The sequence below is a fragment of the Aptenodytes patagonicus genome, chromosome 12 (assembly GCF_965638725.1).
Source record: "Aptenodytes patagonicus chromosome 12, bAptPat1.pri.cur, whole genome shotgun sequence".
NCBI lineage: Eukaryota > Metazoa > Chordata > Aves > Sphenisciformes > Spheniscidae > Aptenodytes > Aptenodytes patagonicus.
Window position 1 is genome coordinate 12,829,172 of NC_134960.1, and position 137,948 is coordinate 12,967,119.

The 137,948-nt window shown below is 53.8% G+C and overlaps 5 protein-coding genes and 1 pseudogene across 9 annotated transcripts in view; all 6 read left to right on the forward strand.

Annotated features, from left to right (window-relative positions):
* The window catches only part of ARHGEF37 (Rho guanine nucleotide exchange factor 37), a 13,843-nt gene extending 3,513 nt beyond the window's left edge, over positions 1 to 10,330 (forward strand). Inside the window, exons 5-14 of the mRNA XM_076350218.1 lie at positions 1 to 71; positions 959 to 1,158; positions 1,700 to 1,830; positions 2,415 to 2,519; positions 4,162 to 4,272; positions 5,485 to 5,814; positions 6,769 to 6,897; positions 8,051 to 8,246; positions 8,686 to 8,858; positions 9,258 to 10,330. The exon at positions 1 to 71 is cut by the window's left edge and continues 77 nt beyond it. Of these exons, the coding sequence (XP_076206333.1) occupies positions 1 to 71; positions 959 to 1,158; positions 1,700 to 1,830; positions 2,415 to 2,519; positions 4,162 to 4,272; positions 5,485 to 5,814; positions 6,769 to 6,897; positions 8,051 to 8,246; positions 8,686 to 8,858; positions 9,258 to 9,467 (1,656 nt within the window). The 3' untranslated portion in view covers positions 9,468 to 10,330. The remainder of the gene's footprint in view (positions 72 to 958; positions 1,159 to 1,699; positions 1,831 to 2,414; positions 2,520 to 4,161; positions 4,273 to 5,484; positions 5,815 to 6,768; positions 6,898 to 8,050; positions 8,247 to 8,685; positions 8,859 to 9,257) is intronic.
* Positions 10,331 to 31,123: 20,793 nt separating this feature from the next.
* Positions 31,124 to 80,084, forward strand: PPARGC1B (PPARG coactivator 1 beta). The gene is made up of 12 exons (XM_076350279.1): positions 31,124 to 31,248; positions 67,348 to 67,521; positions 69,328 to 69,540; positions 71,438 to 71,554; positions 72,353 to 73,529; positions 74,143 to 74,179; positions 74,605 to 74,669; positions 75,145 to 75,907; positions 76,391 to 76,466; positions 77,338 to 77,459; positions 77,857 to 78,011; positions 79,716 to 80,084. The coding sequence occupies exons 1-12, from the start codon at positions 31,165 to 31,167 to the stop codon at positions 79,817 to 79,819; spliced, it is 3,087 nt and encodes a 1,028-aa protein (XP_076206394.1). The 5' UTR covers positions 31,124 to 31,164; the 3' UTR covers positions 79,820 to 80,084.
* An 11,067-nt stretch (positions 80,085 to 91,151) lies between these two features.
* On the forward strand, positions 91,152 to 97,369 carry LOC143166126 (E3 ubiquitin/ISG15 ligase TRIM25-like). 3 transcript variants are annotated; one of them, XM_076350225.1, is made up of 6 exons: positions 91,152 to 91,894; positions 92,533 to 92,628; positions 93,640 to 93,873; positions 93,969 to 93,991; positions 94,969 to 95,111; positions 96,579 to 97,369. In XM_076350225.1, exons 1-6 carry the CDS (start codon positions 91,259 to 91,261, stop codon positions 97,067 to 97,069), a joined length of 1,623 nt encoding a protein of 540 aa, XP_076206340.1. In that variant the 5' UTR covers positions 91,152 to 91,258; the 3' UTR covers positions 97,070 to 97,369. The 3 variants fall into 3 exon arrangements, with proteins under 3 accessions (XP_076206340.1, XP_076206342.1, XP_076206341.1); XM_076350227.1 differs by having other exon boundaries at positions 96,852 to 97,369; XM_076350226.1 differs by lacking the exon at positions 93,640 to 93,873.
* Positions 97,370 to 98,689: 1,320 nt separating this feature from the next.
* On the forward strand, positions 98,690 to 105,778 carry LOC143166129 (E3 ubiquitin/ISG15 ligase TRIM25-like). 2 transcript variants are annotated; one of them, XM_076350230.1, is made up of 9 exons: positions 98,690 to 99,353; positions 101,050 to 101,145; positions 101,722 to 101,955; positions 102,073 to 102,095; positions 103,284 to 103,420; positions 103,884 to 103,914; positions 104,142 to 104,173; positions 104,991 to 105,029; positions 105,335 to 105,778. In XM_076350230.1, the coding sequence occupies exons 1-9, from the start codon at positions 98,733 to 98,735 to the stop codon at positions 105,415 to 105,417; spliced, it is 1,296 nt and encodes a 431-aa protein (XP_076206345.1). In that variant the 5' UTR covers positions 98,690 to 98,732; the 3' UTR covers positions 105,418 to 105,778. The 2 variants fall into 2 exon arrangements, with proteins under 2 accessions (XP_076206345.1, XP_076206346.1); XM_076350231.1 differs by having other exon boundaries at positions 104,939 to 105,029; positions 105,335 to 105,384.
* Positions 105,779 to 111,435: 5,657 nt separating this feature from the next.
* On the forward strand, positions 111,436 to 124,078 carry LOC143165963 (sulfate transporter-like). Of its 2 annotated transcripts, none has more exons than XM_076349872.1 (3): positions 111,436 to 111,512; positions 117,894 to 118,547; positions 120,872 to 124,078. In XM_076349872.1, exons 2-3 carry the CDS (start codon positions 117,906 to 117,908, stop codon positions 122,375 to 122,377), a joined length of 2,148 nt encoding a protein of 715 aa, XP_076205987.1. In that variant the 5' UTR covers positions 111,436 to 111,512; positions 117,894 to 117,905; the 3' UTR covers positions 122,378 to 124,078. The 2 variants fall into 2 exon arrangements, with proteins under 2 accessions (XP_076205987.1, XP_076205986.1); XM_076349871.1 differs by lacking the exon at positions 111,436 to 111,512 and adding an exon at positions 112,687 to 112,790.
* Positions 124,079 to 132,759: 8,681 nt separating this feature from the next.
* Positions 132,760 to 137,948, forward strand: part of LOC143166221 (sulfate transporter-like) — a 5,314-nt pseudogene continuing 125 nt past the window's right edge.

The following is a 137,948-nucleotide window of genomic DNA, read 5'->3' on the forward strand; positions in this document are numbered from 1 at the left end:
CTGCTGGTGGAGAGCTACCGCAAGGACCCCAGGCTGCAGGAGGAGATCTTAGAGACCCTGAATGCAACAGTGTAGGTACCTGCTGCTGAGGCCACCACCTCCCTCTCCCTGTTTTACCTACTAGCCTTGCCCTTCTCCTCTCTGGACAAGCTGCCTGCATGGGTACCTTTGTGGCATTGCCTGGTGTAGTCCCTGGCAGGCAGCCTGTCCTGCATCCTTGGGGCCACTTGCCAGAGGGACATTACAGGTTGGTGGTCTTTTATGGTGGACCCCAAAACAAGCAGCAGGATGGGGTAGCACCCATAGGTCCTGCCTGCTCCACAGCCCCAGAGGCTGTGCTCACGGAGGGCACATGTTCCCCAGCTTGAACAGAGAGACAGGCTGGCCCCGGGGGACCTGCCGAACCCCTCCTGAACTATCAGAGGGGTCACAAACACTGTCAGAGCCAGGAGAAGCAGGAGTGGCAGCAGAGGAGCTGCTGGGATTTGCTGCTCTCTCTTTCAGGGCACAGGCGATGTGACTCCCAAATGAGCGATGCCTTGCATGCGGGTAGAAGGGGCATCCTGCCTGCAGCCTGCCTGCACTTTGTCCACACCCTCCCCCCCCCCATTGCCCCCAGAGCAAGCGCCGATCCCGTGCCTCCTAGCTAGACAAGCACAGCACTGTTCAGGGAGGCAGGGCACCCGCCCGGGGCTGGCACTGCCTTCGGGGCTGATGGAGACGGCGTCCCCCTGCCAGCGCTCCCGGGGGGTGGCCCTGCAGCTGGTGGGGAGGAGGGATTCACAGCCAGAAACCCCCCACGGCTGCTGGGCACAGCTTGCCTGCAGGTCCAAAGCAGCAAAGCTCCCCTGCAGCTGGAGAGGCACTGCTTTCTCCCCAAAATGCTCGCAGAGAAGCTGGGGGGACCGGCAGGGCAGGAGGGCAGCCTGCAACCTTGAGTGATTCCCCTCTCCATCAGGCCTCACACAGGTGCATCGGACCTCAGCTTCTTCCTGGTGATGCCAGTGCAGAGGGTCACCAAATACCCACTGCTGCTGGGAAAGATCCTGGAGAACACTCCCACCAGCGCCAGCGCCTACCCGGCCCTGCAGGCAGCCGTCCGCGCCATGGCCCAGGTCAACGCCAACATCAACGAGTACAAACGGCGCAGAGAAGTAGGTGAGCGGGCAGGGGGCACGGCACAGGCAGGGGGCATGGTGTCTGGGAAGTCCCATCCTAACCCCAGCATCTCCCCTTGGTGTTGCACTAATTCCCACTTAAATCAGTTCAAAGCTCTCCTGCCCTCCACCCATCCTGACTTGTGCAGGCAGCTCCCAGCACTGCTCTGGTCCTTCAAATGCCACTCTGGGCAAGACCTGAAGGCTGCAGGAGCAGGGTGGCATGGCGCGGCTGAGCACAAAACTAGCCTGTCTGCATTCCTGGAGCTGGGAAATGGGGAGGAACAGGCCTGCCCTTGGGATAGGAGAAATCAGGCTCTCCACAAACGGGAGCTTGCTCTTCTTTTTGGTTTTCATGGTACTTTCCCCCGGGCTGCCTTTCTTTGATGTGGGTTGTGCTTACCCTGTTGATCGTGACTTGTCAGCTCCAGGCCTTGGTGCTGCTCACCTGCATTGCGCACTCAGGCTGCTGAGGATGCTGCCCTGAAGTTTCCTCTTCTGATCTTTTTTCCTCCCACCTTGTGTGCCCCTACCTGAGGCAGCAACCAAATACAACAAGGCCGAGCACCTGACACTGCGGGACCGCTTTGCGCGCCTCAACACGCACTCCATTGCCAAGAAGACCACGCGGCTAAGCCGGCTCTTCATGCACGAGGCCGGCATCGTGGCCAAGGTGGGCAGCCCGCACCCCACCGCCTGTGGATGCACTGCCTCTCCTTGGGTCGTTTCTGGGGCTTTCCACTGCCTCCCGCAACACGTTACCAGCCAGACGGGGAGAGCGGAGCCAAGGTGGCGTGGCCAATGCTGACACCCAGTGGCCTGTGCTGTCACATGAGCTACAGTCCCATTTTCGAGCAGCCTAAGGGTGGCTCCTGGTCCCCAATCCCAAGAACCATGGGGTAGGAGGGATGCAGGTACACACCTCGCTCCCAGCCTCAGAGCACTGCAGGGGAGTGCTTTGGCCCCCATAGGATCCTCAGGCACCCTAGCGAAAGGAAAGACACGATGGTGTTTCGCAGCACCACAACCACGCCAAAAGCCCTGTTTCTGCATGCATCCGAAGCACCCTAGATATCTTGGCCCTTTTCAGGTTCCTGGAGCCTCTCAGGGTCTCCCCTGCCTGCCCCCAGCACTGTAAGCTAATTCAGGCAGGTGCCTGGCTGCTTTTTACATTAGCACCCAGTGAGGGGCATCAGCCCTGCCTGAGGCATTGCCTGGCCTGCCTGTGCTGGGGATAAGCTGCCCCTTGCCTTGCAGACGGAGGACAGGGAGTATGACGACCTGGAAGAGAAGTTCCAGTGCGTGGTGTCCAGCGTGGCTCTGCTGAAGGAGAACGTGGCATCCTACCTGGGTCATTTAGAGGTAAAACTCTGATAAATTGCAAGGGGTTGGCCCCATCTAGGCCTCAGGACCTGTTTCTTGGGGTTACAGAATACTTTCAAATCCCTATGGAAACCAGCATCAGTTGGGGATGCTCAGTGACTTGCATCTCTCAGCTAAAGATGTTGTGCCGGGGGCTTGCACAACATCCAAGGATCGCTCAGGTCCAGCAGAGCTTAAAACAAAGTCAAGGCTTCGTTGACACAGTCTGATAACTGATCATTATCTCAAGGCATTAAATAGCTGAGAAGGCTAAGTGTTGTTCAGCCTGGGAATTCTTGCATAACAGGTATAAGGCAGATGTGTTCCCAAATCAGAGAAACAACAAACTTCCCTTCTGAGATGACCTGTCTGAGTAGCTGCTGTGATTTTCTCATGGAAATCCCTTGGGGCATCTGAGGGAAATGAAAGTATGAGCAATGGCAAAACTTGAAATCCCCAGACACTGTATTATCAGGAAAGTCTCAGGAAATGGCAGAGGGTTCAGAAAGCAGCAATTCAAGGGCTGGAAAGACCTTGTCATGAAGATATTGACAAGGGCTCCCCATATAGGGTTGGGAAGGAGGAAAAGGGGACAGAAAGACTCTCTGTAGCCCAAAGAGTAGATAAAATAGGATTAGAACAGAAAACATGAGGATGGCAATCTATATGACAGTGAGATATGGCATCAGCTAGAGGGACAGGGTATGACCATTCCTTGGGACATTGAGTGCTCCTGGGGACCTGCCTGGCACTGCCCCTCAGTGAGCTGCATCTCTGTAAGCCAGCTTCTTGGCTTCAGCCAGGACATCAAGTGTCTGCAAATAGGCTGGGCTGCCTAGATAATAAGCTGTGGTTAGGAGTCATGCGGCATCTTGGATGCAGCTTCAGAGGAGCTGCTGGTGGGGGAAGGTGGGGCTGCATACATGCCCCATGTCTCTCCCTTTGAAAGCTTCTCAAAGACATCCTGAGAAGCCAAGGAAGACATGTTCTCATAGAGCAGAGACAGCCTGGCCTCTCTTTGTGCTGGCTGAAAATTCCCTTTTGTGCATCTGTCTGTACCAGTGCCCCCACCACAAGGAGAGGCAAATCTTGGTGCATACAAGATCGTCACAGCCATGTCTGCTTGTGTAAGAGCTCCTGTAGGGTTGAGGAAAAGCACACAGGTCTCAGAACTGCCACCTTCCCTTTCCCCTTTTATATTCCCATCTCCAGTCCCTCCTCTGGCAAGGAGGGCTACAAAGGAAGGGTCTCCTAAACATGACCACAGGCAAAAAGAGAGGATTTAGAATAGAGTTGGGCCTCTCAGAGTGTCCTGATGGCAGCCATGGTTGATGAGCACCAAAGAAACTGCTCCTGCTGCTCCAGGACTGACTGCAGGAGCAGTGCTCCAAGGGGCAGCAAAGCCAAGCCCAGGAGGAGCAGGAGGCCAGGCTTCCCTTGGCACCAGCAGCAGGCTGGGACTCAGGCTTGCAGACAAGAGTAGCCCAGAGCTAGTCCCACTGGGCTGCTAGCACAGAGCACGCAGGCTGGGTGCTCCATGCACTGTTGGCATGTCTTTGGGAACACAGGGATAGGTTACAGATGGGTTAGCTAGTGTTGGGCAGCTTCTGCAGGTCAGGTCTGATGGCTTTCTCCCTTTCAGGCGTTCCTGGTGCCCACCCCACACAAGCATGAGCTGCAGATTGACGAGGGACCTGCCCAGCAGTACCGCCACTTTGCAGAATACTTCCATCGCACTGTTTTCCCAGAGTTTGTGAGTGCTCCTTCCATGTAGATCTCCTTCAGGGTCACAGCCAAGCATTGCGCTCTCACCTTCTGCCAGGGTACAGCAGGGGCTGGCTCTAGGGCAGGGCAGCCAAGAGCTGAGAGGAACCCCAGAGCAGGCAGCGTCCTCACCAACAGGCAGAGTCCCCTTGGGCCTGAACATGAAGGGGCAGGTAACAGGGTCCATCAGCAGTCCCAGACACATTAAGTTAAAAACCCACTCCAAGGTCCATCCAGGAAACAAAAGGAGACAGAGACACAACTAAGTCCATGCAGAGCTGGGGGCAAGAAGCAATGTCCATCTGAGGGGTCCATCTAGGAGCTGAGCTACCTACAGCAGAGGTCCAAGGTCCACCCAGGAGACAGAGGCAGAAACCAGCTCACCCACAGCAATGCTCAAGTAGTAGCTGAAGGCCCTTAAATGGGCTGTGGGCAGGGGTGTGGGTGGAGGCTCCAGGTGAGGGTGGTCTGGGCCATTAGAGACTATTTATGCCTTCAGGGCCCTCACATGTTCACGGCCAGCCATGCAGGCAGGGCTGCAGCAGAGCACAGGATGGTGGGAAACCAGGCATACTGTTTATTTGGCTCACACAAGGTGTTTGCCACCAAACCTCTGTCCAACCTACCTACACCTTCTGGGCATCTGTACTCGCCTTTGGGAGCCCAAGACCGCCCCATCTGTCTCCTTCCACCACCCCTGCTTGGTTCTCCAGAACTCCCTCTTGGGTGGTGGCTGCCACCGTGAATGCAGTCAGGGAGGTTTTCCAAGCAGTGAAGAGTGTGGCAGGGCAGTCTGAACCCCACACCTGGATGCCAGCATCCCCAAGGAGTGCCAGCATGGGGAGGGAGGGTAGCTACATGGGATAACCACATAGACCCTGGGCTAAGGGCCTCCGTCAAACCAGGACACTATGACGTGCATGGGACAGTCACTGCAGCACCCCCCTTGGCCCATGGGACCTTGCATGTGAGGGTCCTACACGATCATTTGCATGGAGCACAAGTTTTGAATTGTGGCATGCATGACTGCTTTGGTTGGCATCCTATGTGCCTTCAGGGAAGGATGCCTCAGATGCTCCCCACTCCACACAAGCCCTCCCCCTCCCCCTCGCCTTTTTGCCTGTGTAAGACAGTGCCCCATGCAGGCAGCTAGGCCTGTCTGGGGGGCTTACGTGGAGATTTGGGTTCTCTCGCCCCACAGAAGCAACGGCTGGACAGGCTGGTCTGCCAGCCCCTCTGCAGCCTCTCAGACATGCTGGTGGGGCCACAACAGCTGGTCAAGAAGCGCGTGGACAAGCTGCTGGACTATGAGGAGATCCAGGAGCGGAAGAGCGAGATGGGCAGTGTGACATACGATGAGGAGGCAGCCATGAACACCTACCTTGCCATCAATGCCCTGCTGGTGGCCGAGCTCCCACGGTTCAACCAGGTGGCTGTGCAGCTCCTAGGGCAGATACTGTGCTCCCTCAGTGCCCTGCAACGGGACTTGGCTGCCCAGGTCCTGCACCAGGCAGAAAAGGAGCTAGAGCAGGTGAGAGTGACCTCTTGGCGTGTGTGCCCAAACTGGTGCACATGCTGAGCCAGACCTGCCTTCTTCAGGCTTGGGACATCACTTGGATGTCAGGGCACTGAAGGTTTGCTGTAGCCCAAGCCTGCCCTTGCAGACACACAGCTCCCTGTCTAGCATTTGTAAGTGATCTCTCCTCCCCTTCAGCTGGGGAAAGCCAAATTGTCTCTTCTTCACTGCCAGGAACTGTCCTGCTCTCTCTTTGAGGACACCACTGGTAATTTATTGATGTGCTGCCTGAGAGATCTGTGTTAACTCTGAGCTCCCAAGAGCTCTGTGCTGGGAAGGCAAGGAGGAGAAGGACAGCTCCTGGCTTGAGGAATGAGCATCCCTTGAACCTCCGTCCTCTGGGAGATTATCTCCCAGGACTCCTCACTGCACTCTCTGAGCCTGACGTTTGCAAACGTGGTGGGTCAGGCCAGTCCAGAGCCCTGGGGTATAGCATGGCCCTGGCCTGACCCATGACCAAGATGAGAACAAGATGCAGCCACGTGGAGGTATTCTCTCAGGCACTGCTTGTACGTTCCTAGTCATGAGGGTGGATTCCCCTTGCTCAGTCTGGGATGCTTACGCTGCAGACATCTACCTCGGAGCTACATCCACTTGTCTCCCTTTTTAGTCAGGTGGGACCGTGGGCTTGGGGCAGGACAGCAGGACCCAGGGACTGTTGTGATGGGCTGGGTACAGCCCAAGAGCCCTGCGTGTGACTGCCCTGCCCAGGGCAGGTGGCTCAAAGCCAGAGAGCAGCAGCTCTCCTTGCCAATGGGAAACAAATCCTAGATGCAAGGTGCATCTTTAGTGACAAGGTCTCTTCTCTTGCTTTCTCACCTCTTTTCCTCCTGCTCCTTTTCTTTTGACCCTACCCACAGCTCTTCCCCTCCCCAGGGCCCTCTCTGATCTCAGGGTCTGTCTTCACAGATGCCTCATGGCCGCATGCCTCTGCCCAGTTTCTGGAAGATGGTGGAAGACACCTTGCAGCAGTCTGGCGCTCAGCTCCGTACCTTCTGCCAGACGTTTGAGACGGTCACGCCGAGCCCTGTGTCACAGGTGGGAGCTGGGAAGGGGGTGTCTCAGGCCAGCTAGGTGAAGAGGTAGGACTGTGGCTTCCCAGTGCCTAACATCAGCCAACTGTATGAGATTCAACAAGGCCAAGTGCCAGGTCCTGCACTTGGGCCACAACAACCCCATGCAGCGCTACAGGCTTGGGGAAGAGTGGCTGGAAAGCTGCCTGTCGGAAAAGGACCTGGGGGTGCTGGTCGACAGCCGGCTGAACATGAGCCGGCAGTGTGCCCAGGTGGCCAAGAAGGCCAATGGCATCCTGGCCTGGATCAGAAAGAGTGTGGCCAGCAGGAGTAGGGAAGTGATTGTGCCCCTGTACTCGGCACTGGTGAGGCCGCACCTCGAATACTGTGTTCAGTTTTGGGCCCCTCACTACAAGAAGGACGTCAAGGTGCTGGAGCGTGTCCAGAGAAGGGCAACGAGGCTGGTGAGGGGTCTGGAGAACAAGTCTTATGAGGAGCGGCTGAGGGAACTGGGGTTGTTTAGCCTGGAGAAAAGGAGGCTGAGGGGAGACCTCATCGCTCTCTACAACTCCCTGAAAGGAGGTTGTAGCGAGGTGGGTGTTGGTCTCTTCTCCCAAGTAAGAAGCGATAGGACGAGAGGAAATGGCCTCAAGTTGTGCCAGGGGAGGTTTAGATTGGACGTGAGGAAAAATGTCTTTACTGAAAGAGTGGTTAAACATTGGAACAGGCTGCCCAGGGAAGTGGTTGAGTCCCCATCCCTGGAGGTATTTAAAAGACATGTAGATGAGGCACTTAGGGACATGGCTTAGTGGGCATGGTGGTGTTGGGTTGACGGTTGGACTCGATGATCTTAGAGGTCTTTTCCAACCTTAATGATTCTATGATCTTGGGGGGGAGGTTGGCTCAGAAAGTGGCACAGAGGGTTGCCACAGCCACAGTATTTCTCCCAAGACCCCGACAGCAGCTGGCTGGGAATAACCAGGGATGAAACAGTCTCAGCTCTTCTGGTTCTGGACACTCGTCTCCAAACCATAAGGTAGAGCAGATAGTGTGAAGGAGTTTCTCCTCTAACCTCTCACTGGGATGTGATCCTGCAGAAAGGAGAGCACATGTACATGGAGGGCCTCAGTCTCCTGCCTGTCTCATCAAGTGCTCCTGTGTCTCTTGCTCCCCACCAGACTCTGAACCCTGCTGAGGAGCAGAAAGTCCTTTCCCTTGTGAGCAAGCACGGAACAGACAAACTTTACCAAGTGACAAGCAACATCAGTGGCAGCAAAGACTTGGACCTGACCTTGCAAAGGGGACAGATTGTAGCTCTGCTGCAAAGTGTGGACACTAAGGGGAACACAAGCAGATGGCTGGTGGATGCTGGAGGTACTGTGAGTGCTATGGGGAGCCTCTCCCCACCTCGGCACCAAGGTCAGAAACCAAACCCGAACCACTTCCTCATCTTGGATGAAACAGCAGGCCATTGCCTCCTGGGTCCTCCCTTCCAGGGTTTGCTCAGCCCAAACCCACCTCTGCTTTGCCAGCTGCACCCGTAGCCATTAGCTGTTAAGTTCAGGTTTCCCCATGAGGGAGCACTCATGGCTCATTGTGGCTGGGAAAAGAGAATCCCATGCACACAGAAACGTCTTGAAACCCCTTTTGTGGGGGTTTTGCTACTGGATATCCCCTAGTGATGGACCAGTTTGAACAGGGCTGCTGTGCCATGCCAGGCAACAGCCAAGTTCTTAATCCTCTCTCCTCCGACCTGTGCCTACATGTGCCAGGCAGCGGAGCTCCATGACCTGTGTGTGTGCATGTCCTCCAGGTCCCCGAGGGTTTGTGCCTGCTGGAAAACTCCAGCCCTATTGCCCAGTACAAAGCCAGCAGCCTGGGATGCAGATGCCAGCCCTGGAGAGCAGCACAGAGAGAAGGCGACATTCATATGCATCACCTGAAGCTCCCAGGCCCCAGGTGGCCACCTTCACCCCAGCTTTCCAGGTGAGAGTGGGGGACACCCCCCAGGACCATTCCTAGCAACCCCACCAGCTCCACGCTAGTCCCTGTGTGTGCAGCATGTGGGTGGGAAGGTGGACCTGCTTTTCCAGCACACACATGGTCATGCATGTGCAGCCATGTGCCTAGCAGGGAAGTGTCACAGCCCCTGGCCGAGTGCCCCGTGAGGCTAGTGTTTGCCTTGCTGGGACCTGGGGTGGACAGAGCAAAAGAACTGTGCTTGGTGGGGTCCACAGTGTCCCTCCATCGGTGGCAGTACTGCACTGCCCTCTTGGAAACAACCTCCATGTCCCCTCTAGGTCCTGCCCTGCCATGTATGTCCTTTTCCCCTTTGACTCTCGCGTCCAGCAAAGGCTTCCTCCCTCCTTCCCCTGCCTTTTGCAGGTAGTTGCCGGCTTCTCCTTCGCAGCCAGGAGTCCGCAGGAGGTGAGCCTCCAGGCAGGGCAGCCTGTGGTGGTGCTGGAGCCACACGACAAGAAGGGGAGCAAGGAGTGGAGCCTGGTGGATGTGAATGGTCAGAGGGGCTATGTGCCCTCCAGCTACCTGGTGACCGTCCCTGTGCAGGAGTCCATGGGCTGGAGCTTGCCTGTGTGAGCACAGCCAGCCCAGCACCCAAGGGCACAGGCTTCATCGGATGAGAGCCGTCTGCTTGGCACCCGAGGACTTGTCACGGGAGATGGTGGAGGCGGGTGGCCATAGTGGTCCCGGGCTGGGAAGGAGGTGGGAAGCAGCTGGCAGAATACGTCCCGGGGGATGTGGGTGTGAGGGACGGCAGTTGGGAGGCACATTTTGATGAGTAGGCGTGAGGGTGCCATGTCCCATACATGTTTGCACAAAGGAAAGGAGCATGAGAGAGTGAGGGCAGGTGGCTGCAGTTTTCCAGGGATTTGCTGAAATCCACGTCAGTTACAAAAGTGTCCCTAGGGGTGACGAGACAGCATTGTCCCCAATTAGATCAGGACTAAGCTGCAAAGGGTGCAGTGCTGCAGAGGGGCTCTTCAGCCTGGCACGGAGCATCTGGGGCTCTTGGGAAGAGGCTCTCCGGGAAATTGCTGGTTTGAGTGCAGAGACCGAGGTGGAGCAGCCCTGGAGACATGGCTCCCTGCTCCTCACCGCGGTGTCACGCCTGCCTGGCTGCCCACCCTGATATGCCATTGTGGTCCCTTTGGTAGCACAGCCTTCATGTCCTGCTAAAGGGCACGGCAACGCCAGCCTCTGCCCGGCCACGCTGCCAGCGATGGGAGGGTGCCGGGCTGAGTGCCGTGACCGGGGTCCTCCCCAGCCCTCCTGGCCACCAAGCACCACTCCTGGCCTCAGTTTCCCCCCACAGCACAGCAGGGCTGATGCTAGTGACCCCTTTGAGGGCACTTTGAGCTCTGGCGATGAGAAGCGCTCTGTACACCGCTGATGCTAGCTCGTGTGACTGATACGCTGACATTATAATATGTTATACTGTCTCTCTGCCCCACCCGTGCTGATGGGCTCGCCCCCCCACGCGCGGGGCCGTGCCGTGGGGCTGCGCAGCGCCCGTGGCAGCCCGGCGCGGCGGCAGCGCGGCCACGAGATGGCGGAGCAGCCCCGCACGGCGCGTCCGCCGCCCGCCTCCTAGCGCGCCTCGGCGGGGGCACTGGGAAGCACTGGTTTTGGGGCGCTGGCAGGCCGTGGAGGGGTTTCGCTCCTGCGGTGGAGTGCCCGTGTCCTTGGCCGGCGTGGGGACAGCCCGAGGCGGCAGGGCTGGCGGCGCCGGCGGGAGCACGGCTGTGCCGGGGCAGCGGCTGAAGGCGGACTGCGCGCCGCTTCCCTCCCAGCCGGTGCTGCTCAGGGCTGGGGACGGAGGGCATAGCTCCTGGGGCTGTCCCCCTTGCCGACCCACACAAATCTCCAGCGGTTTGACACGTGCATGCTCTCTAGAAGCACAGGCCCCTTGGAAGAGGTTTTTGGGAGAACCAACCTATGTGTTGGTCGGTCCCTGACCTAAGGCTCGGTCTGGGGACAGAGACAGCACTCCCTCCTGCCTCGGCCTGAGGCATCACAGCTCCATGCCTCAGTTTACCCATGGCTTGCTCTGATGCTGTGCTGTTAGATGATGCTGATGGGGCTCAGGGCAGGGAGCCGTGCCCATGGCAGTGCTGACATGGTGTCAGAGGGGAATTTGGGAGCTGCCGGCTGCAATCCTTGGGGACTGGCACCATGCTCCCTCCACAGAAGAGCTCAGCCTGTGGTGCCATGCTGCGTACCCCTTGCCCACCACAGGCAGCGGAGCACGGAGGCACCCACCGGTGCAGCAGCCTGGCATCGTCCCAGCTGCCCTGGGCACGTGTCGCTTCCCGCATCAAAGGTGTGATGGCCCAGCTGGCGAGCACTGTCATGCTGGCTCCCACTCCCTGCCCAGCAGCGAGGCAGCACGCTTGGCCTTCCACAGGCTTCCCGCGGGACACGCTTTGGCAGCACGGCAGCTGGGTGTGGGTTCCTGCCATGGCTGCGGGCTGGGCAGGGGGGCAGAGGTGGCAGGTCCTCACCCAAGCTTGCATGGCACCAGGCACGTGGTGGGGAGGGATGGGGTGGGTGCCAGGCAGGTGGGGATGGGCCCCAGACACTGCTCTGCTTTCTCTGTCCACCCCACACATGGGTCCAGGTGCTGGGTTCAGGGCAGAGCTGCCTGTGGGGCTCACCCTCTTTTGTACCTGCAGCGTCCTGGGGCTTTATCTGTGGGGAGGCTGGGGGCTTGCTACCTCTGCCCAGGTGCCATTGAAAGCCCCGAGCAAATGCTCACCCACACGAAGCCTAGGAAGGGACGGCAGTGCTGGAGCTGGGGACATTGCCTGGGAATGCTCCCAGCCTGGGGAAAGGCTGATGGGCTCCGCGGGACGCGGACAGTGGGCAGGCTGGGAGGACAAGGGATGCTGGGCAGAGGCTGTGTTTCTGAGGCTCACCCACCCAGCCCCAGCCCTGCACAGCAGTAGGGCCCACACCTCCAGCTTGCTGCTGATGGCCCCTCTGGATTTTTCCGTTCCTAATCAAATCACATCAGGTCGGATTTCCCTCCCAAGCCGCCTTCCTGCCAGCTCAGCGGGGCACAGATGCAATCAGCCCTGCGCCAGCGCAGGCAACAGCAGGAGTCAGCGGCTCGGGCAGGTCCTGCTCTGCAGCCCATGGGTGCCCAGGACCCTTCAGAGGGTGAAAGGTGACAGTGGGACAAGGAGCACCAAGAACACAGCTGCTGCCTGTGCCCTGATCTGCCCACTGGAAGGAGACCTGAGGCAGGCAGGACTTGATAGGCAGCTTATAAAACCGGTTGGGCTTTCTTTGTCCTGCTCATCAAGACTCTGGATTTCATGTGCTCTGAAACAACAGCTCCACTTTCCCTCCCTCCTGCCACCGCTGGTGCTGCCTGTGTCTTGGTGCTGGCCAGAAGGAGCTCTGTGCCCTGTCTGCAGCTGGCACGGGGGGCGCAGGTGGTTGTGAGGTGTCCTAGACCCTTGCTGCCTCTCCTGGATCACTGTTGTACACATCAAATGTCAATCTACCAGTGCTTGCTAGGGCTGACAGGGCCATGAAAGGCAAAGTGGCAACAGCCCATTGCCCATCCCACTGGAAAACAAACAGCAGCCACACACCGGCTGCCTGTCCCCTGCCAGATAATGCAGTTGTGCTTCAAGCCGGGTGCAGCTGAGGCACCAAGAGCCTCCTTCATATGGTGCTGAGCCAGCCAGCACCAGCACTCTGCCCAGCAGCAGTGGCACCGGTGCCCTGCCTACCCTGAGGTCCCGGCCATGGCTGGAGCGCACTGTGGACATCCCCGCTAGGAAGAGGGGAATTAGCTTGTGCTGCTCCTTCAGTCTCTGGACCTGAAGGGGAGAGCTGGGCCCTGCAGTGCCCACCAGTCCTGCTCCCAACCTCGATGGTGCGACCTTCCCTGCAGGGTCTGTCCCAGGACATGCCCTAGTACTTGGCTGCAGGACACGGGGTGCCGACACCCCTCACTTCTCCCATTTTACCCAAACTTGTTGCACCCACTGCTGCCCCGAGCCTGGATGTGCTCCCTTGAAGTCACTGGAGGCTAGAGGGCTCTTCCAGCCTAAACACAAGGGGGAATAAAGGGCACCAGTGTGCCTTTAAATAGCCCGGCAAGGACAGGCTCTCCTGGGAGGAATGCTCTGGCTGGCCCGGTGGAACACGCTCGTGGCCGGGGGCTTGGGGGGACAGCCAGGCAGGGACGGCTCCTTGCCAGGAGGTCAGGTCAAGGTTAGGCATTGCCCTGGCTGGGCACTGCTGTGTTGTAGCTCAGCACCACGGGAGCAGGGCTGTGCAAGGGGGAAGGAAACACATGCCAGGCTGGGGTCTTGCCATGCCCGGGGCTGATCTGCAGGGTGGCAGCGGAGCCAGGCAAGCATTGCTGCCTGCAAACTGCCTGCTGACCTGCAAGGGTTTGGCACCAGTATAGCCTGGCTGCTGGAGCAGCCTGCCAGGCAGCTCGGGTTGTCCAGGAGTGGCTGCTGTGCTCCTGTCCGGGCTGATTCATATCCTGGACGTGCAGGCATTTGGATAGCGTCCACCCACAGGGTGTGACAGCACATGGCTGTGTCCCTGGCATGCAGGGCACCAGCCCGGCCACGTGCCGGAGAGCAGGATGGTGGCAGCTCAGTCTCCGCTCTCCCCTGCCTTGCCTGTCCCCAGGGACATGGCAGTGGCCCCAGGCAGGGTGGGGAGCTGCAAAGTGCATCTCCGGATGGAGATACCTGAAGCGCAGGGAGGATGGCCACATGCCCAGGTGTTGATGTGCCCACTGGCTTTGCCGGGATACCCGCAGCCACCAGGGAAGCCCCAAGCCCGGGCTCCCAAACCTGGACCCATCCCCTCACCGTGGGGTGCCAGGAGGGGAACAGAGGTGCAGCAGGGCTGCAGTGGGCAGGGAAGGAGGGCAGCGGGGGGGACCCAGCAGGAGCAGGGTGGCTGCCCCAAGCTGAAGGGCACAGCCAGCCCAAGTGGAGCTGCGTTTGCAGGCATGGTGCTCGAGTTCACCACCACTGCCAGGCTGAGCTGGCTCCGAGCAGAGCCAGCCTGTGGTTGCGCTGTCCCCAGGCACTCGCCTGTGTGTGGGAGCAGGGTGGCCCACGTGAAGCAGTCCGCAGGCGTGGCACCCTAGCCCCCAGCAGTCTGTGCTGGCCCTGCTCGCTTTGCCACCAGCCCAGGTCAGCAGGATGCTGTGTGGCCAGAGGGAGGGATGAGTCCCATGGAGAGCGGGCGCAGGGCTGCGAGATGGGAGCAGAGGCGCGAGCAGCAGTGCTCGCTCCAGGCTTGTGCAGCCGGCACCTGAATTGTCTAATAAAGTGTGAAATTGCTTTCATGCTCTGCTACCTTTGCTGAGATGGACCGTCATTACGGCTCCCCCTCCCCAGCCGGCAGCCGGCTGCTGCCGATGTCCCTGCTGTCACGGTGCTGCCAGATGAGCCCCTGGCTGGAGCTGTGCCTGGCACGGCCCCACAGGACCATTGTGCCAGGGGCTGCTGGGTGGTACCCGCTGTCCCGGGGATGAGCACCCCTCCTCCTCAGGCCCTCCATTGCACCCACCCCACATAAAAGCACAAGCTGCTGTGGGTGTATCACCCTGGCGGGGGGTGAATCCCTGCCATGGGGCTGGGCCAGGCTGGGGGCTGTAGACCCTGTTTCTTCCCCCCCATCATACGCCCTGGGGGTGCAGGGGTCAGCTCAGGACTGAGCCCTGCACTGGGGCTGTGCCGCTGCCAAAGCCCTGCCCCTTTCCCAGGAAGGGCTGGCGGGGAGCGAGCCCATCAGATACAGCCCGCAAGGAGATAGGGCTCCCTCCAGCTGCGCCAGGAGTGCCAGGAGCCGCCTCGGACCCTTGCTCGGGTGGCAGAGGGCTACCACCTTGGCAGGGACAGAGAGGCAGCCTGGACCCCCACGCCAGAGGGTGACTAATTGCTCTTGAACCACCTGGATGTGCACAGAAATGTTCTCCAGCCTTAATAACGATGATCAATCATCCTGCTCTGGGCAGGGGTTGTGGAAGGCTTTCCAGGGCTGGGGAGTTGGCGGGGCTGGCAGGGGGACTGTGGTGCCAGCGGGGGGGCTCCCCTCGAGAGGACAAGGAATTCTCTGCTCACTGGTGGTGGCTTTCCTCCCACGCTGTCTGCTGGGAGGGCAATCCGTGCCCAGGTACACCCTGCAAGGGGAAGTGCCAGCTCCTTGATGCTGACACCGTGCCGGTGCACCTGGGTCTGTGCGAACTGTGATTTTGGAGGGAAGACGGGGCCAGCTGGGAGCCCAGGCCGTGCATGGGGCACAGGGTGCTCCCTGCCCCAGAGGGTCTCGCAGGTCCCCGTGCTGAAGGGCCGGACACGAGCACCGGGGAGCCGCCAAGTGGGGCCCAGGAAAAGGAGCCGCGTCTGGGATTTCTGCAGGGATCAAGATACTTTGCCCCAGGGAAATGGTGCCACGTTTTTCCAGCCACTGATCAAGTTAAACCCTTGGTCTGGTTAAAGATTTAGCCCACAAGGCAAGCCTGGGTAGGACAACAATGCTGTTAGCACCACCAACTTGATGGCACTTGCCCAGGCAGAGGGGACTAACCCCGCTGCTCCCCTGCCTGCGGCTCAGCTGCGCTGTTGGAGCACATCCCTGCAGCCAGACCCCGCCATCCCTGGGCCGCATCCAGGCCCCCGCACGAGGGACGGAGCTGGAGCATCCCCAGGTGCCGAGCTGAGGCTGGGCAGGCAGATGGCATGCAGCCGGGGAGGGGACCGTCCCGCCAGGAGCTGCTCTTTCTTTGGTGTAACCTTATAACCCGTGCCCCCCGCCACCTGCCCTGGCCGCAGCTTGGCCTGGTGCCACCGGCTGGGGGGGAGGCTTCATAACGCTAGGAAGCCAGCCTGGCCCTGACGCGACATGAGTCAGCTGGAGCAGCTGGGCAGCAGTACCCACCACGCATAGCTCAGCCAGCACGCCAGCCCCCGCACCACGCACCCCTGCCCTGCCATGCCCCAGGGGGTCCCAGGGCAATGCACCTTTTCCATTCATGCTTCCTCAGCCCCATGGCACGAGGGGCTTCTCCTGCCTGGCAGCAAAAGGCAGATCCCTGTGGTCTTGTCCTGTCCCCAAGGTCACTCCGCTGGCTGGAGAGCGCCCCGGGGCTTTCCAGAGGCCACAGGAGTTAAGGAGAGAGCGTGGCGGGGAGGGGGTGTAGAGCACCCTCCTGCCTTCCTGCCAGCTCCTGTGACAGCTGCCCTTTCCCGCTGCCCGGCCTGGCAAAGGGGACAGACACCCACGGCCACAGCTCTCTTCCTGTGGCCCCGTGCCTGCATCCTCGGGGTGGCTGCACATGGTTGTTGCGGCGGTACTTGGGACTGCAAATGCATCCCAAATACATCCCTGCAAATGTCTCCCAAATACATCCCTGCAAAGGCATCCCAAATAAAACCCTCGGTCTGACCTTGGGGCACTGGTGGCCCCCAGGCCACAATGGCCTTGAGCCATTTTGGGCACGGGGACCCCCAAGCCCAGCTCTGCTCCCCTCTCTACCTCCCCTGTCCGACCGGGCTTGCTGCCCCAAGGAAAAGCTGTGTGTGATCCCTGTGTGCCACCAGGCACTGCCATCAGCCGGAGCTGGCATGGCTGGCCCTGCTCCGAGCCAGGGGTTTCCTCCCCAGCCAGAGCCCTGTGGCTGCAGCCCCCCTGCCCTGCAGCTCTGGGCCTGGGTTTCCCTCGTTATACAGGGAGGGCTAAAGGGGCTGTTGAGTCCCAGACAGCCTGGGCCTTTGGTCTGCAGGCACCATGGCTCAGTCTTCTCCGCCAGTTCCCGGCTCAGCTGGCTGCTTGCCGGAGGCACAGCCCCGCTGGTACATGTGCTGCGGTGCTGGGGAGGCCTCAAAGGCAGCTTTTTGCTGGAGCAAATGCAGATAGTGCAGGTGGGAGGCGGGGATGGAGAAGCTCAGGTGAGCACTGAAGGCAAGTGTCCCTGCCCACAGGCAGGGAGAGGGCAGAGGGGTCATCCTGCCTTCTGCAGGCATGGGAGTCTGGCGGGGGTGCCTGCCGGCATGCCGCAAAAGGGATAGCACATACCTCTTCTGCCACAGGCTCTTTCAAATGAGCCACCAATTCAGCATCAAGAGCCGTTTCAAAGCCCTCTCCTTGCGTCAGGCACTGGAGGCAGAAAGGCTGCCTAATTCCCACCTCACTTCCCCACTGCCCAGAGCTATCCCATCTGCTAGAGAAAACCGAGCGCTGGGAGCAGCCAAGGGAGCGGCACTGTAACCCAGCAGCATTCCCAAGCCCTCCTTCATTAGCCTTCCTCCTCTCCCAGCCTGCACAGCCTGTTCCCAACGCCCCGAGTATTAATTGAATTACTTCCCCCAGAACTGCCGCAGCTTCGGGGACTTAAACATCTGCATACACCACAGGCAGCCTGTGCCGCACTGGCTCAGCCCTTCCCCGTGCTCCCCGCTTTCCCCCGGGATGAACCAGCTGCGGGGAAGAAAAACAGACCCGGCAATGGCAAGTCCAGGTTGGTGTGAAGGTGCAAATGGCCCCATTGCAAAGACTCACAGAACAAAGGGAATGGAGTCAAAGTGTAAATCAGAAGCCCCAAGGGCTTTGGGAGCCCCCCAGTAAAGTCTGCAAGCGTTCAGCAGGCTGTGCAGGGCTGGGAAACGTCCTGCTGCTGCAAAAGCCATCGCTACAACCGCTGTCGGGAGGCAGTCCATCGAGCCGTCAATCCGAGGCTGTTGCTGCATCTCTACCAGACAAAGGTGATTTGTGGGTCTAAAATTTGCCTCCTTTGGGCTGCACCTGACTATAGCTACAAGCTGCAGACACGAACACCCTTTGTGTGCCCAGCCCGCATCCTGGCTGGGATTTACCTAAAACAGCCCTGGGGCGGAACGGCTGGGTTGGGATTGGGGGGGAGAGGGAAGAAGGCTGCCTGGTGTTTGTTTTTACTAATGAAGCCCCATAATCAAATCATTTCAATTTTAATTGTAAAGCCAGCAGGCAGATTTCTGTCTCCAGATGGGACGTGATAGGAATAGTTGAAGGCTGGGCACGTTCTGCTGCTCACCTTAATACTTGGAGCAAGGCTGACGGGAGCAGCCCCAGCGAAGCTCCCACCCTGCCTCAGAAAAGCCTGGTCCCTGAGGGGTGCGGGGACCGTATGAACCCCCTTGGCATCATTCAAAAAAAAGTACCAAGGAAAAAAAACCTTTGGAAAGAGGGCTTCCTGCACCCCCAGCCATTCCTGGGTGGAAGCAGAGGTGCATCCAGCTGCGGTGCTGGAAGAGCCTGGGGCTGTGAGGCTGAACCACGGCAGTGAGATGTTCCTTGGAGCCAGTGAGCCAGCATCCCACCTGCACCAGTCTGGGACCTTGACTGGTCCAGAAACCCCCGCACCTGGGGGCAAAGAGCACCAGAGCCCTTGGGGTTGGACAGGGGATGACAGCTTTCCTAAGCAGTTTGTAGGCAACGTGGGACTTCAGCTGGGGGTCAGCCCCAAAGCCTCTTCTGCTTCTTTGACCTGGGAAAGCTAACCCCGGGGAGGATGTGCTGCCGCCTTACCTGGGTCAGAGCAGGGGAAGCAGGAGTGCTTCCCCTGCTTTCATCTCCCGGCTCTGTCAGGATACGTGAAATCTATTTGTGGCTTCCACTTATCGTCTCATTTTTTGGGTGCTTGGACTTTGGGAAAAGAGGAAAATAAAGAAACTGGGTCATTTTCTATTTATTTGGAAGAGCTGAGATGTTAGCCCTCCAGCTGCAGAGAGCTCTGCTCACATCTCTGCGGGGCTTGTGGAACTTGGAAACAAGCGATGGAGGAGAGGAGAAACCTCCCCCTCGCCAAAGAAAATGTGTGTTTTGCCCAGATTCTTGTTTAGGCTGGGGGGAACTAGGTGCAGTGAAATAGGGATTGCCCTCCCAATCTAAAATGGCTAATTCAGGCTAAACACATCTGTTTGTTTCTCATGATGAAGAAATACAGCCAGGAGGGGCTGGGTTGCTCTGGGACTGATTAACTCCCCCAGGCTCGGGGCATTCCCCGCTGCCTGCTGTGCCTCAGCAAACACCCAGGGGCAAGGGATGGGCAGCCAGGTCCCCGGTTCCAGCTGGAGGTGTCAGGGGAAGGAGAAGTGCTCCTCTCCTGCCCATCAGAGAGGTTTATTCCTCCCAGAAGAGGACAAGGTCAGAGGGCTGGGGTGGTACAGCACGATCCGGGCAGGTCATGCCAAGTATAAAATACCCAGCACTCTTGTTAGTGCAATTGCCATAGCCATAATGGGGTAGAGCCCATCTCTTATCAGGGATGGCTGCTTGTGCTTTCACCTCCCCGAGCTGCTGCCCTCCCCATGCCCGCGGTTCCGCTCCCAGTGCCAACAGCATTTCTGGAATCCCCTGGAAGGGATCCAGGCTGGGGGACACTGGGCACTGAGCAGCCACCAGCATCCCTCTGGCCAGGCCTCTTTGCTCTTATCTGCTCTCCCTTTTTGTGCCTGAGTCATCAGAGACAAGAGCATCAAATCAGAAATAAAGTCATTAACTCACTAAGCAAATACATATGAAGATCCTCACTTTATTTTTTGAAATCGGAGCCTCAGCTCCTCGGGGCTTTAAGCGGCATCTTCCCTCCTCCAGCCTTCCCGTGGCCAGGTCTGTCCCAGACCCACACATGTCCCGGGGGGTGAGGAGAGGAGGGAGACACGGGCACCCTCCCCGCAGGGCTCAGCTTGGCCCGCAGCAGCCCCTGCACTTCCCGTCGATACGGCTCTCCAACCGGGATGGGGAGCCCTGTGCCTGGTGCACTCCCTTGCCAATGGGCTCCAGCTACACAAAACTGTGGTCACTCTCCCAGCCCGGGCTCAGGTGTGATGGGCACATCCAGTGAGAGTGATGTGTCCCTCTCCTACCCCTGCGGCACCCATCACTGCTGCCAGTGCGGCACCCTCTGCCCGGGGCTGGTTGCATCCCCAGCATCTCCTGCCTCCCACACGGCTGCGGCTTGCGCATCCCCATCCCAGCCAATCCGTGCCGATCTGTGATTTCGCTTTTCTTCCCCTCTTTCTTTTTTTTCACCATGTACAAATGGGAATTAAATTGAGGCCACTAAACTCATTCGCACTTGCAGCCATAATAGGGTTGCAAGCAGCGCTTCACCATCAGCTCTTCACAGCAGCTGCCTGTCTCCGGCTGGAAAACCGCAGCATGCTTGCTCCTGCTGCCGGTGCCCGGCATGCTGCTGCCTGCTCCCTGCCGGGCCCTTGTGCCGGTAACCCACGTGGGAAAGCAGCGCTGGGGCTAAACCCAACCAGACCAAACCACGCGCAGGCAATTTCTTTCTCATGTGAGTGTGCTAGGGGCCAAAAGGCACCACTCAGCTCCTGCTCGGCATCCCGTGGCTACGCCTGGCCCAAAACACTGTTGCACTGGGTCTATCCCGGTGTCCCAGGGGTGCGTGCCTGTTCACACCCCTGCCCTGGGAAGCTGAGTGTCTTTTGGCGCAGGGGGCCTGTTCTCCCACTGGAGCCGGCGGTGCGGTGCTGGAGGTGGGCTGGGCAGCCGCCCTCACAGCAAGGCTCAGCCTCACGGGGTGAAGAACAGTCACGAGGAAATGGGAATGAGCTGGGGCCAGGGAGGCAGCCGCGGGGTGCCCGTAACCGGCTCAGGGGCTGGGGGTGCCGGTGAGCATATGGGGTTCCTGCCTCAGGGTGAGGACCCAGCCAGCCCTGCACGACCCACTGCATCGGGGAAGGGAGGAGGCACCATGGAGGGCTGAACCCTCTGGTGGGTTAGGATCCCCCAAGTGAGGAGCAGCCCACAGCTACCATCCTCCCAAGGCTGGCCACTTATTTTTAGCAGGCAGGAGGAGGAGGAGGGATGCTGGTAGCAGGTGAACTTGCTGGAAGACCCGCTCCCCTACCGCCCAGGGAAAAAGCCCCTGAAAGTGCCTGTGGACAGCAAAGGAGGGTGGGTGTGAGTGTGTTGGGAGGGAACAGCTGCTGGGAATTTAAATGACCGCCCGTGAATGCTGGTTTTGTTTTGTCCCAGCCACGGCTGCACTCTGCTCCGGCCAGGCTGCATTCAAATGCAGCCACTCACGGGGCTCGCGCCCGCAAATAAAGCCAGTCTGGAAAACTCAGGGAGAATCTGAGCTTGAGAGGAGCCCTGGCGCGGCACCCTGCCCCTGCCTGGCCCTGCCAAAAGCCACGGCCCCACGGGAGAAACCAGCGGAGCCAGCCAGAGCGGGCAGAGCCGCAGTGGTGGGGGTGCAGGAGCCTCTGGTGAAGCTTTATTCCCGTCTGCCAGAAGGAAGAGCAATGGAAGGAGCACAGATGCTCAGGAAGTGAGCGAAGCGGGCTTCCTGCTCATTTCCTGCATGCTTCCTGCTTGCTTCCGACTCACCCTGCCTGATGTGACACCACCGTGGGGCTGGGGCTGGGGAGCAGAGGCAGACTTTTCCAGGGACAACCTTGGGGTGAAGGTCTTGGCTTGGCCATCAGCCTGGGACATGAAACACTGCCCCATGACCTACCACGGCTCCCTGTGCAAATGGAGATGCCGCCGGTCGCCGTGGCTTATGGTCTCAGCCATGCACCTATTCAGCGCACGCTACCAGATCTGTGCCCTGAAAATCTAGTTTCGTATGGATAAACAGCATTTCTTATTACTGTTGCTAATGTGATATCAGCGCATTGCAACATAGATATTTTAATAATACATAGTTCTTTTAATGAAGGGGCTTAACAAACTAATTTACTTTCCAACATTTGTATGTGTCATATTTGCTCATTTATTCATGCAATAAATGAAATTAAAGTTTCTAAACATTTAGAAAATAACAAGTATATGTAAGAAGTGCACCTGTGCATTAAAAAGAAAAAGCAGGCGCTGCATTTCCTGGCAGAGGCTGCCCGCAGGCACGCGCTGCCGGACATTTCCTCCTCTGCCCGTGCGGCAGCGCAGGCTTGACAGGACATGCAGCTGGACACTGCCAGTCCCCCATTCCCAGGGATGCTGGCAGTTGTGACAACCCCCGCATTTTTATTTTTATCATCCCGACAATGTCGCTGTTTAGATCAGCTTTTATTAAAAATTAATAATGCTTTTAAAATGAAGCTGGCACTGGGGCACCAAACTGTGACAAAGGCCAGGGAGGTGGCACTGAGGATGATAACATGATTTTTCCAGCAAAAAACTGTAGCAGTTCTCCCATGTCGAGGGCTCTGCCGGGGGGTGCAGGAAGAACGAAGGCGCTTGGTGCCGCTTGCAGCCCGGTGGCTTGTCTGCAGAGGGCACAGCCCATGACCGTGAGAGGTCTGACTGCGGCCTCACGCTCTGCCCAGGCCAGGCTTTGGTGGGCATGTGTCAAGCAAAGGTAGGAGGTCGAGGCACAGAGCCCTCCCAGCCCCTTCGCAGGTCCCGGCTCTGTATCCATCCCTCCTTCGGCCGATATCCCCCATGCCTGCCTCCAGCAGGCCCATCTGCCCGAGCCCAGCTGGGTGATGAACACCGCTCATCTTCAGGGTAATTAAACAGGACATACGACGTGCACTGACAAGCTGCGTACGGGGGTCCCTGGGGCTTTGGTAATGTCATATATCCATCGCTTCACCACGCTGCACAGGCACAAAGTGGCCCACGCCAGGCACATCTGTATCACATATGGAGCCTTCCCCCGTATCACAGCCTCCAGGTGAAGCTGAGCAAACCTCCAGCGCCCCAGGAAAACTCCCGAAGGCTGTGCAAGGACAAGCTCGCTTCCTCTGGGCAGAATCAGCCTGCTCGGGCTTCCCAGGAGGGTGCACCCCATCCACCCAGGCACAGACGCATTTTGGCGCACAGAGCACGGGTGCAACAACATAGCTGCCTCCGCTTATGGCCATAGAGACTGGGCTGCAGCTGCTGCCCTGTTGTGACAACCCCTGTTGCAAAACCCCCGTAGTGAACGAAGCTTGAGGCTGGAAGGCTGTGGCCCTCGCTTGGAGCTTGTCCAAGAAGCACTCAACGCCTAAGCTTTCCCCCGCTTCCTGCTCACAGCGGCCAGAGGGAAAAGTAACGAGCAAAGTCTTAGGCAAACATTTTGGAAATCAAAAAATCTCACTCTCTGAGCACGGTTTGGCTTAACAGCTTGACGGGGGATGGCGCGCACTCAATGTACAGATCGTGAGACAGAGATGCTGCCCCATGGAGCTTGCAGTTATCTGCTCCGGCAGGGAGGGGAGAAGGCACTGCCACACATTGCTTTGCTCCTTTTATCCTGGTCCCTCCGCTGCCTTTCCAGGCCAGAGTGTTTTCCAAACTCTGCTTTATCCCATCCCTGCTGCTTCCTTTCTATCGCTACTAGCATTGCTAATAATAACAGCTCTAAATTCTCCTCGCCTGGCGCTTTGTCCGTGGCAATGGGCGCTGTGCAGCCTCGTTGCATCTCTCTGTGTCTACATTCAGTCTGCAGTTGTGCGTGCGCCCTTAAATACATAAAATGCGTGGGCAATCGCACACCACTCCCTCCTCCCCCAGTTGTGCAATTTGGGATGCAATATCCAACCCCCTGACTCTTTGCTCATGGGAATATCATGCCCTTCCCTGTGGCAGGCAGAGTAGCTAGGTGGCTGTATTCTTTACCTCTCGAAGGAGCCAGGAGTGCGGAGAGAGCTGGAAATAGCCCCGGCTGACACAGATACCTGTGCAAAACAGCAGGGGCCTGCACTTGCCTCGGTAATTGCATACTGCATGGCGATGAGTCACCCGCAGTCCCGCTCTGGCAGGCAGCACGCGGCCTCCCTGCCTCCTGCTGCATGGTGCAGGCAGGATTCGCCATGCTCAACTTGGTACCGTTTGGCTGGGAAAGTGCTGCACACCCCTCCGGGAAGGGGGGCCCAAAGCACAGGAGTGAGCAGCAAGAATAGCAGGGAAAGGATGGGAATGAGAGCATCTTGCAGCTTTTTAAGCTCTCGAGATGCTTTCAAGTGCCAGGAAGACTCTGTGAGCTGTGATTTTGCTGCATTATTTCTGTTGCTAGCCATCTCTGCGTGGGGAGCTCCCGTGTGCAGAATAACTGCTTGCAGCAAACAGGCATTCACGCACTGCCTGGTCTATGGGGGGGCTGAGCCCCCGACTGACATCACCTGCAAGGGACCAGGGATCACCCTGGGACCAGCCCTCAGCACTTCCCAGGATGGGGACCTGGGGTCTCTGAGATGGGCCCCCCCTTATCTCAGCCACCGGTACAACCATAACTGAAGCAGCCGGAGAAGTAAGCGGTGTGTAGGCTCACCCCGAGCTCCTCGGCGACAGAAAGAAGGCCCCACCAGCAGAGCTATCCGTCCTCCTCCTCATCCTCCTCCCCATGGTGGGGGGCTCGGGGGCTGCCTTGCTGCCAGCAATTGCACTGTCAGGAGGAGATTAATAAATAATTAGCCTGCAAACTTCCACCGGGGAGCTTTGTTTCTTCTCCTCCAGTGGTGCCGCCTGTTCAGAGAGCGAAAACCAGGGGAGAGCAGCTATCTCCGGGGGAGAGGGCCTGGAGGGGGTGGCATTTTCCCCGCCAGGCTGGCGGCTCCCTGAGCTCCTCTGCAGCTGACTTCACATATCAAAGGGATGCAGGAGGGAGGAGGAGGAATAGGTAAAATCAATGAGAACCTATTTGGCGGGATAAAAGAGCGTGGTTTTATTTATAGCGCTGGCTGGAGTTGAAGTCTCCTGCCCAGGGACACAGTGCCGAGGTGCTGAGGAACAGCAGAGTGGTATCTGCGTGGGGCCGGGAGATGCCCAGTGCCTGCTGCCCCGGCACCCCAGCCTCCAGCCCCACCGAGCCCACGGCCCCATCTCCACCACTCCCCAAAGTGCTGTGGGTGGCTCTGCTTGCCAGGCTGGCAAGGGGAGCAGGAGGGGACACCTGTGGAGGGGTTTCTGCTCTAACACCAGTGCCTGTGGTCAGGGGAAGCTGGGACCTGACAATCAGCCCCTTCCCACCGCTGGTGCCCAGGCCGGGGTGCAGTAGCTGGGGACAGTGACAGCCAGTCGCCATGGGGGATGCTCGGAGGAGAGCTGGTGAGGAGGGCAGGGGTGGTGTGGAGGGGGTGCTGCGGGATGGGGGCCCAGGGACAGACAGGGGCAGCCTGGCTGGTGGTCACCCTGAGCTGGGAGCCATGAGGAGGGGAGGTGCCCACAGACCCCTGCCAGCAACGGCTGCTTGAGGAACAGCAAGTCCTCTCTTGGCAGCACTGGGCATCCAAAGCGGCTCCCTTCACTGCTCGCCCCCTTGGCCAGCTCTGCTGGTGCAGGGGGATCGGGACCTGCTTGGGTGATCGTGGTGCATCTCTGGGAGGAGGCAGTTAAACAGAAAGAGGAAGAGAAAACAGTGATGGCAGCACCCAGACTCTGAGAAGCCTCCGGGGAGAGGCAGGAGGAGTTGCCCTGCTCGGGGCCAAGGTCAGCAGAGGAGGATGAGGTCAGTCTGGGTCTTGGCCAGACTCCCACCGCCCCTCGCTCCTCCCGGGGAGCAGAGCAGAGGCTGGCAGCAGGATGATGGGGATGGAGGAGACACCCCAGCTCCTGGTGCTGTCCTGCCAGGCAGGGACGGGCAGGGAAGGGAGGCCGATCAGCGCCACCAGGACCAGAGGCAGCCCGAGAGGCAGGGATGAGGCAGGCGGGCCGGCGAGGGGACAGCAGGGTGACATCGATGGGCTATGACAGACACTGTCAGCGCAGTGCGAGAGCCACCAGTGACATGGTGCAGTGGGGAATCCAAGTTCAGCCAGAGCGAAAGAGTAAGCAAGAGGGACACGTGCTGTGTGGTGCAGCTCCCTTTGGTCCCCACACGCCAATGGCTGGCTGGTGCCAGCGTGCCAGACTGCCTCTGGGGCAGCGTGTGGGGACACTGCCAGTGAAACAGCAAGGGGAAGGCTTGGGTCTCCATGGCGGGATGTCAGGCAGTGCAGAAAGAGTGGTGCAGGGTCTCTGACAAGGGGTTTCTTCCCCCAGATAAAGTGAGGTATGGGATGAGCCGAGTGCCCCAAGCTGCTGCCAGGCTCTCGTCCCCAGGCAGAAGGGGCTGGCTGGCCCCGCTGCGCCAGAGCAGCCCAGGGAGGAGGACAGGCTGCTTCAGCTGCTGCGGGTGTGCTGCTTCCTGCGGACAAATGAGTCACTGAAAATGCCATAAGGAGTCAATGGGCATCCTGGTCTTCTCGCTCAGCCCACTCAACTGGTGGGCAGCATGAGCCATCGCGCAGGAGCCTTCCCTACTCTCCACTGCGCTGCCTGGCCTCTGCTGCTTGCTCTGGGAAGTTCCCATCTGTTTCAATAGCTCATCCACAACCCCCTTCTTGCTCCTTTGCCACCACATTTCTCTCTTCATAGGTTTCCTCTGCAATAACTGCATGGCTTTAGCTCCGCAGCATGTGCAAGGCTGCGGTTTTGGAGAGGAGCAGGCTGCAGAATCAGGCAGGTTGGAGTCCTATACAACATCACCCTGCATGTGTGCATCCCACCCAGCCCTCAGTGCCGGCTGCAGGCTCCTCTGCTGGAGCAGCCCAAGTGCCTGTCTCTGGTCCAGGGAAAGAGAGTTGTAGCAAGCTGTTTGGTGGCGTGGGGTGGGGAGGGACCCTCTGCCAGGTGCACTCCAGAGAGGGGACCGGGGGGTCTCTGCCATGGCACAGGCAGATACGGTGCCCGTGTGTGCCTGCATGAGAGGCTTTGCCGGCACGGTGGAGCATCGCTCCCTGATGATGCCCTGGGGATGCTGGAGTGGGAACAGCAACCTCTGAATAAGCACAGCCACAGCCCCACTCCCTGGACAAGCTGGAGCTCAGAGCCAGGAGCCCAGAGCCAGGAGCCCAGCCAGCACCCATTTGTCCTCTGAAGCCACTGTTTTATTTCCCAGGTCCCCTCCAGCCCAAGAGGCCACGTCCTCAGCCCTGTGGCAAAGACGAGGCCAGACTGAGCGGAGGGGCAGTTTCCACCCAGGCTTGTGGGGAGTGAGGGGCCACGTCACCCAGCGGTGCATTTCCAGAGGTTCACTCCTTGCTGACCATTAAACATCACAGAGCCCTCATGTCACAAACCGAGGAGGAGGAGGGGGCAGGAGCTCCCAGGTGAACACGGATGATCAGGAGCCATTGGACACAGAAAGCGTGGAGGAAAAGCAACACTAGGTTCCTGTGCTCAGTGACTTCAGGTGAAGGACAGGGCTGAGCTGAGTGCTGAGCAGGGCTGAGGGGAAAGAAAAGCAGAGCTCATGGAAAGAAGCCAAACAGAGAAATTCAGTGAAACCCAGGGGCATGGCACTGCTAACCACTGCTGCCCCGTGGGGAGCAAGGCCTCCAATTAGCAGCCCACATGAATGAAGACTGCTCTAGGGGTGGACTTTGGGAGAGCCTCGGGGGTACCTTCCCCTTCGGCTGCCCCCCGCTTACCCAACCACCAGCTCAGAGAGACCCAGTCAGCATAAAGTCCCCCTCCCCTGGGTCCCCAGCGAGAGCGGCCACCGGGGTGGCTGTCCTGGCAGCCACGCAAATTCCCCTGGGGCTGCATTTAATTTTAGTGCCAAGAAGAGAGTGTCACAATGTGGGGGTCTGGTGAAGACCCACCAGAGGCTGGGGATGTTGTAACTCGGAGGAGCCCCATTTGCCACTGCCTCTCACTGCCTGTGCTGCCCGGTCCTTACAACATTTTCCTATCCACAAACAGGGGCAGCTGCAATATGAAACCGACGGCGGGAGTTTGCACAGCGCGGGGTGTCTCCTGTCCAGCCGCCGCTCATTGGCTCCTGCCCCTGTCCCACATTTGGCCTTTGGTAGGCTAAGGGTACCTTCAAACCCTGTCCCCTCCTGACCGCTGGCCTAATGACATTACTCACTCTCTGCTGTTTTGAAAGGGCATTTGCAGACTTTTCCTGTTATATTTTACCTTGGTAATATTATCCCTGGCCCCTCTGGGCTTAGCATCGTGTTGCTGCGGCTGGCTGCAGCGCCGGCACAGTGCCACAGAGTGCTCCGGCTTAGCCAGGGCCGGCAGGCAAGGGGTGGGCACGGGGGCTTATTTCTGCCCGACTGTGGCTGACACCTCTTTGAGTACATAAATACAAAGAGCAGCAGAAGCCGGAGCTCTGGCAGCTCTCCTGCTCACAAAGCTCAGGTTCTGGTTTAAGAGGAAAGCTGTGAGCACTTAGCGAAACTGCATGGTCACTCTGTGCGCAGACAGAGAAGGGTGCCTGCACGCAGGGAATATAATGTCCCGTTCACACCATTGCACTGAAGTACTGTGGATCGGATGCCCTCTCTACCCACCGCGGGTATTTCTGAGGCTGCCACATGACTGACTTCTAAGGAGGTGGAGACAATACCAGCTATAACATCTTGTCCTCCTTCACCTCTCTCCTGGTGCTTTCGAAGCCCTTTTTATGAGCGTTATTCAACCAATCCCCCCAGAAGCTCCAGGGCACAGGGAAGCGGTGTGATCTCCATTCGATAGGTAAAAAACCCCAAAAGGCACAGAAAAACGCTTGGACTGTGCAAAAGTCCAGAGCAGTCAGGAGCAGAAATTGGAGCATGTTAACACCGACTTGCAGCCACGTGAGCAACTGTACTTCGTCCTCCAGCATCCCACTGAAACCCAGAAGTAGCAGCAAGTCCACCCCTCTGAGATACCCCTGTTTTGCTCCGTCTCTGCTGTCCTCTGTCCCCCTCTGGGCACAAGGGCAGCCTGACCCTGACGTCCCATCCAGTTTTGCCCACTTGGCTGAAAGAAGCCCTAACCCATCTCTGTCCAGAGGAGAAATGGGGCAGCGCAGGCTGGGCTTTGCTTCCCTTGCGCTCCTCAGTGCCTCTGGGCTGCCTGGCCGAGAGGGTGGCTGCTGCCGGGGTGGGCGCCCCGCAGGCTGCCGACAGCTGGAGACTGGAAAGGGCTCATCTTCTTGGGCTAGAAAGCAAGGGGGGAGGAACTGTGCTTGTACACATACCAGAAAGGAAAAGGTATTTCTGAAACACACGGCTATGCATAACTTGATTTTAGAACAACCGTTCACAAGTAATTCCCATGAATGGTTACTTCGTATTTGAGTACAACTGGTATAAAGGAAATCACGAGATACTCGAGAGAGAACCTTGCCTTTTGTGCAACAAGTTCCTCCCAAAAGACTACTTTTATGGTGAGGCCTTCCAGTCCTGCTTTTTCCCCTGACGGGGCAAATGTCCCTCCTGTTCTCAGCTCACCTCCTCTCTCCGTAGCGTTCAGTGCTTGCATCTTCTGCAAAGGAGGGACTGGGGCAGGGAATGCACACCAGATCACTGGCCAGCAGGGTCAACTGGGAATTCGAGTCTTGGTCTGCAAGGAATTGCACGTGCCCCAGAGCAAGGCAATTTCCTTCCCCAGGCCCTTCTGATGCAGTCGGGCAGTGCTGTGCTCTGTGCTGTGCCTGCTGTGAGCCACAGCTGTGCATCCCGGCAGCGACATTTCTGGGCCCAGACCTCCTACCCACAGAAAGAGAAGCTCCATTGTTGGTGGAGCAGCTTGAAAAGCACTTTGAGTAACTGTTTCAGCACTTCATAACAGTAATTAGTAATAAAGTGCCACAGCAATGAGGAAGAGTTGGTGGCAGCTTCTCTCTTGCTTTGTCCCATCCCAGCAGCAGAGCTGCCCCTGCCCCCAGCTCTCACCAGCCATATGATATAACACATACTGTCCTCTGACATCTTCTTTTGGTGCAAGGCTCGGGGTCATCAGGGAAAATCCAATGTTGCTACATTGCATGGTGTTCACAGCATGTCCTGAACCAAAGGGAGGCCGGAGGGTATTACAGAGTGGCTGGAAACAGCTCTCCCTTTGAAACTACAGCAAGGCGAGAACATGGGTGGGCAGCAAGCCCTTCCTACCAGAGGAAGAAGCATCTTCTGTTCACCCATCAGAGCCTGCGCAGAGCTCTCCATCTAGATCACTCCACATTGCTTTGCTTCATCAGCCATTTACACTGATCCTGCAGGCCCATCTGAGGGGATTTGAGGATCTGGAGCCATTAGGCTGCAAGTGTTGCCATTCGGTTGGTTGTGTATCAGCTAATTCAGGCTGCAGTGCCAAGCCCTGCTCTTTCCCATGTAATTGCTACGGGTAAGTAAATAGAACATTCATGAGATTTTTGGTCCCGTCATTAATTATTTCTGAATGGGCTTTTAGTGTATGCCTCAAAACCTCGGACAGAAAAATGACGTGCGTGACATCAAGATGCTCGCAGCAACAGTGGGATGAGCACTGAGACAAAAACAAGGGAAATCTGAAGATCTTTCACTCCTTTTCACTCTTTGCTTTCGGCCACCTGGCCCCATTCCAGTGCAGACCCACCGAGCCTGGAAGTGACCCTGGGCCCAACATGCTGCACTCAGGGTTTGTATCTCAATACGGGGTGATCTAAGGGCTGTTGAGTGGTGATGCTGGGTGCCCCTACTTTTAAGGGCTGGCACTTTTAAGGTGTGCACAGCGGTGCTTAAAGTGGGTGCCCTGGGTGGGTGCATGTCCCGCGGGAAGGTGCTTGTGCCCCATGCGTGGCTACAAGCCCTGGGGAGCACTCTGCAACTGCAGATGTGTGTCCCCCTAACCCACCAAGCCTGTATGTGACCGTCAGCCCGACACGCTGCTCTCAGGGTTTATATAGCTCAACACGGGGTGATCTGGGGACTGTTGAGCAGTGCCTGGTGGTGTTGGGTGCCCCCACTTTTAAGGGCTAACACTTTAAGGTGCACACAGCGGTGCTTAAAGTGGGTGCCCTGGATTGGTGTGTGTCCCACGAGAAGGTACTTGTGCCCCATGTGTGTCTGCAAGCCCCATGAGGCACTCTGCAACTGTGGGTGAACCCCCACCGAGTCTGGATGTGACCCTCAGCCCGACGCGCTGCACTCAGGCTTTATATATCTCAACTCAGGGTGATCTAGGGACTCTCGAGTGGCACCCAGTGATGCTGGCAGCCCCCTGGGTGCCCCCACTTTTAAGGGCTGGCACTTTTAAGGTGTTCACAGTGGTGGTTAAAGCGGGTACCCCGAGTGGGCACGCGTCCCGCGGGAAGCTGCTTGTGCCCCACGCGTGGCCGCAAGCCCCACGGGGCACTCTGCAACCGCGGGTGTCCCCCCCTGACCTGCTCCCTCCCACACCCCCCCCCCCCTCCGCTCCACCGCCCTCCCCGGCTCCCGCAGCCGGCGGGCGGGGGCTGCGGGCGGCTCCGCCCCGCCGGCCGCCCGGCTCCCCGCCGCCGCCGCCGCCGCGCCTGCTGCATGCTCGGTGCCGCCTCAGCCCCAGCCGGAGGTGGAAGATGGCGGAGCCGGGGCCGGATTGCAGCTCTCTGCTCGACGAGGATCTTTCCTCCTTCGTCTTCAGTTACCTCGCTGACAGCCAGGTAGGGAGGGCGGTGGAGAGGCTCTGCTGTCCGGCTCCCCAGCGCGGTGCAACTGCGGGGGAGGGGGGGGGGGAAGCCGGCAGACCCCCCCCCACTTCCCGGGGCACCTGGGGGAAGAGCCGGTCCCCGCAGGGGGGGGTGCGGGGACTGGCTCTTCCCCCAGGTGCCCGGAGGATCTGCGGGGGTCCCGTTTGCTCCACGGATGCTCAGAGGGGGAAATACAGGGGAGGGGGGACCCGCGGAACCCTGCCGCCCCCGCGGCTCTCTCCGCGCCCCTCCCCGTGGCTTCGGGGCGGCCCCGGCGCGGCAGCAACCCCGCAGCCCCGCCGGCGCTTTCAGCACCACTCGCACGTGGACTCCCGCCCCCCGCCCTCTTCTGCGGGGAATTTGGGGGGGGGGGGAGGGGGAAGAAGTTAATGGGTTGATCGGTTTTGGCATACCTCCTCCTTTGCAACACCACCCCCCCCCCCCCCCCGCTGCAAAGGTGGGGAGGGGGACGCCGCGGTGCAGGGCGGCGGGGGGGAGGCTCCGCAGGGGGCTGCGCGGTGGGGGCTGATAAGAGCCGGGCTGTGGGATGAGTCATGCCGAGCGTCAGTTACACGCATACGGGCTGGGATCTTGGGGGATGGAGGTTTGGGGAAGGGAGGGGGGGTGGTAGTGGCAGGGAGAGGGGGTCTCGGTGCTGCGAGTCAGCGGCTCCAAAATCTGGATGGGCTCCCTTTTGGACGGAGCTGGGTATTAAAATCAGATTAAGGCTCCTTGGCAGCTCCCGCACGATCACGAGAGCGAGCTGTGCTGGCTATAGGGCTTGCATGCTTTTCCATTTTGGGGGCTGGAAGAGAGGCGCTATACAATAAGCCGGACAGTAGCAAGAGCTGTGACTGATCTGGAGCACAACCGCACATTTCGCAGTTGGATTGATGAGGCTGGTGCAAGTGGGAAGAGTTTTCTGTAGTTATATATCATCCCTCCAGCCCTTCACTTTCATAACCACAGATTACAAAATAGCTTCGATTGTGAAGCTAACACATTCATCACAACCCTTGCTCTCTCACCAGTTTAGCTCCGGGATTGCAAACAGCAGGAGCATGTGTGTGGGGAACGGGACGGGGACTAATCCTGCTGTTTGAGTTCAAAACAAATAAGGTCTCAAGACTCGATAAATCAGATTTGCCCCTGGTGCGTGTGCCAGAACCAGGCAGGTCTTGCCACCAGCTAGATTGATGTAGTCCCAGAGCCTCTCCTTGCATGCACCAGCTCCAGCGCACTCAGGCTTGGCATGGGACCCGGGCAGCTTGCTGGGGGCAGAGCAGGGGGGAGGTGGCAGCTTTGGTTGTTAACGAAGGGCTGCTGACAGGTTGATTAGAGCAGAAGGGTCAGGAAGGGTGAGAAGTGGGCCGAGAAGATTTTGTAAGCGGTTTGCGTTTTCTGATTTAGACAGATTTATTATTGCTGAGGGAACCATCGGCTAGAGAAGAGGAGGCTGGTTGTGTGGGATGCCATCCCTAGGAAGTATGGCAGGAAGGCTGCAGCTTCCACCAGCCCCATTGCTCCCTGGGCAGGTGAAAGTTCCTGGCTTCACTTCCCTGCAATAACCTGCCTGTTCTCCGCGTGCTTACCATGAAATGAAAAGCTCGTGTGATTGCAGCACGCATCTGAAGGCTTGTTTCTTTTTTGCTTTTTGGTTAGCATTTGATGTGCCAGTGTAGGAATCTTATTCCAAAAAAGGGACTGCCAAGGGGGAAAAAATCCTGCGAATTGTCATCCTTCTCTGGTGCAAAACCACCATGTTGTGAACATCCCCTGCAAAATTAGGGACTGTGAAATGGTCTGTGATTAAATAAGACCGTTTCTATGGCATCTCCTAAAATACCGTTTGCTGTGCCTGTCCCCTCTTTTTCTCTCCCTCTCCCATACGTGCACTATATTGGAGGGAGCTGTGTAGGTACGTGCACAGAGTTAGTGCTAGTCTGATGTCTGCGGGGTGTATAACGGGAAGAGCAGCAAAGCAATCTTTGCAGCCCGCTGCAGGTTCCCTCAGCAGAGGTGTGCAGCCTCTGTTTGCTCTCCCGCCCGGCGCCTGCTTTTGATAATTGCATTTCCTCTCTGTCCCAAGTGCGCAGAGGGGCTAAAGGCTGGGGTAAAAAGAAAAGAAAAAAAGGGGGGAAAAAAAGCCCCCCCCCAGCTATGATTTGCATGCATTTGCTTAAGAAATGCCTGAAGTTGTAAGCGTGTGTTGTGCTTGTACCTTAACCTCTGATGAAACTGCAGGGAAGGCTCCAGCCCTGGCTGCTGTCACATGCCAGCTTTATAACTCGGAGCGGGAGGCGGTCCCGGGCTGGCCGCTGACGTCTCTCCCCATTACTACTGTAGAAGCCTCTGCTTACAACTAGGTACTGACTTCTCAATGAAGCCCGAAAGCTGCTTCCGCAAAGTCCCCAGTGCTCCAGCACAAGATCAGGTTATCCTGAGAGGTTACAATGTCAGGAGGCCATGAGATCATGAATATTAGCCATTTCCTTCGTGGAAATCTTGAGGAACTCTGACTCCCCTCCTCTCTTCCCCATGCTTCTCCCCAGCCCTTGCTTTTGCAGTAGGTTTCAAGAAAGGCGCAGTTGGGTGCGTGCAGGTGCCAGGCGATCCCTTCCTCTCCAGGGGAGGAATCCTCAGGAGGGCTCTCGGGGAGATGCATGGTGAAGGTTTGACATGGATATTTGCATCAGTCCCTTAATTATATGGGCTTGTGCTGAGGATGCCTGCTAACCTCTATTTACATATTGAGGACAGCGATGATTCACGTGCTACCTGCATTGCTACAGAAAGAAAATCAGGGTTTTTCACTTGATATTTGCCTTTCCCCTGCCAACTCCTTTTCCCTTTTTAACAACAAAAAAAGTGATTTTGTTTTGCTGCGACTCAAAACGTGTCATTTCTGGGCCCACTTAATCCATTTTGTGCAACTCTGCTGCTCAGAGGTATGAAGCTGGTTGTAGCTGGTTCGTCTGCTGGCACCAGGCTTTGGAAAGTGCCAGCCAGGCAGCTATGCCGAGAGCACCGCGGAGTGGCTGGAGACTCTCAGCATCCCTGCGAGAGGCAGGAACAGTTTGACTTTTATGGCTTCAATTTGTTTAAAAACCCCAGACAAAGTGCAGGAGGGGGAAAAAAACAAAAAACCAGGCTGCTTCTTGGAGAGATGCTTAAAGATCACATGAACTGAAATACAATATTCCGTCTTTAACTTCTCAGCCTCCTGCTAATGGCTTAATCCATTGATGAGTGCGGGAGGCACAGTGAAGCCCTCGGTGGAAAGGCGGTCCCTCGGGTGGATTGTTACTGCTAGTAATGAAGTGGGGATGCATCCCTAATTTCTGGTAGTCCTCACTGAGCAGACCGGTATTCTGCTTTTTCTGCGGCTTTTCTCTCAAAGATTTGGGGGGGGAGCTGGATGACTGAGACAGCCTAAGGGCCTGTGCAAAGTGTATCTCCAGCCTGGCTGCATTGCTGCAGCTTGGGTCGAAGGGCCGCTGCATTGCTGGGGCTGGAGACCCCCCTCGCTCTCCCGGAAAAGCACTGCAAGGCGGCTGTGGCGTGGTGGCTGTTACTGACGGTGGCAGTTAGCAGAGGCCACGCTGGTACGTTTGCAAAGCGGGGGGCGGCGGTTGCTGGGGATGCCGGCAGCCGCCTGCGCCGCAGCGGTAGCTGCGGGAGATGGCGAGTGCGGTGTGCTGCTGAGCCTGCCTCTCGGAGCTGGGAGAGAGCAGCCGCTGGGAGCAGCAGGAGGGAGCAGCAGTGGGGGGAAAGGAGGGCTGGCCTGAAATCTGGCCCCTCGGAGAGCCTCCCCGCACACCCGCCTGCCTTCACCCCCTGCTTTTGACTGGATCCCCCGGTGCTCCCCACCCTAGCAGGTTCCAGGGCTCCCCCACGCTGTGGGCTTTCCTCCCTCCTGCCTGCACATCCCTGCCCCGGTCTCATGCCGTAATGGAAAGGCACCTCTCCAACAGGTGAATAATTAAGGTCTCAACCTAGTGCCTCCAGCAAAGGGAGCTTTGTGAGAGAGATGGATCTCTCTTGTACATTAACCTTTCCAATGTCAAAAGCCTCTTTGTAGTTAGAAACTCCACTTGCTCCGGCACTTCAGCGCTGTCGGTTGTCCAATGAAAAATGCCCGGGGGATGCCCTTCCTGCCCCAAACCCCTTCCTTGCTTTGAGGAATGGGTTCCATGGTCCCCGGCGCAGGGCTGGGGACAGGGATGCCGCAGGCTGGCTCCTGGCAGGCGGTTTGCTGTGCTGTGGGCCACTGCTGCCTGCTGCTCCCAAGGTGCAGGAGCCCGCCAGGCTCTGAAATTCCCTTTGGTGGGGCTGGGGGCCAGCTCCTGGCAGATCGTGGGAGTCCCGCGTCTGCACTGCCAGCTGGCAGAGTGCTGGCAAGGGCACGCTTCCCCCTGGCTGGCATGTGCCAGCACCCATGGAAGCTCGGGGACATCACCCATTTGGCTGGGGCAGAAGCATTGTGCAGGGACAGTCTGTGCCTTCGCTGCCCGGTGCCTGTGGGGCAAACACCACTGAAGCCACCACTTCTTCTGCCTGCCTATGGCCTTGGGGAGATGGCATCACCGGGGCGAGGGGCACCGTCCCTGCAGGGCGCTCTGAGCTCGAGCGCCACGTGGGGCTCTCCAGCATGGAAGGTGCCCTGGCTCTGCCGGGAAGGGAAGGGCTGTCCCCAGAGATAAGGCTCCGCTGGGACCACGCATGTTGCGCTCACTTGCCGCCACTGAGGAGCCGGGGCGAGAGGAGCTGGGAACACGAGGTGCCGGCAGGGCCTCGGTCGGCAAATGCGTTTGCTGGAGGAATCGGCATCAGGCTTCCGCGGCCGAGCCCCGCTCCATGGCAACCCTGAGCAGGCTTATATTTCTTGTGACTGCTTGGCAGCCTGAAGTGATTTAGCAGGGGGGGAACTTTGTATGCGCCGGAGATGCCGCTGACAGCGCGGCCGTGCTGGGCCGACCACTGCGGTCCCGGCCACGTGGCCCTCCTCCTACCTGGGGGGCGTGGGCTAGGGCAGCCCCTTGCCCACACCCCAAGAGTGGGCAGCCGGCTCCCCTGCCTGCATGCTGTGCTGGGAAGGGCAGGTTCCCACCACCTGCCTGCTGCCTGGCGAACTACCCTCTTGTGAGCGCCTGGAAGAGGATGTTTTAAGCTGCCTCTGCTTGTAGTAATGAGCCAGAGACTAAAGGTTGAAGTTAATGGGGCGGGTGGTCAGGTGAGGTAGCGACCTACTTCCAGGGACAGCCGGGTGATGGTCCAGCCAATGTGTTTCCCTTCCCTTATCGCTCGACTGTTCTGCTTTTCAGCACTTTTCCTGAGCTCTGGCTCACAAATTATTATTTATTTGTTTATTGTTTTTTATAATGGGAGCTTCCAAGAAATGCCGAAGGACTTTGCACAGATCCGACTGCACTCAGGGATTCATCAGCCCCGTCCTTACCCTGCTCCGTCTCACTGTACCTCCCCAGGCAGAGGCAACAGCCAGGGTTGAGCTGCTGCAAATTGCTACGTTAAACCAGTTCACCTCAGAATTAAGACAGGGAAAAATAAAAGCTGGAAATCTCCTTTGGCCCTGTAAGAGCTGGAAACCCCCCTGGGGAGGGGTTCCCCATGCATCAAGTCTGGTATCTGCTGGTGGGGGGTGTGGAGACTGTGGCAGCCCTGGGGGCTCTTTGGGATGGCCCCATCCAGTAGCCAGACTGACCTTTGATCACTGTGAGCTCCTGGGCAGCAGTGTGGGGCTTAGGGAAAATACTTTGCTTATCTTGCATCCCTGCTGTCCCGAGGCAAAGCCGGCAGGCACTGGGTGCCGGGTGCCTCCCCAGTGCTCCCGTACGGGGAGCTTCATCAGGGGAGCATGATGAGGGTCCTGCTGAAGTATCACAGGAGCTTTTTATATCTGCCTGTGCATACCCACCCTTCCCACAACACCTTGCCCACCCAGGCAGCAAACAGGCAGGCGTTTGCCCTCAGAGCTGGGAGCAGGAGGCCTCTGCCCTTGGCGAGGGGGAGCCTGTGTGATGGGGGTTGAAGTAGGAGAGACCCCGGTGCCCTGGGAGGGCTGATGTGACACTTCTCCCCTCCCCTGAGATGGAGCAGTACATGCTTTATATGGATGTTTTTGTGCTGCAGTGGTGGAGGATAAAACGAGTGCCTTGAGCTCTTGCAGTGACTACGGTTGCAGGGCAGCGTATCTTTACTGAGATGCATTTTCTAAATTCTTCCTCTACGCTGCTTCTGCGCCCTGTGGTCGCTGTCTGCAGCGGCAGGGAGCACGCCGGCCGAAACAGCCCCTTCTGCTGAGCCAGCGCCACTGGTCAAGCTCCTCAGTTCCTGTTTCAGTTTGCAGCAAGTTCATCGCTACTGTCGCTTCTGCTTCCCTGGCCTTTGTTTGGGGAGGCTGCAGGACCCCGTTTGACCCCAGCATATTGGGCGTCGGGTGAGGGGTGTGGGACGTGTCATCCTTTCCCCCCGCCAAAAGCTGCTTTCCCCACCTAGTCCCCGAGGAACCCTCATTTCCTAATTTTTGTGCACATCAAGAGCAAGGAAATCCTGTGGCAGGGGGATATGAAGGGGAGAGGGCAGAGCATCCCGGGGCAGGCAGGGGTCTGAGCTGGGGCTGTGCTGCAGCCAGAACAGCGTGCTGGGGCAGCCGGCTGTGCCTTGCGGACGGAAGGAAGCCCAGCTGCCTCTAATCATGTTTCTTCTCCTCCCTCCTGCCCGGATGAGGGAGGACTGCAGGTTTCACTGCCTGCAAGTGACAGCTGGGTATCTGGTTGTCCTGCCACGAGGGGACCCGCGGCCAGAGCAGCCCCAGCTGTCCCTCAGCGCACAGAGCTGGGGTGCAGGGGAGCTGCTGCCGGGAACGGGGAGCTACAGCCGGGAACAGGCAGCATGGTCCCTGTCCCCCAGCCTCAGCAGCCTTCTTGCTGAGCCCTTTCTTGCTTCATTTTTAGCCAAAGTGCCTAGGTAGGAGTGAGTTACGTTATTTTTTTTATGAAGAAAGTGCAAATGTAGCCGTGGGGTGTTTCAGGAAACATCCCAGCGGGACACTGCCGCGACCCTTTGCATGCACACGAGACTGATGGGGCTGAGCTCCAGCCAGCCCTGCAGCAGCCGGGCTAGGTTAGAGCAAAGAGCAGCGCTGATTGCAGCTGGGGTGATGGTTGTACACACACTTGGATAACAGCAAGGAGCTGGAGGTGTAAAAGATTGCACTCACGCAGCTCCCCTTGAAGGCCAAAGCAGGGGCAGGCTCTGGATTCTCTTTCCCCTGCAGAGGCCAGCCCCTCTGTGAGCATCGCATGCCAACGCCAGTGGGCGCAGGGCTGGGGCAGCCGCGGTCCTTTGGCTCCTCGCATGTTGCCCAGGCAGAGCGTGCGCTCCCTGGACTCGGAGCAGGGAGGAGGGCCGCTGCCTGTGTGCCAGGAGGTTCAGGGCTCTGCCTGCTCGCAGTCAGCACTGGTGGAGGGCAGGGCAGGACACCGGGGGCTGCATGGTGGTTTGTGCCAGGCGAGCTGGCGGTGCCCTTTCCTGCTACACAGAGGTTGCTCACCTGGCACCCAGCACGGCGGGGCTGAACTTTGTTCCAGCTCAAGTCCCTCTCTCCTGATTTCCTGGGACTTGCACAGCCTCGGTGCAAATGTTTGCAACTTCACGGCCCTTGGCTTCAAGCTAATTAAACTTTGCATTCCTGTCGGCTCCCTTTAAACCGCGGCTGCTTAGCTGCTTTCCTTTCCCCCTCTGCTCTGGGGCCTGCAGCCCTGCCTGCGCAAGGTGTGTGCTGCTTAGAGCCACCTTCCAGCATATTAATGACGGGAGGATTTTTAAACCTTCCCTTGAACAGAATAAACCCCAGAGCTCTGCATAGCTGGAGCTGGAGATTTAAACCAACCAGCATTTTCTCCTTGCGAGCAAGCTTGCACACAGATAGTCACGACCTAACTGTGCTAATAATGAAAAGAAAAAATTGCAAATGTTTTTCTTAAAAAGGAAGTTTCTGTCTCTGTGTGGGCCCCACCAGGAGACTGGTGCATGTGGGTTTTGGGTGCTAAAACCCATTTCCCAGGTAACAGAACTCAAGCCTATGAGAACTGTGTGGTTTTCTCAGGCTGAAAGGTTGGATGGTATTTGAGCTGCTTTTTTTTTTCTTGTGGCCATGTCCTTTTAGGAAGGAATAAGTATGTCTATTTATATATATTTTGAAAATGAAAGCACGTGGTGCCTGTCCCCAGAAACTCCCATGGTGCATGTTGTCACCCAGCTCTGGTGGGGCGCTGCTTTGCTGATGACCAGCAACCAACCCTCCCCAGCAGCTCGTGCCGTCAGCTGAGCTGGGGAGCAGGAGCAGTCGTAGGTGTGTGGGACATGCTCGCGCACGCTCGTCTCTTCTCCTCATGGGACCAGAGGCTTCGGGATGTGGAAGTGGAGGCAGGAGGAAGTCGGCAACTGAGCGGGGAGGGATGTCACGGGGGGACTGTTAGGACAGGCACGGATGGGGAGGGCTGGAGCTGCTCAGTTTATTTACTTCTGTTGACTCCTCCTGCCCGTGCTTTCAGTTGTGCTGCCTGGCCTGCCTGCAGTGGTGGCTTCTCCATTCCTGTGTTAGTGCATCCGGGATGCGGTGCATCGGCAGCCCCCGGGCCCCTGCCTCCCTGTGGTGACCAGGGGCTGCCCATGAGCCTTGCCCAGGCTCCCTTGTCTCAGCTTGCACTGCTCGCCTGCTGCCCGTCTGCCCAGAGGAGCTGGAAACCCAACACATCCAGCTGAGTTGAAAATAAATGAAAGGCAGATTATCAGGGGGAGACTGTCCCTGTCTCTGCTGCTCGCTTATGGCAGTGCAAGGACCTGGAAACACAGCTTTCAAGTTTCTCTCTGTATTTATGTAACCCAAACTAACTCTTTTTTGGAAAGAGCCACTCTGTCTCATTTAGATACCTAAATATAGCAGCCCCTTTGGAAGGAGGATTAGCCTGGGAGTGCCCTGGCGGGTATGGGGCCTTTGTGGATGGGTGTTAGGGGGAGTTTAAACCTCGTTCAATCAGGCCCGGGGGGTTAATTCCCCTGCCATTAGCAGGGCGGGCTTGCAGCGTCCCGGGGCAGCGGGGAGCTCGCAGCAGTGACTGGGCTGCGCAGGCTGGCAGGGAAGCAGGAACCTGCAGAGATGTGGAGTGCAGGGTTTTTTCTAAATGTCTTGATGCCTTTTGAGGCCAGAGCCCATCTATGCCCAAACATGCTGTTTGCTAATGTGCCATCGCCTCCTCTTGGAGGAAAGAACCGTGCTCCAAAGCACAGAAGCAGAGCTGAGCTATGGGGCGAAACCTCCATGTTCTGCCCTGCCAAAGGGCCCCGTGGGGCTATGGCACCTCGGTGTGATCATTCAGGGCTGCTGGAGCAAAGTCACTGCTGCGACGTTGGGTTGGGCAGAAAGACAAGGAAGGGCGAAGGTCCTTCTGCCCTTAGGTGTATGGGGCACTGCAGGCATCGAAGTCCTTTGAGCTGCTTTAGTGAAAGATGTGGGACCGACCCTTTGAAAAGCTGAGCTGAGGGACGCCCCACAGGTGCCATTTCCCCTTGCCAGGGGTGTACACTCCTCACCCTCACGGGCACGGGGGCCTGTACACTTGGCCGAGACGCAGGCGGCAGCAGAATCTGGGCACTTGTGCACATCCCATGGACCTGCTTCTGCTTCTTCATACACACAAGACCCCTCGTTGCCTTCAGAGTGAGCACAAGAGATGGGTTTGCCTGAGTGGTCTGACCACCTCACGAGCTTGCTCACATGGCGTAGTGGGGCTCTCTTGTACCACCCAGGATCAGCAAGGTTTGCACGTTGCACCAAGCGTTGACGGAAACTGAGTTTCTCAGACGTGCACAGGGTGGCCCTTGCTTTTGTCTCTTGACATCTCCGACTGCCCTGCGATGAGGGTGCTGTGGGTCCCTTCCAAGGAATCAGGGAGCAGCCGTTTGTGTCTGTGCTTGCCGGTGTCCCAGGGACTTGGGGCATGGGACACATGCTGCTTGAGTCTCTGCAGCTGGCTATTTATGACTGCATGGAGGGGGCACCCTTGTGTGCCCCCTCTGCTCCTCCCTGCTTTGCAGTGCTGACAGCAAGAGCCTGGCTCCCTGGCCCGGCACTGCTGCAGGGGCTCCCTGATCTGTCTTGTGATTCGAACCCTGATGGAAATGTGCAAGAGCTGCCTTATGTTTTCTTTGGGAAAGCAGAGGGTCCCTCAGCTATTTGAGCCTTCATTTCTGTGCTTTTCTTGTTGCTCCCTCTGCACGCAGCAGCTCTGTCTCCCCGCACGCCTCCACATCTCCCTGCTGCCCATCCCTGCCCCACACCATGCCCTCTGCCCAGCTCGGAGCTGTGCAGCCTCGTGCCAGTGCTCACCCCAGTATGCAGGGTCCTCTGCCACCCCTGCCATCCCACCGGGGCAGGAGCCACCTGGCTAAACGGTGGGACCCCTGGGGAGGTGTCGGTGAACACATGCATGCTGGCTTCACATGGTGCCCTTGTACAACCTTGCAATCCCCAATGCAGTGCCCCCTTGGCTCCCATTGTACGGGCAGAGACCACGCAGGTTTGGTGCTGCCCCGTGGCAGCCCCACCGGTCCCTGCCGGGCGGAGGTGGCCTAGGTCTGAAGGAAGGACCCTGCTGTTTTGGTGATGCCCTCCTCAGGTCTGTGTTAATTGGCCCTAGCAAGGTGGAGGTGAAATAGAGAAGGTAAAGGCTGCGCATTGAAACGGGAGGCGGCAGTGTGGTGGAGATCCAGCTGGAGGGCTTGCAGCATCCCCAGGATCCCCGAGCCGCTCCAGCAGATGGCTGCAGCCCTCCCGCCCTGCTCTAAGGAATACAAATGTGCGGCAGATACGGTTACCCAGCCCCGAGAGCGGTGTTAGCTTTCATCTAGATCAATATCCCTGCCTGCCTGCGTCTGAGGGAGCACTCAGCTGGCAACCCAAGCCCAGCCAGGAGGAGACACCCGCCGAGGCGCTGCTGCCCGCTCCAGATCCTGACTGTCCGTCTGTCCGTCTGCCTCAGCATGGAGGCAGAGCCAGTGCCGACCGCAGCGCCGTTGCCGTGCTGTCGGACTCCGTCATGCGTAAAATGTAATAAATAGGGCCATAAGCCTTTTACGAAGTCTATTTCCACTCTTGGATCCGGGATTTAATGCATGGCTGCTTAGAGAGGCGGAGGATTTCAGGGGTCAGCAAGGCTAATTGCACTGCTGGAATAAAAGGGCGCATGGCAGGATCCTGCGCGCGGGCCGGAGGGGGTTCTGGGGGTCCCAGCTGCCTGCCGCACTGCCCTGGCCTTGCGTGCTCTCTCCCAGCAGCCTGGGAAAGCAGCAGCCACGTGCGGTGGCTTGGCAAGGGATGCAGTCCCTGGGGAGCGCTCCTTGGCTGGGTACTGGTGGCTTTTGGGGCTGGGGGGTCCATGCCAGCTGGGGAGTCATATGCTGCAGGTGTTCAGTTCCCCACTGCTCCATGGTATCCCTGGGCGTCTGACTGAGCATGTCTGGCTGGAGTGCTTGATCTTAGATTACCTGGAAGCCAGGGAAAGCCTCTGTGGGGGCCGAGGGCCAGTGAGGATCAGGGCTGTCCTGGTGCAGGCTGGTACTGCTGGGCTTGGCTGGCTCCGGTACCAGCTCGGCCCCAGCCTGCAGCATCACCTTTAGCTGCAGAGGGGAGCTGGGTACCGCCCTGCCAGGCTACCCGCTGTGCCAGCTGGCCCCAACACCACAAGCTGAGGCATGAAGGGGTGTGTGTGCTCAGAGGTGGTGGCACTGGGGAGACAACCCTACCAGGAGTGGAAATGAAGCGCCGGGGCGAGAGCCAGGGGCACAAACCTGGCCGGGTGCTCCAGTGCTGGGTGTTCGCCGGGCCGGCATGGGGCTGGGGATTGGGACCCGGACTGTGCTTTCATGGAGGTGTCAGGAAGACACCAATGGGATGGGCAGGCTCCACTTCATGGGGACAACTGGCAGCCAGCACACACCCTGTAAGGCAAGGGAGACCCAGATGCCCAGAGGCTCCTGGGGCTTTGCCCTGTGCCAGCCAGCCACACAGGGCTGGCAGAGCTGTGCTGCTGGCCGTGGCAGACGGAGGACGCCAGCTCCACTCACTTACTTTCCTGGCTGATCCCGTCATCTCCATCTCGCGCCAAGTGCTGAAGTCGTCATGGAAACCGGTACGGCGGCAGCTTCTCCAGCAGCTCCCGCGCGGGATCCTCAGTCTGAGTGCCCAGCTGGCGCTGGTCTGCTGCAGTGGTGGCGGGTGGCCGGTTCAGTCGGCCACTTGCTGCTGGTCCTTATTCCTCGAGGGCATCAGTCTGCTGCTGGGCTCCAGCGATGCATACGCACGGTCGCTTCCCTGGCGTTGTAACAGGGCCCAATCCATTAGCGTTCATCAATCCCAGAGAGCGCCTTGCAGAAAGCACAAAGAAAAGCCCTATAGTATTGCTATTAATAGTGCCTGTTCACAAAGTTATCTTTAGCAGCACCGTTCACACCTTCATTCATAACAGCCATCGCATGGGCCTGATTCTTCTCCCTGCTGCCCAAGTGGCTTTGAGGTAACCCCGACCTTCCCCGGTGCCCCACTCACCCCATGTTTCTACCGCTCACCAGCGTTTCATTTGGCTGTGGAAAGAGACAGTCTGCAAACCTTCCCCTGCAGTGGGAAATGGAGTGGGATTTTTTTTCCAGGGTTAATTTTTCTCTGGTGACCGTAACTCTGAACTCTGCTTGCCTTTGCCTCTCCTCCCATGTTGCTCCTGTCCAGCGGGGCTGTGTCGTGCCAAAGGCTTTCTCCCTGGAGCATCCCTGCTGGAAGTCCACACTGGTGCTGGGGTTTTGCTTGATCAGAAGAGAAGGCAGTGCCTGAACTTGACTGTTGGGGATGGAGTATTTTCCACTTGTATTTCAGTGGGTGTTTTCATAGGTTTCAAGCTATGGTCCTCCTTTCCCGGCATCTTCCGTCTTCAGAGCTCATGCAGACTCCTGACAGGGTGCAGGGCTTTGAAGGGGCTTTGAGGCTTCATGAGTTCAGCCCACTGCTTTGAGGCAGCATCTCCTACCACTGCCAGGGAAAGGCCTATTTCTCCTGTTCTTGAACTCAGCAGTCACAGAGTTCCTCGGGTTCCCAGGCTAATCTGTTCCTACCTTTAACGAGCTGCCTCATTAAAGTGGTTTTCCCTAATAACCAACCCTCCGGGCTGGGTGAGAGGCTGGTGATGTTCGACTGTAGACAACAGGAGACCTTCAGGCTGCAAACGGCTTTTCCAGCTGCTTGCGGGGTGCAGGATGAACACCAGCCCTCTCCTCCTGCATGGTGCCAGCAAGACTGTGAAGAGGGGCAGCAGCCCAAAGCACCCCAAACCATGCCTCTCCTGGGCTCCAGCACCAGATTTACTGGACCCACAAACTGCAACAGTGCAGCTGAGGGGGGCAGGTTGCGCTGGGGAAGGCATCTGCCCTTGGGGTGCAGCAAACTGGGGATACTGGGACTAAACTACCCTGCTGCCCAGTCCTCCTGCACAACGTCCTTACCCAGTGATGTGCCACACTGGGGCTGCTCGACGTGACCCTGCGAGCCAAACCCATGTGTGCGCACTGCCAACTGGGCATGCCTGTGCGCCTTGGGCCCAGGAGGTGTCTGCCCAGCCTTAATGACGGGTTTTGAGCTTGTTGCCTGGGTGCTTGGGAGCCGGGGTGGCTGGTTTCGATAAATGGAAGTGGAAATCTCCCTCCTGGGGACCTGCTCTGTGCGGAGGAGTATGCACACAGCTTGCAGCCGTGGCCTCCTGGGAGCGTCTGTCCGGCGGATGTCAGTCCCACCTGGTCCCTCCGCCTCCGTGGCAGCTGCCCTGGCTGAGCAGGGCACAGGGCTGGGAGCCCTCAGGGCTATGGCTACGAAGGAGCAGATTCAGCAGTGCCTCTGGTGACGTGGCAGCATTTCACGGCTGCCACAGCCCAGGCTGAGCCAGCCCCCATCTCCAGGCCTTGGTTTTTAGAGTGGCAATGATGCAAGGCAGGAAGGTGCCTGGTACCGGCGCTGCTGGGGCTGCTCCATTTATATATAGCTGACCCACTTGCTGAGTGGGGGCTGCCAGCCCCTCCTGGTGCCGCACTTGGGGGTGCCTGCGTGCACCAGGGCTGCGAGGGGCTGCACCAGCATTGGCCTGGGAGCACAGGGCTGCGGGTGCCTGGGCTGCAGTCACCTGCAGCCTTCTCTGTGGAAGGGTTGCAGGAACTCTGCTCACAGGCTACAACTGTGCTGCCTGCCACTCAGGGGGCACGGGCTCTGTAGCCTGCCTGCTTCCTCAGCACCCCTCCCAGCCTCACCCACCCACTGGCACCCTGGCTCTTCCAGGGAAGGAAGAGCTGCCGGTGCCTCAGAAGAGACGGGAGCAGGCAGGAATTGCTGCTGGAGGGACCAGTCCAAGGCTTGCTCGGTTGTGCCTGGGCTGAGGCAGGATCCCAGCCCAGGGCAGTGCTTAAGCCCCCTTCCTGAGAGGCAGCCCCACGTTCCATGGGGTTAGCCTGCCTCCCGGCCATCCCCTCCCCTCCAGCCAGGCCTGGGTGTTGGGGGCTCAACATGCTGGGGGTTTGGGTGCTGGAGCAGCCACATCGCTGCTAGCCTCAGGTCTGCATGAGCAGGTGTGCACGGGGCGTGTGTGTGCACGCACCAGCGAGGCAGGAGCTGCAGCACACCTGCCAGAACCAGCTCTCGCCACACGTGCTAGGCGCGTGCGTAGCCGAGCATGCCCTGCGCCGGTGCTGCCGGCGTGCGCTGTGTCCTGCTGCCTGTCCTGCCCTGCCCACCCCAGGAGGGGGTCTCTGAGCCAGTGGGCAGGCAGGAGCGCTGGGGTGGCTGGCACAGGGTGGCAGAGGCACAGGTACCTTGTCCCTGTGCCCTGGTCACTGGGGAGCTGTGCTGCTCCCCGGGGCTCACATCATCTCAAAGGCACAGCCTGGTGCAGTGTGGTGGCCTCCCAGGCTCGAGTTCCCATGGGGAACGGGGTACAAGGACAGAGCTGAGGAGAGTGGGCTGTAACAGGCGAGGACACAGCCCTGCTATGGGGTCATGTTCCCTTGGGCCAGAGGACCCAGGAGATAAGGGAGCAATAACCCACCAAAATTCATGCCCTGGACCACGCCGAGCACAAATCTTGCATCCCCTCTCCTGCTTGATACTGGTGGGGCTGTCCTGATCTCCAGGCACCCCCCAGTCCCAGCTCATCCCTCCAGCTGCCTGCTGCTGCTTGTGGTGGGTGCTGCCAGTGTACAAGGGGCTTGGGGGGAACTCTTGGAAAGCACTGTGCTGCCAAAGCAGTGCCTCTCGGTGCCAAGCACCTGGGAGCCAGATACTTCCCCAGGACAGGAAGGAGATAAAAAGAAAATCTCTTTCAAAGTGCAGCTGGTGGGACGCCCCGCCACATGATAGCTGCGGCATGCAGGTCACCCAGGCGAGGGAAGGAGAAGGCGCTGGTGCTCCGAAGTCTGCACCCACACGGGCCTTGGACGGTTTCTTGGGGAGGAGACGGGGTGCATGGCAGCCTGCCCATGCCGTGGCCCTCCTGGTTACGCGCAGGCATGGGGTGAAGTGGGAAGGGCCAACCCCTTCTGGGTGGGTTCGTACTGCCGCTCCTATGGAAGGGGGGGTCTGCCCCTATAGAAGGGGGGTCAGTCAAGTGGACTGTGGTTTGGTAGGAGAGAAGCTGGGAGCCCCCAGAGGCAGCAATTGTCTGAGCTGCCCCAGGTGGCTGCACAGAGCCATCTCCCATGCTGCCCCATCAGTTTTCTGCCTACCCCAAGCCTAGCCCTCGAGACAGGTTCCGGTGCCGAACTGCCTATCACACGAGGCTGTAGATGACAGCGTGCCTGAGCTCCCACCCGCAGCGAGCTGCTCCACAGCAGGATGCGGGTGCTGGCACAGGGAGGCGGGTGCCATAAGAGCCAGGGACACGGCAGCGGGTGGCATGGGAGCATGGCAGGGTGGCCCTGGAGAGACTGCGGGACTCAACCCCGTTAACCTTGCAGCTTCCTCCCTGGGATCAGGGCATCTGGCCAGGACGCTTTCCCAAAAAGAGCCGCTATCCACGTGTAGTTGCCTCTGACAGGCTAGACGGGACATGGTGTTCCCATCTGACAGCCTCTTGAGGTCCCTTTGTCTGGGTGTTTCCAGAGCTGTTGTGGCTGGCACACCTGGAGAAAGGCAAGTCCCCAAGGTAGGTCAAAGCAAAACACTTGCTGCGGAAAGGGAAATTAATTATAGGCATTTTGCTGCACTCCAAGCAACTGCAAAGGCTGATGTTTCTCCTGTTGGCCGATAAACTAATTGTAATGACAAAACCTCAACAAAAGCAACGCTCTTAAATGCTTTCTTAATTAATAATTCTCAATAATTACTTGACGTCAATGACCAATAAACATTTCAGAGAAGGGAAGTTGCTGTTAAGTGCCTGATACCTTTGCTCCTCCAGTCATTGCGCCTGGGTTCCTGCAGCTCTGATGAATCCCACAGAAAAGCACAGGGAAGGCCAAGCCTGATGATTTTAAAGGAAAACATTAAGCAGGAAAAAAGTGATTATTCACGTGCATGTCCACGGGGAAAAGAGGAGGGAAGCTGAGCAACTGCTCAGTGCTGCTGCTCCCCACTGAGCAGCTAGCAAGGGATGGCAATGCCGATGGGCAGGTGCCCCGACGGGTGGCACCCATGGGTGTCCCTTTCCTGCCCCTCTGGTGTTGCTGAGCCCCCGGTGGGGTGCTTTCCTGGGGGCAGCATGACGGGGAGGGCACCTTCCCAGGGAGCCCATGTTCAAGGTCTTTGAGGCCCTGCTGAGCGTCCTGCACCCACGGAGGGTCACCTCCGTCCCGCAGGCATCTGCCACGTGCCTCTTCTTCTTCCTCCTCCTCCTCCTCCTTCCCACGGCCTATCTGAGGGCAGCATCTCCCGACTTGGCGCTGCCAGGCCTGAAAGCATCACCAGCTGCATTTTATTGGGTGGGAGTCAGGGGGACCCTGGTCCATCTGCTGTTAAGTGGAGCCTCGGGAAACCTGCCATTCATCCTCACCATGGTGCTCCTGGCTGCAGCACAGTGCCGGGAGGGTTAATGTTGTCATCCTCCTCCTCCTCCTCTTGGCTTCACAGCCATCTTAAAACCGCTGGAGCCGGAGCTGTGCAGTCCCTGTTCCCACTCCTTTTACAGTATGGGCCGGCTGGCCGGCCAGCCAGGGAGCCCAGCCGGCTCCTCCATCGTCCGACTCCTTTCCTTCTTTGGATGTCCCCTGCGCTTGCTGCCCAGGCACTGCCTCCCTCCCATGGGACCCATGCCCCTGGCGAGGGGCGATGGCCAGGGCGAGGGGCTGCCCGGGGCCTGGGGGGCGGCAGGCATGGGGTGCGATTTTTGCAGAGGTTTCTCTGGGACGGCACTGGGTGTCTGCCAAGATGGATGCCAGCCGGCTCCCGGGCATGGTTAGCACTTAACGAACCCTTTATAGCTGCAAATCCCTTGGCAGGTGTTAGCAAAATCCTCCTGCGGGGAAAGGTGGGAGAGGGTCACTGTTGTTAGCTGGAGGGTGAGGGGGGCGGCACAGCCAGGGGACATGAGCCGTTCAGGGTGAAGGAGCCTGTTGCGGAGCATCCCATCAGGGATGGGGACAGGCTCCTTCCAGCAGGACAGCAGCAAAGCCTCACCCAGCCTATGTCACCATCCAAAATAAGCTGCGGTCCTGCATGGGCAAAAGCAGTGATGCCACGGGAGGCCCCCCCCAGCCCGGAGAGCTGCAGGCAGGGAGGGCAGAGCTGCAGACAGGCAGGCTCTGCTCCCCTCTGAGCTATTCCCCCATCTGCCACCCCCTCACATCTGGACTCGGGGGCCCAGGGGGTGTTTGCTGGCAGCTGTGGGAGGGTTGCTGGAGCATGCGCTGCTGTTGTCCTGACAGACGGACGGCTGTCTGTCAGGACAGCAGCGCATGCTCCTGGCTCTGCATCCCCAGTGCTCCGTGGCCTGTTACCCAAATACCAGCTACTGCCCAAGGGTTTATGCCCCCTGTGAGCCTGGGGAAAGCAGGGGAAAGGCCTCTGGGGCTGAGGGGGGAGGCAGAAGCAGGGCGTCCATGTGTTCCCTCTGCTGCTTCAGCAGATGTCAGCACGGGAAGGAGAAGGTCATCCAGAGATCATGTTTGGGGGTTTTTTGGGTTGCTGTAAGTCTTTGTGCATAGGATGGCCCCTGAGCAGGGAATGAGGGGAGAAGGGGGAGCTGTGCCCAAAAGCATGGGGAGGTGTCTGATGTGCTCCTGCCTTGTGAGCCCAGACATTCCCCCAAAAGAAGGGCTGTTGCCATCTCTAAAGTCTGGCTGAGGAACATAGCATGGGACTATGCAGCTCACCCCGAGCGTGGGGATGCGGTGAGGATCAGACTGCTTCAGGCTTCTTCATGCTCTGAAAACATGAAGGTTGGTTGGAAGATGGTGAGATTTAGGGGGAAAGGGTCAAAACATGTCCCCTGTCTCTGGTCCCTAAGCGGGGACTGAATGGGAATTTGAAGACTGGGAGCATCCCATTGTATCCAGGGTTGGGCTGAGGGATGTTCGTGGGCACAGGGCTCCTGTGGGCTTGCAGAGCCCCAGCTCCCTCCCTGCCGTGCTGCTGCAGGTCCCAGTGGGCCACTGGCAGCAACAGTCTCGTTGCAGCCCCCATGGCAGCGGGAACACTCCATGGGGGCCAAGGACCCGTCAGTTGGAGGGTGGCTTTTTCAGCTGCCCTGCATGAGCCCCATGCCTTGTTCTGCCTGTCCCTGTGTGGGGACAGCAGCCTGGGGTGTGAGCATCCCTTGTGTCCGGGGGCCTCGGGCTGTTTCTGCAGCTGCCCAGCTTCCAGCCAGCGGCTGAGATGCTCAGGAGGAGGGGGATGCTTGGATGCTTGCATCGCACCCTCCCTGTGCCAGCGATGGGCGGGAGTGTGGCAGGAGGGTGTGCAATGTGCGAGTGTGCGGTGCGAGGGTGTGTGATGGGCAGGTGTGCAGGTGGAGGGTGTGCAATGGGCGGGAGTGCAGCGGGAGTGCCGTGCAAGCCCGGCAGCTTCCCGGTCCCCACATGAGTGGTGGCACAGGCGCAGCGGGCACCACGGCTGCCATTGCTGCTACCACCACATGGTCTGATTCACCCAAGAGGAGCGTACACTGATGGCCCGGCTGCCGGCGGGACGAGGCAGTCCTCAGCAGACACCCGCCGCTCTGCGAGACCCTTGGGTGGTCCCAATACCAGGGTGCGTGGGGTGCAGGACTGGCGCTCCTGTGGGTGCCATGGGCCCTGGGTCCAGCTGCTCTCCAGCAGGGATGATTAATGGCTTAACCCCTTCCCTCCTGCTGCTTCCCAGCCTCCCGCTTGGCCAGTGGGGTGGCTGTAGGGGAAAGGCCGGGTGGGCTGAGGAGCCAGAAGGCTGTTTCCTTTGGCCGGTGCTGATGTCATGGGGCAGGAGCCATGGCCAAGGCCGGCAGTGCTGGCAGCGGGGCACCCTGGCCACCCGGGGAGCAGGTGTCCCAGCGTGAACCGGCCAGCCGGGAGTGCCGGCGGCAAGAGGCAGGATGCCTGGAGTTCCCGTCCTGCTTGGCCTCGTCTCAATGGGACTCAGTGCCAAGAGCGGGGGGGATGGCTGCTGCAAGCAGCCAGCAGCGCCTTGGCCCAGCCTAGCTTCCCGGCCACTCAGGGGTAGGGGCTGACTTGCAGTGCATCCCCTTTTTTACCCGTTTTTCTCAGATGTAGTGATGGAGGCAGCAAGCACACAGCCTGGGACTTGATGGCACCTACCGGAGTGCAGCTCCCTGCCCCTCCTGCCTCTTGCACAGGGCCCCTGCTCTGATGTCCCCACCAGAGAGCAGTGGAAAAGGTCCCGGGAGCTTGCTCTGCCCAGGCGGGAGGCTTGTGGGCAGCTCACACCAGCCCTGCATCTCCTGGGACAGCTCTGACAGGGCTGTGGGCTGGGGTCGGTGCTGGGGCTTTAGTGGGAGCACCTTTGGGGTCCTACCCAGTCCCACCCCCTCGAATGCTCCTCCGCAGGAGGAGTTTGGCTCTGCAGGCTTAGGCGAAGGGCCCACGCAGCTTGGCCCAGGGTGGGGAAGCTGCGTGGGGCAGTGTGGGGTCAGCTGTCAGGGGAACAGTGCCACAGCAACACCGTGGCAGCTCGCAGCTGCGTGTGAGTGTGGGCGGCAGCCAGCAGTGTTTTACGGCATCCCGGGCTTCACCCCTCTTGCTTCTGCCTGTGCCTCGGGCCCGTGGCAGCTGCCTTCACACCACGTCCCAGAGCTGAGCCTGGTGGAATTTGGTGCTCTCCTGGGCATGCAGGATGCAGTCTCCATCCTCCCCTGCCTGCCCTGCCCCGAGCATCGACCCCTTCCCCCCAGCACCACATTTTCCATTGGTGAACTAGGTCTCTCAGGAAAACCTTGGCAAGGCATCACGGAGGGTGCAGGTCCCCAGCAAGTTTTGGGGCATGTTTCCCTCTGGGATGTGCAACAGAGGGACAAATCCTGGTGTGACCTGAGTGTTTGGCAGAAATGATCCCTCACCCATAGACCCAGGGAGACAGTAAGTGCAGCAGGGTCGAGCACTGTGTGCCATGCACCAAAACATGGCTGTTTTGGGTGAGGAAGCATGCCTGTGTTTCATCGGCAGGGAAGCCACAGGAAAGCCACGCTCCTGGGGGCTGGTGCAGCATCCTTCACTGGGTGGCCTGTGTACTGCAGCTGCTTTCACCAGGAGCAGGGGGAATCCCTTCCCATCCAGGTGGGACCTGCTTGTGCCAGTGCATCTCTAAACCCCTCCAGGATGCAGTGGGGGATTTGGACCAACAGCATTTCACCAGCAAACCAGCCCCATTTCTCAGGAGACACTCAGGGAGAAGGCTCATGGTCTATTTTATGCTTTGCATCCTGTTTAAGCCAATGTGAGCTTCTGCACTGGATGTGTATGGGCAATCCCTGGCCACAGGCGAGGGGGAGCGCAGAGCAGCCCCCCGGCTCCTCTCGCACCAAATCCAGCAGCCAGCAGGGTAATAAATGAGGAGTCTATATTTAGATGCAGCGTCTGGAGAAGCGTCACGGCATTGCCAGTGGGTTTTACTATTCAGCGCAGGCAGGTTTCCCTGCTCCTTCAGCTTGATGCCACCTTTGTGGAGAAGCTCATCAAGGACATCCAGCACCAGCTGGAAAAACACCCCAAACAGAAAAACTGACACCCGCGACAAGAGCTTGGCACCCACCGAGGAATGGGTAGAGCGGAGCATCCCAGGGAGCCTTGGAAGGAGCTGGCTCGGGGCCCGTTTGGTTTGGCAAAGGCTTTATTTTGTTGTACAGAAGTTTGTAGTAAAGAAACATGTTGCAGGGATGGAGCCATCTCTTGTGCCACCCCAGCCCGGTGTCAGCTCTTCTCCTGGCACTGCCGCTGGTGCAGCCAGGCCGGCATCTCTCTTCTCCGTGCGCTGAGCTGGCTGATTCCTCTCCTTTTCCAACAAGCGGTACAAAGGCTGGCTCTGCAGCACTTCTTCTCTGCATTCCCACCCAGGCTCCCTGGGTTGGACACTGTCCGTGGCAGGAGCCCTGCAGCCCTGGTGCGGGCAGGCAGCTGGCTTCATCCCAATTCATCCCTCATTTCAGCACTGCATGAGCTATCGCCCCACAGTGCTGCTAATCCATACGATGCCTAAACCGCCGGCAGCAGCCCAGCTGCCGCCGCTGTGCCGCTGGAGCTGCTGGGAGCAGCCGGGGGTGGTTAGGGAACATTTCCCTGCTGGAGCCAGGGCTGCCGGGCCTCCACTGACTCAATCGGCGGCATATGAAGTTCCCTGCAATCCATGTTGAAATTTAAAGAGAGGCTGAAGTGTTGTGCAAAGGAGGAAGCGACCTGTGCAGAGCCAAGCTGCAGGTTTCCTACCATCCCAGAGTGTGAGGTTGGTACCGGCTTGGGAAGGATGAGATTTGCATGAGGATGCCTGGTGCTCGGATCTGGGGTTTTTCCCCCATTTTGCAACGTGTCGGAGGCTGTTTGGAGCAGATGCTCTCCATGCGCTGGCTCCTCCCCTCCTAGCCTGGGGAGAGTTTCTCCAGGCAAAGCCAAACACTGAGCCATTGCCACGAGGTGTGAGTGTGGCTGAGCCAGCTGGTGACAGACATGGTGACCAGCTCTGCCAGAGGCCTCCTTTGTGGCTCACAGCACCTTGACTGTTTTTTCCCCGCACCCCTCCAAATTTTGATTGCAGCAGGTCACAGGGAGCAGTTTGCTTGGGTTCCTGCATCCCACCAAGGATGCAGGCAGGGTGGGAAATCCCAGCACGACCATAATGCTGGGCAAAAGTCACCAGCAACGGGGCAAACAGCCCCGTCCCCACTTCTGCTGCACCCTGGGGCTTACACGGCCCTGGCTCCCTGCTCCCGGCCGGGTGCGATGGGTGTTGTGTCAGTACAAGCTGCGCATGGACAACCAACCTTTCCTCTGGTTGCCCGTGATGCACGCTGTGCATCGGCAGTACTGGGACACTTGAGGACACCTCAAGGACTGTGAAACCCGCTGACAGGGCTGGTTCACAGCTGCGCTGGGGGACAACAGCGCTCTGTGCTGGGGGACAGCGAGCCCCCATGCCTGCCCCCACCTCCTGGGGCACCCCAGGGAGGGAAAGCCTCTTGCTGGCGGCAGGCACGGCGTGTTCAGCGTGGGGACAGAGGCACCCATGGCATGCCTGGGCAGCTGCCCGTGGGGGACTGGCAGCCATTTTGGGAGGAGAAGGAGGAAAGTACCTGACTGCCAGGCAGCGGTCCAACCAGTTGAAACAGCTCCCGTTGCGGTTTGCATAACCAAGCACGCCTCAGCCGGGTCTGGGGACGTGCGGCTCCACCTGGTCGCCCACGACTGGAAACCGCACTCACAGCAGAGCACTGGATGGAGAGGCCAAGGGGTTTGCTTGCTGCATGCTGTGCCCGCGCTGCTGGGGCTTGGAGGTGCAGGAGCAGCTCGTTCCCCTCAGGCAGCGGCGGGAGGGTGCGAAGCCAGCTTCACCTGTGGGCTCAGAGTGTGTGGACCGGGCAGGGTTCTCCTGCCAGTGCCATGCTGAGCACAGCCGCGGGGCTCACTGCCCTGCCTCCCTGCCGATGCCCAGCTGGAGCCGCGGCGCTCCCCTCCAAGGTGACATTGGAGGCTCTGCCCAAGGACACCTGGCAGCCCCTGACATGGGGAGCGGAGGCAACCGAGAGAGGCGGATGGCCTCCGTGGAGCGGGGAGATGGACGGGATAAAAGTGCGGCGCAGAGGTGGTGGCGGGACCAGTAACTGGAGCTGCTCACACGGCTGGGGAGCCGCTGCCAGGTGCTGGGACCATTCAAAGTGTATGAAGGTGGCACACCAAGCAGGCGCCTTAACCCCTGTGAGCCCTGCGCTGGGATCTGGGCCTGTCTGGGACATGGTGCTGCCAGGGCAGAGGTGGCCTCCCGCGCACTGGAGGGGACCCTCGGTTCTGATGCTCCCAACGTGGAGGCAGATGCGGGGTCAGACCAGTTCCTGGGCACCAGGCTGTCGGATCCAGATTTCAAATCTGGATTTCAAGCCAGCCTGCCCCGAGGTCTCTGGATTAGCTGGGGTCAAAAATAGGGGGGGACAAGGCTTGGGAGCAGGCAAGCTCAGGGCAGGGTTGTGAGGGAGCTGGTGCAGGACACCAAGTGGGTAAAAGAGTCTGATTTAAGTATAGGAAGTCATGTTTGTGGGCTTCAGCCCCACTGGTTTGGGGCGAAGGAAAGAGGGGTCTCAGCCCTGAGCCAGACCCCACTTGGGGAGTGGCCAGACCACACCTGGGCATGCAGCTCCTGCACGCCCCACCGGAGCCTGTTGGGCTGGGGTTTTGGGGAGGGGAAAGGTGTGGTCCCTCACAGCGGGGAATTTGTAACAGCGTGAAGCTTTGTGCATGTGGGTGATCGCCCAGGTTTGCATGTGCTCCTGAAGGAGCGTTTTGCCCTCGGAGGGATTTTTCTATCTGGAGATCTCAGAGCAGTTTCTTTCCGGGGTGAGTAAGTTGTTCGCAGGGGGGGAGACGGGAGCACCCGGTCCCGACGCCGGGGAAAGCTTGGAGGAGCAGCTGGGTTGGCAGCGCCAGCTCCAGGCTGCAGCTCCCAGAAATGCTCCCTGCAGAGCCAAAAAGCAGGGACAGAGCCCCAGCCCTGGGTGCCCAGGGGCAGATGGCCTGGCTGGGACACCTGCTGCTTCCCGGGACACCAGCAGTGCTCCAGTGCCGACCCAGGCACAGCAAAGCCTTGTGCCGGTTTGTGTAGCACTCGGAAATCCCCAAGCCAAACAGGTTGTGCTAGTGAAAGTGCAGCGGGCGCTGGGAGCGCCTGCACGGCAGCCCCAGAGGTGCTGTTCAGGGATCACGCCTCCGCCATCCACCTCGTGAGCTGTGTACATAGCCCGTGGTCACAGGACCTGCTGTAGCCTGCTCTCATTTCACCTTCCCGTGCCTCAGTTTCCCCGCTGTAATAATTGGAATAGTATCAATACTGTTGATCAGTTAATACCGGTGATTTCCTAGCACTGATGATGCCCACCTGGAAAATACCCAGCTGTTTGGCACCTCCCTTCCCCACCACTTTTTTAGGTGGTTTCAGTCACTGAAGGGGTGATGTGGCTGTGCTGGCTCTCTGCATTTTTGAGGTGCTGGGGCTGGCACAGCCCTGCCTGGGAGAGCCCAAGATGCAGCAGTGCCTGCGCCATGCCTGCCTGCCAGTGCCCAGGCACCCCTGCTCTCCCTGTGCCGGCTTTCCCAGGGAGTGCAGGCAGAGTTGTGCCGGAGCGGAGCCAAGCAGTAGCCACGCCGAGTGGTGACGCATCTCCTCTGGCCAGGACACTTCCAGGCCCTGTAGAGAAAATGGGCAGCAATTTAATCAGGGAGACTGCAGTGCCTGGCTGATGGGCTTAGCTGGAGGGAGGAGAGGAGGGAGCCCCCGATTCAGGAGAAGGGGGTGGGGGGACCCATCTCCTTGCTCTCGCAGGGGACCCTGGTGATGAGAAGCAGTGAGGTGCAGGTAGCAGGCCACACCATGGGGTGCCAGGGCCTCATACAGGGCAGCAGGCAGGAGCTGGCGCGGGCAGCGCTGCCCATTCCCCTGCAGCAGGGGTATGCAGCGAGGGGTGGCCGGCAGCGCCTGCCCACCTGGCAGGGTGGGCTGGGCAGGGCTGGTGCTTCCACCCCCACCAGGATACGGGCCCGGGCACGCATGGACAGGCCTGGCGGGAGGGTATGGACAGATCTGAGCAGTTTTGCCCTTTCCACAGCAGTTTTCATCCTTTGAGGCCTCGTGCCTCCAGCTGAAAACTGCATGTTTCATGTGGGAGCTGGGCACAGTGGGGGCTCCCCCAAAGCCAGGGGGGCCAGCGCAGCCGGTGTCTGGCAGGAGAAAGGGTCTGTTGAGCGTCACAGTGTGTCGGGTTTGGTGATGGTGCCCTGACCCCCGGCAGGGCATGGCGCATCACTGGAGCGTGCCTGTGGCAGCAGAGAGTTGGGGCTGGACCCACTGGGAGGTCAGGCTAATGCGGGAAGATCCTCCTTGCGCCTTCTTAACCCCAGCTTGAACCTATCCTGTCTCCCACCTCGTCCTGATTAGTGCTAAGACAGTGCTCTGCTGCTGGCAGTGCAGGCAACACTGAGCGGTGCAGGGCACCACGCTGTTTTAAGTGGCAGGGGAGGTGGGGGGACCTTGTGGTACAAAACCCGCAGGCAGGCAGGCAGGCAGGAGAGATGCTTTCCTCCCTCCCCTGCCTGCCACCTCCCTGGCAAAAGGGACTAGGAGTGCTCCCAGTGGGGGACAGGCTGCCCAGACAGTCCCTGCTCTGCATGGGAGCAACGGCAAGGTCCAAAAAGGCATCTGTAGCACGGGGAGGTGAAGAGCATCCTGCAGATGACGGCCACAGACCTGGCAGAGGGATAACACTGGGCTGTGGTGTCCGGCAGTCAGCAGGTTCTCTTCACCGGCTCTTCACATGTGTATGTAAAGGGGCAGGATTCGGGCTGGCTTTAACCTCGGCTTCTGTGTCATGGCCACAGAACTGCTGACATGGAGTACCAGAATGCGTCAGGAATTGCAGCCCCCACCCCCCACCCCCGAGCGCAGCAGAGCCAGGCTGCATGCTGAGCCGCTGCTTCCCACTAGCTGCCACCCAGAAAGCCCTGTGTTTGGTGTCCTGAGCCAGGGAAGGAGGATATTTCAGTAATGATAGTTCACCCTGAGCTGGCCTCCCCTCCCCTATCATTTCACAGCCTCAGGGCAGCAACCCCAGAGCTGGTGGCACCGTTGGGTGAGTGACTCCGGTGCAACTGAGAGCTGAGAGCACGCTCACTCCCTGCCGCCTGCCCGTGGACCCTGTAAGCCTCCCGGCTTCCCATGTTGCCTGTGCCAGCCCCTGGGAGTAGTTCAGGGATTCCCAGGACCACAGGCTGCAGCTGTGGCTCCTGGCAAAGCCAAAAGGAGCTCTCCAAGCACAACACTGTGGAAGATTCCGAGGCTGTGGCTGTGGGTAGGGAGCACAGCTGAGGCTGGGCTTGCCTGTGCAGCCTGCGCAGCTCTGGAGCTGGAGGGGGAACCCGACGTGGCACGACACAGTGATGTCTACCATGGTCCCTGTGGGCAGCGGTTCTGCTTTCCTCCTTGTGCTACTGCAGGTTCAACCTCACTCGTAGTGTGGGGAGCTGGAGGGACAGTTGCTCGCTGCCTCCTGGCAGGGATTTGCTCTTGCAGCCAGCTGAGAGGGGTGAAGAGCTGCCGGTGCCAGGGCAAACAGTGCCCATGGAGCTGAACTCGTGTTAGCTGGGAAGGGCTGCACCATGGGAGGATGTCTGCAATATCCTCCGGACAGAAAGGGCCTTGTGGAGCCCCATCAGCCCACAAGCTGGTGACCAAACCTCCAAAGGGGCCGGTGGCCAGAGCAGGGCAGGGACAGGGCTGCTCCTCCTCCAGCCCCTGCAGCCACCCTGACCCCGGGGGAGCCTCCTCGCTGGCGTCCCTCTGCCCACAGCTGTCATATGGCTGCTGGCTGCCAGGACATCAGAAGAGGAAGGTCTGAAAATAATCGCCCCCTCATGTTTTCCTTTCAAAAGGAGGGAGTTGCCATCATGGGGAATTTTTGTGACCAGCAGAGCTGGCTAATAGTCAGCTCCTCGGTGAGTCAAGCGCTTGTCCCCTCCTACGGCACAGTCTGGCCCCCCTGTGCCGCCAGCCTGGCTGGAGGTCAGGGGCACCCCTGTTCGCGGGGCTCCCCAGCCTGTCTCGCGGGGCCACAGCGTTTCCTGCCACCTCCAGCTGTGGGTCTGCGAGCGGAAGCAGTCCCGAGAGTTTCGGGGTCTCGATGCCCCTGCTGGCCTCAGCCACGGCCCCCGCTGCTCCCTGTTCTGCTGGGCATCCTCTGGGCAGAGCCTCTCAAGGTTGCAGGGCTTGTGCCACCTCTTGCTCTGTCCTTGCCTCGTGCAGGCTGTGCTGCCTCGCTGGAGAAATGCTGCGGCGAGGAGGTGAGCATCGTGCTGGAGCACAACACCTGCCTGCTCCTGCCTGTGCCTCTCTCCCCATGGCTGGTGGATGGCATGGCAGGGCTGGAGACCTCCCGAGCTGACGGGACATTTCAATTCCCACTGTGCTTTTGTACCCGGCTCAGTACGTGCCGGTTGCTGTCTGTTGGTCCTGCCTTTGGTTTTGGGGCAGATGATAACAAGGAATTTCTTAGAAAACACCACCAGGGTTCAGGACCAGGCCTGTGCCCTGCCTGGCTGATGCCATCGAGCAGTGCCAGCCCTGCTGCCTGCAGCAACACCCATCAGTGACTGGGGCAAGGCTGGCAGCAGCTGCTGGCATGTGCATATTTGGGGGTGCTGCTCTCTGCTGTGCCAGGATCAGCAGGTGGTGGGTGGTGTTTGCCGGGCTGGCTGCTGGCAGGGTTGGCATGGGGTGCTGCTGTTTGGCTGCAGGGGTGCAGGATAAAGCTGTCACACTTCTCTTGCAATGGGAGACACTGTTATCAGCATGCTGTGTGTGCCTGAGCATGTTGGCACTGCCCGGGCAGCCCTCTCTGCCTGGCAGACTGTACCCTGGGGACGTGGCAGCAGCAGCAGCTGGCACGGCATGGCGCTTGGCAGCAGCCGCAATTGGCAGGTGCTGTTTCCATTAGCCAGTGTTGAGAGAAGAGCGTCCCTCTTTGGGAACGGCCCGTTCCCCGCTGCATCTACCTGCTGCCCCCTCTCCTTGCACGGGGCAAAACAACCATTGGGTCTCCTTTTCTGCCCTTGCCTGGTGCTTGGTGGTGCTGCCCTGGTGGTGGCGGTGCCGGAGGGTGACGGCAGTGGGGAGGTGCTTTGGGCTCTGCGCGGGGCGGCTGGGGCTGCGGGGTCTCCCCAGCTCTTCCACGGCATCGGTGAGTCCTGCAGCCCTGGGCTGGCCCATCCTGGAGCTCAGGCAGAAATAAAGTGGACTCTCTAATCTGGAGCCCAAATAAATGGCTGCCGAGTATAGTATGAACATGCAGCTCTGTAACCTGTGATATACTTTGCTGTTGCCCTTCTTCCTAAAGCTGACACACCTTTGTTTAAAGTGTTCCAGCAGATCGTTATTTATTCAGGGCATTATTACCAGTATCTCAGGCTCCTTTTTTCTATCCTGTGACTCAGGGATAGTTTAGTGCAATTTCTTCCATCTTTCCTCCATATCAAAGATATCCTGGCAAGTTCGTGTTTATTGTTTGCAGTTAATGTTTAATATTTCCTATTACTGGCATCTCATGGTTGATCTTAATTACACCCTTCTAATGTAAGACAAAAGTCAGCGAGCGAGATCGTGTTCACACTCAGGCTGTGGCTCAGAGCCTGGCACCAAGCACCCCTTGTCCTGCTGGTGCCGCTGGGCCGGGTAGCTGGTGCTGCCTGCACCCCCTCCCCTTGCCCGCTCTGCACTTCACGGGCTGCGTCGGGAGGGCGGCTGCTCCATGCGTGCCGGTGCAGGGCATCCGGCTTGGGGCCCGGCACTGCCGCGGCAGCTCCCACATGCAGCAGTTGTTTTTGAGCAGCTTGAGTGGAAGAAAGGATCAACCTGCTGTTTATTTTGTCCAGGCTTTAAATGCTAGTGCTGTTTCTTCCTCTTGCTGGCTGGGCTGAATCGTTAAAACAGATTAGTAGAAATTAAAAAAAAATTAAAAATCAACAGAGTGCAGAGGGTGAAATGCCCTGCTCCTAGCAGGACAGCAAGGCGTTGCACACCTCTGTGCAGACCCAGGAGCCTGGGCGATTCCTGTGCTCCTTTTCCCCCCAAATTGGGGAGCTGGATGAGGGAGTGGCAGCCTGCTGCTGCGCAGCCCTGCCTCTGCATTCCTCGTGCCTCCCTCCGCCATGTCACATCGGTGTGTTTGCAGGCAGGGTCCCCTCTGCCTTCGCTGCCTCCCAAGGAGGGACTGCTTGCCCTCCACTTTGGGGCTTTCAGGCTATAAATATCGGGGGGTGGTGAGGGGCAGCCGGGCCAAGGCACCCGACACCACCTCTCCCTCATTCACAGTGACATTTTGTCAAATGCCGGTGGGGAGGTGGGTTGCTTATCTGCTGGCACATGCTCTGGTGACCTTCACAGCTCTCGCCAGGTGCCTCCTTGCTGTATTTACACTTATTTATAGCTCTCTCCTTCATCCCCACCTCTGCCCTCCTCCCCGGTACTGGAGGGGGGCTGCCTGCTCCACGCGGGTCCCTCTGGGTTGGGAGGGCTGGGAGGGAGCTGGCGTGTCCTTAGGGATGATAAGGGGCTGGCAGCACCCAGCTTCACCCGCCCAGGGTGCTGGTGGCCTGACTGCATGGGGACCGCATCCCCTGGGTGGGAGCCGCAGGGACAGCAGGGTGCACCCCGGGAGTGGACGGGGCTGGGTTTGGCCCCGGCGTGGGTTGCGGTGGCTGCGTGCCCCCATCGCCTCCCTGCTCCAGTGCTGGGGCGGCCTGGGAGTGTGCTAGGGGTCTGCATGCACGCATCCCTGCCTGCCCAAGTGGGGCTCCCACCTGCCAGAAGCAGCTAGCGGGGCGGGCAGCCGTGCCCACCACTGCACCAGCCAGCCCGCTGCTGCCTGCCCGGGGAAGAGTTCATCCCAGTGAAACAGCTGCGCGGTGCCCGTCTCCCTGCATGGCTGTAATCCCCATTTCAAGCAGTCTGTAATTACGGATTTCCCTGATAAGCCCGGACGGCTCTCTCCAAAACCCCTGCCCAAGGATTTTCTTTCCTTTTTAGAGACAAGCTTGGGGTGAAGGCGAGGAGAGGGAAACTCCTTGTCCGAACATGGGCACCAGGAGCCAGTGCTGCCCGTGCCGCCAAGGGAGGGCTGGCAGGAGCCGGCACTCCGTGTTCTCGGCATTTCTCACCTTCTGCTGGTTTGGGTCCCAGCCTAAATGCTACTGGCTAATTTGGGGCTCTGTCTCCAGCGCGTATGGATGTATATTTATCCCTTAATGCTTTGGGTAGGCACTCGGCTGTGGGGAAGGAGGAGGCTCCGTGCAGGGCTGAGTCACTGCTTCGGCTCCTTGGCGAGGAGATGGGCTGCCTGTTTCTGGCCGGTTCCTTCGGCCCCTCTGAGGAGCTGCCGCTTTCCTTCCTTTTTTCTGTACAGCAAAGTGGCATGCAAGTGATAAGGCAACTGCAAAGCATCCTGGGGCCGTATATGCAGGCAGCAATGCAAATCTGGCCTCCCAGGCTTAAACAAGATTAAGTTCCTGTGAAGGCGTTGTGCCTGTCCAGCAGCGCTTTTTGCGCCGGCAGACTTCAGAAGCTGAAACTTTTGCAGCCTCACTAAGCATGAGCACAATGCGTGTGCCATCACCCGGTGCGCTCAGAGCCTCGCTGCAAAATACTTGGCCACAACTTCAAGGGGCTGGGCCAAGAGGTTTTGCAGATAAGAGAAATTTCTACTGGTGCTGTTGTCGGGGGTGTGACAGAGGAGAGGACCTGCAGGTCTCTTTGTCACCGTCACTGCCCTGTCCCCAGCCTCTCTGAGCCAGTTATAAGCAATGGCCAGCTGAGCTCTCTTGCTTGCCCTGGTTTAGGTTGCTATCTCCTGGCAGCAGGGCTGTAGTTCCTTGAAGACCGTGTCCGGAGGTGGCATCGCCCCTTTGCTTCTTTCCCAGGTTTGCTGCAGGGAAGGCAAAACCCCAAAGCATCAGCATTTGCCTAAAGGCTGCTGAACTCCGGGTGGCAGGTGCCTGTTTTCAGGCTGGCAGGCAGGAGGGCCGTGCGCTGCGCGCTCCCAGGGCAAGCTGGCTGCACACACATGGAGCCAAGGTCTGCTCTTGGTGGGCTCGCTGGGTATGGCTGCCCACAGGAGCCGGCAGCCCGCTTCCCAGCTGGCCTCTCCAGCCCCACTAACTGGGGAGTTTAGTCTGAGGAGCCCAAGTTGACACTGAAAAAGAGGAAGACATTTCCTGTCTCATTAATCCAATATTTGAATTAGAGTTGGGCTTGGAGAGGAACCTTATGTCTCTGCAGAGATAAGACCTCACATGCTCCCACACCAGAGTTAATGCTGCTCCAAAGCAGGAGAAAGACCTGAAAGGGGAAATGTACCACCTGCCATCCCCACGACGTCAGGAGCCAGCACTGAGCTGCGCTCAATGGGGCATCCTTGGATGTGGCTCTAGCCAGTGGCTGCCCTCACTCTGCTGCACATCCAGCCCAGGACACATGCTGGAGCTGCTGGGGACACTAGAGACGATTGCCCACATCGGCCAACCTCACGATCGGGCAGGGAGATGGAGCTAACCCCCATGTCAGCTCCTCATCCCGCTTTGCCTTGCCACTGCCCCAGGAAGGGCAAAGATCAGGGACTTTGCAAAGGGACAGGGAGTCGGAGCAGCAGGTGCCCTGGTAGGTGCAGTCCCCAGAGCACCTGGGAGCTCTTCCATTCGCAGCCCTGGGAGACAAAGGGATACTGACCAAGGAGCCACCAGAAGCTCTCAGACTGATTTGCTCGCGTGGGGTTTCCAGGAGAAGGCATAGGCACAGGCTGGGGGGGAGCCAGCCCTTCCACAACTGCAGTGCTTAGGGAGAGGCCTCGCTGGTACTTGTCTGGAAATGTTTAGGTGCAGCCGAGGCTCCCTGGGACAGGAAAGTTGGCGAGGTGACCTCTGGATGTCCTTGACTGCTGGTTTGGAGACTGTCCCTTGCACTTTCTCTCTATTGCCAGCTCCGCCGTGGTTGACATGGACGGTGGGGCTGGCAGTGGGGCGGTGCAGCCGCGGCGGGCAGAGAGCCTTCCTGATCTCCAGGCTGTCCCCGGGCATGCACAGCATGGCTGCTGCTGGGTCTGGCCAGCCTCGGCAGGGGCATGAAACGAGCACAAACCCTCGGTGCGAGGGTCCCTGCCAGCCTCCCGGGGCAAGCTCTGCTCCCACGATTGAAGTTATAAACCTCTCGCAGCAGGGAAGGGCTGTCCGAGCTCAGCAGTAAATGAATAAAAACGTTAATGCTCTGTCCTCCCAGCAAGCAAAGCCTCTGTATAGGCGAAGCTCCTTACAACATGCAAGCGAGTATCAGCTGCCTCTTTGTCCTGTAATTGCAATTGCATTTCTGCTAGGGCTGAGGTCAGAGTTGGTTCATGCTTTAAATAAAGCTGAGGAGGACGTCTCTGAATGGAGGCCGTTCCCCCAAATGCCCTCCACCTTTTAGCTTCAGCTTTCAGGTGCAGCTGCCCATGCGGTGCTGCTGCAGGGCGCTCCTGCTGCCCAAGGGGATGCCCAGGCTTGGGCTCCTGCTCCCCCAAAGGAGGAGGCACAGGGGCACCCACATAGCTGCCTGGGCATCCCTCTTCCCCGGAGCAGGGATTCATCAGACAAGTCGCAACGAGCTGCCGGCAGCTTTCTAGTCGCGGCTATGCTGCAGCGTGCACGGGCCAGGTGTCTGGGCTGGAGGATGCCTCTGAATTTTTGAGCATGTCTCCATGGGTGTTTGCTGGCTGCACACCAAGAACCCATGGCTGATCTTCCTACAAACTCCCGAGTAAAATTAGAACAAAAGTTCACTCCTCTCCCAAGGCAGCAGGAAATGCAAAGGGTGGGAAAAGGGAAAGTCAGAGCAGATGAGGTCCAGTGCCCACAGGCAGCCTCCCCATCACTGCCACTCCCTACCCGGGCAGGGGGGCTGGGTCCTCCCCCACCCTTGCGGCCAGCCCAGAGGGGCTCTGTTCTCAGCGCTCAGTGCCGGGCTAGTGGTGCTCAGAGTGATGGATTTCCTCCAGAGACTCAAGTCCTCGGTGGCTGGGCCGGTTAAATGACCCTTTCTAGCAGAGGGGGCTGGCTGGAGCCGCAGCTTCGTGCTAGGATGCCCTGCAAGGTGCCCATGCGGGCAGCTGCACTGAGCAAAGGCTCTACCCACTTTTTCCAAAGAGGAGGGGGACCGATGCAGGCAGAGCAGCGTTTTTGGGCAGTCCTGACCTGTGCTAGCTGGGAACCTGGGAGCATCCACTGCCAACCACTGCCTTGAGATGGCTGCACGCAGCATGGCAGTGCCGGGGCACTCCTGCCTTCGGGGTGCCCAGAGAGGGCAGCTCAGCAGCATTAGATTGCAGGAGTTTATTTTTACCCAGCCCTGTTGCCAATGGGGACTTGTCACATCTGTGGAGTTGATCAAAAGATGTCCCAAGCACTGGTGTCAGCTGCTCCTTGTGATCTCAGCACCAGGATCTTTTCCCTTGTGGCATATCAAAAGGAGCAGGAGAATTTGACTGCTTTGCTATTTTTAATTGAACGCGCACACACACACACACACATATATATATGTATGTATGGCTTTTCTAAAAATAAAAGCCTTTGCCTGTGTTCCCATGGGAAGATTTGGGGAGAAGGGGGAGCCAAAGTTGTTGCAAGATTTCTTCTGGAGCAGGCGCAAGAGCGGTGGCAGGAAAGCAGGGACAAGCCACAGCAGGTAAGGGACACATCTGAGAGGCCAAAGGACGTCTGATCCCAGAGCAGCCCAGAATGCCCCTGAGCAGAGAGGACAGGAGAGCTGGGGGAAAGGTAACATCTGTGTCCCCCAGAGCTGGCAGTGATGAGGACGGGGACCCTTGACCTGCTACATGCGCTCTGACCACCCGGGGAGCAAAGGTTTTCGCAGGGCAGGTTTGAAGAGCCCCAGCCTTGGGGGGCCCACGAGGAGTATCCGGATCCCGGAGCTGTTCAGGGCATTGCATAGATGTTTTTTTGCGCCCGATACAATTGGCGGCACCACGCTCATAGATGTCTACCTGATACACCTCCCTCTAGCAGCAGGGCAGATGGAAGACACTGGGGAGAGCATCCCCCCAAGCACAGGGGCAGCTGCCCGGTCCCCTGTGGGGTTTGCCCACACCGGCGGGGCTGGGTCAGGGTCAGCAGTTCCCCACAGCCCCCAGCCCTGCTGCGGCCATGGGGACAGCCAGGCCAGTGGTCTGCTGCTGGGACACAGCACTGGCTCGCTATTGGGCTGTGAAGCCACTCTCTCCTGCCCTTGCTGCATCCTCCAAACCACTCACGCTTTCCTTGCCACCCCTGGGTGGGAACGGGGCAGAAAGCAGATGAGAAATGCAAAATGGGGGGGGAGCTGTGTACACAGGAATGTCCTTTGGTGTGGCACAGGGTATCCTAAACCTGGTGGGAAGCACTGGCACACAGGCTCCTCAGCCTATGGGAACACAATCAATAATCCCAGATTATCCCAATTAAAAAAAAAAAAGGCAAGAGAAAGAGAGAAACCACTGTCTTTTCCATTCCTGCAGCTCAGTTTGAAATCCCTTTTCCTTACCCTTGAGTTTCAGAGGAGACCCTTCCAGGGCATTTCAGGAGGGGAGGCCCCCACGTTCTCCTGCCCCTGCAGCCTCTCTCACGTGCTCAGATATTTGCCTGCCCCAAAATGCATTTGCTCTGTAAATAAACTTGCTTCCCTCATTGCCAGAAAACTCCCCCCGGGCAGCCAATACCGGGAGGAGTCGCACCAGACCTTTCCCCGCCGCGTTTGAACCTGGACATCAGGGGCAAAACCAAGCATGACCCGGGGGCTTGGTGCAGGCAGCGAGTGGCAGTGCAGGCAAGGCCATGCCAGTGCCAGCCCTCGCTCCCGCGGGTGCTGGATGCAGCCGTGGGACTTTGTGGCTGGGCAGCGGCTGGGAGCCAGGCAGAAGCGAGGCAGGTTCCAGCTGCTTTCTGTGGTTAAATGAGATTTTTAGCTCAGTTCCTAGAGCTCGCATTGCCCCGTGTGCACCCAGACATCAATTCGTTTCCATGCTGTTTTTCTCATCCTGTGTGTGCAATGCGGGTCTCAGGGTCTGTATTGCCTTGGTGCTGCCTTGGGATGTGCAGGATGTGCAGATTCCCCAGAGGAACTGTCCCCGAGTGATTCAGTGCCATGTGGCAAGGGCAGGGACAGGTTACGGAGCAGCCACACCGACCAAGCGTGAGGCTGCCCACTGGAGCCTGGCCCCGTGTGTTGCTGTCTTGTGTGCGCCCAAGCCTCTTGCCTCGCTCTGTTATCGCTGATCCCCAGGGCAGCGGGATAACCCTGGATGTCACCCTTAGGGCACCAAAGGCAGGAATGGTTTCCCCTAAGAGCACCAGCAGCTGCTTTACCGCAGTCTGGGCGGCTGTGCTGTGCCTTGAGCTTCTGCTCGCCAGAGGGGACGAGGCTCTTCCCGTGCAGATGCTGCTGTTTTGACATCTGCCACAGCATGGGACGCAAGAGGGGGGGTTTGGTGGCAGTTGTGGGGTGGCTTTCAGTAACCAGCAGTGCCAGTGCCAGGCTGTGCAAACTGATTTTCAAGATGTGCAGTGAAGAGGTACTCTCTGTGCTCTCCACTGCCGTGTAATTGCTCCTGGAGCCACTTGCTAAAGCTGATTCGAAAGAGGGTCTGAGTAATGGGATCGAGCGGAGGTGACAGCATGAGGGGAGACCGGCTGTCTCCGCAGGTGGTTGCTGCTGCCTGTTGCTGCCTGCCCCTCTGGCGTGGCGGTGGGCTTACCACCTTTCTCTTCTCTCCTCAGTATGAGGTGTCTGGCGAGGAGCACCTCTACTCCGACTTCCCTGAGATTGATTTGTCTCAGCTGGATGCCAGCGACTTTGACTCGGCCGGCTGCTTCAGTGAGCTGCAGTGGTGTGGGGAGCACTCGGAGACCGACTCCAGCCAGTACAGCACTGACGACTCCGAGCTCTTCCAGGTACCCCCATCCTCCTGGCACAGGGGACCTGGGGATGGAGGCTAGGGGGAGAGCGGAAGAAGGAGGGAGGATGGAGGGGTCCTACACAACTATTAATAGCTCCTCCCCAGCTGATTAGTGCTCCATTAATTTGCGTGCTGGCTGTAAATGGAGCAAGCAGAGTAAGGCTAATGAGGAGGTGGACAAGCAGAGGACTGCTGCTGAGCCAGCACTCCTGTGATGTATTATTAAAAGGGAACTACAGCTAGTGCACAGCATGTCCCGTTCAATTCCCAGGATGGCAGGGTGTGCCGGGGCAGCAGCGCGGGGGTCTCAGGGCTGTGGCGTGGGGCAGGTATATTTATTTCTCAGGAGCAGAAAGCAGCCCCTTTCTCTACCTCTGGCATCCTCCCTGTGTTTGGGGCTGGGGTCCCTCTGGCAGAGGGCAGCTGGTTTCTCTCCTAGCCTTTGTACTGGGATGGCCCCATCACTGTGCCGGCACCTGGGACCACGCGGTACAAAGTGGTGCCAGGGCAGAGGATGCTCCTGGGCACCGGCAGGGCTGGTCCTTGTCCCTCGGCATGTTTTTGCCTCTCCTTGCGGAAGAGCTGAGCATCTCGCAGAGCTGTGGCGCCAGGGCAGGGCTGTGAGCACAGCACAGGCAGGTTGGAGGCAGGGAGCTGCAGAAGCTGCCCGGGGACTGGGGGCAGAGCAGGCTGGGCAGCCTGCTCACCTTTCCCAAAGCTCATGCCATGCCCTGGATGTGCCCTGTCCTCGGGGGCTGGGGTCACCATGCCCTCATGAGCAGCACCCAGGCTCTTACCCCCTCAGACAAGGTTGCAATCCACTGGTGCCCGCTAGTCACCAACTCTGGGTTACATTTTGGGAGGGAAGAGGATTTGTATTTAAACAAGGAGGGGAGAAAAAATAAAAAGCCCCAATATTTTCTAACCTGACCACAATAACAACCCTCTGGCTTTTATGCTATGCTGATGCTGTGCTTGAAAATGGTCCAGTCCAGCTGAGGGCCTTCATCACGAGATACATATTTTCCGCTGAACTTCCTGGGGAAAAGATAAACAGAAAAGAAATGCAAAGGACAGGCCCATTAGGAGCAATGGAGTATGATGAAATGTATCCCACTGAACTTGTATGCACAGCGGTCTCGTGCCAATAACAGGAGGAAAAGAAATGGAGCCAAAAATGGAGCATCCTGCTGCCTTTCCCTGGAGCTTGCTCTAGTAACTGCGAGCAAGGTTAGGGCATGGAACAAAAGATATTTAATTTTCAAACAAGATGAGAGAAACATGGGAGGCTGTGTGCAGTCAACAGTCCTCCTTGTGAGTCTGAATTTACCCCCACGCTAATTTTATAACTGATGGTAGCCTGCTTCTTGTTGGACATGGTTTTCATTCAGAATATGATGGAGGAGGACCGAAAAGAAGGAACTCCTGGCTCACTTGGGAGCTTGCAGCCCAGAGTCAGGAGGATTTGGGCAAGGAGCCTTTTAATCACAGGTCCTTTATCTGTTGCTGTTTGCCTCATGGTGGGGTGGAGGCAACTATGGGGAGAGAAGATGCCCTGATTCATTATTTTCCTGCTGGGGGTGCAGGGGGACAGACTGATGCTCCTTTTCCAGTTGGGTCTCTCTCCCCCTGATCCCATCCTAGTGCTCCTTTGGGGAGAAGCTCTCCCAGGTCCCCTGCAGGGTCACCGGGAAATGTGGGTGCTGGTGTGGCACTGCCTGCCCCTCTTCCACCTGCCCAGCATCCCCTGGTCCCTCTGCCCAGCCTAACTCCCCCTCTCTTCTCTGCCTTCTCCTTTCAGATAATAGACAGCGAGAACGAAGCACTGCTGGCAGCCCTCACCGAGACACTGGATGATATACAGGGAGATGACATGGGCCTGGCTGCCTTCCGAACTATGGAAGAGGGGGACACGCTCAACCATGCCTACACCTCGCCTGCCCCCTCCCCCAAACCCACCGCCCCGGTCACGGGGGGGCCGCCCCCGGCCCCCGAGTTTGATGAGCTGTCTCTAGTAAGAACCCACTTCCTACTGTTTAAGGTGGATTTGGATGAGCCCCTGATAAGCCGGCTGCATGGGTATGATAGGAAGCAAAGGTCTGAATTTTTTCATTCTAGGCTTAAAACTCTCTTTAATCGTCAATACCAAAGCATATACTTGTATTGTATACGTATACATGTTCTGCATCATTGCTGTCACCTCCATCACCATCCTCACGGGAACAAGCTGTGTGTATACAAATATATATATGAAGGGGTGGGGGCGGGTGTCAAAGGGGTGGTGGCTGCTTTGGCAAGACCCACATCTGCTTTTAATCGGACGCACGGATGTGGGGCTGCCCGGGGGTCTCCCTAGCACATCCCAGCCCCGTGCCCATGAGCAACGGTGGCTGCTCCCATCTGGCTCTGCCTTGGGGCCGAGCTCCCTGCTGCTCTCGCAGGAGGGACAGAGGGGGCTTGGCCGGAGTGTCGGACAGCCCATGCCCTCAGCTTTCAGCGGGAGGGTTTGACCCCCCCCATGCCTTCCACCACAACCCCCTCAGGGGCTGTGTGGCCTCCAGTCCCTACAGATCTGGTGACTGGAGCATCCCTCTTTGTTCCCTGCAATATCGGGGCTCCAGCCCCGCTCCCCCTCCTGGCCCGGACTAACTGGCAGCATTTGCTGCAAACCACCGTCATTCCTGGGAGGTCCCCTGGGACAGGGGCACCCAGCCCACTCCTTCCTGGAGCTCATGGTCCCCGCCAGGGACCCCCAGCCTGGCCCCGGGGTCTCCCCAAAAGCCGGGGCTGTGGCGGGAAGGAGTGACATCCAGTGGTGAGAGCGTGCATTTCCACCGCCCACGCCCTGCGCGGGGGGTATATATCACACACAATATGTATGTGTATATATAGGATGTATACGTTGCAGGGGTGGGGGGGGAAAGGTGCTGGTTGCTTCCACCAACAGGAGCTGCACACCTAAAGCTGTGGGTGCCCCGGCTGATGTTCCCAGCAGACCCTGACCCGGGCACCCCCTATTTCTATCACCCCTTAAAACCCCCTGTGCCTGCCCCGGGGCTCTGTGCCCGCCAGCCAGCACGGGAGCCCCAGATCTGTCTCCTCTGTGCAGTCCCCCGGTGCCTACGCAGTCGTCTTGCTGTTGAGTTGTTGTCGCCTTTGGTTGTTAGTGCGACATGGGTGGAATATGAAATGATGTTGCTGGGTGTGGGGTTTGTTTTTTTTTCCCTAACCAAAAATGGTTTTGAGTAGAAGAAAAATGTTATGCTGACCTTGCCATGAGAAGTGGCGGCACTGTGGGTAGCTCAGGGAAAACCCCACTCCCACCGCCCATGGGCTTGACAGAGGGTGTTGGGGAAGATCCTCAACAGGTCCCACAAGGCCTTGCATCTGCAAAATGCCTTGAAAGCTCATTAATGAGCCTTAATCAAGGCCCTCTCTGGATGTTTCGGCTAAATGAGCCTTGCACGGGGACCTGAACGAGCTGTCCAAACCCATCACTCATGCCAATGTAAAGTCTCTGTCACCTAAGGGCAGAATTGATGGAGTGAGAAGTTTGGATGTTACGACAGCTCCTGTGTGTCTGACAGGAGCGGGGATGCCCCTGGGAAGTAAATTCCCTCATGTCCCTATCGCCCCGACCTGCTGGGAGTTGCTGGGGACATGGGTGAATGCTGTGGAGACAGTCCCGATCCCCTCAGGGCTGCGCGCGGCCAGGCATCTGCCCCCGCAGCCACGGGGAGGTGGGAAACGCCTTCCTGACTTTTTATTTTTCTTCCCCCATTTTTGGGTCGGATGCTCAGCAATGGACGTGCCCAGTGCAGGCGCAAGCCAAGGGGCTGCGGCCCTGTCGGCACTTTCTGTGATGCCCTTGCTGTGATGCCGACTCCTTTTCTTGCCGCTTCTCTTTGCAGCTGAAGAAGTTGCTCCTCTCTCCATCGCACGTGCCTCCGAGCTGCGAGGCTCAGCGGGACGGGAGCACCCGGCGCCCGGGGACCCCTAAGTCCCGACCCGCACGGCCCTGTGCAAAGGTACTACCTCAGTGGGCAGAGCTCGAGCCCATTCCAGCCCCATCTCAGGAACCGTCCTAAAGCAGGTCACTGAAGGACGGTTTTGGGGAGCGTGGGCAGCCTCTGAGCTGGGCCAGCGGCTGGGGACAGGCGGGGACCGTCACCGCTGGCAGAGCAGCATGTGGCGTTCCCATCCCTGTCTGTGCGGGGGCTGCAGTCCGGGCTCAGCAAAACCTTCGGGCTTCATGCTAGGCTGAGAAATGTCTCGATCTCATTTGGACCCAGTGGGGTCAGGCCTCTCCCAGCTTCCCTGAGCGCTGGTTTGTGAAAGGCCTGCGTGCTCCCTGGCTGCTCCCTTGCCCCCTTCCCAGCTGACTCACAGGAGCCATCGGCTGGGGAGAGCTGCAGGCCACACTGCACAGCTGACCCTGTCACTTAAGCTAATCTCTTGAAACCCAGCAGAATTTGCCATCAAATATTTTTCTACTTGGCTAATAGTAATTGTGCGGTGCATTAGGCCCGGCAAATTAGATTGCCTGGGAAGAGCAGCAAATCCCTCCCAGGGAGAAGAAGCATCATTGCATGCTGGCTGCTGGAGGGGCAGCAGTTGGGCTGCTGGCCCCACGTGCCTGGTGGGAACCCCCTGGGGTGTGGGGCTGACCCCCAGGCAGGTCAGGATGCTGGTGGGCCGGGACCGGGGGATTCAAGGATGTGGGGCAGCTCTGTTAGCCCAGGGGACTTCTCCCCCCATGCCTGGTACTTGCATCAGGTCATGGCTGCAGGGCTCGGGGCTGACTTTCTCCTCTCTCCTCTCCGAAGGTGGAGGGTCCCCGGGACAGGAGGGCAAGTGTCCCGCAGGCGCAGAGCCGCAGCTGTACTGAGCTGCATCGGCACCTCACCTCCATCGCCCCGTGCCCCCAGACCAAAGCCCCCCGGGCACCTGAGGAGTGCCCCAGCGGCCGCCACCACCCATCCCTGGGCAACTGTGTCCATCACGAGGATGACAGTGACTCCAGCGAGGACTCGCTGAGCTCCGGCGACTCAGTGACGCCCCCCTCCTCAGCGGAGGATGGCTCCAGCAGCCAGTTCTCCTGCGAGGGGGAGATGCACTCGGTGGTGGAGCTCATCCGCTACATGCACACCTACTGCCTGCCGCCGCGGAAGCTGCCCGCCCACGACGCCACCGACGCCAAGCCCCAGCCCTGCAGCAGCCCCTTCAAGAGAGCCAAACCTGACTGCCCCGCGCAGCCGGGCCCCCCCAGCAGTGCCCAGAGCCGGCCGGGCTGCACCTGGCAGGCGGCCGGGGGCTGCAAGAATCCCAGAGCATCCTTCTCCATCCTGAAAGAGCTGCTAGCACGGGACCTGCTGTGCGATGTGAGCAAGCCATACCGCCTGGGCAAGCCCGTGTATGCCGCCCTGGCCTGGCCACCCGGCTCCTGCTCCCCTGTGCCACCGGCCCAAGACAGGGAGGATGCTGGTGGGACCTGCACATCCAGAGCCAAAACAGCACCCGAGAAGGGTGAGCCGCGGCAGAGCCCTGGGGCCGAGGCAGAGGCACCGCGGGAGCTGGGTGGCCTCGAGGACGATGCTGGGAAGCATGCGGGTGCCCTGGGCACAGCCGTGGGGAAGGTGGCCCGCAAGCAGGAGAGCACAGTTTATGCCGTCCGCCGGTCCAAGAGACTCAACCCCGAGCTCAGCCACTGGCTCTCCTTCCTCGACGAGCCGCCCCCTGAGCCCGCCGTCTCCCGGGAGGCAGGGGACAGCCGTGGCCCCCGGCACACCCTGGCCTGCAGGGAGCCTGCACCATGCCCAGCGCTGGAGGGCTTCTCAGCTGAAGAGCCTGCGGCCGAAGTGGAGGTGGGGGCCACGGAGGAGGGAGACGGCGGGAGCATGGCACCGCCAGCAGAGCCCCAGCCCCTCTCCCTGGGCTCCCTGGGGGACGGTGAGGTGGGTGACAGGGCTGAGAGTCGACGCTGTGCCCTCCTGGAGCAAGCAGGTGAGGGGGGCCGGGGGCTGTCATTCTGCTCGCCCCTCCCCAGTGCACCCACGCTGGCCGTGCCATCCCTGCCACGGGTGAGCGCTGCTGGCCAGGCACCTGGCACTCAGCTGGCAGTGAAGCTGTGAGCAGCCCCAAGCACAGTCAAACCCTGACCCATGTGCCTGTGGGATCCCATGCATGGGGAGTTGGGGCCCTGTTCTGGTTTTGGGGTGCTGTTTCAATCTATGGGGGACTTCTGCCTCAGTTTCCCCATCCTTATAACAAGATGCAGGAGTCGGTGTAGTGCTAACCCAGCAGGGACCGGGCTGCCCCATCCCTCCGGGTCCCTCTTCCCTGCGGGCTCGTCCTGTGCCTGGGCACCAGGGTTCAGCTGCACCGGTGCCCCAAAATCGCAGCTATCCACAAGCGCTTGGTGAGCACAAATGGCTCAACCCTGGCAGTGTTAGCCCTCCTGCAGACACTGCCGCCTTGCAGGCAGGCAAAGCCCACGGTCCCCAGCCCCCCGCCAGGCCAGGGTGGGCAGAGGGGGCCTGGCTCCCGCCACGAGCACCGCGGGCGCTGGAGGGAGCACAGCTCTGCTGGTAACCCTGCTTCTCTCCCTGCCTTTCAGAAACACCCAGGTGTCTCATGCTGTCCTTGGCACAAACGTAAGTGCGCACAGGGCTAAATGAACCGCGCTGGGGCTGGAAAGCTGCCTCGGTTTGTCTGGCTGGACATGCATCTGCAGTGACCAAGCGAAGCTGCTTTTGCAGAGCAGACCAAGCCATGCAGCTGGGTGCGGGGCTGTGGGGAGCTGTGGCCCTCTCTCAGGTGCAAGGAGCTTGGAGAACCCCAGGCCGAGGGCAGGGTATTTCTGTGTGGGGGCAGCATGCCCTGGAGATCTGGCTGGGACGGGGAGGGCACGCTGCTCACCCCACTGCCCCTTGTGCCCCTCCGCGGGGTTACTCCGTCAGGCACTAGCCGTGGTGGGAGGGCTCGCTTATAGGCAGCGTTTTCTCAGCTTCCTTCTGTTTTTTGGGGACTGTGGTTCACCCAAATACCTTCTCTCTCCTTATTTTCTTCTCTTCTCCAGTGACCCGACCTTTGGGAAGAGAAACTTTGAGCCGATGCTGACTGTGGAGCTGTGTGGGACGGCAGGTAGGACAGGCTTTTAATTTTTTAATTTTGCAAAAATTCTCCCTGGGAGGGGGCAAATTTACCCTAAATTTAGCCTGGAGTTGCCGGCTCCAGCCGAACCCAGCCAAGTGGGCATGTTCATCCCCCAGCCTGGGAGTCCCCCTTTTCACCGCAAATGCAGGGGACTTCCCGTGGGCTGCCTCCACATCCAAGCACTGCAAGCAGCTCGCAAGCTGCATCCTTCAGAGATGCCAGTGCTTGGGATGGGGAAGCAGTTCAGGGGGGCCGCTGCATGAGCCAGGAGGGAAGGGAGAGTCCTCTGGTCCCTTCTGGGATCAGGCATCCTTTTTCCCCAAGTGCTACTGGATGGATGAGGCTGCGGGGGCCAAGCAGCCTCCCTCCCTTGCAACGCCTGGTGCAGCTCAGGCGTCAGGGTGGGATGAGGCAGGATGGTGGGGGCAGAGGTGACTCCTGCCCTTTGTTTGGGGGGGTTCAGGTCTCACGCCACCGACCACTCCACCGTACAAGCCCGCTGAGGAGGACCTGTACAAGCCAGACATCCCCCAGGAGCCAGGGAAGGAGGACGGGACAGCCCCCAGCCCCGGGGGTGCAGGGGACATGGCAGCCTCCCAAAAAGCCCCCAAGAAGCACCCCGAGAGGACAGAGCTCTTCGCCCACCTGAGCCGAGCCGCGGGGCGCCCCGCACTCCCTGAGCAGCAGGGCATGCTCAAGCGGCCCTTCTCCCGCTCCTTCGGGGACCACGACTACTGCCAGGTGCTGAAGCCCGAGGCTGCCCTGCAGAGGAAGGTGCTCAAGTCGTGGGAACCCCTGGGCCAGGTGGAGATGGAGCACAAGAGGAGGGTCCCGGCCGCCCACTACCAGGGGCTGGACCTCGGCAGCAAGGAGGCGGGCGGCGAGATGCTGTGGAAGGACGGCATCAAGCAGCTGAGAGACCAGGAGATCAGAGCCAGCTTAACGAAGCACTTTGGCTTTCTGGACAGTACGCTTGATGACGAGGACATGGTCTTCTGCAAGACCCCTGAGTATGACACCGTCTTTGAAGACAGCTGCAGTGAAAGCAGCTCCCCTGTGGAGGAGGAGGAGGAGGAGGAAGAAGAGGAAGAGCACAGCGACACCAAGCTGTGCCTGCGAAGAAACCCCCTTTCCAGGACCAGTTTGCATTACTGTTCCCGGAGCAGGTCCAGCTCGGGGTCTTCGTGTTGCCGGTCCCGATCGCCCGCAAGCAGACGGACCTTCAGGTACAGGGGGCAGTGCAGGGGGGGGCACTTGGGACTGTTCTTGCATCCTGTGTTTTTGCCCTGGTGTGTGGCAGCCCTGACTCTCTCTGGTCTGCTAGCCCAAGTAGTAAAGACACTAATTAATGAAAGAAAACCCATTGAAATAATTGGTACTACATCAGCAGCTGCTGAAAAGATCAGCCATGGCCAGAGAAAGCAGCACCGGAGGGAAGCAGCCAGGGATTTCCATTGCACTGGGGGTGATGGAGCATGGGCAGGGGCCAGAGCCATGCCTGGGAAGGGGCAAGCACCGGCTGGGAACCCCTTCTGGCATCTATCAGAAAGGACTTTCCAGTGTCCTTTCCAGTGTTTCCAGACACCCGTCTCTCCTCAGCTGCCGGTGCTTCCGAGTGCCTGCCTGCTGCTGCAGATGCCATGTGCCTCGGCTTCTCTTTGATGTTTGAAGCTTTCCCCCTGGCTGACCTCCTCTCCCTCACTTCCCAGGTGTGAGAACGGCGAGCAGTGTCAGGGCGGGAGCGAGCACCGGGGCCAGCTGGAGAAGAGACGGGAAAAGGCCATCGTAAGTGAGCGGGGACCCCATGCTGGGACAAAGCAATCCCCAGGCCTCAGTTCACCTCTTAGTCCAGAAAAGCAGCGGTGGAGCCCATTAGCCCTGGCTTCAGCATCCCTTGGTGCAAGGCCAGTGTTAAATGAGGACATGGGGGTGGAGGAGGGAGACAAAAACCTAACGTGAAGGGGAAGCCACTGGCAATTGGCAATACATGGAGTTCTTGGCACAGAAATGCCCGGAGCATCCTACGCTGGTGCTTCAGCACACGTGGCATTGGCAATTAGCGGGGTGAGCTGGGGAATCCCTGAAGCTGGTCAGCCGTTATGGATGCGGTCCTGCTGCAGAGGCAGCCTCGTGCACCGGGAACCCTGCGTGTGGGAGCTGGGTAGAGTGGTGGGCATGTGGGGAAGTAACTGTTGGTCCTCTCTACTGTTGTGCATATACACACACGCTCACACAGTCCTCTGGCATGTTTTTTTCTGCAATGCAGTTGAATTTTGCCCCTAGCAATTCTTGGGAATATTTCCTGGCATCTTCACCAGCAGAAGCTGAAAAAGCTGCAGGAATGCAGGAGAAATTTAAACGAGAAGAAGGCGGGGGTGGCTGCTTCAGCCTGGCTGTAACACTGTCCTAAGGGACATGGATATGGCTGTCCCCTGCAGCAGTGGTGTCCTGGGGGTGAAACCCATGAGCTAGCTGGAGTGGAGACAGCCAGACCCCAGAGATGTCAGGCTGTGCCTGCGGCAGCATCGCCGTGCTGCAGCCTGATTCCTGGCGCTGGCTCCTCAGGGCTCCTCGGCAGCCCTGCGTTTCCAGCGCCCATCAGCAGCACAGAGGCACGGGGCTCCCGGAGCCTGAAACGTTTTGCTTGCTTTGCCAGGGGGAAGGCCGGGTGGTGTATATCAGAAACCTCTCCAGCAGCATGAGTTCTAGCGAACTGAAGAAACGCTTTGAAGTGTTTGGTGAAATTGTGGAGTGTCAGGTCCTGTCCAGGACTAATAGGTGGGTGTTGAGCAAGCCTCGGTCTGGTGCTCCAGCGGCTACGGGCAACCCCTCTCCTGTGGCAGCATCAGCGCTGCCAGGTGGTGCAGGGTCACCCCTGCATCCAGCTGTGCATGTACGAGTGATGTGGTTGTGCTGGTGGGATGAAGTGCTCTGTGCCACGCCAACCCCTTCGGTCAGCTGAGCCCACGGTCTCAGCGCTTTGGGCCAGGAGATGCAATGTGTTCCCAGGTCCAAGGGCATGGAGAGGGCCGGTGGGATGGAGGGACAGCAGGATGGAGGGCTGGTGGGATGGACAGATGGCGGGATGGAGGGATAGGGGTGCAGTGCTGGGCAGAGCCATGTCAGAGGCGCTGCAGGGCCCATCGCATCTTGAATTCTTTCTCTGGTTGCTCAGGGGGGATAAATATGGCTTCATCACCTACCGGTATTCAGAGCATGCCGCCTTATCTCTGAAGAACGGCACCTCGCTAAGGAAGAGGAACGAGCCTTCATTCCAGCTCAGCTCTGGTGGCCTCGGGCACTTCTTCTGGACCAGATACACTGACTTGGGTAAGAAAGCAGGAGATGCTTTTTCCAAAGCGTCCTGCTTATCAGCACAGAGCCGTAACCGCACGTTGCACTGCTGAACCCTAGTCACGCAAGGTTCCTAAACCTCTTTAGAGCCTGCAGGGAAAGCCCACCGCCTCTCCTATGGCTCACATAGCTGCTCTTAGCTCAGTTGGATGGCTTGGGAAACTGTGGGGAGAGAAGAAAATCAACTGGTGTGAGGACCCAGAGCATGTTGGCTGCAAAACGTAGCATCACACCCCAGGGCTGCTGGGTCTCAGCTGACCACAGCCCATCCTGTCTCTGCTGCGTTCTTACACAGCAGAGAAGTCCCTTCCTAGTCATTAGAGAAAGCAGTCAGCAACATCTCATTAGCCCGAGAGGTGATCTGGCTGGTTTGCTGCTCCACAGGACAGATTCACCACACTGCACATGCACTCTTGAGCCAAAATGACAGCACTGAAATGTGCTGCAGTCACATTAACTCTTTCTGTGCTGTATGGGCTTCTGCAAGACCTCCTGCCTCACTCAGCGACTGCGTGAGCCAGGGCCTCCGTGGGTGGTAGGGCTGCAGCCTGAGCTGAGGGACAGGAGCGAAGCCCTATGCTAGTCCTACAAGAAAAATGTGATCCAGGCTTTGCTCAGCCCTCGTTGCTGTGATCTTCAGGTGTTTCACGAGCACCACGCATTTACTTCTGTACCCTGTGCAGCGGGTGAAGTGGTTCTAGTATCCCACTTCATGCATGACAGACTGAGGCCCAGAAAATAAAGCCCTAAGTCTTATCTCTAGATACCCAGTCTGATACAAGTACTGCCCGATCTTTTAGCACTTTATAATACCTCATCTGCTCAGAGCAGCAATCCCTCTGACTTTGGTTGTGAGCGCAAATGCCCGTTGTTCATCTAAATAAATCCCAGGGCCTCTCATTTTGGGCACGGAGAAGATAAGAAACAGATAGCACCCCATGATAAGGATGTTGGCACATGGCTGTGCAGTGTTGTGGGGAGGGGGGCCAGAGCTGCTCCCCTGCATAGGAGAACCCCCCTCAGTGCTCCTCACCTGCGGATTGCTGCAAGGCCAGCAGTCACCCCCTTATTGCACAGCCTGGCTCGTTCCTAAAATCCTGCTCGCCCTGGTACAGGATGAGATGGGGAGCCCACAGGCAGAGGTGAAATGCAACCATCCCATTCACGGCTCATTCAAAAATATACACTCAAAAGGGTTAAGCTGCTGTTAAATTAGGCAGCCTTATTTCTGGCATTTGCTGAATTTCCCAGGCTTTGCGGTGGCACTGTTTGTTCAGCTTCTGACAGAGGGCTGGGGAGCACTGCAGGCAGGCACCCCGCTCCCCACGACCGGCACGGCTCCCGTGGGGACGGCCCTGTGTCAGCGCCTTGGAATTCAGCTGCATCCGGCAGATTTTTGCGCACCTGGAAACGGGTGTCTGTGCTGTGTGACCTGCCGGGCTGTGCACTGCTACAGCCCCTCTGCCCAACAGCTTCTTTTCAATGGGGGAGAGACAGCACTGTCCCTGCTCCCTTTCGCCATCACCATCCAGGCTGGCTTTGTGGTGCCGGGTTGCGGCATGCTGGTAGCAGGCGAGTGAGCAGTGCCCTGCTGTGCCTCAGTTTCCCTCCCTGCCAAGCAGCGAGCACGCTCGTGCCCCACTCCCTGACCTGGCTGCCTTGTGTCCCTGCTGTTCCCAGATTGCAGCGCGGAGGAGTCCTCCCCAGCTTCTGTGAAAAGCAAGTACGAGACCATGGATTTTGACAGCTTGCTGCAGGAGGCCCAGCTAAGCCTGCATCGGTAACAGCCTTAACCTTGGAGGAATACCTCAATACCTCAGTCAAGGCACTTCCAATATGTTTACGTTTTCAAAGAAATTATTCAGTCTATGGAAAGCGAGAGAGAGCGAGAGAGAGCACGCACGCGCGAGAGAGAGACTGCTGTCCCTTCCGATCGATGTTTACATTGAACAAAGCTGCTTCTGTCTGTGAGTCCCCATGGTGTTGATGTCTCACTGCCACACGTTAGTCCCCCCGCTTCTGACTGGTTGTTTTAGGGTGAGCCTAGGAGCCCCCCAGCCCCTCTCCCCCCTCCCCCCCCCCCCCATGCTCCCGCCGTGGAGTTGCAGCTGTGTTCACCATAACATTTTTTTGTCCGTAGTGTGTGATGATGAAATTGTTAATTGTGAATAGAATCAGGATTATAAACTAATTTTTAATAGAAGAGGAGAAAAAAAAAGTATATACTTAAAAAAATGTATTTATGGCTCAGATGTACTGTAATTCAGATTTATTGTACCGCTTCCTTGATTTTTAACTATGCACTGTAATGAGGCACTTGCCACTCAGCAAATGGGGGGCCAGAGCAGAGTCATGGAGCCTGCATTCACCCGTTGGCTGTGGAGGCACCCGCCTCCCCCACCGGCAAACCGTGGTGCTCGGTGGTCATGTTGGGGTCGCCCACTTTGCTGTCAAAGCCATTCTTCTTGCTCGCGTGGCCCGAGTCCCCCAGCCTGGCTGGGTCACGGCACCCAGATGCTGAGCTCAGTCCCGGTGCGTGATGGAGCCAGCGGGCAGTGGGGCACACCAGCCCCCTGCCATTCTTGCCGTGGGGCCAGGCAGCTTTGCAGGCATGAAGGAGAGGGGTGGTAGAAGGACGCACTACCCGGGGGGCTGCAAGACTGATGCCTGCCAGCCAGCGCTGCTCCAGGCCTCCACTGCCTTTGGAGCCAGGAGAGAGGGGCCGGAGGGGCCAGAGCCAGCCAGGCTTGATCCGGCAGGTCCTGCTGGCACAGCCTGGGGGACGAGTGCCTCCGGGTCCATCCGAGGGGGCTGGCTTCTCTCCGGCTCCTTGGGCGGCTGGGAGACCGGCCGGGCTGAGCGGCTTGCTCCCTGCTCACTTCCACCCCCTGCAAAGCAAGCGGGGCGAGAAGACCCATCTGTGATCGCCACCTGGCAGCCAGCCCAAAATCCAGAGAGGCAGGGAGGCAGGAGGGGGCACGGCAGCCATGCCGAACGTCTGCCGCACCCAACGCCTTGCCTGTGCTCTGCCTGGTACCTGATAAGCCATACACTTCCCCAGCACCCAGTTGGCACCCAGGATCCATCCCCCATGCCTGCCAGCACCCCGTGGCACGCCTGCCCGCTCTGCCTCTGGCCAGGGGCCCTGGGGGCTACCTGGCAGCACTGGATTTAAGGCATGCTCAAGCAGCACCCCCCCCGAAATTTGCCTGCAAACTTGCCCTCCATCTCTGGGTGAGGTGGGAGGGGGAGAGAGCCCACTGCCAGCTGGAGCAAACCCCACCGCGAGCTGGCCAGAGGCACTGTTTTCCTGAGGAAGCGGGAATCTCGCTGCTCCTCAAGCCATCGCTATCGTCTCCATTTATTTTTCAGACCCAGAGACCACTAGGGATTCAGCCATCCTATGTAGATAGAATATTATAGCCTTAACTCTGCCAATAGATAGATTAGAGTCTCCTGGGGTCTCCCCTCGACATGACTTAGGGGTTTTATTCTCATTTCCTTAGTGTGGGTACTATTTCATCCTGCAGGGAGTATGACCAAAGCCTCCGAAATTGCACAAGATGCGATGCCAAGAGCCTGAACCCTGCCGAGGTGGCCCTTGGCTCTGGGGCCATGTGTGCAGCTGGTCTCTGGCGGGAGCAGGAATGCCGGCAGTGCCGATACCAGCACAGTTACCTGGCTATTTCTCCCCGCTTTCAGGGGAGCCGTGGTTCTGACAACAACCAGCCCGGCAGTACGAGGGCCCACAGGCCACTGCAGGGTTTGAACTGCGGGTCCCCAACCTGCCGCCGGTGACAATCACTGTCAGGGAACAGTCCTTGTGCCATTTCAGTCTCAGCAGCAAGGTTCAGCGTCTCTCCTGCCACAAGCTCCCCACGCTTCTCATCCCACCTTAGCAAACACGAGTAGCTCTGGCCGAGACTGAGCATCTGCTATTGGCAATTGCCTCATTGTAGCTTTGCCTTTTTCTGTCCTAGTATTTCCTCACAACGATGATGTTTACATGTGATTGCTATAGAGCTTATGTAGAATGTATATAGCGACACATTTAGGGTGGGTAGTACTGTCCTGTGCTGTGCTGATGTTTTTCAGAAAACGATCAATCCAAAAAAACAACAAAAAAAGCAACGTAAGTGGAATTCTTCCATCTCCCGCTCAGCCGGGGGCACCGAGCCCCCATGGCCGGGCCCCGCTGGGGATGCATCAAGCGTGGCGGAGGGGAAGGGTTAGTGCAGAGCTGGGGGGGCTCCAGAGCCGGGGGGAGCCGTCTCCTGGGGGATCACTCAGTCGCTTCCCAAGCATTGGTTTCGGTGTACCCAGGTATAAAATTTCGCATTGTTTTCCTGTGGCTGGGTGCCCCAGGTCGGCCCGCAGCCCCTGCCTGTGCCTGGCTTCTGGATATTGGGGCTGGTGCCCAGGAAGGGGAGGGCTCGTCCTGCACAGAGCCGATCAGTACTGCACCTGTAGGGTAGGAAGAGATGCAATAAGTGGTCTTCGTGGTGCCTGAAGCCTGTAAGTGGGGTTGGGGTTTTTACTTTTCTTTTTCCTGTTAAATTGGGATGGTTTGTTTTCCCTCCTCCCCCAAGAAATGTCTCCAGGACTTATGCACTATGCACAGAGGTGTGCAAGGCGCAGAGGCACAACTGTGGCTGGGGCAGCCCTCTGCCATGGCCCGCGCCTGCCAGCCCATCGCTGCAGCAGGGAAAAGCAGGGGGCACGTGCTGCCTGCCCCAGGGCTGTGCGCTGCCTGCCCTGGGGGGCACGTGCTGCCTGCCCCAGGGGCGCGTGCTGCCTGCCCCGGGGCTATGTGCTGCCTGCCCCAGGGGCGCGTGCTGCCTGCCCCGGGGCTATGTGCTGCCTGCCCTGGGGGGCACGTGCTGCCTGCCCCAGGGGCGCGTGCTGCCTGCCCCGGGGCTATGTGCTGCCTGCCCCAGGGGCGCGTGCTGCCTGCCCTGGGGCTATGTGCTGCCTGCCCCGGGGCTATGTGCTGCCTGCACCAGGGGTTTCCCCTAACTTTTAGGACTGAGTGAGAGTGGAGGGTGTACAGCTCAAGAAGCACAGGTCTGCTGGGTTTAGAATCCCTCACACAGGGTTTGTGGTGAAAAATAAGTTTCCACTTGATTTTTTTTCTTTTTTTTATATAAAGGTGTCTTTAGCTTGCAGTGCTCGAGTCTGCAAAGGGGCAGGAAGGAGGGCTCGGGCACAAGGGGCAGGTGAGAGCTCACTCCCTTAGCAGCCGGTGACTGTTTCGGATACTAACGGGGAAACGGGGCAGGAGCAAAGCAATGCCCGGGCACTGCGCAGGGAGAGGCAGCCCGTGCCGCTGGGGAAGCCAGAGGCACCCAGCGCTTTGCAGGAGCTGCCAGGGCTGGGGAGCAGGGATCACCCCCCTCCGAGGATTAGCTTTACGTCCTGTCCAGCCTATGGTATCGTGGCGGGTGCTCCGGCATTGGTGCAGCTCGGAGCTGGGCACCCTGAAAAGGGAACCCTTGCACCCCGGCCCCCACGGCAGCCCCAGGAAGCTGCCCCCCACTGCCTGCGAGGGCTGGGACTGTGGGGTGGGTAGGGGTGCTACTTCAAAGAGAAACTGGGAGCAAAAGGGTATATTACGGTAGGCAATAAGTGAGGAGATTTATTTTTTTAAAAATATATAACTATAGAATGTCCCCCAGTAGTTTCCTGCAGGTACTGTGGGGAAATGCTGAATGTGAAGAGTTTCGTGATAAAATGCCCCTTTGCTTTTTTTGCACAGATTTGCCCCAGAAAAGCTCATTGTTCAGGGTGGGGTACCGGGTTTCTGGCTGGAATCCAGCGGGTCCCTGGCGCTCCGCGGGAAGGAGCAAATGTTTCTGAGTGTCTGGGCTGAATGCAGAGGACAATCCCAGGTTTTAGGTTCGATGCTGCCCCAAAGAAAAGGTTTATCCCGATTCCTACTCAGCGCAGCTGGCTGGGCTGCACGTCTTATTTAACGAAGTGGCAGCTCAGTCACCATGTTACAGTCTTGAGTGTCTGATTTCAGCACTGGTCCATGCAAAGGAGTGTTGCAATTGCAGACCAGCACTTTTTTTCTTTTTTTTTCTGTTTTTTTTTTTTTTCCTTTCTTTTTGGAGGTATGCTGAATACCGAGATACATCGTTGTTCGTAGCTGAGCCCTGACACCCTTTCTGTTCTAAGCGTCGTAGTCCATCCCCGACAATCTCAAGCAATATAGAGCCAAATGCAGCCTTCGGGTTTCATTCCTCTTCCCTTGCCCACCCTGGGGTCAGGGGTGGCGGCGGCAGCCTGGCTGCAGTGCCCACGGCCACGGCGCCAAGCCGAGAGCCACGCTGCGGTAAATACTGAGTTGGGGAGGGAGTGTGTGTATGCATGTGAGAAAGAGAGAGAAAGATTAAATTGATGCATTTCTTGAGAAAGGTGTAAGAATTTCACCTAAAAAGGGGCACATCTGCTTTGTTATTTATTAAAAAAAAAAGCTAAATTCTTTTTCTTTTTTTTTTAAGTAAAAGGACACTGCTAATAATTACTAGGGGCCAATTCTGCCTTCCTTCCTCATGCCGAGTAAGTACTACTTAAGTCTGCAATTTTCTACTTGCAGAATAAGTAAAAGTAGCAGAATTGATCCCTCTGAGATTAAGAATCAAGTTTTTAGTCTGTTTTTTTTTAATTGGTAGCATTTTTTTATATTTCACTTCATTTTTTTCCCCAGTTCTGTTCCGTTGTGTCCTTATTTATGTAATATACTTTAACCTTAAAAGATGGCATGGATTCTTATGCCTTTCCTTTATTATTATTGTTATTATTTTTAAAAAAGAGATTTATTTCTAGTGTGATTTAACTGTCTACCTTCTAAAAATGAGAGAACGTTTTCTTGTATTTTTACATTGTCAGATTCTATAGTTTCATAGATAATTTAACCAAATCGCTCAATGTATTATCTATATCTATCTGGTGGGTATAAAAGTTCTATTTTAAATTGTGTAAATACTTCAGAACTGGCTTCTTTTTCCAGACTCCCCTGCCGCGGAGTTACTTGTTTACATCAAAAAGACTGTAGAATCTCTACGCTCATGTACTGTAAATAGTGAAGTGATCTGCCTATAAATAAACGATAACATATATACTATAAAGTGGAAAGAAAAAAAAAGGAACAAGTCTGTGCTGCCAATACTTTAGTGCAAACCTGGTCTGGGAGGAGGTGTTTTGCTTTGCAGAAGGTGCTCTCCTTTGTCTGCCTGGCCGGCCACGGGATGGTGGGGGTATGGCCGGGGCCAGGGCGCAGCCCCCCAGCTCGCTCACACCAACGCTGCACCACTGCCAGGGATGCAGCTCCCACGGGGGAATATCCCTGTATATTGCTATTTTAAGTGTGGCTTCTACCAGTTTAACTTGTGCAGGAAAAGCCTGGGCTCCGTACTCTGGACTTTGGGAGCGGTGCTGCTGCCGCAAGACCCATCACAGAAGAAACGCCCCGGACCTGGGAGGTTAAAAATGAAGTGGGGCACGTGCCTCAAATTTGCTTGAGTGGGAGTAAGAGACCAAAGGGCTGGATTGCAAGAAAAAGTGTGGAAAAGACTCCAGATGGTGATGCAGCAACCATACGGCTCAGGTCGGCACCTGGATAGTCCCCCCCAGTATCAGGAGAGCACTCCCCCGGGAGCCAGCCTGCTCTCCCAGAGACACGGCTGAGGTGGCCGAACTGCTGTTTCCCAGCACAGGGTGTCCTGGTGTCCTGGTCATCGTGGGAGCCCACGCTGTGAAAGGGACAGGATGGAAAGCCCGGGCAGTCAGCGGCAGCACGGGGGCAGCTCCCCCATAGCACCGGGCACACGGGAGCCCAGCGCCAGCCATCGCCCCTGCGAGGGCTTGCCAGGTCGGAGACATTGCACTGAATTTATCCAGAGCATGGCGTGGTGATGCTGCCAGGGAGGAGGACCTCAGTGGCCTGAAAGGAGGAGGTCTGCAAGGTGCTGAGCTGTCCTGGCTATTTTTTTTCTGCCAATTTGCACCGATTTAGGCAGCTGCCCTAGACCTGCCCATCTCTGGCGCAGCACAGCCTGCGGGAGTCCGGCGCGGGTCCCCCCGCCCAGCCACAGAGCCAGCACCAGCCTCCCACCCCAAACCCAGCCCCTCGACCCTGCGACTGCTGCACCCTGAGTGGAGAACTGACAGGAAGCCCATTTCCCTGCTGCTTGGTGAATCCAAAAAAATCGGGCTTCAGGGCCACCAAACAGGAATGTTTTTCTAAGATACATCAGGGCACAGTGACGCTGCCAGTGCCAGGACAGACTAAAACATGAAATTGCAAGGAGGAAATGTGGGGACACAGCTGGGGCAGCCGGTGTCGAGGTGCCCGGGGTGGGTGCAAGCAGGATCAGAGCTACGGGAACAGGGTCCCTGGCTGGCAGGGCTCCAGGATGGAGCGGGGGCACACAAAGGAAGGGTCTGCAGGGAGGGACAGACCCTCAGCTGAGGCTTGTCCTCCTAGCCTGACCTGCACTGCCCGGTGCTGCATTCCCAGGCAGCTTCCTGAAAATAAAGGACTGATACTGTTTATGGAGTATTATCCTGCAAGCAGACCTAGAGACTGAAGGGAGCTGTTGGTGAATCGCAACATCAGTTCAGCAGCTCAGTTAGTCCCAGCAATTGGTTCCAGCCATTTGGAAAAAAAAAAGAATGGGACAGTTTTCATTTTGGTATAACTTTGTGATAAAACGGCTTCTTTTCACACAGACGGGCGCTGCTTTTGTAGTAGCTTATATGGCTGCTCTCTGGCTGCTGGAGGGAAGGGAGGCGGCGTTATCTCCTGCACTAGGCACACCGTGCGTTGTGGGAGGGGAAAATAAGTCAATAACAGGCTTTTGTGAATAGGGACAGCTTTTGTTGCTGACCTTGGCTGGCTGGCACCTGGCAGGCAGTGTGGGCAGCAGGTAGCGTGGGCAGCGCAGGCAATGCAGGCAGCAGGCGCGGGAGCTGCAGGGGCAGTGTGGGCAGTGAGGGCAGCATGGCAGTGCCTGCATCTGCCCGTCTGAGCTGGGCTGGCTGAGACCACAGTTGCCCCGGGCTCCACTGGCTTGGTGGGACCCCCCCTGCCCCACGGGCAAGGGCTCACAGAAAGGCCCGTGGCTGGGCAGGGGAGGCCGGGGCACAGCAGGGCAATGCCTGGTCATGCCACACCACGCTCATGCTCCCAACTGGTGTGAAATGCCTGTTGCTTGGGATTTATTTCACCGCCTAGCATGCTGTCCTGGGCTTCCCTTTGGAGTTTCAGCTCCCACCCGTGCCCTGGACAGTGGCATCTGACATCAAATCCTGCCCTGGGCTCTGCTAGGTGCAGGAGCTCCCTGCTCCCCGACATGGACCTCAGCTTCTGGGCCATGCAAGGTCTGTCCAGGGGGCTCTGGAGGCCATACTTAGAGTAATGTATGTATTTGCCCACTCTCAGCATTTATCAGTCCCAGTTTGTTGTCCAGATCTGTCCAGGTGTCTTTGCAGGGAGGAACAGGGACAGGCTTGGTTTCTTTGCTCCCTGCCAGCTCGGGGACCTCCCTGCCCACCGGTCCCCCTGCACTGCCCTCCCTGCCCACAGCAGCTGCCCACATGCCCACAAGGGACTCCTCCTGCTTTCCTTCCCGCTCCCTCCCAAGCTTTGCATCTCTCTCCCTAAGGCACCTGCAGCTCCTACCTCCTGTGCTTGCTGTGCTCTCCACCTTTGAATGCCGGTGGAGAGCTTTCTCCAAGTGCTGCTGGTTTTGGGTCCCGCAATCTCTTTGTCTCCCCCTCAGTCCTTGGCTGGATATGTTTTAATTTTTCATACGCCGTCTCTGCCTCCAAATACCTTTTCAAACTCAGACTCGGACCCCTCGTGTTTCTCAGCAACCTCCTGCAGGTAAGAAGGCACCATCCTCTCCCCACTGGCTTTTCTAGCACCAACCCCGCTCCCAAAAATACCGCCACCCTGCTGACTCTGAGGGAGCATTTCCAGCTCCTTATGTCTGCGGGCTCTTGCTGCCTGCGGTGCACAGTGGGCCACACTCAGCGTTGGCTGAACAGACCCTTTGATGACCAGGGCAACAGAAGCAAATCTGCTCTGGCAGCGGCTGCAATGGGTGAGGTGCTGGTACGGGGCTCTCGGGAGGCAGCTGGCTCCGCGGAGCAGGGCCGGGCCTGCCGCCTCTCTCCTTTTCTAAGCATCTCTGCTTCCCTTTCAGCTTGACATCCACAAGGACCCCTCCTTGCTCCTGCAATTGTGTTTTGATCACCATGAGCAAGCGGCTGCCCGGGCGGAGGTTGAGCACTGAAGGAATAGCAGACGGCTGGAGAGAGCAGGGCAGCTCAGGTTTGCCAGGAGCTGTCCTCTGCCTGCCTGCTAGTCAACAGCTTGCGGAGCAGAGAGAAGGCACCTCCTCGCTGCCTTAATAATAGCAATGATTTTAGAGGAAAACTGTCCACACTGCAGTAGTGCACACAAGCACGATGCCCCGGGCTTTCAGTAGCCCCCAAACCACCGAAGGCTGACTGCCCATGCAGAACCTGCTAGAGAAGGGCACAGAGAAGGGTTAGATTGCCCTGGAGCCTGGCACATGCTGTCTCTCATCTGTATCTGCTCACACTGGTTTTGGATCACTCAGAGTCTTAATTGCAGTGGGTCTGCAAAATATAGCGGTGTCTGCCTGGAGAGAGGCAGGGAAAGGATTTGGCTCACCACTGCTAGATGGGCAAACTCTTGGGTTCAAGCCCTGGCTTTCGTCACCACCACCATCTCCATTCATCACTGTGAGCTACTGAAAGTCAGCTCCAGGCAGCAACTCAGTAGTCCAAGGAGAAAAGACAACTCGTGCAATGCCCCTGGGATGTGGGGCTCTCCCCGGCGCACTCAGGCAGCAGAGGGACGGACACTACTCCGAGCATTCTCACTCCTGGGGTTCAGCTCACCTTCAAGTCGTACCTCCGGGAAACAGAAGTCTAGGTTTGCTCCGCTGGGTTTCTGCAATCAGTCAAAGCCAACCGGCACTAAAATACTGCCGTATTTAAAAATTACACAGAAAAATAAATGCATCTGGCAACTAGCTATTGCTCTCTCCACGGTGCTTCTGGTATAAGCTCTGTCCCTGCTACTGAATTTACCCTCCCTTCAGTGCTGCCGGTGGGGGGGACCCCCACATCAGTGTAACTGTGAGGCCAAAGGGAAGAGTTAAAAAGCCTGTTTGGTTGCGGCTGTGCACCATTTTGCCATGCAGGCTGCCCGCAAGCGGCCCGGGAGATACCAGCAGATTATTTACAGTGGCTGTTACCTGCAGCTTCCAGCATCTACTGGCTATCCAAACTCCTGAAGGAAATTAAGGAAATTAATTTTTCTTCAATGAAAGGATTAAGAACTTTAATTAATGAAGGGTAAAGAAAGAAGATTTTAGGCTAGGCGATTTGCAGGCAGCACGTGCAGCAGCAACGCTGCAGCTGGCTGCAGCAGCATGCAGTGGTGGAGCAGCAGCTTGTCTCAGCCTGTGTCTGCAAGCAGGGCACAGTAAGTAACCCAGAGTGATCCACAAAATCTCCAGAGGCTCCCGCAGAGAGCAAGCCCTTCTGCAGCCCTCATAGGCTCCAAGCAGATCAAACAGAGGATTTTTCCTATGCAGCACCAGGTTTTGGGGTTGGGATGCACGCAGCAGCATGGCAGTCAGCCGGTGCCATGTGCACTAAGGGCAGCATTTGCAAATGCAAGTTCTGCCATGCTGGAGGAGGTGGGGGAGGGCAATGGAAAGCAGCAGTTTCATGTGCTTTGGGGGAACAGCAAAGCCAGATGAGCACTGCATACAGTGTTAGTCACGTTCGAGACAACTATGGAAAAGGGATTAGCAGTAGTGAAGTGTGAAGCCACAAACCCCACTGAGGAGAGAAAAATAACGATACAGGACACAGAGTGGTTAGGAATGAGAATAAGAAACATCACTTGGAAATTGCAGCCAACATCTGAAACACCCCTATTTGGTGGGACAAGGTCATAAGAAAGCATTAGGGAGCAGGTAATAGGCAGCAAGCTGAAAATGAGCTTGTGCTCTGATATGGAGGGGATAATTCTACCTACACCCAGCACGTGCACCATGTCAGAGAGGACTGAGAGGCCAATACCATAAGGAAGAGATTTGTATGATGAATTCTTGTAAAATAACTAATATAACTATTGCTCCTCTGGGCATTTAGCCAAGTACAGAGTCCTTGCCTGGACAGCGGCTCAGGAGTGTCGCTTGGTTCAAGTAACGTGTTTAAGAAGTTCTCAGGAACCCAGGAGTAACGAGAGCAGTCCGATAACACCAGCCTTTGCAAACACCACGGGCAGCAAGGTCTCTGCCACAGGAGGCTCACGGGGACCATTTTTTGCCAGGACACTTACAGACAGTGTGCTTTGTGCCAACAGCTTCTCAGAAGCTTCTCAACAACTCAGAACAATGGGATGGAGAGAACAGAGAAAGGAGTAGCTTTTAAAATAGTAAAAGTAAGTTGCCTCCATCCTCCTCTATCCCCTGCTCCTGAAATGAAGGAGCCTTTTATTCCGTCCTGTTTCTAGGAGAAACTAAAGTCTAAGACTTAACAACTCTAAGGAGGAAAGGAGGGAGCAGCCCTAAGCAGAGCCCTCTTACAGCTCCCGGAGGAGGGCTGGGCCATGGTACACCCACCTGCCTGAAGGGCAGCAAAGAAAACTTGCTTTTTTCTTCCTGCTTTCTTCTCTGCACTCAAATATTGAGGGCAGGTAAGAACCTGGGCAGTGCTGGAGCAGGGAAAAGGACCAGTGGACACAGGAACAGGCTTTAAGGATGGAGGATCGCCAGATGTTATCTCAAGAAATATCTACAAGAGGACTGGGATAAAGAAAAGTTACACAGGGTGTAGACAGAAGCCAATGGCTCCATTTCCTGGCTGCTGCCCTCCCTGTTTAAGCAGGGGTCGACTATTTGCCCTGATCCCCTTGCAGCGGCCAAGCTCCCAGTGCCGGAGTTGCCTGCGTGGGCTACATCCTGTAATGGCCAATGGCTGCTGTGAGCGTGGCAGATGAGATGCAGGCAGCTGGGTGGAGGAGAGGAATGGCCCTCCCTTGCAAGGGGGAGGAGGCAGCAGCTCCCTGCCTGCAGAGCGAGTGAGAGGCGCCTCGCCACCACCACTTTCTGTTTCTCTTCCCACCACTGCCCTCCCTCTGGCACTCAGCCCTGCATGGCAGCTCAGGTGCCATGGCCGAGCCAGGTGCTGTGGCCAGGCTGGAGGAGGACCTGACCTGTCCCATCTGCCTGGGCATTTACAGCAACCCCGTGTCCCTGAGTTGTGGTCACAGCTTCTGCAAGGAGTGCATCCAGGAGGTGCATAGCCACCAGCATTGCCGGCAGGGCCCTTCCAGGTGCCCAGTGTGCTACGCCCAGGCAGACCCCACTATGGAGCTGCAGCCCAACATCCAGCTCCGCAGCATAGTGCAGAAGTTTTTGGATGCTCCCACTCATCAAGAGGAGGAAAAGCGTGAAGTGCAATGCGAAGAGAAGGGGGAAAATTCGGGCCAGCAAGATGAGGTGATCCTGTGTGATTTCTGCCTTCAGGAGCCCCAGCCAGCCACAAAGACCTGCCTGGGCTGCGAGGCCTCCCTGTGCCAAGCCCACCTGAGCAAGCACAGCACGAAGAGCCCCCTGAAAGATCATGTCCTGGTGGAGCCCTGTGATGCTCAGCTTTTGGCTGAGAGGAGATGCCCCCAGCACGGCAAACTGCTGGAGTGCTACTGCAAGACGGACTCGGTCTGCATCTGCGTGCTGTGCTGTGTCACCAGCTCCCACAAGAACCACAAGATCACCACTTTGGAGGAGGCGTTTGGCCAAGCGCAGGTAAGAGGCTGCCAGGACAGCAGCCCGGGCATGGATTGCACTAGGAAAACCATGGGGGTCTGTGGCACGGAGAGCTGCCCACAACATAGGGATGAAACATCTCCCAAGTTTCAGATCTGCAGATTCAGGATGGGGCTAAATCTCCATCTTGGGATATTGGGCTTTTAGTCCTAGTTTTGCCCCAGATTCCCTCTGGGCTTGCCCCTGGGCATATAAAACAAGGTGTTATAAACACTTTCTTCCCATCCTGAGGAGCCAAATGGGTGGGACCAAGTGCTTGTGGCTATGCTTTTAGTCCTAGGTGCATGTTCAAGCTGGAAGATCAGCCCGAGTTGCATTTATGCAAAGAAAATTAATGACAGAGTAACAGAAAGGAAGCTGTCAGCACTGAAAGTACCTTTATGTGTGGCTATTGCACATGAACAGTTTTCAGTTTCAAAATGTCTTTCCCGTGCTCGTAATTGTGGTATTTGTTCAGGGATAAAATCTTCCAGTAAACCTTTATGTATTGATTTGTCCTGAGAGCATGCAGTGAACAATTTTTTTGTAGGTCTAGCTTAACCCATTTCCATAAAATTGCTGATCTCGTGCACGTATGTTACTCCTATCCTGACGTTTCCCTCTGGTTATTTTTATAGGGTGTTTTTCCTGAAACTCTGAAAGCAGTGAAAGCACACGAAGCTGCGCTGTATCAAAGCATAGAAAACCTGCTGAAACAAAAGGAGGAAGTAAAGGTTTGTTCCAAGGTCCCATATGACTCCGGGGATGGTTGCATGCTGGTAGCTGATAAGATAAGGTTTTCCTTTGCCCTTCCCAGATCATGGATTCTGAATCTTTTTTAGTTCCTGGGTGGTTTCTCAGATATTTTCTAGGTTTCTTCTTTGAAAGAGGATGATGAACAACTTACTACTCTTCAAAGTACATTCTTAGTTTCCAAAGGACCTTCGAGCTTCAAAGTTGCTGTTAAGTCCATGCCTCCTGATTTGTGGGTGGTGGTTGGCTTTTTCCCCCCCAACCTTATTCAATTTTCAGACTCTAAAATATTTATGGAAAAGATACAGACCATGTTATAGTGATTTTATTCCTCTTTACAACAAGAAATCCCTTTAGGTTAGCCTGTGGTTCTAAGAAGTTGGTAGGAATGAGGTTAAAAGATTGCCCTAAAGTGTCTGGTTTTTGCTCCCAGCATGCAAATACCTATCTAAAAGCTCTGAAAGAGCAGGGAATTTAACACAGGTCTCCAAATCCTAGTTCATACTGCTTAGGCAGAATTGGCACTTGCCAAAAGAAGTCCTGGCACAGGGCAAAGGAAATGTTCCCTTCTAGTCTGAAGACAAAACTGTACCTGTTGGCAGTGTCCTGTCTGGCAGCGTAGCTGCTTTCAAACAGTGAGAGAAGCTTGGTGGAGGCAGGAAGCAGAGAAACTGTTTTTCCTCACCCAGCCTTAAAAGGACCAAAGGCAATGTATCTGTAGAAAAATACCAGTACAGAATAAGGAAATGTATGCATAGTGGAAAGTCTTCAGCAAGCATTGTGCAAGAAGCACTACTTTTTCATCTTTTTCTGGTCAGGTGCCAGATGCTGGGGAAGGCCGCTTATGTCACTTGGCCTTTCTGCTGTCAGTGGGACATCTTGGTTTGTTGTCATATGGAGAGGCACTAAGACCAGGCTCTTTTCTGAGTGAAAATTAGTGTGGAAAATGTAAGATTCAGTCCCTAACAGCTTTGAAAGTGTTTTCTTAATAGACTAAAGAGAGCCTGTGTAGGAATCGGCTGGAGAGCCTCTTCGAAGAGATGTGTCTGCAGCTGGATAACAAAAAAGGAGAGGTCCTGAAAGCTCTCAGTCACAATGAGGAGCAACAGCTTTTTCAGATTCAGACACAGATAGAAAAACACAAAGAGGGGAAGGATGCAGCCAGCCATGATGTACAGGAGCTGGAGGCTCTGAGAGATCAGAAAGACCTACTTCTTTTCACCAAGGTACCTAACAGTATCTCCCTTCCCAGAGATACTCGGCTCTTGGGCTGGCCTTTGCCTGCGCTATGCTAATTCTACTTTCAAAATGTCTTTTACAGGCTTTTGCAGCGATTCAAGCCAGGTAAGCTCTTCCCGAGGTGGTCTACTATTGCATTACATGTTGCTTCAGGTGACAGTCCAGCAGTGCGGGTCTGTTAGCCCAGCCTGCATGCACTGCAGGCCTACAGCTCCCTGGGCTCACCCTGGCTGCCCCTTGGGCACACTGACTGCATGCTCTAAGCCTGGCTTTGTCAGAGACCTGGAGAAGCCCAAAAATATTAACAGAGGTCATATACAACATGGCTTATTTTTCTGTACCCTCTGCACCTGTTCTCGAGACCCATTCTGAGGGCAATTCCTGAATATTTAGGTCCCTGGGTGGGCGTGCAAAGGACAGATGAGCTTGGATATCCTGAGTTGTCCTCCAGTTTGCACTGCCTTCTGCTTGTAAGAAGCAAATGTGGCAGGAGCCGAAACACGCAGTGAAGTCACAAGCCTACGAAGTTCATGGCTTTTCTCCTGAGTCGTTCTCCTAGTGCCTGCCCAGCGCTGTTCCTCCACCACAGCCCACTGCTGTGTGCACATAGGCTCCCCCAGCCCGGCCTTTCCCTAGCCCTGCATTTCAGGTGCAGCAGTTGCCTCTTGGCTGTGATAACGCAGCACTTCTGGTTTGCTGTCCCAGCATCCCAGCGGCTGCCCCTGACACCTCGTTAGCTCCTGCTGCGGGGACTTCAGGACTGTAACCACAAACGTGATGCTAGGGTCTGTCCTGGCAAAAGCTGGTGCTGAGGTGGCTGAGACAAGGTCCTCTGGGGACAGATATTGTCCATGGAGTGAACTTCATCCTAACGATGTTGAAGAGATTGGGGGTTCTGGGGAAAGACCTGTCAGAGGAGTCCCCGGTAAAGCTGCAGAGGGAGGGGAGGACAGAAGCTGCTTTCTCTATCTCCCATCGAGGCTGGGTGTGGAGTCAGGGATGCAGTTGTTGGCTCAGGGATGGGCTTGGTGATGGTTTTCTGATGACTTGCTGCTCTTCTGATGTCTTTCTGCATGTTTTAGGAAACGCAAGCCAGTTCCTATGAAAGCTGTTGTAGAACTGCCAACACCACCCATTATTGTGGATGAATTAACAACAGACACTACTCTAAGGCTTTTCCGGCAATTCCTCTCAGACATGCAGTCCTTATTTAAAGCACCACCTGGTAAGTGACCATTTCACTACCTGACAAGCAAGATGGAGAAGCTAACAAAACATATTTAAGAAAGGACTGTAATAAGACACCAAGTACACCAAGTACCTCTAGAAGAACTGATTAGTAACATTGTATTTGATTATTTTCACATATGTGTACATAAAAGGGTGCTTGTCCTGAGCTTCAGCACTTTGGGACATGCCTTGAACACACCCTGTTAAAATGGGCTCTGGGTAAAGAGGTGTGCATGTCCTAGGAGTTTTCTGGGAGGATTAAGAGAAGAGAATAGCAACACCTCTTCTGTCTGTAGCATCACTTTGATTCAAAGCACGGAGTAAGTTGAGAACTCATCACAGCAGCGGCAGGTGGAGTTTGTCTTGCGACGTAAATAATCTACTCTTTTTATGTAAATAATTCTATTCTTTTGTATTGTTTTGTAAGATCAACCTACATCCCCGGTGCTGTGCATGGTGGGATGCTTGTCCAACTGAGTTGAAAAAATTAGGGCTCCCTTGTTACTGCTTTCTTGATGGTACTTGAGCCCTTGCTGACAGTGAGCCTAGGGTCAAGACTAGGGGTCTGGGGGTCAAGACCCCCAGAGACAGCTGGGGTGGGAAGGCCCTGTCCAGAGCACATGCGACAGTGTGTGCCGTGCACACCTAATTGGCCACCATCCACACAGCCTCAGGTACACTAAGAAGCACACCATGCTCGCGGCCACTCCTGAGCTCAGTCTCTACCATCCCTGTAAGCATAGTCCAGAGCTATTGTGGCTAGAACGCATCAGATCCAGGTTCTCCTAATTATCTATGCCATCTGAGCAATTTTGGTTAGTTGCGCAAGTCACTGCCAATGTTTCAGTTTCCTGAAGGAGTAACTTCAGAGCAGAAAATGCCACAACATTGAAATGCATTACCTGCAAGAGAATGTTTGAATAAAAACATTCTGCAAATTCCTGAGTATAGAATTAACTTCTTGTGATTCGTCATGCTAGGAAGTTTTGAGAGTTCTAGAAAATAACTTCATATGATCCTAAGCAAATAAGCTTTTATAAAATGGCTGTGCTACTGTTCACGCATTTCTTGTACAGGGAAGTTAATCTGGGGAGTTTTTAAAAATGCCTAATGAAGGTCTGCAGGACAATGATGGAAAACTAAAATCTAAGAGTTTCTGTAGTTGGAAACAAAAAGCAAAAAGACACTTTAAAATTGTGAAAGAGCAGCATTTCTTGAAATATGGTATCAACCCCCTTTAGAATTACATAGAAGCAGCTAAGAGAGGTGCGGAAGGTGTTTCGGTTAACATATGCTTTTAAAGACTTGGGTGGGTTGGACTTGAATTGGATGACTTGGATAGGATGACTTGGATTGTCTTGGATGTCTTGGATTGGGAAATCCAGCTTTCAGCAATGGGGATGTATGCAAATCTGCACAATTACCTGTTAATCATAATGTGGAGTTTTTTTTCTTTGTATAGTTCATGAACATCTGACTTCTTCAATGTATCGAGGAGGTGGATTTGCTTATAGCAACAACACAATCTTTGCATCCTCATCCAATACTTTAAAGTTTGGGGTATCAAAAACACTCAGTGCCATCCCACACATGGAGAGCGACCAGAGCTTCTCAGAGGGCTGTCACTTCTGGGAGGTAGACACCAGCTGTGCGAGGTGCTGGAAGCTTGGAATCGTTCACCCCAACTTTGAGTGCTACCTACAAATGTCTCATGATTACCTCCGTGTGTTCCTAGGTCAAACAATGATCACAGAAAAGGACTTTTGTACAGCCCTCAAAGTGGTCAGGGTAGAGCTAGACTGCAGAAGAAATACACTGTCATTTTATAATGCGTCTGTCAACGATGGAGATCCTGCTGAGAGCCTCAGGCTTATAGAGAGAGTAAGCATCCCTTCGAACTATCCCGTCCATGCTACCTTCAGCTTGTCTCATGGCTCTTTGAAGCTCCTGTAGTGATGTGGGGACAAGGTGCTGTTTTGTATTTCCAGGTTTAGGTATTGGGACTGTTGCTGCGCGGAGGCTGTGCTAAGCATATTAGAAATTGGATTTTGGGCTGCTGTGACGGCTCATCTGTGTGATGACAAGGCTTCTGTGGCGTATATCAGAGCACGCTGCTGCTTACTGCAAGAGCTCCTATCTTATTTGTTCTGTTAATCATGATGGAAATACCGTTAAGTTGTGCTTTTTTGCTCGGCTGTATCAAATGCTGTATTGGCTGCATGTTATTAAAGTAATTTAGTTTGCAAAACTCAATGGCTATTGCGTTTATAAAAAAGGTGACGGCACAACATTAACTGCTATAGAATTAAGCAGCAGCAATGCTGATCTTTTCTCTAATGCATCAGCTTTTACCTCTGCCCTCCTCCGCCTGTCCTGCACAACCTAAGCCCTCCATTGCGGAAGCAAAGCTGGCCTGGGAGGCGAGTAGAGACTAGGCGGTAAGACACCTGGTTTCCCTTGCTCTCTGCTGCTGTCCTCCCCTGTGAGCTCTCTGATAGATCACTTACCTACTTGTTGCCTCAGTTTTAATTTTCTCCTCACCTATGCAAAAATCTCACAGCAAAGAGAGTAATAAAGAGGAAAACTCATGTGCCTTTAGTCCGTGACATATGGGGCCTGGATTAGTTCGTTCTTATGATTGTTCAAACACAGAGGAAGAGATGATATTCCTGCTTGCTGCCTGTGGTGCTGCTGCCTTCAGACAGAGCCACAGTATTTGCATGAAGACGTCCAGGCAGGAGCTCTCCACCAGCAGGGACAGCGAAGGACCTTGAGGGAAACTACAGTTTTGCATATGCTAAAAGAAAGCCTTGTTCAGTCTTAGAAGAAAGTGGCTGTGTTTTGTCTTTTGCATTTTATACACCAAAATGATATGGAAAACCATGCGGGTAGAGTTGGGTCTCCTGCAGTGGCTGCTGCAGTGGCTGCTGCTCTGCCTGGTCTCAGGTGGTATGGGCACAAAGTGAGGTAAGCAAGGCTCATGACACGGTACAGGGTTATTCCTATCCTAGAGTGCCTTTCCGGGAGCCTTTACCAGCCCCATTTCCCTGTCAGCTGGCTGCAGGTACGAGACCAGCCTCAACAAGTCCCAGTAAAAGTTTTCCCTGGGTTCTCCCTATTTTACCTTTAGGGGAGCATCTGTAACTGTTGTGGAGAAGAACCAGACAAAGCAGAGAGAATTCCTGGCTTGCCTGGGCCAGGCTCATACTCTTCGCATCCAGGGTTTATCTCTAATTCGCTGCCCCTGGCATGGGATGGAGGATTTTTGTGGGAGAGCAGAGGGCTGTAGGAGAATTGTACATCTCGTGCCCTGCATGTGAGTGTCTCCCCAGCACCCACTGCTCCCACCAGCCTGCTGGGGGCTCACACATGGAGTGATGCTGCCTGAGACCATGCAGCAACTGAGGGCAAATGTCTAAAAGTGGCTGCCATGGCACCCACAAGAGCTGCTTGTGGGTGGAGCCTGGGACGGGGAGCGTTGTCTCTGCTGGCCTGTCACAGGGTGGAGGGGGAGGCCTTGCAGCCTCTGGGCTGCGTCTCCAACCGGGGCACAATGCCAAGGACGTCCTTTTAGTTTCATTTCTCGCAGACTGGCTAAGACGCCATTTCTGCAGCCATGGCAAAAGCTAGGGAAGAATTTGGAGGGGGTGCCAGCCTGGAGGATGAACTGAGCTGTCCCATCTGCCTGTGTCTGTACAGGAACCCAGTGTCACTGAGCTGCGGTCACAGCTTCTGCAAGCAGTGTGTCCAGAAGGCGCTCGGTGCCCAGCAGCAATCCAAGGCCCCTTATTCCTGCCCCATGTGCAAACTCCAGCTGGGGCCCATCCTGGAGCTACAGAAGAATTTCCAGCTGTGCAGCATTGTGGAGGCATTTCTGGCCACCACTTCCAAAGGACAACAGGGCAAGGGCTCTGCAGAGGAGAAGAAGGAGTTAGTTCCCTGTGACTTCTGCCTGGATTGGTCCCAGCCAGCGGTGAAAACCTGCCTGATCTGCGATGCGTCTTTGTGCCAGGCCCATCTGAACAAACACAACTCCAAGGCTTCCCAGCGGGACCACATCCTGGTGGAGGTGGGCGCAGGCAGCGTGGCAGAGGAGAGGAGGTGCCTGGAGCACGGCAGGCTGCTGGAGTGCTACTGCCAGGACGAGGGGCAGTACATCTGCATGCTCTGCTCTATTGCGGGGTGCCACAAGGGCCACAGCATCATCACCCTGAAGGAGGCACATGACAAACAGCTGGTAAGGGGCTCTCCTCTCCCCACGGCCCCTGCAGGGTTTGCTCCAAACTCCTGACCTGGGGGAAGGGGGGAAGCCGCAGGAGGGGCAGTAAGGCTTTCACTGAGGAAAGGGGACAGGGTGGGGCGGGGGGGGGGGGGTGGCGAGGGCAGGCAGGCAGCAGCTCAGGGCATTTCATATCTGCCCCAGCGGGGACTGGAATTTACTTTTCATTTCCTCCATTGTGTTGCCAGAGCCGCCTGGCAGGCTAAGCAGAGGGAGAGGAGCAGAGAAAGGTGTTTGGGGCTGACCGGGACAAGGGTGGGTAAATCCTGCAGTGTGTGCTGACGTGGGCGCGCGTGCGGAAGAGCGAGCGAGAGGCAGGCGCAGGGCTCTGCTGTCCCACAACGCTGAAGTGCACGCCCATCGTGTGCGGCCCCAGGCAACTGCAAACTGCCACTCACCAGGGTGTTCCTGGCTGGGATTAAGAAGTATTCCTGCAGGGATTAAGGAGTCTCTTCTTCCACAGAGCCTCGGAGACCTCACCACTGCTGAACTTTGGGTTGGGAAACAGGTTTTCCCGCTCGAGGCCCTTCCCTCTGGCTCCCTCCTCCTTCTGCCCTAAGTTTTGTGGAGCCAGCGTCCCAGCGGGCAGAGACATGGGGCCTCGATGTCCCTGCCTTTGAGGCCAGCCGCTGTCCTCAAAATGCTCCAAAATCAGCTGAGACTGAGGGGATAAAATGCATTTGCTATGCTCACTCACTGCCTTGCGTTTGAAATTTCTGGGCTCAATTTAGAGCCCAAGCAAAACACCCTGCAGCAACCCAGTGCGTAGGCAGGAAATGTCTGGCTCACTCTGGACCTCAGGACAGGTCACAGCCTCCTCGGGTATTAGCAGGAAGCATCCTTTGCAGTTATATGTATCGCAAAGTAACTTTCTCCCCCAAGTTACATATAAAAAATTCAGGGCTGCCAAACAGAAGTGGGCTGTGTAGGGTAAGTAGCCATTTCCTTCATCCCTGGAGCTGGTAAAGAAACGGGAATCTGGCAGCTGTGTCTGCTGCGGCCATTCATGGGTGCTCAAGGTGTGAAAACACTGCTGGAGGCTGCTAGGAGCAACCAGAACCATTCAGATGCTGTCTATTCTAATCCCTGAAGAACAAGGTTTAACGTCCCCTCTGAAATGTGTTATTGTGCAGTATAACAGCACTCGATGATCGTGGTATCCATTAAAATGAACAGCTGGGTGAGTAAGTACCGCTGTTTTGCTGATCTTCAGAAAAGATGGTTGCTTATTACCTTATCCTCAGATCCCACAGCTGCTGACAGATGTGAAAACTAAGGATTTGGATCACATTAGGCACATGTGAAGATTCTGGCAGGAACAGAGCTTTAACAGATAAAGTGAGATTTATTAATTTAAAGTGAAATTTACTTATTCAAAGGGAAAGTTGTTTATTAACCTACCACATACAAAGTTACACATATATAAAAATTAAACATTGATTTGAAAGATTTCGACATCATATCAGTTTTCCCATTATGCACTATCTTTATGAGGAGGCAAATGAATGCAGTTTATTATAGGGCTTACTGGTGAAAGCAGGCAGGTGGAAGGTGCCCGTGCCATTTCACCAGCTCCAGAAACTGCCAGTCTGGTTTAAAGCTACCCGTGCTGCTTCCCTGCTATGAAGTTCAATGCTGTCTTTCCTTCTGCTAGGGTGAACTCTCGAACATCGTGGGGTGGCTGCAGGAACGTAAAAGTGCTTTAGTGACCGCCCTAGAAGAGCTTCAGAAAAGTGAGAATCAGCTCAAGGTTGGTATCCAGATTGTCGCTAATTCAGAGCATCTTCCCTCCACAATTTCTAGGAAATAAGTGATGGAAACTATACTGTTAGAAGCAGATGAATAGAAAGAGATATAGTCCAAAGCAGGGAAAACACTGGTGTAAGAAACTGCCAGAACCAAGCTGTCTCACAGCCTCCCAGCATAGCTCCACAGGAGGAACCAGCTGGGAGACTCCACCATTTATTGTGGTTGCACGGACCAGGTTGCAGCACTGGCAGACCACAGATTGTACATATCATTATATATTTTTAATGTTTTCTATCTGTTAAATAAAAGAAAAACAATTTGAGTCTACAAGTGGGCTTTTCAGTGTGTACTGATACAGTTCTCACATTGCTAGCTGAATTTTAGCTGATTTTGTTACTATAGCACAATAATTTTCATAACCCTCTGTTTAATCAGATATTCTAAGCGAATGCGTATTGTCTGCTTCCTTCTAAAGCCAGTGCAAAGGATAGATACAATCCTAATTAATAAACAGAGGCACTAAGCTGAAGTGTTGGGTTCCTGAGCCAGTGCACCATTTTCTTATCTGTTCATTTAGACCAATACGAAAACAGTGACTTCTCAGCTGCAAAAGCTGTTTGAAGAGATGAAGACAGAGATGATTCAGAAAGAGAAGAAGATCCTGACTGACATTCGATCCAATGAGAAAAAACAACTGGCAGACATTACCAAAGTGAAGAAGGAAATGGAACAGAGGAGAGATGAGGCTGCACAGCATCTTCAGTCTTTGCAGAAGATGAGAGAGCAAACAGATATTTTCATCTTCTTCAAAGTAAGCAGCGGTATTCTGCTTTTCTTCATCAATATGCCTATTTCTCAGCCAGCTGCCCTTTCTGGTAATCACACTAACAATTTTTTTTCCTTTTTTTTTTGCCAATCCTATTTGTAGGAATTTAAACTGGCCATGGACAGGTATGTTCCACCTGAAAACACTTGTTTTCTTCTTTGAAAAAATATGGTGTTGATAACTGGGATCAAACCCCACTGCCTGTGCCCCTCTGTCCTAGCACCTTATGCTGCAAAGCTGCTCCCTATTCCAGCCGAGCCAGAGGGTACCACGTCCACACAATTAACGAGGATGGAGAGATATCTGGCTGCCGTTCCAGTGGTCCCTTTAAGTTTCAGTTTCCTTGGCAGCTACACGGTTGCTGGATTCTGATGAAAACCACTGGCTTTTATTACCAGAAAAACGTTTTTATCAGAGGTGAAGCCCATAGGGTTCAGTTTACAGCAACACTCTCTTGGCTGTGTATTGGTGACACTCCTGCACGTAGGTCACAGTGAACAGCCTTTGGCTGCAGAGGTAGCTGGCTCATTTCCCACTGATTTTTGCTTCTGCTTGTGGACAAGCTTAATAGCTAGACAGATTTATTATCCCTTCTCTCACAGGTGATACATTTAATTTATAACTTATCACTTCCTAATTGATGCCTGGGTGTCAGCTGTAATTCAATGGTGCAAAACCACACCAACAGTAAGTTACAGATCCACAAGAGATTTTGCTGCAACACTAAACTCCCCAGCCACATGAAGGGCTAGCTCAAACATCTAGCTGGATTTTAAGATGTCATCTCTGTAACTTGTACAAATTAAAGCTGAGTTTGAACTTGGATTGTAAGGATAACTTTGAATCACCGTGTACCTAGGGGCTATACTGGCAGCAGCACAGTCCATTACTCACAGCTGTGCTGCAAGTCAAAATCTAGCCTGTGGGATCAAAGTCATTTTCCAGAAGCCTGGACACCATTTAATATGTTTGGCATTTTCTTTCTATCACAACGGCAGTTGTGCTAGAACAGTAAGAGCCTGCCTGCAGCAGGTCAAAGCACTATTTGCACAAGGGTATTAGCAAAACGCCTCCCCCTTTCTCATTTTCAGCATTTGAAAGTTGCCATCTAGGTTTGGTAAGCGAAAGGCATTGCCAAGTAAATAACAATATATAACAATTGCAACTCACTTAACCTTATCAGATGGCCATTTACCTGATACTTCATGTTGCCAAAGCACCCTCCTCTTTGTAGAGTCCTTCCTAACGAAGGAGTTTGTTAACTTTCTAATGCTAAATGGTTTTCCTTGGTGAAATGACTGCCTGCACCCTAGGATTGCGAGTCAGAATTTCAGCAGCAGGAGCATGGATGTGGTGGTAGTGCAGATGGATCAGGCCAGGATCAACCACTGCCGACACCTGATGTGGGACTTCATGAGTCACCAGGACTCGCTGCTGCAAGGCGTGCACAGTGAGTGATCTGCCCCGGCCCGCCAGCCACGCACCACTGACCCCGAGCGGAAAACAGCAAGCCATGGGGTTCAGTGAGCCAGGCTGACGGCTGCCGAACGCTGGCTCCTTTATATGGGGTGTGTGCATGGCCTTGAGGGGCTGATGATTCGGATGGGATCTTGGCGGTGTTGGAGAGGGGAGGGCAAAGGGGGCAGAAAGACTGTTTCTGGGGATAACAAGAAAAAGGTCTGCCCCTAACCAGCGTAAGGCCAGCTTCTCCTCTGTCTGATGTGGTTTCCTGCTCCCACCTACCTCCCGAGCCTTTAGGTGCTCAATCATGCTTTTGAGAAACGTCTTCTTCGTTTGCCCACCCCCATCCCCACCTAGTTTATCCCCGACCATGAGATCCAGGGGCACAGTACCACATACCAAACTTGAATGCATTGCCAGCTTTGTAAAACATTCTTCTCCATCTTTCTTAGGTGAACTCACCAACCAAATTAAGTGGAACAGGTAAATCCTTTTCTTTACTTACAAAATGTTCCCTGCAAATTTCTCCAACAGTTGTTCATTTAAGGACTGTGTGTCCTGTGCTCCTCTGCTTCAGCCAAGCAGAGTCTACAAGGCTGTCCTTCATCTCAAAAGAGGGGGTCAGATCTATTCACGTCTCTTATTTCGTTATTAACAAGATGCGATTTGTGTTTTATGAGGCACTAACATTCAACACTGTTTCTTTACAGTGGGGCTTCAGATACCGGTACCTCTTCAAACTGTAAGTGTTCAAAAATAGTAGTTACTCCTCAGGACTCTGGCCTGGGGCTGTGAGTCTTGCAGAGAAAATCCCTCACCTAAAAATGTGAGCAGCATTTTGTTGCATGCATCTCCTCTCCTTGCCAGAGGTGAGACCAGTAGGAGAGCAGCCTCAGGGCACAGTTCTCAAAATCTGCAGTGGGCAGAAATCTCTGGGAACTCACCAGAGAAATCAGTTATCTTCAGCCTGAGGGTTTGCTTCAGTGCTCAGTAAAAGCCTGAGCCTGCTCCGAGGAAAGACCCTGGAGGGGTTCCCACCAGCTGAGCAGGAGCTGGAGCAAACCCAGTGCCTGAAAAGATTCCCAGACAAATCCAAATGCTACAGGAGATCTTAAATCTGTAGACCGTATTTCTCTTCAGATAGCACTAGTCCAATGCTCAAATCGATTTCTGCTGGGTACAGTGGTGCATCTTTTCTACAAGCTTTTCTGAAGAAAACTTATTTAGAAGTTATTTGAAAGATTTTTTATATTTTTTAATTGCTGCAACTAAAGTTCATTTTGCAAACAAGTTTTTCTTAATTCATAAATTCAAAATAAAATCCTACTTTCTTCACCACTTTTTAATTTTTGGAGGGGAACAATACTCTCTTCTGACAAGCATTTCTTAGGGACAGGTTAATGGTAAAATTTTACTTTGGAAAGGATGTGTTTGAGAACAGCTGTTCAGTGGGGGGGTTGAAGACAATGTAGTCTTGCCCTAAATGCAAACATATTTGTTTTACCAGACACATTTGAAAAACCAGAAAAAAAGTTTTCTTTTTCCAATAATTCATGTAGCTGATAATGGATGGAGAGCACAAGAGGCATGTGATGCAGGTAAGCGATTAAATGGAGTTTTAATTACGGAGTGCAGCTTAACAATACAGTTGCTTTCATTTAACATAATGCCAGCCTCAAATCTAGAGGTATATTTTTAAATCGCTGTACATGGCCATTTATGTGTCTTGTGAGCTCACTCTTCTACAGACATATTAATGTCTGTGTTCTATACAGAACCAGACAGTTACTCAAAACAGGGGAGGGAGAAGAAACATTTTTTCTGAGGCAATGCAAAGCTGTACTTGGAAGCACCTTGTCAAATGTTATTAGCATAGCAATAAAATATTACTTTATTATTACAGTAAGTGAAGCTTCTCCAGCTTGTGTATTCCTACGGCACAAAAGCCACGGGAAGGGTCAGCGAACTTCAGAATGGCAGATGTGAACGGAGTGTTTTGTCTACGTATTCCCAGAAGTAGGGGAGAGATGAAAAAAAGAAGTCAGAACTGAGATGGAAAGAAAAAGTTAAATATTGTCAAAAATGTCCTCTAATAATGGGGACCTGCCAAGTGTCTTTGCCTCCCCTGCATACCTGCTATTAAAAGCAATTCTGTAGCATATGCAAATTTAGAAAAGAAGTGCTAAGAATTAACACGAACATAAGAAAATCTCCAGCTGCTGCTGGCTTCCAAACTGTGGACTATATCATCTCATGGTACTAATGATACTTGTGTACTATTAATTGCGGTGACTGTGTTGTCATTATGTGGTTGGATAACGAAATAAATGGCTATAGATACAGATAAGCAAGGCTGGCTGATTTCATACCATCACCAGGAATTGATTATTGAGAGCATTGTTTGTGGATGGCTGCAGTAGAAAGCTGTTCAGGACCGTGCCACAGATTTGGATTATCACATTTAACACAAGTGATCTTTGTAGCAAAGAATTAATTATCTTTGTATGAAACCAGCTTAGTCAGCCCCTAAGCCACATTTTAACACTTCTCCTACAGAGTGCTCAAAGAGCCATGCAAAATACCACGGTCAGCAGCGTATGAAGATGCTTCACTGGCCACATCTCTGTGTGTACAGATGTTCTCTTCTGATCAAGCACGTGCTGTGCTTTCCAGATGTAGCCATTATTGCACATGTCAACTCCACAAAGGGATTTCACAGACACTGCCAGGCAGATAGGCTCACTCTTTGTTGCTGTGGGCTGCTCTGTGCCTAGCTGTGGTTCAGATCCAACACGTAGGTTCACAACCTGGGTGTTTCTTCTCCAAATGATAAAAATATTCTACTGCAAACCAGGGTTGCCAGCATAAACATTTTTAAGAAATAAAGGCTAAGTTCTGGGTGCTTCTATATAAATTAGGATTCATGGCTACAACTCTATTCTGTCACTTGTAATAATCAACATATACCTAACTGCAGGGATTAAAAACAATAAACTCGGGAAAATCCATCTCAGATATAGAGTAACGTCTCCCTTCGTGGTTTAAATGGACTTGCCAAGCTGTAATGGATCTGCAGCCCTTGCTCTGCTGCACACATCAATTGTCAGCATAACAGAAAGTGCATGGCCAAATTTTGGGAGCTCAGCAGTAGCTCAAGGTGACTTTGCAAATATTCCCTACTGCTTGAAGCCAGCAAGACACGAAGGACAGCTGCTCTCAGCCACTCAAATAAGGCAAAAGAAATGAGCCTGTCCTTCGGCACTTTTATTACCGGGGCATCTCTCTGGCTGCCAGGTAGTTACTGCTTTCACCCCAGGTGAAGAAGCCGTGAGCAGCCAATGCTGTTCAGTGCTGCTGCTGCAGACAGCAAGTTACTGCACTGCTGCAGATCACTACAGAGAGCGAGAGATTTATTCAAGCACGTTATTTTAAGTAACTTCCTCTCCCCCCATCTCACAGCGCATCCCACGTTGACTACACTTGGGAAATGTCAGCACCTCTGTAGCCCCTTCTGAAATATCAGTTTAGCATAACACGGGTCACAGCGAAACCCATGTTAAAAATGTGTATTCCCATTCCTCCAGCCACAGGCTGCCGTGGGAGAACTGGAGCACAGCTCTCCCCCTCGCCAGCAGAGGGAAAGGGCAGCTGGTAGCAGGGTGCTGAGCAATTCCTGCACTCCCAGGCAGCGGCCCTCACCAGCACGTTTCTGGATATATGGCTACCCTCTTGCCTGCATGCAATTCTCATTTTTTTAACACCATTTCTGACAGTCTTGGAGAAGATATGATGATACTTTCTTTCTCCAGGGAGAATGAGGTACTGACTTCACCTTACCTCCAATGCCAGCTGTAAGCTCCCTGAATCTCTGAGCCCCTGGCAGAATTGTCTGTGACCCATTTAGAGAAGGGTCCTTCCAGAAACCTTCACTGCAGATGACCATCCATTTCTTATGAATGGAGTCACATTCACAAGAGGCTTTCAGAAGGGCTGGGAGCAGCCGAGAAGCGAGTATGTCTGCAGCAGGCTGGGTAAAGGCCATTCATGCTTTAAGGAAGAGCTCTGCAGCCCTCACTAGACAGTTGTAACGCTGCCTTTGAAGCATTGATCACAGATAATACAGTATCGCACTAAGATTAAAGTACCTAGTATAACTAAACCCCAGGACCAATGGGACTTCTTGACCAAAACAAAGACAGTAATTCTCGGGATGGAACTTGCCTAGCATCTAATCTGGAGGGAAAAGTGCATGTAGCTTTTCACTGCTAGGCTTATCGGACTCGAATTTGTGGCCAATGTAAACACCTGCCAAAACAGAGCAGAAGAATAGTGACTCTATTGTAAGCAAAATTAATGTGATTCAGGAGATCTATTCAGGAGATAAGGACTTTATAATTGCTGCTATATGGCAAAAGCAAAGGATTTCATTTCAAGTAGATTGGGAAAAATACATTTTTTAATACTGCTGCAGGCTCACAAAGCTTTTGGATGAAAATTAGTATCTAGGAGGGTAGATTTTCTGAGTTAGATACTAAGCTGATGGTGCAGTTTATTTCCCCCATACATTTGCCTGCTATAGTATTAGCAAAGATAGAGTCCTCTGATTTTGAGACTTGTCTTATTTTTAATATTCCACGCATTAGCCTTGAGGAAGCAAAGAGAGGTGAAAGACTAGATGAAAGCAATGTAAGAAAATACACTGGAGTCCAGCAATTATTTAACTGAGCCTTCTAACCCACAACACCACCCTGAAAATATTAACACTTAATTAGTTTTTGACTCTAGGAGACAATATTGGACCATGGCATACACTGAAAGTGTAGCAATTCTGCACAGATATGTGTGCAGAACACTCTTTCTTGATAGCAATGTAATTGTGAGATATGTAGTCCTGAGATATGGACAGAGCTTATTTCTTTTTGATATCTTTATGGCTTAAGTATGCTGATTACCTAAGGACTCTGATCCATTGCATCTTTCATTATTTATTATGCGCCTTCCCTCCACCCACTTCATTTTTACTTGGCATTTTTCTCATCCTTGATGGAAACCTTTAGAGGGGAGGAGAGTGTAGCAGCTGATTTTATGGCTCTTTTTTTGCTTTTGCCAAGCGTTGCATGATGTGGCTGAATTTATAATCAAATGTATAAATAAAATGCATTTCAAAAGCTAGGACAGGCCTCTTTCTGTTACTTAGTCTGATGGACTTTCTAAGTAAGTCAGACATGCCACATCTAGACCTTTATGTGTCTGGCACTAGGGCCTTCTAGGACCAGCAGGTTAGCCACCAAACCCCGGGGATACCGCCTTGATTTTGCACGCAGGAAACCGTGGGAGGTCTTGAGGAAGGTTGTCCTAAGGCCCCTGATTGCTCCCGCCAAAGGCTCAAGTTCAAGAATCTCAGGGTAACTTAACATTGCTTCTGTTTTGTGCCTATTTTGCTTTACACTATTAATGTTTGTCTGAGTGGCCAGACAAGCTGCCTGCATGGGGAGGCAGGTTTGTATGAGCTTGGATATGCAGACAGCTCTCAGTCTCTGGGCAGCAAGCTAGGCAGTTCCCATCTTCTCCATCTCCAAACTTCATGCAACATTTTGCAAATGCAGGCCCGAATCTCAGTGGATGGCAAGTTGCACAGAGAAGGAAGGACAAGGAGAGAAAATAACACATGTTTTTAGCTGCTTTCACCATAGCCCACCCGTCCTGACACGGAGCTGTACGGCTGGTGGGACCGAGGCAGTGGGCAGGGAGGTAGTAGGAGGACACAACTGAAAGCAGGAGGCTCCTTACACAAGGGTGGGAGCCAGGTGGCATAAACCAGCTGAGAGCTGGGGGAAATCAGAGGGTGCCTTTATCTGCTGAGTGATAAAGCAGAACTGGAAGCCTGGAGAGGACTGAGAAGAACCAGAGCGAGGCATTGCACAGGGGTTTTACTGACAGAGCAGAGAGGGACGGTAACACCGTCCCGTGCAGCCCATAGAACTCTTTGCCAAGCGGACCAGGGCACAGCGGGGCTGTACAAGAGCTGCCAGGCAAGAGGCGAGGCGAGAGGGCTTCCCTGGCTGCAGTGCGCAGGCTGCCCAGGAGTATGTGCCCGGTGGAACAAAACGGAGTGTTTTTCAAGATTATTTTGTAGTCTGAGAAACTGGTCTCTGGAGATTTGATATCATAATGATGATGGGGCAACCTGGAGAACCAGAGGCAGCAGGTTTGACAGGCAGACTGAGTGGGATGGGCAGATGGCACATGCTAGCGTTTGTGTGTCAGCAAGCCTCAGCTCACCATTCCTTGGCAGGAGATTCTGGAGCGTGAGGAGCCCAGAGGCACATTTCTCCAAGGCCAAAGGTTCCCTTAGCACAGAAATATATTAACCATAAAACTTAATATACCTTGAGAAGAGGAAAGCAGTTGACAGTTAAACGATTTACTTATATTAAATATTTACTTGTTTTTTCCCCCCACATTTTAGAAAATCAGTGTACAATAAAAAGAAAAAAACCCTAATAATAGCAGTGATTCAGAAAAAAAATAATGCTTGGGAATTTTTTAATATCATGTTCTTTATTTGCACTCCAAGAAGATATTATTTCCCTGTCTCTTCCACGAAGACATGATGTATTTGGTGATCCAAGTTGTTCCACAGCCAATGGCTCTAGAATGACAATGAAAATGCTTTAACGCACATTGCTTGGTTTTGTGGTTCCTTACTGGGTTTCTGTACAGTCCCTACACAGAAGGCTCCTCTTAATGCTTTTGTCATAGATGTCACTCCTCACAAGGATTTGCTCTGGTAGTCTTGGAGTCACCATATACTTCAAACTCAATTAAAACTCCTGTGGAAGTCCCTAAGAGGATTGGGAAGTCAAAGCTACTGGTACTTTTGACGGTGGGTAGCCAGGGGAGAGGGAAGGAGCTCTTTTATTCCTTTGCAACTTGTGTGGTCTAGTTACCATGACATCTAGTTAAACCCTTGTGGAGAGGGTAAATGTTTACTATTGGAAATATTCTGTATTTCTACAGCAAGATTTATAACATTTGCCTAACACAAAAGACACGAGCATGGATTCTGCAGGCTTGAAGTTGGTCTCACTTTCTCCGACCACATATTGATGGGCTTTTTGGCAGCTCGAGGTTCCACCTGAAATGCAAATATTACGCAATGTGTGATTTCAGGGGATGTCTGCTTTTCTGTGCAAATGGTGAAGGTAAGGCAGATGGGGCTGGGTATGGCCCCTCTGACCTTGATCTTCCAGCCCAGAGGTAAAGAGTACTGAACAAAGAAATAGTATTTTTCAATACCAACATTGTCAAAGGTCCTCTGTCCTTCCCAGCTGGAAGTACCTTCCAGACAGATCTGGACAGTGGAGAAAACAACACTGAGGGATATTAAAAGACTATTTTTTATGAATACTAGTGGTACGTCAAAGCAAGATGAGGCCATTTTGTCAGAAATTGTTAGAGTATCCCTATCTGTGACAGCCATGGAAAGTTTAAGGTCACTTTACCTCAAGTTACCAACACATAATTAATCGTTCAACTTAAAAGTGTGAGTGCGACTTAATTAACTGAAACGGGGATTCTTCACTAGAGTTCCTCTGTTTTTTTGTTTCAGGGTGGTTGTTTTTCTGGGGTAAGGAGCAGAACAAGTGAGTCACACTCTGCACCAGGCTTTTCAGGCCACTCATAATTCAGAACACACTTTGAATTAATTAGAAAGTAAAAACCGAAGCATTAGGGCGGGCAGCTGGCAGGGCAGGGCAGGGCAGGCCAAGCCCAACCAAGCCAAGCCAAGCCAAGCCAAGCCAGGCCCGGCTCCCGACCCCCCCCCCCCGCGGCCTCCTGGGGCGGTCCGGGCCGGCGCTCCCCGGCCGACGATGGGCGGGCTCCGCGCTGCGCCGAGGGGCGCGGCGGGGGCGGCTCTGCCCTCCCCTGCCCGCCGCTCCCGGCCCCCTCGCGGGGAGGCGGGGGGCGAGGCGTAGGGCCGGGCCGGGCCGGCGCTTGCCGAGCCGGCGGGAGCTGCGGAGGTCGGTCGGTGGGTCCCGCCCGCCCGAGGTCTGCCCGGAGCGGCCGGCGGCCCCGCGGTGAGTGGGCGCCTCAGCGGCGCTGTGAGGCGAGGGAGGCCGGCGTGGCGGGTGCGGACCGGCATGGGGGAACGGGCGGGGGAAGGGACGGGCAGGGCGGCGGGCAGCGGGGTGCAGGTGGGTAGTGGCAGCGGGGTCTTGCTGTGGGCCCGGCTCGGCTCTCCAAGGGGGGCTGCTGCTCACAACTCCACTTTATGGAGCGGCTCGCAAGACGGTGCCTCAAAGTAAGAGAGGAAAGTAGAAAATGAAAGCCAGGGGGCCAGGAGGAGAGTGCTCGCTGCTGAGGTGGAGAGTGTCAGCTCGCCGGAGGGGCTGGGTGTGAAAGAAGTGTTGAGATGAGAGGATGAAACTGAATGTTGTATTAAAAACACTACAACTTCCATTTCACTATCCTGGAAACTTAAATGTTGGTTGGCTTCCAAAGTGATATACAGGCTCTCAGCAAAAATCTGCAATTTCAGGAGTATAAAAAGTGTGTGGATTTCTTCTTGCTATATGTTCTTCTTGCAGATTTTAATTTTTTTAAAAACCAATTTTTTAAGTGCTCCCTTATCCAGTGCAAACCCTGTGTGTGGCTTTCCGTTCAGAGCGGGACGGGGCTCTTGCACAACTCTCTGCCATGTACATGCAGCCCACCGCTGCTGCTCCCCTCCCAGCTGCGGGGCCGGGGGGAGCAGGCAGCGTGGCGTGGGCTGGCAGCCACTGCCCAAGGAAATGCCTTTGGGGCAGCACTTCCTCCACCCGTCCTCACTGCCTGAGCACAGCTCTTCAGTGTTTTACCTTCGCTAGCTAACGGTAAGGGCAAGAGGAGGGTCCTAACGTAGAAATGACTTGCTGAAAATACTTAGCAAACTCTCTGTAACAAATCCGGTTCGGATGGAAACTGATGGAGTACTGTGTGAGGCTGCAGCCAGCTATCTTCAAGAGGGATCCGTTTCAGACATGGCAGGGCAGTGTAACCATCACACTCGATCTACAGCTGCTTTCTCAGAGGGGAGCCGACTTTCCTGGAAGGGCTGGCTGCGAGCGGGGTCACCGACTTCTATGGGACCTTCCCCAAAGAGGCTGGGGACTGTGCAAGGCCAGTGGGCAGCTTCACTGCTGCTGCCGCTCAGGCGAACTAACATTTGAAGGAGGAGGAGATCGAATATTTCACACAAGCAAGGTTTTATTGTCTGGCTTTGCAGATTTTCCCGCTTGAGTTAATGGCTGGTGATTACCGTGCCAACAGTAAGGTAGCTCTGTTCCCAAATGTGTTGCTTAAACGTGATAAATGCGGTATGTCGTTTTACAGTTCTTAGTAAGATTTCAGTTTTCGTATGATTTTAAGTCTCTTGTTGAAATAAATGTTTGTAGCTTGAATGTTTTGTTGGAGGATGTTAAAGATTTTGTTAAAAATCTGAATTTTCTCCCAAGGTACATACAATGCTATTCCAGTGCCTATCTCGGTGTTATCATGGCAATATTGAATTTCCTTGTTGCTCCGCAACAGTTAAGAGATTATTTGGAAAAGGCTGTTGTCCAACAAGAGTAAGGACAAAGATTTAGTTATTACAAAATGTTGTGATATGCTTTTCTTTTATATTCTTAGGGTGAGATTTTCCGAGGACCCAGAGGTAGTAGCCCAACTCCGATTCAGTTCATGTGGAACTTGGATTTCTGATCCCCCTGCTTTTCCTTTACATCTCTTCAATAATTTTTCATGTCTCTTTAGATTATGTGTTTATGCATTAGTATTTAAATGCATTTAACTTCTCATGGCCAGCAAGTGGGTACGTGAGGGTGGGTAGTGATCATGTACAGTGACGACTCATGCACATGAAATTTAGAAAAATAATCTGGAAAACTGAGATCAGTGTCATAGAAAGAACACTCTTGATTTTGTCTCTACTCTCAAATGCTCACATCTTAAGTTTAAGCTTGTAATACATTATTTCAGCAGGTGAGTGAGCTTCACAATCCATTATTCTCTTACTGTCAAGGTGACTGTGATCTGCAACAGAAAAATGAAGTCTGAGCCAGCAAGGCCCTGTGCTGCAGGTAGTGTTTCCCCAAAGACAGATGCTAGCTCACCTCTGCCATGTTACGGGATCAGTAAGAAAGGCCCAGATGGAATCCAGAAACAGTCTGTAAAAGTCATCAGATCTCAAAAATGTAGTACCTTCCCATATCTTTATTTTACGGCAGTCACTTGATAACAGAGAGATACTGGAAATGTCCTCAGTTCTGTGTGGTAGTCTTTTTCTTTGTACCTTAAGTAAAGCTTTGTGGCAATCAGACATCCCCTGAAGATCTTATTCAGGCCAAAAGGAGCTGATAAAAGTGAATTTGAGGCATACAGATGAGTTGTACGTAAATAGGAGCTTTCAAAACAAAAATGACAGTTTTTTAACCTTTCCAAGTTAAATATACAGAATGTCTTTCAGCATACTGAACCAAAGGGTGTTTTGTTTTTTTTAAAAAAAAACAAAATCCAGTTTTACTAGGCAAGCTTGGGCTAAACAGTTACAAAAATAATACAGAGCAATGCTTTCAGGCAGAAAAGGGTGAAACAGGTGTTGGAAATTGTGTCATTTCCTAGCGTCCTGACATCGCGAGAGGCAGTGACTATGTGATGAAAGGCCCTTTTCAAGCCACGTAGACAAAGCTGTCATGCAGGTCAACACAAAGATCCAGTATATGTCCAGAGCTTAGCAGCCAAAAAGATTTTTACTTAGAACATTTCTCTACTGTCTAGACACGACCAAAAAACCCGGGTATCACCTACTATGCAGATATTTTACAGCACTGTGCGGAACTAAACTGAACTATCTGGGTTTCGTGTTGGAGTTTGCTGGCACATTAAGAAAAACTCCCAGGTTTGAGTGCGCTGTCTACAAGTCCTGGATGAGGGAGAGGGTAATCAGAAGGATTTTCATCACTAAAATCTTTACTAAAATCTCAGAAAACAAACTCATTCAGGTAATTTGCTACACATAAAAAGTAGTCTGGGGGTGAATTTTTCCCCTAGCTTTTACAGTATTGATTTGCTGAGCTTTGGGTGAAAAGCTTTTTTATTTGCAACTCTGTGCTTGTGAAATGAATAAAACTGCTTGAGCAAATACAACTACAGAATGCACTTATGCAGAGTACTGCGGACATATGCTTTTGTACGCTATGTTAACTTCATTCTCACGGTGTAGTATTTGCTTTTTTATAAGTGCTATAAATAATCCCTGAGCGGACTTTGCAATACTGTACAGGTGGGTGAGATTAGATATCTGGAAGGTAGGGATGGGTGCTCCTCCAGGCGTGATCACTATGTGATCTTGAGTATGTCACTTCTTGAAGTACACGTTTCCTCATTGTAAAGATCCTAATTCTTCATAATGCTCTTCTGAGCTTATAGTTACCTAAAACACAATAAAGGTACTGACCTGGAAGTCATTAGCCAAGCGAAGTTCGTCATTATAAGGTGTATATAGGTATGTGATACAGTAATTCTGCATGGCCAGGAGGCTGTAAGATAGAAGTTTGGAATAATCAAGAAGGCAGGTAGGCAAAACTGAAGCTTTCTTCTCTTTCCTTCCAGTGTACTAAGGGATTGACTTGTATAACAAGACCAAATATGGAGACAAATAAATACATTTGAAAATTTACCCCTAAAAATATATATGTATTAAAGTTCTGGGTGGACTAATCTTTGGATCCAGAACTCTCAGTTCTCCAATTATAAGGACCAGGACCAAAAGAAGGACATAGATACCAGAAATAGGACTTGAGTTCAAACTATGGAATTTTCCACTTAGGTCTCACCTAACCCAGCAGTGTTCATTTTTTTCCTTTTTTTTTTTTTTTAATTGTGACTTTCCCTGAGCTGCTCCTCTGTCTGTGTGCAGAACAGCAGCCACAAAGAGGCGTGTTCTCCCTAGTTGTGCTTAGAGCTATTTTTATCTTTCTGGTTTCCCGACCACCCTGCAGACCCCATGCATGGTTCAGATGAATTAGGCATAGAGTTGGAGATATGGGAGTATGGAACAGGGTAGGAGCTGGAGAAAAGCATTGATGCCTTGCTAGAAATACCTGGTAGATGTGGAGAATGAGAGGTAGGTATTCATAAAGTATCTCGCACAGAGCGTGAGACCTGGCAATGCTGTTTAGTCTGCCCCGGCATGTAACAGAGCATGAGTTGTACAGGTGATAACAGGAAGGCATACGTCCCCCACCTTATGCAGAAAATCTATCCCTGCTGATGCCATCGTGCTATTCAGTTTTGGAGCCAGGGAGTTCTCTGATCAAAACAGAGCTCCCTTTCAGTAGCAGTCCAGTGGCAGGCTGGCAAAGAGTGAGCTGTGTTTGGTTATTTGAAAGGATGCAGGAGCTTACCCACCAGAGAGGCACTCACTGTTTATGGGTTTGTAGTGAATGAAAACACCTTTTGGGAGTCCCGGCATGGAGCAGAAGATAAAATGCGAACCCCTGCCTCTGGTATTTTTTGTTGGTTATCTATCAGCATCTGTCCCATGTGTTGACTTTAGATAGCCCTCTGCATGCTCTAGCCTGGTAGCTCTAGGGAGAAGTGTGCTACAGTGTAAGGTGGAAGAGTTGGATTACTCCGGTTGAATTGCTTTCTAATTGGAAGGCTGTTCTAGAAATCTCTGAATATTTTTATCTGGAAAGAGAAGCCAGTCTAAACATTAAGTATTGTAGCTGCCTCTACTCTCACGTGGGTTCCTTTGATGTGGTTAGGATCATTTGCTTAGGCTGTTTTAAGACAGTAGGTACTTGGGTTGATACTGTCTTTCTAGCTAGAAGAACTGAAGGCAGTTCATCTCTGAGCTAGCAGACTGCTGGAGGCATGGCTGTGTGTAAACCATTATATAGGGCTGATGCACGGCACTTTGGATACCTCCATATGACAGCATCAAACCTGGGATGGAAGCATGGAAGTCGTACACTCCAGCCAGCTAGACCGAGGTCTAAAAGAAGACATTTCCTCTCTGCATAGCTCTAGGATCAGTGCCTTGTAATGGGCTGACTGCAGGGGAAACGGGTAGTTTAAGCACCACGCTTAAACTCACTTCTGTCACCTCTCCCCTTGTATGTTTTTGAGAGACTTACACTGAAGTGAATAGTAGCAGTGAATGTTTTATAGCTACTTGTGAAATGTTGACTAAGTGAACAAATTTTGAGATGGACTCTTCAGTGGCATCCTCAGCATGGCCAGCTCCAATACTGATTTGGTAATTAATTCAGTCGTAAACAGTGCATAGAACATTAGTTTGGTTGATGTTTGCACTGCACAGAGAAGGTGTAATTAGCACATAAGGGGAGTGTTGTTATTAGCACACCAGGACTTCAAGGCAGTGTTTGAAAGGGAAGCCTGAGAGTTGGATTTTTCAGGGTTCTGCTGCTGTCTGTGGCCTTGAATCCACTGTAGCACCAGGCGAATGGGTTTCCAGCTGAAATGTAACTTCAACGTACTAGTAGTAGCAGTTATTGTGGCTAAAAGAGAGTTTTCTGGAGGATTCTGGATGTTGTCTGGAAACCGAGAGTGCTGTATGAATGCTGGTAATCACTGTTGGTATCATCAAGTTTCATTAGGGCTTGTCTCGTCAAGGCTGTGCTCTTTCACATTCAGGCAACATGTTTCCAGTATTAAATGTGCTTTGATATAATCACCTTGTTTTACTGTTTGTAGGCAGCCTGTACTAGAGCAAGTGTTCTGGCAGAAGTGTTCCGCCTACATTATGTTGTGCCCATTAATATGTTTTCCACTTGTGTGTATTGTTTTGGTCAGATGTAATTTACTTGAAAAACAGCTTTTATAAAGTGTGAAGAGCATTCCTTGCAATGTCTCATTGGCTGAAATAAAGCCACTGGGTAAAGATTGCACCTCCTTAGGTAAAAAATCTTTACAATATTTGGCAGGTGTAATCACTGCATTTAAAAAAAACCCAACCCATAAATAAGATTTAGACCAAGCTGTGCAATGCTAGAGATCTACTAATTGTAGTTAATTTTCAGCAACTGAATTGAAGTGACTGTTGGACTACAATAAACCCTGTGTCTATCTTTGCATGGTGGAACAGGCTGCAGATAGTGATTTTATCAAGGAAGCCTCCCAGAGAGACAGTGCTGCTGCATTCTTTTCCATTTCACAACATTGCCAGCAGTGGGTTTATTCTACGGGATATCAGCCTGCTAGGGAAGGTGATTCCTTGCTTAACAGGCATAAAATGGGGAGGCTTTTTCCAAGTTTGCTTGGAAATTGCTTTCTCTGTGCTTAATTAAGTCTTTTAGCCCTTGCTTTTCATAAATACTGTATTCACTCCATTAAAAAGTCTCATGTAGCGCATTCAGTTATGTTTTAATGGAAATGGTCCTTCTTTGTGTTTTTAGGGAGCCCTTGAGATGGCAGCAATGGCAGAATTCAACAACGTTCGTTCAGTGGCTGAAATGCCAGAAGGAGACGATGCTAAACGTAGTTTCCATCACAGAATGTTCTTGGAACCCCAAGAGAAGAAGAGGAGCATGAAGGCTCTGGTGGTTAAGCAAGCAAAGAAAACTTGCAGCTGCACTCCAGCCAAAGTTAAAGACTATGTTTTCAGTTTCTTTCCTGTCTTGCAGTGGCTTCCTAAATACAAGCTAAGAGAGTACCTACTGGGAGACATAATGTCTGGTGTGATTGTGGGTGTCTTACTAGTCCCACAGTCAATTGCCTATTCTCTCTTGGCTGGGCAGGAGCCTATTTATGGCCTTTATACATCCTTTTTTGCTAGCATTATTTATTTCATATTTGGAACCTCCCGCCACATCTCAGTTGGCATCTTCGGTGTGATTTGCCTGATGGTGGGACAAGTGGTGGATCGTGAAATACAGAGAGCTGGCTATGACTTAGAGCCAGCTGCGCTCAGTGTCCTCACAGATACAGCAGCATATGTAAACACCACCATTTTGCCTGTGAATCAGACATCGCAGAAGCTGCTCTGTGATAAAAGCTGCTATGCAATTACAGTGGGAGCCACCATGACCTTCATAGCTGGAGTTTATCAGGTAAGAGGAGGTGGACAAACAGGTATTCTGTGGAAATAGTTATAATTCTTCTTTAGGTGATTGTCCATGTGAACAGCCTGCTGGGCTTGCACGTGTCCTCAATCTGCGTCCCAGGGAAGTGGACGCAGGGAGGCCTGGAGGTCTCCAGTTACTGTTGTGCAAGAAACGGCTCTGTGTCCTCTCCTTATTTTTAACAGCATTTTGTGCTTGCATTGCTACTTTGTTGGGGGACTGTAAGGACCTGCACGTAACCACCTGCTGCTCTCACACAATCTGCTCACCACCTTCCTCACTGTGGCCTGAAGCTTTTTGTTGTTGTTGTTCTGGGTTTTTTTGTTTTTTGCTGGCTTATAGCTTAGGCCTTCATTGGGCCAAAATGTGGTGTGGCAGCTTTTAATTCCAGACTTCAGTCATTTGCCTTTTCTTTTATCAAAAAATAATCTGGATGGTAAAAGTATCTCCGGTTTCTTTTTATTTGTCACTGTGCTTGTAAAACTTTGCTGTTTGCCCATTCAAAGCCAAAAAAATGCCCTTGTATGAAAAGGACACTGCTGAGATGATAAAATATATTTGAAATAAAACTTCTTAATTATTACCATATTAAAATGTATTACTCAACAATATTTTACCACTCCGTCTCTACTTCCTAGAATTCACTGCTTGCTGAAATTAAAGCAGATTTCTTTGTTTTTAGAGTGTCATGCATTAACCAGAATGGATTTAGTTTTAACGGTACTGCAGAGCTGTGGTATTTCAGTTTGTGAGTTCACATTCATTTGTTCCTACAGTGACCTCCAGGGCGATAGCTAATCAAACTGTAGAGAAGAGGAAAAGAAAACATACCTGTGATACTCTAAAACACCTGGGACTTTTTCTTGTACTGCAAATTAGTGTTGAGTAATTTCAGAAATATTCTGGGCCTCCTGAGGTACACTGGATTTTGTGTTTCATCACTGTAGGATGAACGCAGTTTTGGAGTTGTGAATTGCGCTTAATGTTCTTTGCAAGAACAAGTACAATTAAGTTTCTTTATATGAAGAAGTCAGATTGCTTTATCTTAAGTCCCTCTGAATGTTAGGCATATTCTACTTGCTGTCTCTCTGCCTGCTAACCAATAGGTCTTCACACCCTCAAATATTTTTTTTGTTGGAAGCTCCAACCAAAATCACATACTCCTTGTATCAGAAACTTTACAATCAAATCACAAAAAGCAAGCTTGCTCACACCAGTTGCCTACCGCATAACTAGGTAAGGCAATTATTGCTAATGTTTTACATCTAGAAAAACCTTGAATTAACTTAATTACCAAGGTTGCGAGGGAGCCTTTTTTAGAGCTTGGGTCTGAGCCCATGTCCAGTCAAGTCCAGGTCCCAAACCTGCCTTCTCTTCAGTAATGCTTTGTGGTGGTTCTGAAGTTTCCAGCCATGATCCTAGCCTTTTTTATTTTGCCTTAACTACCTAGCAGGATATATCGAATTGATGCTACTTAAAGTTTAATACCTGTAAGTTCTGGCCTGCAGTCTTCAGATAACAGTGTAGACAGCCCTGTTGTCTAGCTCAGGGAATTAAAAGGTTTCTAGCAAATGCTGTGAGAAGGTTCATGCTCCATTTGGCATGAAGGTTGATGGGGAGAAAGGGGCATTTACCAGGTGCGAAGATGCATGTGTAGGGTAGGTATCCATAAAACCAGTCATTCCCATAAGAGAGCACCAAGGATTTGTCCATTCAACTAGCATTAATGAAAATGAATGACAAGACACTTTAAAAAATTATCTCTGTAAAATCTGCATCACAAGAGTTTGCAGCTCATGTACTTTCTGAATCACATGCACCAAACTTTATGCAGTTCAAAGGACAGCTGTTATGCCATAAGCTATATTTTTATTGCAGGTTGTGAGCTCAAGTGTAAGGCAAAGACAACCAAAAAGGTTTTGGATCGCTGCAAAGTTCACAGACATTATTTCTCATTATTGAGAGAGAAATGGCAGAAGTAGCCAGTATTTCAAATGCTTGTTTCCCTAGGTTTCTTTGCCCGCTAGGGCAACTAGGAGTTACAACTGAACCGATGAGCAAACAACAAACACAGGTTCAGAGTACGAAGACCCCCAAAAAAGCCTGCTCTGTGTTAGAAATGCATTTCCTCTAAGTGCGGTGTACCAGGAGCAGCTGAATGCTGGAGACTGTTTTCTCCGTGCTCAGACCATGCCTTGTCCTCCAGGGCCATGCAGTGTTTTTTTTTTATCTCACCTCCCTCCAGAGTCCCACAGTGATGACATCTGTAAGATTTGTGTCCTAATCTGTTGTGTGTGGTTGATTCCTTCCAGGTGGCCATGGGTTTCTTTCAAGTGGGCTTTGTCTCAGTGTACCTCTCCGATTCGTTGCTGAGTGGATTTGTCACGGGTGCCTCCTTTACCATCGTAACCTCACAAGCCAAGTACCTCCTGGGCCTAGACATTCCACGGAGCAGTGGCATCGGCTCCCTCATAGCCACATGGATAAACATCTTCAGAAACATACACAAGACCAACATCTGTGATCTCATCACTAGCTTCTTGTGCTTTCTTGTACTTATCCCAACCAAAGAGCTTAATGAACATTTTAAATCCAGGCTCAAGGCTCCAATACCAGTTGAACTAGTCGTGATTGTGGCAGCTACTCTGGCATCTCACTTTGGGAAGCTGAGAGAGACTTACGGCTCAAGCGTTGCTGGACACATCCCAACTGGGTTTCTGCCACCCCGCCCTCCAGACTGGAACCTGATTCCTAATGTGGCTTTGGATGCTATCCCCATAGCTATTATTGGCTTTGCCATCACTGTTTCCCTCTCAGAAATGTTTGCCAAGAAGCATGGTTACTCTGTGAAGGCCAACCAGGAGATGTATGCCATTGGCTTCTGCAACATCATTCCCTCTTTCTTCCATTGCTTCATAACAAGCGCAGCTCTTGCCAAGACTCTTGTCAAAGAGTCCACAGGCTGTAGGACACAAATGTCTGGCATGGTGACTAGTTTGGTAATCCTATTAGTTCTTCTTGTGATTGCACCTTTATTTTATTCCCTTCAGAAATGTGTCCTTGCTGTCATAACTATTGTAAACCTCAGAGGAGCCCTGCGGAAGTTCAAGGACCTGCCAAAAATGTGGCATTTGAGCAGAGTGGACACAGTGATCTGGCTAGTTACTATGGCAGCCTCAGCACTCATCAGTACTGAGATTGGTCTTTTGGTTGGTGTTTGCTTCTCTATGCTCTGCGTCATTTTCCGAACTCAGAGACCAGAGGCACCGCTGCTTGGCTGGGTGGCAGAGTCTGAAACGTATGAATCCCTGTCTGCTTACAAGAACTTGCAGACCAAGCCAGGAATCGTGGTGTTCCGTTTTGAAGCACCCCTCTACTACATCAACAAAGAGTGCTTTAAATCCACCCTGTACAAGCAAACTGGGGTCAACCCAGTCTGGGTGAAGGCAGCAAAGAAAAAGGCAGCAAAAAGAATGCTTAGAGAGAAAGAGGTGGATTCTGGTGGCAACCAGACCAGCATCTCCATGGATTTTGTCTCTGAATCTCTGGGGTTTCACACAATAGTGATTGACTGTTGTGCAGTACAGTTTCTGGACACGGCAGGAATACGCACGCTCAAAGAAGTCTGCAAGGACTACAGGGAGATAGGTGTCCAGGTGCTACTGGCCCAGTGCAATCCTTCAGTGAGGAGTTCCCTGATCCGAGGAGAATTCTTTAAAGAGGGGGAGGACCACCTTCTCTTCCACAGTGTGCACCAGGCTGTGGACTTCGCGTTGGGTGCACAGGGGCACAGTGGGACCAGTGCTTCTAAGAACTAGTTGTGGAAAGGGAGCAAGCTGGAACAAAGCCTGGGAAAAAAATGGCTGTGGGTCTGTATGTCTATGCAATATATATGCACTCAGATAAAAAGAGGCAGAGTTGTTTTTAACACAGTGGTTACTATGCAGTCTGTTTTGATGCTTTAAATTTGCCTGCTGGGTATAGTGATTCAATAGGTGGTACTGAATGAAGGCAATTCTTAACTTGGTTATGGCCAATCTGTGAATTTAAGAGTTTTCATATGGTTTTTCATCTTATTTCTCATCTCTGTTGAACTTTCCATGTCTCAGTTCCCTTCTGAGTTTTGACATCAGCATTGAAGTCTTTAAGGTGTTGTATGCAGGAAAAGGTGTTGTATACAGACAATGTTCTCATCCTTAATCGTTCGAAAATAATGAGTTAGGAGTCAAAAAGGAATAAAATGCAGCATGAATCGTGAAACGTTTTCTAAAAAGAAGTATATTTTGAGTTTAGGATTGTTTTTTTTTTTCTGAGCTAGGACCATTAACTGTTCCCTTCTTTCTATGAAAGCTGAAATGTCATGTATCACTTCACTCTAGGAGCTGGGACCTCAAGAGAAGGACTAGATAGCAGAAAGATAAGTCCCAGGACCTGACAACCTTTATATGTTAACTGAACTTACTACAGTTTTTAGGACATCATAGCAGCATATAGAAATACTGGGGGAGGTGGGGGGTGGCTGTAGCATATATTGAAAAGGAGCACGTAACTGAGATCCGTGCATTGTGTGTTCTAGAACTGGCATTGTTAAGGAAACAAGTCTCCAAGTATCAGAGAGAAAATGCTAAAGCTTCTGCAGTATTCAAAAAACACAAATATTGTTCTTTCTCAGCCTTAAGGCATACAAGGAGATGAATCCCAAATAGGTACTGCTGAATTTTTTCTTTTCTGCACTAACCTCCTGCATGAACTTTTTTATTCTGGGCTAAGAATGCCTTATGCAGTTTAGATAATTATAATTACTGAATTGGTATTACCAGAGTGGATTAGCCTAAGCCGTATAAAAGCAGTGAGTGGGGTTAACGCCTATGTAGGGAGCGAGTGCAGGATGGAAATTATGTTTTAATTCCTCACCATACGTTGCGTTGAGTTCCTATTCAGAGCCATTGTGTTGGTGTCAAGAGAGAGCTGGCACACCCGCGGCAGCTCCCGCAGCTGGGTGCCAGCTTGGGAAGCTTGTCACTGCAGGGGTTTGTGCCTGGCCACCGACGGGCTGGTGGCAGGGGAGCGGTGCAGACCTATGCATGTGCATTTGGCTGATGGCAGTGCCATGGCCTGGGGGAGTCCCTTTTCAGCACAGTTTGTTCACATTACCAGAAAGCATCTCTAGAACTTTGAACAAAAGCCTCGATACCATTTTTAAACGCTGATTTTAACTAATATTTTTCAACAAAGCAGAACAGTGCTAGAAGCAGTGCCTTCTTCTCAAAGTCCAGATGAAAAATTACAGCACAGCAAACAATAAGTAGTGTACGTTCTTACTGCAGATGTTCCTGCCTACCTGCAGCTACTTGTTCTCACCCCTTTGCCCCTCAGGCATGGGCAGCTGAGAGGGAAAGGAGGGATGAGCAGCCGGCCAGGAGACTTCCTCTAAGGCAGGTCAGCCATGGGTGGAATGGAAGTAAAGTAGAAATTGCTCTGGGTGATTCTTTCCTCTTTACACTCACAACACTTCTCTCCTGTACTCTTTCCATGCTGCCCAGGTGGAGATTGTTTGACCTGTGACCATGCACAGGTTTGTGTAGCCAAATTCTTACTGAGAAGGGGAAAAAAGTAATTACTTATTAAAAGATGTTTTTTCAAATCCATTTCTACCTGTGCCAGGAAGGGAAGGAATAGCAATGTCACTTCCAAGAAGTATGCACTTTCTACAGCTAGCAGGATGCATATTTGTAGCTCGTGGGTATTTGTTTACATAAAAGTACAATAAAACAGCCATAAATTGATTTTCAAATAATTAATTTAGATTACAGCTAAAAGATATACTGAAGTGCTTTATGTTTAGCTAGAGCATATCGTATTTGGCCTCAGTGCTGTTTGTGCAGCCACGACTAGCAATATACCCTCCAAATTCCATTTCAAGCAAAACACAAGAAACCATATTAAAATGCAACAGCAAAAGCAGCCAGCCAACCAAAAGAACAACTTTTCATGTTCTTATTTAAGATAACATCTAGAGGTCATAGTATTAATAAGTCTATATTAATGCACACAGCCCTGGTTAAAAGGGAACAGAAATAAACGCCATTTGCCAGAGAGTCCGGTGTAATAGAGAGTCCTTTGGAATTAAGTGAAGATTAGAGCTTGTCATGGCTGGAATTTCTTAAAACAGTGGGTTTTCAGCCATTTTCCTTTTAGGCCTAGAATAATTTTTTGAGAGAGACATGAATCTGATTTAAGCCTACTGGCAGGAAGCACGTTTTGCTTTAATATGTTTATGGACCCTTTAGAAGTAATCCAATTTTACCTTTAGGAATTAGGGACCACTGATTGAAAACTGTTGTCCTAAAGAATTTGTTTTATAAAGGAATTTCATATATACACACACAAAAATATGTGTACGTATATATATGTGTGTGTACATATATATGTATATACACCTTTTGCTGCTGTATGATGGATGCAGCAGCTCTATATATTCATTTATGCTTTTGTGATGCTCCTGTTTCTGTCCTGGAAAGGGCTGTTCTGCCTTCTGCTGTTTTAAGTGAACAGTGGAAGACGTGTACCAGATTTTGTAAGAGGAAATCTGCCATACCCACTGCCTTGTATGCCTTCTCTTATCCCTGCCTCACAGCTTAATTTGTAATCTATAGGAAGACGGAATCTCAGAACGATTGTTTTTGGGTTTATGTGTCCATCTGGAACAGGAATGTTCATCCCAGGTGCAACCTTCAGAACCCCAGGCCAGACTGGAAGATGGTATATATCAGTTGATCTCCATTCCCAAATGTACTAATCAGCAATTATCAGTCTAAATGAAGAATTAAGAGATCATTAGCACATTCATTAATGACAACAACACAGCATTATGGAAATTAACACTCACAGTCTCAGCTATACTAAAGACCCCTGGAAATGTCTTTAGTAGTCTCCTGGTAAATGTCAGGCTCTGTTTTCTTAGTTTATTGCTGCTATAGGTAGTAGTGTCAGTTCCTCCTAATGTGGCAGTTGCACTAATAAATGTTTCACTTGTGTGAATGTTTTGACATGGAAACAATCTTCAGTCCACTTCATAAAACAGGGAAAGGTACTGCAGTGGGGCACATGGTGCTTATTTTTGGATTTATAATGACATTGCCAACCTTAGTCTGGTGCGATTTAGTGATCCTGATTTCCTTGTAAGGCATTGCAGCTCCATCTGCTCCTCTCTCATTCACTGCGAGACCCACCTCCACCTTCTTGACACTTCTTTCTGTGTTTTCGTGTGAGACATTGCATATGATTGACTGTAAATAGAAGAATCATTGCCTTTGTGTATGTTGCTATTACGTGTGACCTGCTACTCAATTTTCATGCCAGATCTTTTGATAAGGCTAAAGCTCCTGAACAGAGAGTGTAAAACAACCCCAAAACCCCACCAGTCCTCTGGGGTTGGGAGAAAGGGGGCTGTCGGCAGCTGGCAGGGGAGCACCACTGTGCATGTCCCCCCATGAGCACGCTGGAGCCTTAGCCCGGTGTGGGGCTGTGCGAGGGTTTGTGTAGCTGCAGGAGTAACGGTGCCGCCCAGGAACGACAGATTAACCTGGAGGTGTCTTTATTATGAGGCTACTGCGACACTGTAATAATAACACAGGACCTAGTTCCTGCTGAGTGCTGCTGCATGAGTCGCTGTCCCGAGCTACATATATAAGGGATTTCTGTTTTCATGCTTACTTATTTTTATCTAATTTTAATCTAAGTCCGCATGTGGCTTTCCCAGCCACGGCAGCAGAGCTTCCATGACTGCTGTGCTCCTTCCCCGTCGGGCTGCAGTGATAAATGGAAAGTTACTCTCTTGGGAAGAAACACAGCAATTCCTTTGTCTCCACTCGCTTCTGCTGGCTTGTGCCAAGAGGCATTAAAATCCACTGCTAATGGGTCTGAAGTGCAGAGGTGAGGTATTACAGGCAGGAAAGCATCCTGGCTGCTGCACCAGGGTTTTAAGCCGGTCGATACCCAGCTGCTTCCCACGGCCTTGTGCTGAGGTTGGCCGTGAACTCTGCCAGTGCCAGGTCCTAGATCTATGCTTACCTGGTAGAGTCCAGTCTTTTTGTGGCCAATCCTCCCTTGAGAAGACCAGCAACACCGCGCATCTCCCTGTGTCCAGTTCCCTGAATCTTTCACCCAAGGGCTGTGCTCACTCTCAGTTCCCTACCATGCTTAGCTGCCTGCTATCATCTCCAGTGCTGCCGGTGCAAAGGGCTTTTAAGCAGGTTGAAGTCATGTCACTCACATGTCTCCATTCCAGAAACGGTGCAGGAACACCCGTGCTGGCCCTGCAGCCGGGCACACAGGCAGGCGCAGGACTCACCCAGGCTCAGCACTGACCTTAACCTCCCTGTGCTCCCAGCATAGTGAGGAGCACGGCTGGGCCGTAGGAGACTGCTGGTCTAGAAGATCATAGAAACTGGAACAAAAGGAAACCCTTTGAGTTGAGGGTGAAACTCTTCAGGCAAATAGTTTGTTTCAGGGCATTATCTTCTGTTGTGGTTTTTTTTCACATGCTTTGGAAAAGTGATTTAATGATTGAGGTGATTTACATTCTTTTAGATTTTTTTTACCAACATAGCTAAGCTAATGAAGCTGTGACACAGGTAGCAGTCATCTACTGCTAATGCCATACAAGGTGCTTTGTATCTGTGTAGCTTATTTTGTTTTGCTGAGTCTCAATGTAGGATACTGTTGTGAGACTTCAGTATTGATGTAACTGTCCAAACTAGAAGGGCTTTGCACTTCTACTATGCTGGCATAGATAAAAGGAGCAATGTCTTTAGTGCAGACTTTGCACTGTGAATGACCTTGTTAAGTCCCAAGAATTACTTGCACTTGGTTATCATGTTTGTAAGCCTTTGTAGGATCAGCTGCTCATGTGAAAAACTACCTGATCTTTACTAGTTCAATCAAGTTCCACCTGAAGTGGAAATAATTCTGAGTCTTGCATTTTCTTTTGAGATCATTACAATGCTAAAAGTGTGGCCCCTGGCTACATGAAATGGTAAATATTTAAAATATATATATATATTTAGTTCATAGTGTAATTAGTACCTTTCTATTTTATTTTCTAGAGATGATATAAGCTAAGGCATATTGCTCTTTCTCTGATGTGCAAATACACAAAATATTACAGCATTGGATGGAGAATCAAATCTCCATTGAGCAAATTTACTGCCAAAAATATTTGAATTCCAGCTCCTTCTAGCTCTGAAAGCACTTAGCTCTTAGTCCAGCTCCCATATGATCTCGGGACTCCACAGGAAATGGGACTGGACTTGGGTCCAAGTTTTTTATGTCTAATTTTTGAATTAAGGAAATAAATTTTATGTATATTTGAAATGCAGCTGAAACATGGTTAAAGAGAGGTAAAGCCTCACTTTTTCTGGTAAGCACATGATGCTTCTGAGTTCATCAGCCTCTTGAGTCCCTGACCATCATCTCTGGTACCTTGGTATGTCCTGGGGTATGATTTTTGAATTATTTTAAATTCAGAATAATTTTAGATATTTGTGACATAATGTTTTGCAGAATAAACAAAATGGCAAATTTTTCCTGGAGTAGTTTTTTCAAGTTGGAGAATCAGTTTAACCAAACAGGGCCTCAGGAATGGAATAGATCACATCAGTCGGCTGACCTAACCAGTTTACAAAATAGTTTATTTGAATAAAATGTGGAAAAGTTGTATCGTATGTATAAAAGATCGCCTTTTTGCTGTGACTTATCTGTGCAGTAAAAATAAGGTATAACGTTTCCGCCAGTTCAGTGGCAGAATCCAGGGTGCTGGGGGAGCCGTCTCGCTCTGTGGCATCAGTCCGTGCTGGATGGGTGTTTGCTGACACGGACCTTGCCTTGCGCCCAGCGGGGGGAGAGATGTGTTGCCATCAGCTCCACATTGAGTGCTGTGCTCACCGACCAAACGTTTGTGATGAAAGTTGTATTTTGTCAGTCGTCTTCTTATGTCCTACCATCAGCTATGGAATATAGCCTCTGCATGTTGTTGACTCTCCTTTACACTGTCTCTGTCTGTTAGATCTGTATCAGTTGTCATTTTTAAATGCTGATGTGCCTTATTGTCATTGTAGAAGATTTGTTAGTACAAGAATTTTCTATCAAATATGGTAAAATCTTTGGGATTTCGTTATCACCATTAAAAGATGATATTTATGTTTTTTCTGTTGTTGGACATATGCTTGATACCTTAGAAGATGCTGCAGCTATAGATTTTAAAAAGAAAAGCCACACGTTTGAGCAGTGAGTCCCCAGTCCCTGTTTTTCCTGGCAGTTGTGCCCAATCCCCATTGTAAAGCGCAGCGTATACACAGCTGTGTGCACTGTTCTCCCGCACTCTGTGTGGTACACACGTAGGCTTGCATGGAAGTTTCCTGCCAACATAAATCAGGGCATTGACTGACGATACACGGCCAGCAGCAGGCTTTCACCTCGTTCTGACTTCAGTGCTCTGTGCAACCAGGCTGCAGTTTGTCTCATGAATAATAAGAAGTAATAAGCAATGTGATGATGATGATATGCCGTGTGCCGGTGAGCAGCACCCTCCTGTGGGCCAGGTCCATATTCCTAAAATGCAAGAAATTACAGATTTGGTCAGATTTGGTGCTACTTGTACTTTACAATATGTGTGGTTATAGCACATGGTATTACATATTCAGCCTTACAAAATTGCTGCAATGTATTTCAGTGTTATTTGACATAACAGGTTATATGACTTGGTCAGGTCATGGCCAGTAAGAGTCAGAGCAAAAATTAGAGCACCTCTGGGTGCAGTTCTGGGCAGTTAGTGTGGGCATTATCTCTGCATACATGTCCTTGAGTTACGCAAAAGATTTTCCTGATCCAGCACGGCTCAGCTTTTACCTGAGGATGCCTTTTACCTTAAGAGACCTCAGCGCACATGCTGTAATTTTTGTGTTGGTGCCAACAGAGTGGTAGGAACACTCAATTATGGAGAATGCCAGCAGGAGCTTTCTGCTCTCTTGAAAAGCATAGGACAGCCATTGCTTTCAGCAGAGTGACTCTGATTCCTGCCGATACAGAGCTGAGATAACGGGCTTCAATCAGCAGCACCCTTTACCTGTGCTACTCAAGGCTCTACCTTACCTGCGGACAACTAATTCTCGCCATACATGCTCCTGTACTAGATGAGATCCCCTGCCCCGTCTCCTGGGTCACAGCCTGGTGGAGGCTGCTTGGGAAAGGTGTACCAGGGGTCCAGCCCATGCAGAGCCCTTCCACCACCTGGTAAGCAGCAGGTTAGAAATTTCCTAAGCACTTAGACATTTGTTACAGCTTTTGCAGCACTTCTCTGTGAAGCTTCCTAATCCCTTTTCTTGAACCTCTTGACTCTCACCACACTGCGGCAGTCCGTCCCACCATTTGTGTTGTGTGAAAAAGCTCCTTCTGTTAAAAATCTAATAGCAGATCCAATCTTGTCGTCTGGCAGGTAGTTGGAGATGTGCTGCGGTTTCTGGGCTTCTTACCCTCTGCTGGAGCATCTTTCTGTCCTGTGACATTGAGAAGTGACCTCTGAAGGATCCCTGTCCCCTGCCTCAGTGCATGATGAGCTGGTGGTGTGTGATGGCTGCTGGGAGAGCTCGGGAGCGAGCCACAGAGCTCTGCCTGACATGGTGCCTGCTGTGCTGCGGTGGGGGCAAGTTGTGTTAACTGCAAAGAGGGTGACCCTGTGAGCCAGCCAACAGCTACAGGGGGAAGCAGCAACCCACCAGCACGGCTTCAGTGCCGTGAAGGGCTTGTAGGCAACACGCACAGGTCAAGCCTGAAATGATGCCAAATAGCCTGGGCTGAATGCCAGTTCAGTATGAAATAGAAATGTGTCTCCCCTTTTTTATTCCACTGTATTAAACTGTAATCAATTTAATTATAGCATTTTCAATTATTAGCTTGATAATTTGGAAAAGGATCATAAGCACTGGACATTTGTCATGCAGGGAAGAACATGAAAACAGCAACAAAGTGCTGCAAAAATTGGCAAGGAATTATTTTCACCCTCCTTATATAAATTGGGAATGCAACCCAAATCCTCTAGCTGATGTGCTTGGAAGTGCTCTTTTTTTCCATCTTCTACGAGTGGGCATCAGTGCTGGGGGAAGGACTTGTAGCAGGGCGTTAGAAGAGTGGACCCAGCGTGTGGTGTCCTCGATAGCTGGACAGTTGATGTGCGGTGTATGACCCCTGCGGCCAAAGATGTTCTTCCACATCCTCTTAGATCTGCTACCTCTGCACTGAGTCTCTTTCCAAGGACATATGCTCCATCTCACATCTTTCAAAGTACACTAAAAAACATTCCTTGCATGTCTGTCTGCATGGTTAATTGCTGGGAGCAAGCAGTAGCTTAAATAGATGCTCTTTATCTATTTATCTATTTATTTGTAGGTTCCTTGGTCCCTCTCAAACTTCAGAGTGGTGTGACTGCATTACCATGTGCAGTCACAGGGTGAGCGACACTTTTAGCCTCACAGTGTTTATGTCTGGAGAGAACTTTATCTTTGCCTTGCATGCTCTGCTGTGACCCCTGCACGTTAGCATAAACTGCCCTGCAAAATAACAGGAGGCTGCAAAAACTGTTTTATTTTCTGGGATGACCTAGTGTACTGCTTCCACATTCTCTGGTGTTCTCTCTTGCAGAAATGTGAATAATTGATTTCCAAGAAACCATAGGAGAGGTTCTGTTCAGCTTTTTTGTCCTCGGGTGCTTTTGTTGCATTTTGCCATATCTCAGCAGTGGGACCAGTTCTGGGCTTGTCTCCTTTTCCTTGTTTTTCCCTTTAAAAAAGATGATGTTTTGCAGATGTCTACATATTGAAAATTCATTTCCAAGTGGAACTGAACCAGCAGCTGCCCGAAAAGACTGTCAAGTCCCAAATCTGAAGGGAAGGAAAAGCATTTCTCTTAGATACCTGGCACCATTACCTGGCTTACTTGCCTTTTTCTTTATAAAGTTGCATGTGATCTAAGTAACTGTGGAGCAGTGGGGTGCAGCAATGTACTAAGCCAGGTTGGCCCATTTATGGAGACAAGACATGTGGGATGCTACTTGAAAGGCTTCCAGAAGCCAAATAGTCATAAGTGTATTTACATGCCTTAAAGCAAATCAAAAATCCTTGTGCAGCACAGTTAGCTCTGTTCCAAAGAGAATTGGAGATGCCAACTTGTCCTGTTAAACAAAAGCGATGCATTGACACAGCAGCAGAGACTTGAATTCACTACGCTTACCCGCTGCAAAATGCCTGGCTAACAATCATGGACCCAGGCAATTTCATGATTTTTTTCTACTTTAGGACAGAAAACCAAAATAGCCCACTGCTGCATTGTCCTTGTACCTGGAGCCTGGGTTTCCACTGCTCTGTTTTTAGCTGGCTGCAATGGCTGTTGCATAGATGGATGTTACATTGCTTACATACCATACCATAAATGAAAAATTTGGATTTCATGCTTTCTGCTTGTCTTAAAAACAGAGGGTCCCATGATACCGGCAGGCAATGTCCTGTCTATACTTGCATTGTTCAAGCTAATACCATCTGTCCAACCCAGCCTTGCCCGGAATGGAGCTAAACAGTTAGGTGAGTTTATAGTGGCAATATAGAACAACCCTTGAAGATGCATTTGAAAACAAGTAGTTTCAGCAGTTAGCTGTAGCGACCTTGCATTTGGAAGGCAGTGCAGCCTTAGCCAGCTCAAGGCCACATGAAGTACTGTTGGTTTCTTTTTTTAAGCTGTCTGCTATACATTTTCTAGAGCAAATGTGAAATGTTTGCAGTTTCCGCCCTTGCCTCACCTCATACAGTAAAAGTGATTTCAGCAACGTACACAGTGTTCAGTGTAACCAAGTATGTTCTTACATCCTCTCTGTCAGGCTGCAGAACATAAAGTGGCCTCTCCTCAGTGCCCACAGCCTGAATTTCCAGTGCAGAGAGGGCCATGCAGAAGCTGCCCTAGCATGAAAGCTCGCTGTTTCGAAGAGGTCAGTGTAGAGAACCAAACGCACAGGGGAACCAGCTGGGACAACGAGCTTGAGAACGTAGTTGCAGGGAAAGTATGGAATATTTTAAAGTTGAGTATACGAAAGCAACCGGGAATTTGCACACAAGAAAGGGGGAAAAAAATTGTAGGGAAGGATGGCAGGGGAGGCATGGAGACAGAAGGAATGGAAAAAAGAACTGCTCACCAAAACTTATGCCTCGGAGAGGTGGAAGAACGTGGCTATATCAAGGCTTACCAAGCTATATCAGGTGGTAAAGGAAATCTTAACAAACAAAAGATTTCCAGAATATATAAGTGAAGATGGAAGTTGGAAGGAAAAGCAGCAGCAGGCAGTAAAGGCAGGGCAGAGGTTAAAGGTAGCCTAGATACTGTCACAAATGGAAAAAGTGCTTTGTCCCATCTTCACGGTGGACAGATCAGAGATCTAGAACTGGAAGTGAATGCTTCCTAAATAAGTTCAAAACCCAAAGATGGATTGTGCTCAGATGTGTTTCATCCCAGCAAACAAGCTGACTTAAAAGACCAACCTGGCCAGCTCTTCAATGACTGATTCACCAGTTCTTCAGTGACTGAATTTCAAGATGAAGGAATCATACAGAAAATGGAAATTTGGGCTATTTGCTAAGGAAGAAGATGGAAAAGGAAAATGAATGAGTAGAGACAACATCAGACAGGCCAAGACACAAAGTGAGCTATAACTAGGAAGGATTATAAAGCATATGAAAGGATCATCTTTTAAGGACAGGAGGAATGACAAGGCTAAGGAAAGATACAGTCCATTACTGAAAGAAGGGGAAGGGAAAGGGGAGCTATCAACAGATGTACCTGAAAATACATGAGCTGTGGAGGAATGGCAGAGAATAAAGAATTCATATAAAGAGATAAATACATTGAGCAGCTGTCTCCCCTACCATGTGCTCTCATTTTTTTCCTGCTGCCAGAGAGCGCTGATGTTTCTTATTTATTTACTTCTAATTACTGAGATACAGACTTCCACTGATGAGATAAATGTAGCTCAGGATGCTGATCTTCCCCTTCTCTTCCCTCAGGGTGTCTCCTCAGCATCTAAATCAAAGCCTTGTGAAAATGTCATCTCTCCATACCCCACACCATCTCTCCAAATGCCTTGGGCTCTCAGCCCCCTCCCCAAGCCCAGAAGACAGTCAGTGCCAGGAGCACAGGCAGGGGCCAAGCTGCCTGACTGCCAGGCGTTTGTCCTGCTCCACAGGGCAATGGCACATCCAGCAAAATCTTAGAGACCAGGTTGATGGAAAAGAGATGGAAAAGGAAGAGTGGAGAATGAGGTGAGTGGGAGTGTGTGCTGAGAGGTCTGATGTAGGTTGTTGGCAGGGATCACAAGGGCAGAACAGTTACAGTTGGTATTTATGAGGCTGCTGTTTCAATTCAGGATGATGAGACATTACCTTTTTTCCTGGCCACTAATGCAGTTGTTCATCTTTACCTACAAAAGAAATGCAACCCTGTACTTTACCAAATCATGCTTACTTCTGCAAAGCAAAATCCCTTGTTATTTGTGCTAAAAAAATTTGTCCTGGTCTCTAAAAGGCACGTGCAAAATGTGGATTGTGCAGATTTGACACATATAGAGTTCTTCTATCTGCCTAGAAATAACCTGTGTCATCACACCTTTGCTGTCTGTGCAGACCTGTGTTTTACAAAGCCTCGGTGAAGCCCAGCATCGCTGGCTCTGTGGAAGCGGGTGAGCGCAGTGCATCCGAGCAGAGGTGGAGGCACACGGGCAGCAGCCGGGCAGGCGGCTGAGCAGAGTGCAGGGGGCTGGTGGCAGCACGCTGGTGGAAAAGCTACCAAGAAAGAAAAGTCATTCTGGAACAAGTTTTGCTTTTTTGATTGTTTTTTGGAACAAAAGCTTGTCCAGAGTAGGTGAGCAGAGAAGCCTGGCAGGACTCGGGCAACGATGTGCTCTCAGTTCAGGGAGGGGCAGAGCAATAGCACATGCAGGAAGATTTCTTTGCATTGTTCCCCTTGTTTAGCAAACACATCTCCAGATACCAGCAATACCATTATCTGACAGGAGCACTTCTCTAAACCCCCTCAATCATTCTTAATGGTCAGAAAAAGTTTTCATCGAAAATACTCTCCCAGAATGATGTTTGTTTTCAAAATACAGCTCTGTTTGGCCAGCTGCACCATCTTCATCGGCTGGAGCGAGATGAAAGGGCCGATCGCTTGGCTGAGTAACTCGGATCTCTTCTCAAGGGAAGTGGCACATAGTCCAGAAGGAAGGCAAAAGAAACAGGTTTGCAGTTGTTAGCCTCGTGCTTTCTCTGTTCAGTGTGCGCTGCGAGGTGAGGAGACAGGTCTGTCTGCCGGGGAGAAGCTCCAGGTAGTGAGAAAATACCAAGTGTATCTCCCTGCAGCCAGTGGTAAGAGATTTTGGTTGGGACTGGTGATGTGAAACGAACCTGTAGGGCAGGGGAATGCAATTTCTCATCATCCCAGTTCAATTTCTGAACTGCAGCCACTCTAGGTCTCCCCTCAGGAGAATTTTTCTCTGTGCGTATTGTTCAGTCTTGACAAAAAGGTATGTTTTATTGCAGCTGCATTTTGACTAAAAAACTTGGAGTAGCTCTGGAAAGTGAGTATGTTACTTAACCAGACTGAAAAAGTAGGATGCTTTCATTCTGCAGATAGGGGCCCCTGTGATGGGCCTGTTTGATGCAAGCCAGCAATGTAATTTAAATTTTTGAAATGTTAAAGGAGAAATTATTTTGCAAATTACCTCCCTTACCCATGTGTTACATTCCTAAAGCATCACTTGGAACATCTCAACATTTTCAAAATAGTTTTTGCTTAAGTGGAAGTGTCATCAAGAAATGCAGGCTTCCTGAAGAAGTTTAAGTTTCAATGAAATAATATTGTCTGATCTTACCCCATCCTGCTGCTGTGTTTCAGAACAAGAGGTATGTTAGGAAGGAGCACAGGAGTCTGCAGCTCTGTCCCTGATGTGGGCATCTGTGCCAGTGTGAATGCAATATAAACCGTGGTCTCAGGGTTGTGTATTATGTACGACTGCAACACTTCATGGCTGCCTGCTCTCCTGCCGTAGCTCTCCTAGTGCGATGGAGGACACATCAAGCCAGAAGTCAGGACAGAGCAAAGACGCACTGGGCTCCCTAACACCAGAAGAGAGTCCTGCCAATTTTATACATGTCAAATTGGAGGACTATGAGCCTGCAAACTTCAGCACCAAGGAACTCATTCTAAAGAAAGCCAGAGAGGTCTGCACATGCAATCATCAAACCATCATCACCACCTTCTGTCGGCTGTTCTCAGTGCTGGACTGGCTTCCCCGTTACAACGTCAAGACGCAGTTGCTTGGGGATGTCATATCTGGGCTCCTGGTGGGGATAGTTGCCATCCCTCAGTCCATCTCCTACTCCCTCTTAGCCAACCAGGATCCCATCTACGGAATCTACACCAACTTCTTCTGCGATATCATCTACATTGCTATGGCCACTTTGCGCCGTAACTTCATGGGCTCCTTCGGTGTCCCATGCCTGATGATTGGGCAGTCTGTGACCTGGCACCTCCAGCTAGCAGGGTACAGCAACGACAACTCCGGCTCTTTGCTGGTGGGCAACTCCACCTCCTCCAGTAATGGGACAGATGCCTGTGACAGGAGCTGCTACGCCATCACTGTGGCCCTTTCCTTAAGCTTTCTGGTCGGTCTTTACCAGGTACAAATGTTCACTGTTGTGCTGTTTCCTCTCTGTCTTTTCCCTGCTAGGAACTTCTCTGAGCTAAAGATCTCTAAGCTCCAGTCTTGGTTCAGACTTATAAGTCATGAGAAACCTTTCCTGATGTGACCAGACCCTGACACCCTTGAATCAAATATAGTGATTTAGAAACCCCCAAACATGGCTGAATGTGGCGTTTTGTTTCCCTCCATGGGATACGCCAGGTCCTTGGATATGTCTGAAACATCCTTAGGATCAGACACAGCAAGGGAGGAGAAGGAATTGTGAACCACCTTCCCACCACCCCAGTCATGGAGCTGGGCCAGCTCCTGGTGCAGGTTAGAGCAGGTTTGGGGCTGGCAAGAACAGCCATCAGCAGGGGCTCCTTCCAAGGCCATGCTCCCTGGCAACGTCCCCACTGCCTGGGCCTAGCTGTCACTGAACAACTTCAGGCTCTTTCACTGGGACAACTAAAATTCAGTGCATCACACTGGTTTTATGCCACCGAGTGATGCTCAGAGCTGCTTTGATGGGGCTGCTGCCTGGACTTTCAGTGTTAACTATGTGCCCTTATTGCTTGTAAGGAGACAGCGGCAGGGACCTTGTAGGCTTCTTTGTATAGCATCTCTAGCCACAGACGAGTGTTATAGGTAGGTCTCTTTAGTTTTTCATACCCCAGATTAACTACTGAAGACAAAGTCCTCTGCCTCACACAATGCTCAGCAGACAGAATAACCAGAGCTGCTAAAGTGGAAGCAGACTGACATAATTTGCCAGCCACCTCTTCCAGCCTTTCTCATCGATGCTAAAAGTATGGCTGGCTTGCTTTTCAGATCCTGCTGGGGGTTTTACAGCTGGGCTTTGCGGCTGTCTACCTGTCAGAACCTCACCTCAGTGGCTTTGTGACCGGATCTAACCTCACCATTATCACCTCCCAGGTAAAGTATCTCCTGGGACTAAAAATCCCTCGTCATGAAGCGGTGGGGTCCTTCATCCTGACATAGGTTGACCTTTTCAGATACATCCAGAACACCAGCATCTGTGACCTGGTCACTAGCCTGGTTGCTTTGGCCATCATAGTGCCTGTCAAAGAGATCGATGACCAGTATAAGGAGAAGATGAAGGCCCCATTCCCCATAGAGCTGCTGGTGGTCATTGTAGCCACAGTAATATCTTATTACTTTAACTTCGAAGAGCGATACAAGTCTGCTGTTAGGGGATATCCCCACTGGTTTCAGGAAACCCACTCTACCAGATACAAACCTGTTTTCCAGCCTGGCAGTTGATGCTCTGCCCATTGCTGTTATTGGCTTTGCCGTGATTGTCTCCCTGGTGGAAATCTTTGGCAAAAAGCACGGCTATGCTGTCCATGCCAACCAAGAGATGATTGCCATTGGCATGTGCAACCTGATCCCTTCTTTCTTCTACTGCTTTGCCAGCTCTGTGGCCCTGACCAAGACTGCTGAAGGAGTCCATGGGGACCCAGACCCAGGTCTCTGGCCTAGTCACCTCCTGGTGCTGCTGCTAGCGCTGCTGTGGATTGCCTTGCTCTTCTACTCGTTGCAGACCTCTATCCTGGGGGTGGTCACCATTGTCAACCTGCAGAGTTGTGGTGGCT

What these genes read in the sequence shown, in the direction of transcription:
- PPARGC1B (XM_076350279.1), top strand. Translation starts at nt 31,165, where the DNA reads ATGGCGGAGCCGGGGCCGGATTGCAGCTCTCTGCTCGACGAGGATCTT. An exon ending in CCGCACGGCCCTGTGCAAAG is followed by an intron (nt 71,555 to 72,352) that starts GTACTACCTCAG and finishes TCCTCTCCGAAG; the next exon opens with GTGGAGGGTCCCCGGGACAG. An exon ending in GCAAGCAGACGGACCTTCAG is followed by an intron (nt 75,908 to 76,390) that starts GTACAGGGGGCA and finishes CTCACTTCCCAG; the next exon opens with GTGTGAGAACGGCGAGCAGT.
- LOC143166126 (XM_076350225.1), top strand. Translation starts at nt 91,259, where the DNA reads ATGGCCGAGCCAGGTGCTGTGGCCAGGCTGGAGGAGGACCTGACCTGT. An exon ending in AACAAAAGGAGGAAGTAAAG is followed by an intron (nt 92,629 to 93,639) that starts GTTTGTTCCAAG and finishes TTTTCTTAATAG; the next exon opens with ACTAAAGAGAGCCTGTGTAG. An exon ending in TTTGCAGCGATTCAAGCCAG is followed by an intron (nt 93,992 to 94,968) that starts GTAAGCTCTTCC and finishes TGCATGTTTTAG; the next exon opens with GAAACGCAAGCCAGTTCCTA.
- LOC143166129 (XM_076350230.1), top strand. Translation starts at nt 98,733, where the DNA reads ATGGCAAAAGCTAGGGAAGAATTTGGAGGGGGTGCCAGCCTGGAGGAT. An exon ending in AGGCACATGACAAACAGCTG is followed by an intron (nt 99,354 to 101,049) that starts GTAAGGGGCTCT and finishes TCCTTCTGCTAG; the next exon opens with GGTGAACTCTCGAACATCGT. An exon ending in AAAGTGAGAATCAGCTCAAG is followed by an intron (nt 101,146 to 101,721) that starts GTTGGTATCCAG and finishes CTGTTCATTTAG; the next exon opens with ACCAATACGAAAACAGTGAC.
- LOC143165963 (XM_076349871.1), top strand. Translation starts at nt 112,764, where the DNA reads ATGTGTTGCTTAAACGTGATAAATGCG. An exon ending in GCTTAAACGTGATAAATGCG is followed by an intron (nt 112,791 to 117,893) that starts GTATGTCGTTTT and finishes TTGTGTTTTTAG; the next exon opens with GGAGCCCTTGAGATGGCAGC. An exon ending in TCATAGCTGGAGTTTATCAG is followed by an intron (nt 118,548 to 120,871) that starts GTAAGAGGAGGT and finishes GATTCCTTCCAG; the next exon opens with GTGGCCATGGGTTTCTTTCA.